The sequence below is a fragment of the Dama dama genome, chromosome 1 (genome assembly GCF_033118175.1).
Source record: "Dama dama isolate Ldn47 chromosome 1, ASM3311817v1, whole genome shotgun sequence".
NCBI classification, from domain to species: domain Eukaryota; kingdom Metazoa; phylum Chordata; class Mammalia; order Artiodactyla; family Cervidae; genus Dama; species Dama dama.
In genome coordinates, this window is record NC_083681.1 from 3897472 (window position 1) to 4041650 (window position 144179).

Here is a 144179-nt window from a genome sequence, read left to right on the forward strand (position 1 = left end):
GTCAGTACACAGATGACACCACCCTTATGGCAGAAAGTGAAGAGGAACTAAAGAGCCTCTTGATGAAAGCAAAAGAGGAGGGTGAAAAAGTTGGCTTAAAACTCAACAGACAGAAAACTAAGATCATGGCATCTGGTCCCATCACTTCATGGAAAATAGATGGAGAAACAATGGAAACCAGTGAGAGACTTTATTTTTTTGCACTCCAAAATCACTGCAGATGATGACTGCAGCCATGAGATTAAAAAAACACTTGCTCCTTGGAAGAAAAGCTGTGATGAACCTAGACAGTATATTAAAAAGCAGAGACATTACTTTGCCAACAAAGTTCTGTCTAGTCAAAGCTATGACTTTTCCAGCAGTCATGTATGGATGTGAGAGTTGGATGATAAAGAAGGCTGAGTACCAAAGAATTGATGCTTTGGAACTGTGTTTTTGGAGAAGACTCTTGAGAGTCCTCTGGACTGCACGGAGATCCAACCAGTCCATTCTAAAGGAAATCAGTCCTGAATATTCACTGGAAGGACTGATGCTGAAGCTGAAACTTCAATACTTTGGCCACCTGATGTGAAGAATTGACTTACTGAAAAAGACCCTGATGCTGGGAAAGATTGAAGGCAAGAAGAGAAAGAGATGACAGAGGATGAGATGGTTGGATGGCATCACGGACTCGATGGACATGAGTTTGAACAAGCTCCAGGAGTTGGTGATGGACAGGGAAACCAGGCATGGTGTAGTCCATGGTGTTGCAAAGAGTCACCACTGATTGACTACTGAACTGAACTGAACTCCCACAACATACATCTTAAATTAACAAGATTAGAACTAGCTATAGAAATGTCTTACCAGACCCACAACATACATACATCTTAAGATAGCAAGATCATCTAAGATTAGTCAGAAGGTTCTTGTTAAGAAGGAGAAACATATCCTCAAGATACATTGTTCTTATATAATCATTAGTACAGAGCTTAAGGAAAAACAATTCCTTAGGCAAGATGAGTTGTTTTGTTGTGTAATCATTAGCTCTGAGCTTAAGGAAAGTTAGTCTTAAAAATTGTTGTCACAACAACTCAGAGTTTAAGAATAAACATCTTATGTGACTAAGACAAAGTAATGTAGAAAAAATGTTTGTCCTTTTTCCTCCTTGAGAACCCTGGACCCCTTTCTCCTTGAGGGCCCTGGTCTTGTTATCAACCTACCTAAGAATCAGCTCTCTCACAAGCATATGAAGGAAATAAAAAGTGTGATTAAAAAGAAGTTCTCAAAAGACTAAATAGAGTTAATAGGAATAATAAAATCAACAACCACAGCAACAGGGGGAAAAGAAAAGGAATCCAGAACCAATAATAGAACAAATCAAAATAAAAGAATGATAAATATTTTCCTCAGATCTCAGCTATCAGCATCCTTTCCCTCACTGTCACAGACCACCTGCGCCTCCTTAGGGTTCCCTCCAATACTGGCGTGGTCTCTGGACCTACTGTGGGAACAGCTCAGACTCTAATCTTGTCCTACTGTTGGGTGTTCTTGCCCCCAGTGTCCACAGTTGCCAGAATTAGTGCATTTCCTTTTGTAGGAACTCTCATTGTTCTTTCATATACTCCATAGACACAGAGTCTGCCTAGTCAAGTTTGTGGATTTAATCTGCAGCTTATACAATTGGTGGGAAGGTATTTTCTCCTCCTCCTTAGCCCCATTGCCTCTGCATTTCAATTGTGTTTTTATCTTGAAAAGTTGTTGTTGAGCTATGAAAGATGCTGGGATTCTTGGCCTCTGGAGTAGAATAATTCAATCCAGGGCTAGTGATGAGGCTTGATCCCTCAGAGCTTTTGTGTAATAAAGTTTTATAAAGTATAAAAGAAATAGGGAAATCTTCTGACATATACATCAGAAGCTGGCAGAAGGAGTGCTGCCCTGCTAGTCTTTAGCCAGATGTTATATAGCTACTAGCAGGCTGCTAATTGGAGAAAGGAAATGTCTCAAAACTCAGAGAATGGCACCAGGCCCCTCACCCACAACATGCATTTTGAGATAACATTGGCACAAGGTGAGTGGTCCCAGGCCATAAAATGATTGACATGAATCTTAAAGAAAGGCAGGTTTCCAAGCAGATACGGTCTTATTAACATAGCTTAAGAGAACGTTTGTATGAGTAAAACATACTGGTTTGTAAAGTTGGTTCTGAGTCTTAGGCAGAACCAACTTGAAGACAGAGTCTAGAGTAAATACATAGCTCATTAACATAGCTTAAGATAAACATTTCCCTAAGAAAAATACATTGGTTGGCTCAAGGTTTGAACCAAGTGTGCTGGATCACAGCTGCCTCAGCTGCAGAACTATGGTACTATTAAGAGTGTTTTTCTAGCCTCTGACAACTGGCATACTGTTCATTCTGTTCATGGGGTTCTCAAGGCAAGAATACTAAAGTGGTTTGCCATTGCCTAAATAATAAATAACTCCAGAAAGAATGAAGATATGGACCCAAAGCAAAAACACACCCTGTTGTGTATGTGACTGTTGATAGAAGCAAGATCCGATGCTACAAAGAGCAATATTGCATAGGAACCTGGAATGTTAGGTCCATGAAATCAAGGCAAATTGGAAGTGGTCAAACAGGAGATGGCAAGAGTGAGCATCGAAGTAGGAACTCAAGAAACACCTGGAGTAACAGGCAAATTTGGCCTTGGAGTACAGAATGAAGCAGGGCAAAGGCTAATCGAGTTTTGCCAAGAGAAGGCACTGGTCATAGCAAACACCCTCTTCCAACAACACAAGAGAAGACTCTACACATGGGCATCACCAGATGGTCAACACCGAAATCAGATTGATTATATTCTTTGCAGCCAAAGATGGAGAAGATCTATACAGTCAGCAAAAACAAGACCTGGAGCAGACTGTGGCTCAGATCATGAACTCCTTATTGTCAAATTCAGACTTAAAGAAAGTGGAGAAAACCACTAGACCATTTAGGTATGACCTAAATCAAGTCCCTTATGACTACACAGTGGAAGTGAGAAATAGATTTAAGGGACTAGATCTGATACAGTGCCTGATGAACTATGCACAGAGGTTCGTGACATTGTACAGGAGACAGGGATCAAGACCATCCCCATGGAAATGAAATGCAAAAAAGCAAAATGGCTGTCTGAGGAGGCCTTACAAATAGCTGTGAAAAGAAGAGAAGTGAAAAGCAAAGGAGAAAAGGAAAGATATTCCCATTTGAATGCAGAGTTTCAAAGAATAGCAAGGAGAGATAAGAAAGCCTTCTTTATCAATCAACGCAAAGAAATAGAGGAAAACAATAGAATGGGAAAGACTAGAGATCTCTTCAAGAAAATTAGAGATACCAAGGGAACATTTCATGTAAAGATGGGCTCAATAAACGACAGAAATGGTATGGACCTAATAGAAGCAGAAGATATTAAGAAGAGTTGACAAGAATACACAGAAGAACTATACAAAAAAGATCTTCACGACCCAGATAATCACAATGATGTGATCACTCACCTAGAGCCAGACATCCTGGAATGTGAAGTCAAGTAGGCCCTAGGAAGCATCACTACAAACAAAGCTGGTAGAGGTGATGGAATTCCAGGTGAGCTATTTCACATCCTGAAAGATGATGCTATGAAAGTGCTGCACTCAATATCCCAGCAAATTTGGAAAACTCAGCAGTGGCCACAGGACTGGAAAAGGTCAGTTTTCATTCCAATCCCAAACAAAGGTAATGCCAAAGAATGCCCAAACTACCACACAATTGCATTCATCTCACATGCTAGTAAAGTAATGCTTAAAATTCTCCAAGCAGGCTTCAGCAATGCGTGAACCATGAACTTCCAGATGTTCAAGCTGGTTTTAGAAAAGGCAGAAAAACCAGAGATCAAATTGCCAACATCTGCTGGATCATCGAAAAAGCAAGAGAGTTCCAGGAAAATATCTATTTCTGCTTTATTGACTATGCCAAAGCCTTTGACTGTGTGGATCACAATAAATTGTGGAAACTTCTGAAAGAGATGGGAATACCAGACCACCTGACCTGCCTCTTGAGAAACCTGTATGCAGGTCAGGAAGCAACAGTTAGAACTGGATATGGAACAACAGACTGGCTCCAAATAGAAAAAGGAGTATGTCAAGGCTGTATATTCTCACCCTGCTTATTTAATTTATATGCAGAGTACATCATGAGAAACACTGGGCTGGAGGAAGCACAAGCTGGAGTCCAGATTGCCAGGAGAAATATCAATAACCGCAGATATGCAGATGACACCACCCTTATGGCAGAAAGTGAAGAGGAACTAAAAAGCCTCTTGATGAAAGTGAAAAAGGAGAGTGAAAAAGTTGGCTTAAAGCTCAACATTCAGAAAACTAAGATCATGGCATCTGGTCCCATCACTTCATGGAAAATAGATGGGGAAACAGTGGAAACAGTGGCAGACTTTACTTTTCTGGTCTCCAAAATCACTGCAAATGGTGATTCCAGCCATGAAATTAAAAGACACTTGCTCCTTGGAAGGAAATTATGAGCAACCAAGAGATCATATTAAAAAGCAGAGACATTACTTTGTCAACAAAGGTCCATCTAGTCGAGGCTATGGTTTTTCCAGTGGTCATGTATGAATGTGAGAGTTGGACTATAAAGAAAGCTGAGCAGAGAAGAATTGATGCTTTTGAACTGTGGTGTTGTAGAAGACTCTTGAGAGTCCCTTGGACTGCACAGAGATCCAACCAGTCCATCCTGAAGGAGATCAGTGCTGGGTGTTCATTTGAAGGACTGATGCTGAAGCTGAAACTCCAATCCTTTGGCCAGCTGATGCGAAGAGCTGACTCATTTGGAAAGACCCTGATGCTGGGAAAGATTGAAGGCAGGAGAAGGGGACAACAGAGGATGAGATGGCTGGATGGCATCACTGACTTAATGCTGTGAGTTTGGGTGAACTCTGGGAGTTGGTGATGGACAGGGAGGCCTGGCTTGCTGTGGTTCATGGGGTTGCAAAGAGTCGGACACGACTGAGGGACTGAACTGAACTGAAAGCTGGCATTCAAAGGACCTCCTTGGCTGGTCCTTCTCTATTGCTTGACATGTCAGGCACTTAAAGGGCCCCCCTGGCTGGGGTCTTTCATTAGGCACTTAACCCCCCTTCCCCCTCGGCTGGGGTTCTTCTCCATTTCTTGGTGTGTCTCCATTTCTTGACCTGTCTGAGGTCTTTCTCTATTGGTCAGCCGCTGTTGTTGGCATGGGGCAGAGAGGTGATGGTGATGGCCCCACCCTCTGTGTGTAACTCAGCAGTATCGCCCAAAGGCATTTCTCATTGCGATCTCCCCACTTATATCCCCATGGGCTGTCTCCCTACAGTCAACAGCAGACTTTGTCCTGGGGTTGCTCTCCAATTCCTAGGCTTCAGCTCCTAGCTGACGCGCATTTCAGGGGACTTGCATCCCTGCCCAGTGTATGTATAGCTGTGGCAAGGATTATGGGTATGGTTTGCATTCCCTTCAGCCTGTTGCAGATCACTGCTGCACTCTCTAACGGTCTCAAATTCTTCTCATCTGTCCCAAACAATTGCAGTTCCAGTACCCCCACCCACCAGGTGTAGGACCAGTCCTGCTCACTCTCTGGTTTTTCTCCTCCTTCATTTGTCTTGCCAGATTTTGCATGGATCTATATATTCCTTTCCAGTGGTCAAAGTTTCCCACCTGCTCTCAGCTGGTATCCTGCAAGAGCTTCTGTGTCTGAAGGTGTATTCCTGACGCATCAGTGGAGAGATGTTCTCCATGTCACCTACTCCTCTGCCATTTTGTTTCTCCTGTTATTTGTGAACTTTTTAATGATGGCCATTCTCACTTCATGTGAAGTGATGTATTGTACTTTTGATTTGCATTTCTCTAATAATTAGCTATATTGAGCATCTTTTTATGGCCTATTGGCAATCTAGATGTCTTCTTTGGAGAAATGTCTGTTTAGGTTTTCTTCCCAAGTTTTGATTGGGTTGTTTTTTAGTTGTTGAGTAGGATATTTTTAAATTATGCACTTTATTTTGACATAATTGGAAAGTCACATGTAGCTGTAAAATACTAGAGATATCCTGTTTACTCTGTGTGCAAAACTATAGAACAATATTACAATCAGAATTTTGATATTGATACAACCAAGATATATAACATTAACATCTCAACAAGAATCCCTTGTGTCTTACTGCAGCCATACCTTCCTCCTTCCTGCCCCCACCACCTCTTTATAACCTGGCAGTCAGTAATCTGCTCTGTTTCTATAATTTTGTCATTTAAAGGGTGTTATATAAATCCTTTGTGTATATGTGTGTGTCTGTGTGTGTGTATATATATGTGTGTGTGTGTGTGTGTGTGTGTGTGTGTGTGTATGTATGTAAATATATACACTATGTATACTTTCATAACTGACTTTTTTTCACTCAGTGCAATTTTCTGGCCATTCACCCAGATTGTAATGTGTATCAATTGTTCATTCTTTTTTATTGCTGAGTTAGCATCCCATGGTATAGATGTATGATAATTAAACCATTTACTATATAATAGTAGATTGAATAATTGCCCCCAAAGACATCAATCTCTAATCCCTGGAACTTGTGAATGTAATTTATATGGCAAAAAAACTCATAAATATGACTTAGTTTAAGAAATTTGAGTCCTAGATTATTTGAGTGGGCCATAAATTCAATCACAACCATCCTTGTAAGAGAGAGGCAGAGGGAGATTTGACACACGCTAAAGAAGAGGCAATGTGTCCTTGAAGACAAAGAACTGAGCGATGTGAACAGCAGCTGAGGGATGTTGGCAGCCACCAGAAGCTGAGAGGCCAGGAACTGATCTTCCCTGGAGCCTGAGAGCCTCCGGAGAGAGTATAGCCCCACTGATACCTGAATCTCAGCCCAGATTTTAGACTTCTGGCCTCCAGAAGTGTGAGAGAATACATTTCTCTTCTTGTAAGCAACCAAGTTTTTGGTAATGAGCAAGTCCACATTCCCATCTCCCTAAGACTCTGGACCCTTCCAAACGTTATGACATTTCCACCGAGCTGACTGTAGGCAGCTATTGTGTCAATACTGCTATCATTCCCAGGTTTCCAAGCCAATACATTAAATCACATTTCCCGTGTGAGTATACCAGTATCAATAATCCTGGCCTATCCTATGTCACACTTTTGGTGTGATACCTAGAATCCACTTCCACACTTGTTTCTCAGACTCCTACTGATGCAAAGTGGCAATATCCTGTACAGGTGCTTTCTCTTAAGCTCAACCTTGTACTCATTTGGCATATGCTGGCATTTTAACTTATTGTTTTCCAGAGTGTAAAGGTGGATGGCAGGTGTAGACTCTGATATCCTCTGAGAGAATTTTCTTAGGTGAAGTCACTGAAAGCTTTATTTTCTTGGGAGTAAGACTGTTTCCCTCAAAGAGGAAGGATTCCTTCTGTCAACTACAAAGGACAAGATATTCCCCTAAAGCTGCCACAGTTGTTTTCTGAAGTTTCACACTTGCTTTCAAGTTATCCTTTTTCCTGTGCCTATCTCCTGGACATTCAAAAAGACTAGCCCAGGACTTCCTTGGTGCTCCAGTGGTTTAGACTGTGCTTCCACTGCAGACGGTACAGGTTTGATCCCTGGTCAAGGAACTAATATCTCACATGCCATGTGGCATAGTCAAAAAATAAAAATCCCAAATGACTAGCCCTCACAACCTCTGTCATCCCCACCGTGACAACAGTGACCAAACGCCACAGCCACTTGATCTTCTTAACCCATTGTTCTCCAACACTCCACAACACCATTAGGGACAATGTGAACAAAGGTGAAATCACCTCTTGCCACAAACATCATTTCCCCTACACTGAGGCTCTACTTCCTAGAGCTACTTGTGGTACAAATGACTATACTATACAGGATTTCATCAGGAAACAGGAACGGAGTGAACAGAGTGCAGGCAAGGATAAAGGACACTACAAGAGTTGGTGAAGCAGCCTGGGTTAAGCAAAAGCACCATGTTTCTACTCATAAGGAGAAAACGTAAGGAAAACCGGTTGCCGAACCTGTGAGATCTACTTCTGGGCTACATCAGGAACTGTAATGTGGAGAAATACAGCCATTTCCAAATCACTGTGTGAGAGGAGGCAAAAGAATAAACTCCTTGACCTCTTTCCGTTCCCACCCAGTCTTCTCCTAATGGCTTCACCCATTTGCAACACTCTACCAAGGAAAAGGAATTCTGGTTAATATAGTGCATAGAAGTCAACTTCTTGGGTACTGAGCAGGGTGAAGGGTGGAGTAGATTTAGATGGCCAGGTTATCAGGCTTCCTTATTAAGGCAGTGCTGGGAAGAGCACAGAAAGGGTGCTAAGTACAAACAGATAAGACAGCACACTGTTCAGTTCAGTTGCTCAGTTGTGTCTGACTCTGTGACCCCATGAACTGCAGCATGCCAGGCTTCCCTGTCCAACACCAACTCCCAGAGCTTACTCAAACTCATATCCATCCAACCACCTCATGCTCTGTCACCCTCTTCTCCTCCTGCCTTCAATCTTTCCCAGCATCAGGGTCTTTTCAGAATGAGTCAGTTCTTCACATCAGATGACCAAAGTATTGGAGTTTCTGCTTCAGCATCAGTCCTTCCAATGAATACTCAGGACTGATTTCCTTTCAAATGGACTGGTTGGATCTCCTTGCAGTCCAAGGGACCCTCAAGTTTTCTCCAACACCACAGTTCAAAAGCATTGATTCTTTGCACTCAGCTTTCTTTATGGTCCAACTCTCACATCCATACATGACTACTGGAGAAACCATAGCTTTGACTAGATGGACCTTTGTTGGCAAAGTAATGTCTCTGCTTTTCAATATGCTGTCTAGGTTGGTCAGAGGTTTTCTTCCAAGGAGCAAGCGACTTTTAATTTCATGGGTCACAGGTTTTCTTCCAAGGAGCACATAACTTTTAATTTCATGGCCGAAGTCACCATCTGCAGTGATTTTGGAGCCCAAGAAAATAAAGTCTGACACTTTTTCCATTCTTTCCCCATCTATTTGCCATTAAGTGAAGGGACCACCAAAACTCTGGGCTTCCACTAACCTACTACTTGAGCTCCAGGCCAGTAGAAGAGTGGCTTTATATCTAGCACATCAGCTCAGTTCAGTTCAGTCGCTCAGTTGTGTCCGACTCTTTGCAACCCCATGAACAGCAGCACACCAGGCCTCCCTGTCCATCACCAACTCCCGGAGTCCATTTCCAAATCCAGGTCCATTGTGTTGGTGCTGCCATCCAACCATTTCATCCTCTGTTGTCCCCTTCTCCTCCTGCCCTCAATCTTTCCCAGCATCAGGGTCTTTCCAAATGAGTCAGCTCTCCACATCAGGTGGCCAAAGTATTGGAGTTTCAGCTTCAACATCAGCCCCTCCAATGAACACCCAGGAAATATCCTTTAGGATGGACTGGTTGGATCTCCTTGCAATCCAAGGGACTCTCAAGAGTCTTCTCCAACACTACAGTTCAAAAGCATCAATTCTTCTGCACTCAGCTTTCTTTATAGTCCAACTCTCACATCCATACACGACTATTGGAAAAACCGTAGCCTTGACTAGATGGACCTTTGTTGACCAAGTAATGTCTCTGCTTTTTAATATGCTATCTAGGTTGGTCATAACTTTCCTTCCAAAGAGCAAGCGTCTTTTAATTTCATGGTTGCAATCACCATCCGCAGTGATTTTGGGGCCTGGAAAAATAAAGTCAGCCACTGTCTCCCCATCTATTTTCCATGAAGTGATGGGACCAGATGCCATGATCTTACTTTTCTGAATGTTGAGCTTTAAGCCAACTTTTTCACTCTTCTTTCATCAAGAGGCTCTTAGTTCTTCACTTTCTGCCATAAGGGTGGTGTCATCTGCATACCTGAGGTTATTGGTATTTCTCCCGCAATATGGATTCCAGCTTGTGCTTCCTCCAGCCCAGTGTTTCTCATGATGTACTCTGCATATAAGTTAAATAATAAGCAGGGTGAGAATATACAGCCTTGACATACTCCTTTTTCTATTTGGAGCCAGTCTGTTGTTCCATATCCAGTTCTAACTGTTGCTTCCTGACCTGCATACAGGTTTCTCAAGAGGCAGGTCAGGTGGTCTGGTATTCCCATCTCTTTCAGAATTTTCCACAATTTATTGCGATCCATCCAAAACCAAAAGGTTTTGGCATAGTCAGTAAAGCAAAAATAGATGTTTTCCTGGAACTTTTTTTGATGATCCAGCGGGTGTTGGCAATTTGATTTCTGGTTCCTCTGTCTTTTCTAAAACCAGCTTGAATATCTGGCAGTTCATGGTTCACATATTGCTGGCTTAGAGAATTTTAAGCATTACTTTACTAGCGTGTGAGATGAATGCAATTGTGTGGTAGTTTGAGCATTCTTTGGCATTACCTTTGTTTGGGATTGGAATGAAAACTGACCTTTTCCAGTCCTGTGGCCACTGCTGAGTTTTCCAAATTTGCTGACATATTGAGTGCAGCACTTTCATAGCATCATCTTTCAGGATTTGAAATAGCTCAACTGGAATTCCTCTTGCCTCCACTAGCTTTGTTTGTAGTGATGCTTCCTAAGGCCCATCTTACTTCACATTCCAGGATGTCTGGCTCTAGGTGAGTGAGTGATCACACCTTTGTGATCATCTGGGTTGTGAAGATCTTTTTTGTATAGTTCTTCTGTGTATTCTTGCCACCTCTTCTTAGTATCTTCTGCTTCTATTAGGTCCATACCATTTCTGTCGTTTATTGAGCCCATATTTGCATGAAATGCTCCCTTGGTATCTCTAATTTTCTTGAGGAGATCTCTAGTCTTTCCCATTCTATTGTTTTCCTCTATTTCTTTGCATTGATCGCTGAGGAAGGCTTTCTTATCTCTCCTTCTTATTCTTTGGAACTCTGCATTCAAATGAGTTTATCTTTCCTTTTCTCCTTTGCTTTTCGCTTCTCTTTTCACAGCTATTTGTAAGGCCTCCTCAGACAGCCATTTTGCTCTTTTGCACTTGTTTTTCTTGGGGATGGTCTTGACCCCTGTCTCCTGTAGTATGTCATGAACCTCTGTGCATAGTTCATCAGGCACTGTATCAGATCTAGTCCCTTAAATTTATTTCTCACTCCCACTGTATACTCATAAGGGATTTAATTGAGGTCATACCTGAATGGTCTAGTGGTTTTCTCCACTTTCTTCAATTTAAGTCTGAATTTGGCAATAAGGAGTTCATGATCTGAGCCACAGTCTGCTCCTGGTCTTTTTTTTGCTAACTGTATAGAGCTTCTCCATCTCTGTCTGCAAACGATATAATCAATCTGATTTCGGTGTTGACCATCTGGTGATGTCCATGCGTAACATAGGTGCTTTCCTGAAGGTGACTTGCAAAGGTAGGCATTATGCCAAGCATCAGGCTCTACTTCTGATTAAGTATTCAACAAATTTCACTTTTTGTCCTCCTCATGTTGGCACCTATTTAATTTTTCCATTGAAAAATGATCCTGAAGGAACTGTGACTGCATATTTCTAGGGAAGGAAGTTCCTCTGCTCTCCTTTTTGTTTTAAAAGTTGGGCAAGTTTAGTCTACTTTACTATTATCTGTATTGCTTCCATCATAAAAAGATTCTTTCCAAATATTTACATAAAAATGAATGCCTCCAGGTGTCCTATTATAACTTCTAATTGTGACCACCTACCTTTAAGGGTATATATGTGCATGCTAAGTCACTTCAGTCATGCCTGACTCTGCCACTCTATGAACTGTAGCCCCCAGGCTCCTCTGTCCATGGAATTCTCCAGGCAAGAATACTTGGCGAGGGGGTGGGGTAGGGGGGGTCGGGGGTTGCCAAGCCCTCCTCCAACGGGTCTTCCTGACCCAGGAATTGAATCCTCATCTCTTGTTTCCTCTGTTGGCAGGCAGGTTCTTTACCACTAGCACCATCTGGGATGCTTCAAGGGTATGTATAATTCAGTTGAGCTGATTATTCTCATACTGTTGCCACTTTGAAGACATCCAATCCTGATGTTTCAATTCTAATAGGAAAAGATAGGCTGTAAGTAATAACATTACCCATAGACTATGGATGCATACACAAGTAGTTAAGTCCATAAAACAAGTGATACAAGTTATCTCTGGAGAGGGAAAATGCAATAGGACTGGGGGTGATGCCAAAACTCAGCCTCTGTGCATCAGTGCCAAATTGAATCTCAAACACAAAGTTTTGGGTGAAGTAGAAAAGAAGAGCTTTATTGCCTTGCTGGGTAAAGGGAACACAGTGGGCTAATGCCCTCAAAACTGTGTGCCCCAAGTCAGGGAGGATTTGGTGAAGAGTTTTATAACAATGGTTCAAGGGTAGGATTGCTGATGAGGATCAGAGTTATGTTTATGGCCTGCATTGCTTTAATCTGGCCTCAGGCGTCTTCTGATGAGCTTTTGTGGTTCTCAAATTGTGACCTTCTCTGGAATAAAGAATGTGCAAGTAGTAAACATCTCCCACTTGTTGGGGGTTTTAGTTCCGTGGAAGAGCTCAGATATTGTTACGGGTATCCCTTGAGGTAGAATCACGACCCTGCACACTACTGCTCAGTTGTTCCTGTCTCTGCATTCCCTCCATTCCTTGATTAGCAACTGTTTGAACCTGTTCTTTGGAACTCAGAGGTCACAGAGGCTGAAGTCTATACTGTACAAACAAGAAATGGGAAACATGGAAAGGCTTCCATGTCCAGGAGCCCCACATAGTCCTGCTTGGTTTCAGGGGTGGGAGCTATTAGGTACTATCTTTGGGATAATGAATTTGAGGCAAATATGGCAAGACAGTGATAAACCTAGGTGTTGGTGTCCTGGCATTATTTAATGAAGTCAGCAAAAGCTACAAGTTAAGGCTCCCAGGCTCTATCATCCTTGCCCCAGGATCTCTTCCATTCTTTACAGCCTGTCACTGAAATTTCAGTATAGTTCAATTCAGATTCTGGATCTAAGCTACCTGGTTCAAATGTGGAGTCCACTATATAATTCCATCTACTTTACTAGTAAACTGCTTTAACATTTCAGTACCTTATTATACCCATCAGTAAAAAGGGGATACTAGGACTTACCCGGCAAAGTTATGAGGATTGCTTGATACATGTGAAGCACTTATAATGGAAGACAGGTATTCTAACATAGATGCTCTAAGACAGACAAAAGACACTAATTTATGTGCAAAGACTTTTGCCAACCCCAAATTCACATACTCTGGTGGCATACTTTCCCCCATAAAATAACTATTAGTTCTCCTCATATCCCTTTTAATTTGATTAAGGACTGTTGCTACTGCTAAGTTGCTTCAGTCGTGTCCTCCTCTTTGTGACCCTATGGACCGTAACCTGCCAGGCTCCACTGCCCATGGGATTCTCCAGGCAAGAACACTGCAGTGGGTTGCCATGCCCCTCTCCAGGGACTCTGCCCAACCCAGGGATTGAACCTGCATCTCATGTCTCCTCCAACAGGCAGGCAGGTTCTTTACCACTAGTGCTACCTGGGAAGTTTAAGTACTAGGTGGAATTATCCTTATGCATATTTTTGATCAAAGATGTATGTATTTAAGTATATTTATGTATATACATAGATAAAAACATATACAGAAACATACACACATATAAATCTCTTTAGCTGTTTAAATTCAGATGGCAGTACTTCAGTCAGCAAGGGGCTATTCAGTTAGTTAACTAATCTAATTAGTTTCTGCATTTCAGATACTTAGTAGTAAGGATGGTGAACATTTTAATTGAAAATATATCCAAATATATTCAATTCCTGAGTTTGAAGAGCACAGGATACGTGAATATGTTTACGTGCACACACACACACACAGGTTCATTTAAAAAAGTCAATCCATCCGAGTTCGTAGGCAGGAAAATACTAACAGGAACCAATGAAACTATAAATACTGGGCAGTATGGTACAATGCAAAGAATGCTTCTGGACTCAGCAAAATATAGATATGAAACAGTGCTGTGGTCCAGCCCAGCTCAGGACTCAAAAATTGGTGACACCAAATACAGGGTGCTTTGGTGGAGGAACTGAATGGCATAATCTGTAAGAAGAAATTAGATCTCCTATACCCCCTTTGTTCTCAAGAAGTTACTTGATAACAATCCACACAAATGAAGCAGTAAATCTTAAAAAGGACATGAGACACAGAAAATGGGCCATCAAGGAATCCAACATAGGGGAGTGTGCTAGTTTTGCCTGACTCTTGGGACTGTGGCCTCTAGGCCCCTCTGTCCATAGGATCATCCTGGCAATAATGCTGCAGTGGGTTACCATTTCCTCCTCAAGGGCATCTTCCTGGCTCAGAGACTGACCTGCTTCTCCTGCACTGGCAGGTGGATTCTTTACCACTGAGCACCTGGTGAGCCCCCAACATGAGAGAGACAGAAGTAACTCCTAAGTCGGTGGTGGAAAGAGATCCCAGGACGACAGCTGTGCGCTAGCCACAGAAGGTAAAAGCTCAGAAAGGACAAAACAGTGATTGCTTCAGGAGCGATTTCTTCAAGAGGGATGAAACTGATAAACAACTGGTATGTCTGAACGTAGAGTTTTGGGTTTAATTAGTAGTATGTACACGGAAGCCTATGCAAACAAAGTTAATTATTAAGTCAGGAAATAAAAAGGCGGTACAGGGTAAGAGTAACACATCACTTAGCTGTACAGTGCTACGTAATCTCAATCGTGCATACATTCTTAGTCACAGCCAATAATGAAAGCACTGCATTACATACGCTGGGGAAAGGGGAACAGGAAGGGAAAGTCTAACGGCTGGGAAGCAGCAGACCAAAGTCTTATATTAGGAATTAAAGAAATGCCTCAAACTGGAAACAGGTAAAGCAATATAAGCATGCTATTTGGAGATACAGTAATAAATAACAACAACAAAAAATCAGTGAAACAGCTAACTCTGGGGACAGGAAATAGAAGGTCAAGGGAATGGTAATTTTTATTAGAAAAAAAGATTTTTATAGACCTACTTGAATCTAAACTATGTGTATTTATTTGATTCTGACTATGTGAAACCTTAAGACAACAGATCTCCACCCACTGCCCCCCACCCCCGGAAACGCAGCATGGTGCCTGATTCATAAAAATTCATAAATGTTATAATGATAAGACAGACAACAGCATTTTCCTATCACCATTACACTCATGCTACGGATAACAATGCTTCCTCTGCTATAAATGCTACTCGATCCTTTGAAAACAAGTTATTTACTATGCTTGGACTATCTGTGCATGCTTAACGAAGTAAAAAATAAAATGTTCAAAATTTTTCTTGTACTTAAGCAAAATATCTAATTTTATACAATTTAAACACAACTTTCCACTTTAGTAATAGAAACAATGAAACTATTTCACTTCTGACATTTAACAATTATTATTATAAGACTTCAAACTCCCCAAGACATGCACTACAACCATAGAATAGATTCTGTCATCAATATGATGGTCTTGCATCTTACATATTATGTTTGTACTTTAAGTCTTATTTACCAAAATAAAAACAGGTTAAGATAATGAACAGACAGTTCATACAAAAAGAATACAAACAGCCAATACTAACAATGCCATAGCAACCTCATTTGTAATGAAAGAGACACTTTTAAAATATAAGGTACCATTTTTAACCTATACTGGCAGAGATTAATTTTTTTTTTTTTTTAAAAGATCCTACCTACAGATGACCAGTCTTGTAGGTTGAGGGGGCTGGGGATGGTGAGAGAATGATCAAACATGTAACACTAACTGCAAGTATAAATTATGCAGCTTTTATGGAGAACAATTTGGCAATACTTATTGAGGCTCTAAATATATTTAATTCTTTTGGACATAATTAAACAGGTACTTCAAAATGTGGCTACAAGGATATGCAATAAACCACTGCTTACAGTAAAAACTGCAGACATTTAAAATGCCCAGCACAGAGGACAGAGTGAGTCAGCTGTGGCACACGTTCCTCATGGTAGGCATGGGCCTCCCCTAGGTATCACTCCCCCAGACTCTGCTTCAGGCTTCTTCCTTACCAAGAGTTCCCTTTCCACGGAAGCCAAGAGTGTCAAGTTCAGCTTTCTCAGTGACCTGATCTGGGTCAACAGAAGCTCTGTGGAAATTTTCTGGGGGCATTTAAGAGGAAAAAACCTTCCTCACTAACAAAACGTGAGAGGCAAAACAGCCTTTTCTGCCTATCAGATGCATGAGGGAGACCAGCCTAAAGCAAAACAAATAAGCTAAGGCGGAGGCAAAAAAAAAAAGGCCCTAATGGCAACTCTAAACTGTTTGTTATGTGACACAATAAATGTCCTTGGTTACTAAGTCAATTACAGTTGAACCGTATTACCTCTGGTCAATTGCATCTTGATAGTAGCTGGAAAACAGAATACTTAAGCAGCACTAAAAGTTATGCTACACCAATATATTTATGGACCTCAGATGTAGAGTCAAGAGAAAAGTTAAATATAGTATGTTCTATTAAAAAAAAAAAAAAAAAAGAGTAAGTATATTAATAGGGAATCATTTGCCAAGAAAAAGATCTGGGAAGATACTCCATGTTTTAAGGATAGGTACCTCTAAAATAGTTATCTCTTGAAAAATAGGAATTTGAACATTCTCTATTTTGTGTATTCTGTCTTATTACTTTAAGACTCTACCATCGATTTCTATTTTTTTTTTTTTTAGCAAATCCAATGTGATTTTGGGGAGGAAGAAGAGGTAAACATGTATTCTAGTCATCTATCTTGATCTGGGAGTCTGCCTTTTAGGAACAGTTGTTTCTTCTTTTTAAAAATGTTTTATGAAATAAAATTTGATAGTCTCAGGCATTTATTTTTTAGTGAATACAGAAGACTACAGTTTTCACTTCCCTTTGTTACTCAGAAAATCATATCATGACTTTGTACCATTTCTTATGGAAATCTCTTCTGTAAAGCAAAAACAGTCCCAAAACGAAGGATCTTCAGGGGTCATAGGAACTGCAGACGATATTAAATCATTAAAGGTGAGAATAGTAAACTGCCTCTGGGATGCTTTAGAATCATCTTGAGATGTAACCTAAAAGGGGGGGAAAAAAAGCCCTTAGATTACCTCAAAATTATAATGTGTATTAATCTTATGGTCAATTTTATAATTAGGAAAATAAGAACTCAGTAATCACATTTCAGTAATATTAAGTTACACTTCAATAACATTAAACAACATAGTGGGATTTTAGATAATTGTTTCTGTTTCTTCTATTAGTGTTGTCAATATAAACAAATCAAGAATAATATGAAATAATCTGATTCTTAAACTTTTTGTAGATAACAACTGCCTGTGGTATTTGTTTAAAATGTAGATTTACTGAGCCATACGTCCAACAATTTTGACTCAATAGAAAACGATCCCCAAACAGATAACTTTAACAAACAGGTGGGTTATTCTGACAGGGAGAAGACCACCAGGTAAACTTCTGAGAAATACTCTAGAGGGTACATCTAATAAAATTCCCATAACTACTTAGAGATGGAGCACTTCATTAGTAAGTGACTCATTCAACACTAAATCGAAATTATATCTTACACTCTGTGATACAGCCCTTGTTCATAACTCAGCCCAATGTGGACTGTCTTTAACAGTCTATACGTTCTAGAAAAGACAGTACTTGGGTCTTTTGCAGTGCTTTTACAGGGTCAATATCTGTTTCATATGATTTAATTCTCATTACTATGTTGATATGGTTATGTTACCTCAATTCTATAGATGGGGAAACTGAGGCTCAGTAAGATCAGTCAATGTATACAAGCTTACAACACAGCTTAAATGGTAGACCTGGGCCTGGAACCCTTGCCCTTTTCTCACTATGATACTGCTGCCCAAACAGACTCTCTTCCAGGAAATACAGTAGTGCTATGTGCAAATGTTACAAGAAATATAAAGCTCTATGGAATCAGAAGGTATTTGCAGAAAGGGCAATGCTGAGACTTCAGCATACAAGGACAGCTAACCTGTTTCAGAACATCTTCAGATAAAAGGAGTCACTTTTAACATGTCATCCCTTTTAAAATAAAATAATTTATGAAGAATTTTACTCTTTTTTAATCTATGAAAGGCATGATCTGTATTGAGCTTTTATCCTAGAAGTAATGATGCAAACATACTGATCACACTACATTCCCTTATGCAGATTCCCTAAAATAATCATATGCATTTAATTTTAATTATTGTAACATTATCAGTATTCCTTAAATAAATACTTCTATAGAATCACAACTGTATGTAGACTGAGAGTCAAGACCCTAAGGTTTCTCTTTTAAAAAATTTCCCAACTTATCAATTAACAGGAAAAGAAAGTAAAAACAGATTTTAATTGGAAGAATTGATGTTATGCTAGAATATATCATAAGGTCTCTCACATGTTTGACACTTTGGGAATAATTTAGGAGAGCACTATAAAAAGGGGAAGATCAATTTGACAGATAATCCCACTATTCACTAACCTTCAACTTAGTACCATTATATTCAGTTCAGTTCAGTTGCTCAGTCGTGTCTGACTCTTTGCAACCCCATGGACTGCAGCAAGCCAGGCCTCCCCATCCATCACCAACTCCCAGAGTTTACTCAAATTCATGTCCATTGAGTTGGTGATGCCATCCAACCATCTCATCCTCTGTCGTCCCCTTCTCCTCCCGCCTTCAATCTCTCCCAGCATCAGGGTCTTTTCCAGCGAGTCAGCTCTTTGCATCAGGTGGCCAAAGTATTGGAGTTTCAGCTTCAGCATCAGTCCTTCCAATGAATATTCATAACTGATTTCCTTTAGGATGGACTGGTTGAATCTCCTTGCAGTCCAGGGGACTCTCAAGAGTCTTCTCCAACACCACAATTCGAAAGCATCAATTATTGGGCACTCAGCTTTCTTTATGGTCCAACTATCACATTTATACATGACTACTGGAAAAACCATAGCTTTGACTAGATGGACCTTTGTTGGCAAAGTAATGTCTCTGCTTTTTAATATGCTGTCTAGGTTGGTCATAACTTTTATTATATTCAACAGCCCCACTTCACCAGGAAATAAACCATTGTTAAGATGACCAAGATAGTAATTACCTTGAATTTCTATTGAAAATATGAATATTGGAACAATACTACCAAAATTTTTTCTTTGTAATATTTAAGTGTATTTGAATGTGAAGTAGCATATTTTAAAAACATTTCTGTGAAATCCCAAATGATCTTAAGGATTAGATAATGAACACTTCTAAAGTCTATCATTAAAAAAAACCAAAAAGCTAAAACCTCTACCTGATATCAAACAAATGATTATTTCCATCAACAACAAATTCAACTTTAATACATGCTTTTTAAGGAAAAAAAAAAAAGCAAACAGAGAAATCTTACATTCTGATGTCTAGATCCATTGGGTTTCCTAAGAGCTACTGCAACAAAATGGTGCTCATCTATTTTGCTTTCCTGAGAAATAAAACATGAGTAAACAGAGAATACTAAATACAGAAACTTAGATACAGTTCTATTTTCATCTAAAAAATCCTCACAACCCACCACCACACACACACATATATATTTACTTCCCCTGAATAGTTTAAGGTAAAGTCACATACATTCTGGCCCTTTACACTGAAATATTGCAATGTATTTTCTAATAGGGACACTCTCACATACCCACAGTAGTTAATAAATTCAATAAGTAGTTAATAACTTCAATAAATTTAACATTGAAATAATACTTAAATCTACTCTCTGTATTCTAGATTCTGTGAATAATGTCCTTTATACCATTTCCCCACCTTCAGTATAGGAACCAGTCTGTGGTGTACTGCATTCAGTTGCCATGTCTTGCTAAGTGTTTCGTCTTTTATGACACTAATATTTTAAGATACAAGCTCCACTCCCCACTTTTTATTAATAAACACTGCTTATTTTTTGTCTGATGGCTCTTAATGATTATTTAGATTATAGATTCTTAATAGGAATACCATGTGGATAAAGCATCATACCTAGAGGCATGTCTAGAGAGCCATCTGCCCTCATTGGTGACGTTAGTTTCGTACATGCTTAAAGTGATTAAAAAAAAAACAAAAAAAACAGTCTGCAACATTGGTTTATAAGCATTTAGTTAACTACATATTACAGTTTAAGGAAAATCATGTGGAAACTCATAAGTACAAGTTAAAAAATATGCAATTTCCTATTTTCCCCTATGTGTGAGACAAATGGAGAGGAGCTTTAAAATAGACACTGAGGCAGTTACTAGAGAAAAGCATGAACAACTATTAAAAACTAAACAAAATTTCACTGAGAAGCCACTTTACTAAGGCAGTACCCCATAAGAAATCAGCTGAAACAGGAAACTACAATCAGAAATAATGTTAGAGACTTTTCATCCTTTATCCTCCTCTGTGTATCTTCACACTTTAAGATATCCAAATTTGTAAAAAACAAAAGAAATTCAAAAGAGATAAATTTAGGAAAATATTTCAAGAGAAAAAAATAACTAAGTGTGAGAAAGATTTAATGGGCTAAAGTTTGTAATAACATTATAAACACAACTATTCTTTTTGAACACGGTCCTCCTATTCTTTACACTGAATATATTGATAATACAAACACTGTAACACAGATGTGTTTTGGCTATAATTACTTTTGGAAAACTACTTAGATAAGCAGTTTTGTGGTGTCTGTATCTAAGGTGGAATATCAGTGTTAACCATGGGCAGCAGACCATTTTCATTCAGTCTGTCCTCTAAAATGCCAAGGTACTCTGCTCAATTTGTCTGTTTACTTCATAATGAGCAAAAATTCAATGAGATTGACTTCAAAATAAAGATTCACCATATCTACTCACCCCTCATCAACATCACATAAATATGAAATTTAACACCGCAAAACTAAAGAAGTTATTTGACAAAGATTCCAGTAATCAAACATTAATATTCGATGTCTCACCAGAATAAAAGTTCTATACAATTAACTTTACCCTAAATCCCTTCTGCCTAGTATGTCTATAATATTAGTTGAAAAAGGAAATGAAAGTAGCAAGCTAGCTAGCTAAAGTTAAGGCAATACATCCAATACTACTGAACTTAAGACTTAAGACTTTCTAAATTTAAAAATTTTTTCTAAGCTTATAACTTTTTATTCATAAAATCATGAATAGCAAAAGTTTCCTAAAAATCACCAACCCAAAGAAACAATATTTTATTTTTTCAAGAGGTAGTTTAGCATTAGACTACAAAGATTAATCTGCTTCAGTTAAATTGTATGTCATTTTCTTAGTATAATTTTACTTTGTTTATAAGATAAAATACAAAGTTTAACTTAAAACATTGAAGTTTTACAATGCTTTTCCAGTGGTAAAGTGCTGAATAAAATCTGTCATAAATGTTATTCTTTCTACTCTTTAAAAAAACTCCTCCTTTCAAAAGTAAAGCAAAGAATTTGTTTCATCTAATCTCATCATAGTTTTAAACTATGATGGTAAATTTAACTTTCCAAATAGAAACTGGTTATGAAAATTGAGAGCCTATGAAAACACAAGATTCCTCTTGGTATAACAATTTGTACTTCTAGAGTATTATTTTTGCAGGTGTGAGATACATGCGTGCCTACTAAGTTGCCTGGGTTGTGTCTGACCCTGTGCGACCCTACGGACTGCAGCCTGCCAGGCTCCTGTGTCCATGGGATTCTCCAGGCAAGAATACTGCAGTGGGTTGCCATGCCCTCCTCCAGGGGATCCTTCTGATCCAGGGATCAAATCCATGTCTCTTCAGTCTACCTGCATTGGCAGGCGGGTTCTTGACCACTACTAGCACACCCTGGGAAACTCCATGAGATACATCTCTGTTCCCAACTCCGGGTGCTCCCTCATTCACTATGCCTCACCAGGCAAAGTAATGATAACACTGTTATAATCCAGCTTTTAGAACCCTGGGTCACATTAAGTATCCAGTGTGGGTGAATTCAGAAGGGGAGGAAAGGCAAGTGAAGATCACTTACACCACAGGTGTCCGCTGTGATCACAGCCATCCCTCCACTGCATGCCTAAAGGCTGGTTCTTTATCTCGTGCGGGTACTCAAGAGATGCCCCAACAGGAATTCCCGTCTGTGCTCCTTGACTCTAGACATGCCTCCCCTGACTCTAGGCTCATCATTCTCCCCTCAAACCCTGGCTTCTGGCTGTCCATACCACCAGACTCATTCTGTTAAGTTCACTCTCTCTTCCCAGGCCTGTGTACAGTATAATAAATACTCCACACTTAAATATATATGTATCTAACATATTATTTGTATATTTTCCTAACTGGTCCACTGAACGGTAAAAACGCTCAAGTGCATTCAGTTCAATCAAGAATTTTTCTTCCATAGATGTTTTCAAATGTGCCCTGCAGGATCTCCATTCCCAGTTCCTGGACAAGCTCTGAGGCAAACCTGATAGCTCCTCAGTCGCTTTCAGCTTTAAAAAAACAAAATCCTATTTCAATTCTTAAGACATACTCTTCCTGGCCTCAACTTCCTCTGGTTTCCTTCAGGCAGGTGGCAGAGTGGGAAGCGATGGAGAACAGGCAAAGTAATGATCAACACTGCTGCAATCCACTTTTTAGAACCCTGGGTCACATCAAGCATCCGAAGGCTAGCTTAGTGGGCATCTGAGAAATTTTCAGAGAAATACTACCTGTTCCTCTGCCCTATACACTGCATGGGCCTAGCAGTGCATTTATGAGCTGACTTCTTGTATTTCCTACCCGCAGCAATTAATACACAGTAGAATGCCCACTGCCTCTTTCTTTTGGAAATCCTCTTAGGTATCTTTTCAAGATACTTCAGGCCCTTTTTCTACAACATCTCACAGGCCCACAGGAATTCAGACATCTTTATCAACTAAAAAGTTGAAGCACAGCTGGCCCAATCACTGATTCCTTCCTCCTCACCCTGCTACTAGGCCTATTCCATCTGGCACCATTAAGAATAAAGGAGTCTCCATGAATGAAACGGCTGAAATCTGCCCCCTTCATAATGAAAAAAAAAATTTCTAACTGTATTAAAAAACACAGTATGCTAAATATAATTTACTCTTTAACTGATAGAATTCCTATCTTACTTGGTATGTTGGCAATTTTGCTTTCAGCCTTTGGATCACCTAACACTACTTTCTGTCATTAAAAAAAAATACATATATACTTATTTGGCTGCATGGCCATCTTCCTTGTGCTGTGCGGGTTCTTCTGTTGAGGCTCCAGCTCAAGGGGGCCCGGCGGTTGCGGCCCTCAGATCTCTGGGCAGAGATCAGACCTGTGTCCCCTGCACTGCAGGGTGAGTCTTCGACCAATGGACCACCAGGGAAGCCCCCACTTTCTTAATTTACATGTTGGTTATTCTTCCTCGGTCTCCTCTCCACCCCACCTTTAAACAGCATTCTCAGGACTGGACCAGGTCTTTCTAAATTCTAATTTAGGTACTCACTCCTGCAACTGTAACTCCCATGGTTTCAGCTATCACTCACACGTTAATGATTACCCTTTTTCCTTTAGCCCAGTCTCTCTATTCACCTGCTCAACACCTTCACCTAGATGTTTCTATGGTATCTCATACTTAAATCCCACTTGTTTTCTAATATTCAGTATCTCAACAGACAGTCCTGTAAGTCACAGAATTGATAACTTCTTTGACACCTCACTACCTTAACCTCCATATATCATACAGAGAATGTGGTCTTAAAATACGATTCTGATCTTACAACTCTGTATTTACAACTTGTTAAATTCCCTTGAGAAAATGAATGAACATCTCCTCTTTTATCTACTCATCATGAATTCTTTATTCTGGATACTGATGTTCTCTGCACACAATTCAGGTGACGACAGCAAGAACCACCACATAATACAGACCATTTGGCTGGGCTATGGACACTTGATACCAGTTCTAACACACTTCTTGGCTACGTCTGGTCAAGAGAAAGGCAACTAACATCCAACCTAAGCCATGGAATCTCTTTTCCGGAGCTTTTACAGCTTGAACCAATGAGTCCACCAATCTCTGCGGGGTTTTTAAACTGTAAATTGTTACACGTAAGGGTGGTAGACAGTCATGCTTCCTGCCACATAAGGAACCTTAACTAGCTAAGGTTAAGAAAGCTGGTGTATAGAATGAGAAATGTGGGTGGGAGAAAACTGAAGCCAGGAAGGCAAAAGAGAAAAGATAAAAAGAGTTCTGATTTTCCAGTCTCTAATTCTAGCCAATTCTGCAATTTGGTTATATGAATCACTCTAATAACCTATCATAATGTCTTTTTGGCTAAAATGAGTTTGTTAAGATTTCTCTCATTAGCAACCAAGAACTGCTACTGGCAGAAACCAAATAAATAAGAGACTGAAATATTAACCGACTCGTAATGCCCTACATGATCTTATCAGCCTGAAACAGCATCTCTCTCAACCCCCCTCACCTCAGCACAGTGACAAAATGGCAGCCTTTAGTGGTTCTATGCTTTATGTACTATGACTTATCTTTCACGTATCAGCTTAAATGTTATATGTGCTCCTAGTATTTCTGACTTCACCTTCAGAACACCCAGACTGGATTCCGAATGTGTCAAGTCTCAAAGACTAGCCTCCCCAAGCTGAGCTTATATTCACATGCTCAAAATAAGAAAATTCTTATAGCAATTCTGTAAATTTCTTACCTCAAACGCCCATTCTTTTTCTTCTTCTCCATCCAAAAACAAACGTGTTTCTTTATAAACTTGGCCTATATCCAGGTTTAACGGGGATATATCGAATTCAAGCCGTTGCAATTCAAATCCTAATCCAACACCTATTGCTTTTATAAAGCTTTCTTTCAGTGCCTAAGATACAGACAGACATTTTCTCTTAGAGCTTTAGTAGATAAAACTGTTCATAAAATCTTCAACCCTCAACATGTATGAATCTTTAATTCTCTACTACATTACAACTATAAGCTACTTACTTTCACCTTTATGCCAGCACAGAGGCCAGCCAGCTGTGAAAGCTGAAGACAAACCATCTGGGCTCCCCATGCCTCCATCACCCCAGGTGTAACATGCAATAACAACAGCGCCTTCTCCATGGGGTTATGACAACTAACTAACTTATGAAGGGCTTACAGTAATGTCTTCTGGTACATAATAAATATTATGTAAGTGTTTTTAAATAAGTTCTAATATGTATGAGATTCTTTAAGACAGAAATCATTAAACTTTACTAATAATGATAAATAAAATGTCCTATTTTAGCTTTAAGAGTAAGGATCTTCTGAGTATTAAACATATGTTAAATTTTCTTAAATGTCATTATAATAATGTATACATAAAAATCATGAAGTTCCCAAGTAGTGACTTATGTACTTCAAACACTGTACAAAATACAGGGTTACCAATGGACTTTTGCTCCTGCTTTTAACAACACAGGGGCTTACTCTCAAAACTAGAAAGAAATTATACCCAATTCCTATAAAACATATCCAGCTGAGTCCATTCATCCTTAAAGCTTCTGATTGTTTCCCATTCTTTGTTGGTAAACTTTCTTTTCATAATATGAAAAAATTCTGGAATCGAACCACGACCTGTCAATTGAGGAAATAAGAGAATTACCAAACTGTTCAAGATAGCACACAAAAGGAAGCAATAGTCCAACCTTACTTTCGAATACAGTCACAATTTTGCTAAACAAAGTATCAGCAAATCAAAGCAAGTTGAGAATTAAAAGGATAATATACAAGACAAGCATGGGTTAGTCCAGAAGTAGAAGGGTAATTTAAGAGAATGGTGAAATTCTCTGAATTACTAAAGAATTAAGAAGAAAAAACATGGTTATATAAACAGATGCCCACCAAAAATTTGATAAATTTTTATAAATGTTAAAATAACTAGGGTAAGTTTCCTATATATGGTAGAATATCAGAAATCCAAAATAAGTACTCCTAAAAAATAGAGTAACAGTGTCCTGGGGTTTAGAATTTTACTTTGCTATTTAACAGGAAAATCAGGGAACAATTTCTTTATAATTTTGGAGGAATTGGTAGAAAGCTAAGAAGTGTTCTTTTAAGTGAATAACATGACTGGAAAGTTAATGTACACTTATTTCCTTCACAATAACTGTTTTTAAACATGTATTGTAATATGATTTTTCCAAATAAAAATAGATTTTGACTTCTGTTCTATTGGCTCATTTTTTAAAAAAATACTGTTCCACAGACAATAAAACATTACACAGCATCCAAAAAAATCAACAGAACTCAAAGAATCTGATTCCCACAATTAAGAGCTAAATTTGTAATTTATATATTACAAATTATAATATATAGTATGCTTTTCATATTACATTTTTCAAAATATTATATGTTATGTTTACTACTAAACAGGAACCTTCTATCATCATCCATTTACTTACTCTACGATTATGCAGAATGTGTACAAATATTATACCGTTATGAACTGAACTAATGGTTAAAAACAAATCAGTCATGGTGCTTACTCTCACACAATTACAGCCTAAGTGGTCTATCAGAAAAATCTGGCAACAAGGTGCATGCATGCTAAGTCACTTTAGTTGTGTCTGACTCTTTGTGACCCCATGGACTGTAGCCCACCAGGCTCTTCTGTCCATGGATTCTCCAGGCAAGAAGACTGCAGTGGGATGCCATGCCCTCCTCTAGGGCATTTTCCCACCCCAGGGATCAAAGCCAGGTCTCCTGCACTGCGGGCAGATTAGTTACCGTCTGAGCCACCAGGGAAGCCCAGCAACAAGGTAGGTAAACCATAAATGTTTACTATATGAATAAATGTATGTTAACTGTTACCTGGTAAATTAAATGCTCTACTGCCCTATATCCTTATTTCATGATTACATTACTTCCAGCAAGCCTCTTGAAATAGGCCTTCTGCAGGTTCTGTTAACACAGTTTGTCTACTCCTGAATTTCCATTTCTAAAACACTTAACTTCAAAAATCTGACATTCCCACCTGGCTGGAACTATAGCACATCTGGAAAGAAAAAAGATGTCAAATTCCCCTACTTCATGCTTTACTCATTTAATTTAATCATTTAATCATTTAAATGATTTTAATCATTTAATCATTAACTAACCCCATGAGAATTCAACAATTAGAATGCACACTATATCATCAACTCCAAAAGTACCTTTTCCGTGGTTATCTCAAGGGTAGAAAATATTAAAAACCAGCTCTTCCACAGAATTGCCCATAATTCCCCCACCATCCCAACTCTGAAATAATAAAAATAGCCTCCTCTCATTTACATAGGAAATATCTCTAATGACCCTCCAATGATATGTGGTCCTTTAGTTCAAGGAAAAAATCCTCAATTATTTTCAAGTTCATCAGACTCATTTGATTTATCTATCTATTCCTTAGTCCTCTACTGTTCTCAAGAATGAAAACTTTACAATCCATTTTTATGAATCAACAAGTGTTGTTTGTATTCATATTAATGTTATAACGCTATCATTTCTGGGACTTTCCTGGTGGTCCAGTGGTTCGCCTTCCAATGCAAATGGTGCAGGACCATTTCTGGTCAGGGAGCTAAGATTCCACATGCCTCGTGGCCAGAAAGTCAAAACAGAAGCAGTATTGTAACAAATTCCATAAAGACCATAAAATTTTTAAAAAGGCAGATTACACACACACACACACACACACACACACACACACACACACACACACACACACACACACACACACACACACACACAGAGCTAAGCATCACTAGTACATCCTGGCTTGACAGGTAAAACACTAAAGAAAGTAAAGACGGTAAATTTTGTTTTTCCAAAGTGACAGAAGAAACCAATGCTCTCAAACACTAGGGGCACAGGTAGACCATGAACTGTTTCTGCTGAACAGACTCTGCTACAAACAGGATAAGCGACAACAACGCAGGGAGCAGCTACCTTGAGTCTGGAAGACACCATTTTATATTCTGAGCGGGAGGGAAAGTCCTTCAGTCCTGTCAGACTCCTTGCGACCCCATGGACTATACAGTCCAGGGAAATTCTTCAGAGTACTGGAGTGGGTAGCTGTTCCCTTCTCCAGGGGATCTTCCCAACCCAGGGATCAAACCCATGTCTCCTGCATTGCAGGCAGATTCTTTAACAGCTGAGCCACAAGGGAAGCCCATTTTGAATGGAACTGCAGCCTTATCAGAATACTATCCAAAACAAACCTAAAATTTTAACAAATATGCCTGTTCTCATCTATAGTATCATTATGTTCGTTGGTTTCTTTAAGCTATAATTTCGTAACGTTCAAGAAGTCCTCTGATTTTTACCTAAATATGATGGGGCAATCAAGGAAAAAATTTAGTCATGCTAGTAAAAACACTCATTTAACATAAAAAAGCAATCTAGCACAATCACTGAAAAAAGTAATCATAACTGATCATGCACAGCTAAAAAAAAATTCTGCTATGACTATTTTCATATACTTTTGAGAGCACCATATGCCACACAAAAAAGAGACTGAGCAACAGAAAACGGCTTTGTAAATATTCAGCCAAAGAGCCACAGTGCCACCCTGTGACTGAAGGTGAAAATACACACGCGCTGGGTAAGTACTCTGTTAAGGATTTAGTTTATCTTCGATATTGGAATTTAAAAAATCAGTAGGAAATATCAGAATAGAACACTCTCAAACTAGCTGAAGATGACATAGTCATTAGTTACATCAACTGGCAAAGCCTCCAAGTAATACCAACATAATTCATGTCTATTACAACCTTTGATTTAATAGACAGGTATGAACTTAAGTACATAATGTACATACATATAGATAAAATAACTGAAAAACTTCTACAGAATGAATCACCAACCAGGTTGAGAAAAACAGGATTCCCCCCGCTTACAGCTTAATCTTTAGGGAAAGCAGAACTAGATATTAACTAAGTGTTCTGCAATGATCAATTAATCAGGGTCACAGAGCAACTAAAAAAATAATTTATACAGTTGAGCCTTGAATAAGGCGAGTTTGAACTGTGAGAGTCTAGTTGTCCTAAAACGCATGCCCACACAGAAACTAAAAATGTGACCTTATTGGAAACAGAGTCTTTGCAGATCTAATCAAGTTAAGATGATGTCATCTTGGATTAGGTAGGTCCTATATCCAATGACTGGTGTCCTTTAAGGAGAAACATTTAGACACACGAGAGAATATACAGGGAAAAAGGAGCCCTAGGAAACTAATACATAAATGCAAACAATTTAATTTATATATATATAGATACATTCATATACTGAGCTTTAGTGTTATGCTACTGGAGTCAAATGTTCAAATCTTGGCTCTAACACTTCTTTTAACGTTTTATTTTGTATTGGGGTATAGGTGATTAACAATGTTATGATAGTTTCAGGTGAAGAGCGAAGGGACTCAGCCATACACATACACATACCCACTCTCCCCCGAACTCCTCCCACCCAGGCTACCACATATTGAGCAGCGTTCCATGTGTTATATGGTAGGTCCTTGCTAGTTATCAATTTTAAATACAGTGGTGTGTACATGTCCATTCTAAACTCCCTAACTACCCCTTCCCCTCTTCCTCCTGGCAGTCATGAATTCATTCTTAGTCTATGAGTCTCTTTCTATCTTGTAAGTTAAGTTCCTTTGTATCATTTCTTTTTAGAGTCCACATATGAGGGATGTCATACAATATTTCTCCTTCTTTACCTCACTTACTTCTCTCAGTATGACACTCTCTAGGTCCCACCAACAGTTTAGTAGGAGGGTTCCCTTCCCCAATATTTATTTGTTAAATTTTTTACTTATTTATTTATTTGGCCATGTCACATAGCATGTGGGATCTTAGTTCTCCAACCAGGGATGGAACCTGAGCCCCCTGCTGTGGAAGCCCAAGGTCTTAACTTCTGGGCCACCAGAGAAGTCCTCAGCATTTATTTTTGATGATAGCCATTCTGCCTGGTATCACTTCTTTACCATTATTTAACTACTCTATGGCTGTTTCTTAAGCTATAAGATAGCGGAAAAAGAGTTGGGTAGTTCAAGAAAGAAACAGATAAATGGCTTGGGCCTGGAGCTGCTGCTGCTGCTGCTGCTAATTCGCTTCAGTCGGGTCCGACTCTGTGCGACCCCATAGTCGGCAGCCCACCAGGCTCCTCCATCCCTGGGATTCTCCAGGCAAGAACACTGGAGTGGGTTGCCATTTTCTTCTCCAATGTATGCATGCATGGTAAGTCGCTTGAGTCGTGTACGACTCTGTGCAACCCCATCGAAGGCAGCCCACCAGGCTCCTCTGTCCACAGGATTCTCTAAGCAAGAATACTGGAGTGGGTTGCCGTTTCCTTCTCCAGGGCCTGGAGCTAGTAAGTACTTAATAAATATTAGCTTTAAGGCTATTGCAGTAATTGTTAAATATATATCACTCCTCTTTTGTGAAATGTTTTATCAAGCCCTTAGTCCATTCATTAGGTAAGTTTTAAGGGGCTTTTCTAGTAATACTTACAAAGTATTTTAAATATGAACCGTATTAACCTCTGTGTGTCTTATTTGCCCCTGTTTGTGAGAGAGAAGAGACTTAACATGAAATCAATGACATCTGCTAACTTTGTGGGTTCTTCTTACCATTCTAAGTTTAAAAGGTATCCTTCTTTCAGAAGTCTGGCCAAATATACAATTCTATTGTGTTCTAGTAACCTTTGTTAAAAACCCAATTCTAATTAAATTTGTTGTACATCGTGAAACAAGGATCTAATGGCTTTCAAATAATCTTACTCATTAAAAAAAGTTGACAGGTTACAATCATTTTGTTGGTTCCATAAATTTAAATCTAATACAGTGTTTCCTAAACACTAGTATGTCTAACAATCACCTGAGAAACTGTTTGAGTATAGAATCACTGGCTGCATCTAAGAAATTCTAGTTTGAGAGGTCTGAGGGGCCTTCAAGGAACCTGCACAGGCATCCTTGGCTGATTGTAACATCCCGACCACCATTTCAGAAACACCATTCTATACATGTAACAACTATTACAACCACCTTAGACTAACATTTACTTATGAAGTACTTAATAATTCCAGGCACTTTACATGTTTATTCCTAATCTATCCCACGCTGATGGTGCTAAAACTTCTGTGGCATATGATGTAAAATATATACACACAAATTCTAGGGGAATTAAAGATTTAAAGGTAAAAAAAAGGTACAATTTTAAAACAAAAACTAAGAGAGACTCTATAACCTATTGTTAGAGTAAATCTTTTACCAATTTGTTTACTTTCTTCAAATGAGACACAGTTCAGTATTTATCAAGGAAAAGTTAGATATATTAATTTAAAAAAAGATAAAATTCATACATTAAAAAAAAATTCAAGATAAACAAATAATAAAGTGGGAAAAATATTTGTAGGGGCTTCACTGGTATCTCAGTGATGAAGAATCTGTCTGCCAATGCAGGAGACATGGGTTCGATCCCTGATCTAGAGAGATCCCACGTGCCGAGGAGCAACTAAGTCCATGCTCCACCACTACTGAGCCCATGCGATGCAATTACTGAAGCGTGCGCTTCTGACAAGAGAAGCCACTGCAATGAGAAGCAGGCACGCCACGGCCAGAGTGGCCTCTGCTCTCTGCAAACAGAGAAAAGCCTGCACAGGAACAAACACCCAGCACAGCTGAAAATAAACATATAAATAAATACAATTAAAAAAAATAGTTGTAACAGGTATCAAAGAAGTGTCACTATCCAAAGTACATAAAGAGCTTTTATATATGACTTAGAAAATATTAATAAGCTGTTTATGGAAGAGCAAATTCAAGTAGCCAACAAGCTATTACCCTAGTGACTAATGCACCATTTAATAAATAATCTTTAACCACTGAATTGAAATATTACATATAAGTACTCATCAGTACTAGTTGTCTATTCATTCGCTAACATCATGCTTTTTTGTTTAGGATGCCTCAGTTCAGTTCAGTTCAGTCGCTCAGTCATGTCCAACTCCTTGCGACCCCATGGACTGCAGCATGCCAGGCCTCCCTGTCCATCACCAACTCCTGGAGTTTACTCAAACTGACGTCCATTGAGTCAGTGATGCCATCCAACCATCTCATCCTCTGTTGTCCCCTTCTCCTCCTGCCCTCAATCTTTCCCAGCATCAGGGTCTTTTCCAATAAGTCAGTTCTTTGCATCAGGTGGCCACAGTGTTGGAGTTTCAGCTTCAATGACATCAGTCCCTCCAATGAACACTCAGGACTGATCTCCTTTAGGATGGTCTGGTTGGATCTCCTTGCAGTCCAAGGGACTCTCAAAAGTCTTCAACACCACAGTCCAAAAGCATCAATTCTTCGGCGCTCAGCTTTCTTTCCAGTCCAACTCTCACATTCATACATGACTACTGGAAAAACCATAGCCTTGACTAGATGGACCTTTGTTGACTAATGTCTCTGCTTTTTAATGTGCTGTCTAGGTTGGTCATAGCTTTTCTTCCAAGGAGCAAGCCTAGTATAAGTTTAAACAATAGTAAGGCAAGTTCCAGCTCACTTTTGTATACTCTTCTTAGACATCAGTTCCTTCCTCAAAACTTTAAATTCATTTAACCCAGTTCCATAGCATTTTTTAGCATTTTGTACCGTCAAATTCTTAGCATTTAACACACAGAAGTTGCTCAATAAATACTAGTTCTATATTGCGATCCCACTGAATTCCTCTGTACAGTGGGAAAGACCGATCCTGTAACCTGGGAAAAGAGAAAACTACCTGCCAGTAAACACCTGCCTTTTCAGTAGCAGTTCAGAGCACAAAGAGAAGTGTGACTTATTTAAGCTGCTTGACATTTGTAAATCTCCCAGTTTAAAAAAAAAACAACCCCCCCAAAAAACAAAGCTTTAACTAAACATGTCTTTCAAAATGCAGATCCAGAAGAATGTAGATCAGCTTAAAAATGTAGATCAGAAATGACAGTGGAATGCAGTTCTTTGATTTATGATGAAGTTATGTCCTGATAAATCTACTGGTAAGCTGAAAATATTTTAGGATTGAAAATGCATTTAATACTCCTAAGCTATGAAATGTCACAGCTTAGCTTCGCCTACTTTAAACATGTTCAGAACACTTATATTAGCCTACAAATGGGCAAAATCATCTAACAAAAAGCCTATTTTATAACAGAGCATTGAATACCTCATGAAATGCACTGAATACTGCACTGAAAGTGAAAAAAACAATGGTTGTACTGGGTGTTTACCCTGTGACTATGTAGCTGACTGGGACCTATGGCTCACTGCTGCTGCGTAGAATGACGACACATGGCTAGCCTGAGAAAATGTCAAAATTAAAAGTATGGCTTCTACTGAATTGCTTTTAAACCATCATAAAGTTGAAAAATTTTAAGTCGGAAACTGTAGATTGCAACAGTAACAAAGTTGGAAACTGAATCTGATGGGGATGCAAATGTAGGAGAGAAGCAGCTAGGCAGATAATTGGGAGGATGAGGAAGAAGACTTGAAGGAAGAACTGTGTGTAACCACGACTCACTAATGAGAACAGTTTATACTCAAACTAGAATCTGATATGAACATAACTGTTTATTGTAGCTGCGAACCAACTTTTCAACAAATTTAAGGAATATTTTAAGTGAAATTGAGAATTTGTATTATTTGTACATTCAATGAATATTTACTAAGCACCTTCAATGTACTAGACACAGTAAGTACTAGGTCTGCATGGCTCCTGAACTTATTTAATGAAGGGAACAGAAATGAAGGATAATAATCAAATAACTAAGTTATAATTAGAAATGAGAAAGGCCATGACAGAAAATAAGAGCAGGTTGTCAGGAAAGCCCTTTCTGAGGAGGTACTGGAACTGGTTACTTCTCAGTCTTCAGATCTCCAGTACTCAAGAAGAGTGAGAAAAACAGGGAGAGGGATCAGCATTTTTTAAATGACCCTGAACTGGAAAAAATTTGCTACATTCAAGGTAATAAAAGATGAGTGTGGAGAACAGTGAGCAGAGAACAGATAAAAATGCAAAAGAGAGATAAAGGAGAAGCGACAATAAGACGACACAGTCATGTTAAAAGGAATGAATTTTATTAAGAACCAACTTAAAAGTTTTAAGACAACTGCTTTAAGGAGATTTTTAAAGACCACTCCCTAACTCTGTACAGACAATGTACTGAGTGAGAACAGAGAAGAGGGGGCCCCCAATCACGAAGCTACTACATCAGTGCTACCAGTTAGTATGGGGAAGGAGACAACAGACAGACTCTACCAAAGCTAGCATATAATGCCATCACTTAACTTTACAGTCACTGTTCTTAATTTAGGTAGCAACTGTTCAAGAGGAGCAGTTCTATGATGCACTCATTTCAAAGCTATTAAATTAGCATTAAATCTCAAAATACTGAGTCATTTTGTCCTGCCAATTAATATCCGGAGAAGTTTATAACAAAAACGTGAACTAGAAAGTATAAACTCACGGCGAAAAGTATTTTGGGTCTTTCTCCAAATTCTAATAATTTTTACACTATATCTATCTTATCTTGGGCTTCCCTCATAGTTCAGTTGGTAAAGAATCCGCCTGCAATGCAGAAGACCCCAGTTTGATCCCTGGGTTGGGAAGATCTGCTGGACAGGGATAGGCTACCCACTCCAGTATTCTTGGGCTTCCCTTGTGGCTCAGTTGCTAAAGAATCCACATGCAATGCAGGATTTGACCCCTGGGTTGGGAAGATCCCCTAAAGAAGGGAAAGGCTACCCATTCCAGTATTCTGGCCTGAGAATTCCATGGACTACAGTCCATCGTATTGCAAAGAGTTGGACACAACTGAGCAACTTTCATCTTTTTAAAAAATTGATTAATTTTTTAAATTGGAAGCAAATTATAATAGTGTAGTGGTTTTTCAATTTCATCTTAACCTGCCTTATCTTGTAAGTATGGATACAAAACTGAACAATTCACAAAACTATCCTTATACTTCTAACTGCAAAAGCTTTTAGTGGTAGACAAAAATTATTAGAAAAGGAAGGAAAAACAACCAATATTTCCCAACTGGGTGCAGCAGATTATAATGATGACCTATGAAACACCCGCCCCCAGGATTAGGATTATATTGCACTGGCAATTTATCTATACTGGGGCCCCAATATCTTATATTAATAACTTTTTCTCTGGACATTCATTAAACAAACAATTACTGAATGACAAGTATACACCAGTTACTTTTGTATAAGGTTCTTCTCTCCATCAGGCAGAGAAAACAGTGGTAGGTGCAACAGTGTCCTTAACTGTGGGCATCTGGCTAGAAGGAAAAAGCCCCAAAAATCCATGATATATTCTCTCCTATCCTGTCACAACAACAAAGAACTGGGAGAAGGTGGGAAATGATCTGCACCTAGTAGGAATGTCTAATGCGACAAAGAAAGACTCCACAAGTTCCTACGTGATGTTTGCATGTTAAGTCACTTCAATTGTGTCCAAACTCTTTGCAACCCTATGGACTGTAACTGACCAGGCTCCTCTGTCCATGGGATTCTTCAGGCAATACTGGAGTGGGTTATCATGCCCTGCAGACAAAATAGGAGTAATGGAACTAAGTCTTTCAATATACTGATGATGTCCCCAAAGTCTTAACTTCATCTTGAGATGAAGTTAGATAATCTTAATAACAACATTCAGAACAAAGTACAATACTTCCCTTGCTGCTATACTAAGTTCTACCCTCCATCATTTAGCAAATCTTAGGAACATCTCCTGCTCAGTTTCCTCACTCTGATAAGCAGAGTAATTCAATGAACTGCCAGTGAAGTAACCAGTGTCTACTTCCTGAGAAATAATGCTGCATCCATTAATCTTTTCAACATTAGTGACAGAATAAGAATACTAATTAAAACTGGAAAATATCTCTTCCTCAGTGCATTACTGGATATGTCAACAGTTTTTTCGCAATGAAACAGCTAAATAGTAAAAGGCCTGGATACTGTGATTAGGTAAATTAGAGCAAAGAAAAAAGATGGTGGATAAAAAAGGCTAATAAAATATAATTAACAGGAAACAGAACCTTCATATTTTTGCTTTAGTAATTACTTGTTTATCCAGTATTGACCATAACCCAACACTACCCACTAAACCAATTGTAATTGGATCTGTGTCTCACAGGCATAATTTCCAAGCAGATATCAACTTGATGAGCCAACCATTACTATGCAATTGTGCTGACTGCATTCTAAGGAGCAATGGCCTCTCCAGTAATTTCTGATTTTAAGGGAAAATTCATGAAAGAAACACAGAAAACTGTGAAGTTTATAGGCTCATTTGCATGCTCACTCTGAATTCTCTAGAGCAGTGGTCCTTTCACATTACACCTTCTATGACCCTGGAGAAAACCAGATTCTCTTTTTGAGAAAGGCATACCTGTGCATACAAAATGTAGAGAACAATTTCAGGAGGTTAAAAAAATGATGCTTATTTGGGGTCAAGAACCCCTGTTATAATTAGTACAACTCCCTTCTGAACAAAGAATAGAGTTTTAATAGATTTATGAACAGGTTAGAGAAAAACTGGCTGGTGGGAAAATTCAACATAAGGGAGAGATGAGAGTCACAGCCATATTCTGAAGCCTTACTATTGTAGCACAGAATGCTTATTCATTTATTTAACAATTATTTATTATGCATTACTTCGAACTAAGTAAGGTGCTAGATGTGATAGTACAGTGGGAAGACAATCATCCTGATATAACTAAAGTGAAGTATATTATTGGAATGAAGGAAATATATTTTATGAGAGCCTTAGAACAAAGTAACCTGGCTTAGTTTGAAGGTGCACAAAGGCTACCCTAAAATAAGACTGAACTGGAAGCTAACCAATAAATAAGTTATCTGTGCCGAAATGCAGGTAGGCACAACATTATCACAAATATTCCAGTCCAAGGGAAACACAAGCAAAGAACCTGTGGTAGATGCAGTGTGGAGATTAAGAAATTGCACAATGAAATTAGGAAGATGTTGGTTATCTTATTTTAACAGCTTTCTTCTTATCCTGTTACTTATCTTCTGAAAAGTTCCACTCAACATATAATATACATAAAGCACTGAGTAAAATGTCTTGGCACACAGTAAGTGCTCACTAACGTAAGTGATGATGAAAATTACAGAGGAGTTGAGAGACCCTATGTTCTATTAAAATTACTTTATAGTCAACCACACAATAAATGTCAGCAGTTCCGACAGTCATCAGCTGCAAATTTCTAAGGCAAAATATAAATATTTTAGTAACTGTTTGCTTTCTTTTCGTTTTCTATAAATGTGCTACAAAGAACTATATTTAGATATAATACAAATACATGTTATCTCTGCTTAGGGATTATAATACACTTCACTATTGAGATTATTATCTTTTAAACAAGTTAATTTGTGTTAGTCACTCAGTCATGTTTGACTCTTTGCGATCCCATGGGCTGTAGCCCACCAGGCTCCTCTATCCACAGAATTTTCCAGACAAGAACACTTAAGTGGGTAACCATTTCTCCAGGGGATCTTCTTGACCCAGGGATATTGAACCTAAGTCTCCTGCATTGCAGGCGGATTCTTTACCGTCTGAGCCACCAGGGAAGCCCACCAGTTTGATCTTCCCGACAAAGGGATAGAACCGGGGTCTCCCCTGGTGGCTCAGAAGGTAAGAGATCTGCCTGCAATGCAGGAGACTTGGGTTCAATCCTGGGTTGGGAAGATCCCCTGGAGGAGGGCATGGGAACCCACTCCAGTCTTCTTCCCTGTAGAATTCCATGGACAGAGGAGCCTTGCAGGCTACAGTCCCTGGGGTCATAAAAAGTCGGACACAACTGAGCAACTAAAACTAAGCACAGTACAACAACTAAGACAAGACATTTAATAACTCATGTATTACAAAAATGCAACATTACCTGGAAAACTAGTCTTCATTATATCAATTCCAACTTGTAGCTCAGATTCTGCAGCAAGTACAGCATAGTCTCCTTGATGAGAGATGTTAAAGTTGAAATTGGGGTAAGGATTCAGTGAGTCTTTTGCAAGAACTGGTTTTCCTTTTGCAGTTCTTTGCAAACGAATATTATTCCAAGGTATATTCAATTTCTCTGCAACTAATTTCCTCATCATCAGACGACCAGCCTGTTAATAAAACATTTGGTAAGTACTGCTGTCTATACTAAAAATTCAAATAAAACTGCCTATAACATACAAAGTCTATTATTGTACTTTCTAAAATACTCACTTCTTAAAGTTTTTAAACTACCTAAAGTATTAAATATCCTGCATTAAGATTTAAGAAATGCTTATGAAGACAGAAAGGTCAAAGTCCCTCTTTAGCAATTCCCTCCGTCCCATCAACAAGTAACCAATGTTGACAAGAATTCATGCTTCATCTTTTCTCTAAGTATCCAAATATATGCTCATTTGCATTTGCTATCCATCCATTTATTTGAAATCCCACTATATGTACTATTCTACCATGTATGAACTTTTTCATTTCTAAGTGTTGGCGATTATTTTATGTCTCTTATGTTTATGCACATAACCATTGGCCTGTGCATCTTTAAATGTAGCATAATATTTCATAGTATCAAGGTACCACAACTTGACTATCCCCCTATTACTGGATCTTTTAGGCTGGCTCTGGTTTTGCTATTATACACAAAAGAATTCCCCAGTGGGCAATCCTGTTGTACTTACATCTTTGTGCACATGTGCAAGTGTTTCTAGATCATACTTACTTATTACTTGCCTCCACAGTTAGCAAGGCATAACCTATCTTTTTTCACATATATCCTATTCCACTCTTTCTCCGATTAAGGTCTAAAATCACAAAAAATACCCGAGGACGTAAGAAAACAAGGTAGATAACATTTTGCAAAATCTTTCAAGCTTTTTTTTCCTTCAGTTCTAACACTGACTTTTAAATACTGCAACACTTTGAATTTCACGAAAACATTCACTAGTGTCCCTTGAAAAATCAATTAGTCTACATTTTGAACGAAAAAGTCCTTTGACAGAGAGACATTTTCTGGATAATGACAGTCTTTGACGAGATGGCACTCAGAAGCTGTGCCATACTGCGCTATATAGACATCATTTTGAAACCCAAGCTTCCATTTGTTTCTAAATATATATATACGTAAAATAAACGATTATATTCAAAAAACTGTTTTCAGAGCTAAATATTTAGTTAAAAAGGTATGCCTAAGACCGCATCCTTCCTTGGCTTCGGTTTCATCGGTAAAAGGAGGCTAGACTCTTCCAGTTCTATGGTGTGCATGGCTAAACTAAGTGATACTGTCAATATTTTTTAGGGCCTACCACGTGCACGGTGCACAGGGAGACCGGTGGGATATTTAACAGGCTGACTGTGCTATGGGCCCAAGCAAGGAAAAAAAATGTGATTAACACTTAAAAACAAGGAAAATTCTATTGACAGACCTCTGCAATAGCTATTTTAGGGTTTAGCAGGACCTTTCTTTTCAAAAGCAACGGGGGAGGGGCTGATTTTTTGTGCGGACGAGGCGACAACAAAACCGGCGGAGACTAGGCCGGGCACACCCCGCAGTAGCCCTGGGCAGCCGCACGCGGGCGCCGAGGCTCGCGTGTGGGGTCTCTACTGCGTGGCCCACCACCCCGACGGCTGCTCCCCGACCCGAAGCGCGAAAGACCCGCGGTACCAGGGCGGCCTTAGCGTCCCGGGCGAAGACGAACTGGCCGATGCGCTCCTTCTCCTCGGGCTGGATCGATCGCACCGCTAGTAGCCATTCGGCGCGGCTGGGCAGCCACGTGCCGCAGGGAAAGGCCCAGCGCACGCCCTCCATCGCCGGCAGCACGCAGAGTCGCCGGGCGAGGAGAACCATCCACCGAGGGCCTAGCCGCCGCCCCGGGCTCGATGGCGCGGACGCGGGCGGAGCCCCTCCCAACTCCCCCGGCGCCGCGCGGGGGGCGGGGTCGCCGCGTGCGTGGACGGGGCGCCGCGTGCGTCTTCTCGCGCGGGGGCGGGGCGTCTCGTGTGTGGGCGGGGCGCCGTGCGCGTCCGCGGGACGTGGCTCACCCGCGGCCCTCAATGCGCGTCACCCGCGCGGCCGCCGCCTCCTCGGGAGCGGAAGCCGAGGCCCTGCTCTGCGCTCTGCGTCCTCGGCGCTCTGCGGCAGCGCGTGACCGCGCGCGGGGCGGGGCCTCGGGGGCGCGAGGGGCGGGACGGAGGCGCGGCGCTTACCGGCCGGCGCTCAGACTTGAAGAGGCAGCGCGACAGCGGCGGGAGCCAATCGCAGCCAGGCCTCGGGAGCGAAGAGGCCGGGCTGGAGACTTCGGAGACCGCGGTGCAGGTGGGTGACCGTGGGGCGCCGGGGGAGCGTGGGGGGCCTGCCTCGTTCCCGGGCCAGGTCCGGCCCCGTCGTCCGCAGAGCGGAGGGCTCTCTGGCCTCGGCCGCCTGTGCCGCTCCTCGTGCGTCGTGGCGGGGGGCTTCCGTGACAGAGGGCGTCGCGCGGCGCCTCAGGAGTTGTTTCCCGGGCCCCGGGTTGCCTCCCCCAACACCCGACCCCGGAGGCCTGAGCGCCCCGATGCCCTTCCGGGCCTGTGCCCACCCCGGCCCTGAGCCCTGCCTCACTCCCGGAGCGGTGCGGCCCCCGCCTGAAGCCGAGGCTGGGGGCGAGCCGCGGAGCCGTGCCGAGGCCGTCCAGGGAGCCAGGGGCTGTTTTTGCGGTTGCCAAGCCCGGGCCGGAGCCCTGGGGAGAAAAGTGAGGATTCTGTTGTTGAGGCGCCGGTGTTTCCGTTGTTATTACGGGTCCTGGCTCTGAAAGCAACGGAACCAAGTTAAATAGTTTCAGGAGCCCCTCCTTCATAGTTGCTCTGCGCCTTTGCTCAGTTGTTTATGACCAAAAGATCTTGCGGGTTTGGGGCCAGGGAACAGTTGAGATCTATAGATGAATATAAATGCCCATCTTTGAGATAGATTAAATGCCACGCTGTGTGATTCAGCCAATTCCCTTCTTCCTTTGGCTGCCAGAGAGTATTAACTAAAGGCCGGTAGTTGTATTGAACAGTTACCTGCGGCTTACTTCCGTCTTCTTTAAGATGGGTTCTATTCTGTTTTCATTTATATTTGTTTCTGTTAACTTTTCGTGATAACACCCTCCAATCATCTGCAACTAAATGGGATCTTGAACACAAACACAAGTCCTCAAAGGGCTGTAAAATTAATTACTCGCTTCACATACCATTTTAGCTAATGCTAAAAACGTGTCAGGTGCTACAGTCTGGCAAAGAAGATGAAACGTATACAAAAAAACTACAGAAAGAGAAAATGTAAAGATATATAAAGTATGAAGTGCTGATACCCATACCAGCAATGACTGTAACTAGTTTCTCTACTTTTAACGTTATGTAGCTAAGCATCATATTAAAACTTTTCCATTCTTGTCTATTTGAACTGACTTTTACAATTTTGGTATATTTATGTTTCTGTTTTTAAACCACTCATGTTCATTATCTCACATGTTCTATGCAGTAATTTTTTTACTGATGCAGACACTGAGATGAGAAAGAGAATTTAGGGGATTACTTAAACTCAGATTTAGGAATTTATGGTCTACCCTTTTACTATTCGACTAAGCTCTGTGTATTCATTCTATAGAGCCTAATGTAGGCAGGTAATGTAGTGGTTATTTGTACTTGTTCCCTTAGAATATTCTCCGCAATTTCCATCATCACATTCCTTGTTTCTCTTTGTCATTCAGGTCTTACCTCAAATGTCATACCAAAGAGAATGTCTCCATGGAACATGTATAAAAAGCTCACTCTTCCCACTCTCTAACCCCCAGCCCTGAGCCTTACCTTAGCCAACACTGTTTATAGGTTTGTTTAATGTAATCCCCTTCCCCATCTACTTTTAAAATTCTTACTTGCCCTTGAAGGCTTAGCTCAAATCTAAAGGACTACCACAGCGTACTTAAAAAAAAAAAATACACACACACACACACATAGTCTATACAATTCGTTGGACAATTATTCTAGTACTATCTTATGACATCTCTTCTGTTGGCCTGAATTATTTATATGTGTGTTATCTTGCAAATTAGAATGTAAACTGCTCAAGGGGGATTTCCTGTGTATCTTGTCCTTTACAAATAGTTTACTTCAGCAAATGTTTTTGATGAACTTTTAATAGATTTTACGCTTCATAAGCTAATACTGATATTTATATTCTACCTTTACTTTCTTTACTTTTTTCTTAAAGACATATAAAGTGTGCAGTTAATAGCTTGCCTAATTATGTGCAATAAACCCAAAAATGTATTGCAGTATTTTTTACTGCATTGGTTATGAAAAAAAAGGACTAAAGCTTCTGAGAGCATTCATCTTGCCAGATCCTAATCTGTAGCTTCTTAGGATTATGAGAGACTTGTGTTCTATTTTCAGTTCTATCACCAGTTATCTTTGTGACTTTGGGTAAATCACATAACCTCTACCAAGTATCATTTTTAGTAGAAAAGTATCAAATGAAATCCATCTCTAAGATTTTTTAGGTAGTGTTCATTAGTTTTTTATTCTATTGCAAAATCTTGATTTGCCCCTATTCCTTTAATTCCTGTATCCGATCTGTCCCAAAGTTCTATTGGTTCTATTTCTAAAATAGAGCTAAAATCTATTTCTAGTCTCTAGTCTAAACCACCGTCATTTCTAACCTGAAATACTGATTAGTTTTCTCTCTTGTTCAGGAAAGGGAAACATTCTCTTCCTGTGTCTGTCCTCCATGACAAGCACTCCTGAACCAGTCTTCAGAGCTAAGTTTATAAGGCCATGCTCTTCAGCACAGTGCTATAGGCGTCTTTATTTAAGCTAAGAAGGAGAAAGGAAACCTGAAAAGTGTTGTGGCACAGAAAAGAAAGGGGAACTAGTTAACAGTGTGAACACTTCTGAGAGGTTATAAATGAGGGGAGAGAAGTTAGCATTTGACTGCAAGTTGAAAGTGTGGTGACATTGACATGAACAGTTTATTTTCATTTTTATTTGTATTATTTATTTGTTTTATTGACTTATAGGTGGCTTACAGTGTTTCGAGTATACAGCCAAATGATTACGTTTTATATATATGTATATGTACGTATATAAATGAGACTGAATATAGTGCCCTGTGCTATACAGTAGGTCCTTGTTTATTTTATATATGTAGTGTGTATCCTTTAATTCCCAGGTCTCAGTTTATCTCTTGCCCTATTTCCCTTTTGGTAACCATCAGTTATTTTTCTATGTCTGTGAGCTTATTTCTGTTTTTTAAGTAAGTTTATTTGTATCATTTTTTAGATTCCACATAATAAGTGATATCATGATATTTATCTTTCTGTGTCTGATTTGTTTCACTTAGTGTGCTAATCTCTAGGTCCATCCATGTTGCTACAAATGGTATTATTTCATTCTTTTAAATGGCTGAGATATATTGCATTTATATATATATATATATATATATATATATATATATATATATATATATCACATCTTCTTTATCCGTTTCATATGCTGGTGGACATTTAGGTTGCTTCCTTGTCTTGACTATTGTTAATAGTGCTGCTGTGAACATAGGGTGCATGTATCTTCTAATTAGACTTTTTTTCTTGAATATATGCTCAGGAGTGGGATTACTTGATCATGTGGTAATTCCGTTTTGTTTTTAAGAAGCCTTCATACTGTTCTTCGTAGTGGCTGTACCAGTTTATATTGCTACCAACAGTGTAGGCGAGTTCCCTTTTCTCCACACGCTCTGTAGCATTTATTTGTAGATTTTTTTGATGATGGCCATTCTGACTCATGTAAGGTGGTACCTCATTGTAGTTTTGATTTGCATTTTTCTTATAATGAATGACGTTAAACATCTTATTATGTGCCTGTTGGCCATCTGTGTGTCTTTGGAGAAATGTCTGTTTAGGTCTTCTGTCTATTTTATGATTAGCTTGTTATTTTTGATATTGTATAAACTGTATATTTTGGAAATTAAGACTTTGTTGATTGCACTGTTTGCAAATATTTTCTCCCATTCTGTAGGTTGTCTTTTTGTTTTGTTGATTTCTTTTTCTGTGCAACAGATGTTAAGTTTAATTAGGTCCTATTTGTTTATTTTTGCTTTTGTTTCCAATATTCTGGGGGAGGGATACAAAAAATGTTGCTAGGATTTATGTCAAAGAGTTTGTTTTCCTCTAGGAATTTTATAATATTGGGTTTTGCAGTTAGGTCTTTAATTCATTTTGAATTTTTTTTTTTTTTTTTTTTTGGTATTTGTGTTAAAGAATATTCTAATTTTATTCTTTTACCTGTAATTGTCCACTATTCTTAGCAGCTCTTATTGAAGAGACTATCTTCTCTGTGGTGTTGTAATTGATCGACTTTAAGTGTGTGGATTTACTTCTGGGCTTTCTGACCTTTTGCATTGATCTGTATGTGTGTTTTTTGTGCCAGTACAATACTGTTTTGATTATTCTAGCTTTGTATAGGCTGAAGTCAGGGAGCATGATTCCTCCAGCTCCATTCTTCTTTCTTAAGATTGTTTTGGCTATTTAGGGTCTTTTGTTTTCCATACAAATTAAAAAACTTTTTGGTTCAGTGACATGAGCAATGTTAATAGAGTGAAAGAGAAGAACCTGATTGTAGTGGGTTGAGATAATAACTGGTTGCAAAGTTACTGCAGACAGTTCTTTAAAGAATTTTTTCTGGGGATAAAAGAATAGGATGATAGCTAGCAGAGAGTGCAAGGTCAAAGGATAGATTTTTGTTTGATGTTTGTTTAAATATGGGAGATAGTAAAACTTGTGTACTGATAGAAAATGTTCATAGAGTGGGAGAAATTGTGGATGTATGAGTTTTCACCACTCAGAAGTGTACTTCACAGTGGAGGACCTTGTCTTTAGTATTTTTGACTCTGTGTCCAATCTCTGGCATAGTGCTTGCTACAGTAATAGTTACTTCATAAATTTTCTAATATTTGTTGAATAAATGAATGACTTAGACTCTATTTATCTTAACTTCTTTCAATTCATTCTTTACATATCAGCCAGATGGATTATTTAAAAAAAAAAAAAAAATCGGATTCTGTCCCTGTCTAGTTCAGTCTTCCATAAATCCAGTAGGAAGTCAAGAAACACCTGAAGAAACAGGCAAATTTGGCCTTGGAGTACAGAATGAAGCAGGGCAAAGGCTAATAGACTTTTGCCAAGAGAATGCACTGGTCATAGCAAACACCCTCTTCCAACAACACAAGAAAAGACTCTACACATGGACATCACCAGATGGTCAACACTGAAATCAGATTGATTATATTTTTTGCAGCCAAAGATGGAGAAGCTCTATAGAGTCAGCAAAAACAAGACTGGGAGCTGACTGTGGCTCAGATCGTGAATTCCTTATTGCCAAATTCAGACTTAAATTGAAGAAAGTAGGGAAAACCACTAGACCATTCAGGTATGACCTCAATTAAATCCCTTATGATTATACAGTGGAAGTGATAAATAGATTTAAGGGGCTAGATCTGATAGAGTGCCTGATGAACTATGGATGGAGGTTTGTGACGTTGTACAGGAGACAGAGATCAAGACCATCCCCAAGAAAAAGAAATGCAAAAAAGCAAAATGACTGTCTGAGGCCATACAAATAGCTGTGAAAAGAAGAGAATAAAAAAGCAAAGGAGAAAAAGAAAAATATACCCATTTGAATGCAGAGTTCCAAAGAACAGCAAGGAGAGATAAGAAAGCCTTCCTCAGCGATCAGTGCAAAGAAATAGAGGAAAACAATAGAATGGGAAAGACTAGAGATCTCTTCAAGAAAATTAGAGATACCAAGGGAACATTTCATGCAAAGATGGGCTTAATAAAGGACAGCAATGGTATGGACCTAACAGAAGCAGAAGATATTAAGAAGAGGTGACAAGAATACACAGAAGAACTGTACAAAAAAGATCTTCACAACCCAGATGATCACAATGGTGTGATCACTCACATAGAGCCAGACATCCTGGAATATGAAGTCAAGTGGGTCTTAGGAAGCATCACTACGAACAAAGCTAGTGGAGGTGATGGAATTCCAGTTGAGCTATTTCAAATCCTGAAAGATGATGCTGTGAAAGTGCTGCACTCAATGTGCCAGCAAATTTGGAAAACAGCAGTGTCCACAGGACTGGAAAAGGTCAGTTTTCATTGCAATCCCAAAGAATGCTCATATTACTGCACAATTGCACTCATCTCACATGCTAGGAAAGTAATTCTCAAAATTCTCCAAGCCAGGCTTCAGCAATATGTGAACCGTGAACTTCCAGATGTTCAAGCTGGATTTAGAAAAGGCAGAGGAACTAGAGATCAAATTGCCAACATCCGCTGGATCATTGAAAAAGCAAGAGAGTTCCAGAAAAACATCTATTTCTGCTTTATTGACTATGCAAAACCTTTGACTGTGGATCACAACAAACTCTGAAAAATTCTTCAAGACATGGGAATACCAGACCACCTGACCTGCCTCTTGAGAAACCTGTGTGCAGGTCAGGAAGCAACAGTTAGAACTGAACATGGAACAACAGACTGGTTCCAAATAGGGAAAGGAGTACGTCAAGGCTGTATATTGTCACTCTGCTTATTTGTATGCAGAGTACATCATGAGAAACTCTAGCCTGGATGAAGCACAAGCTGGAATCCAGATTGCCAGAAGAAATATCAACTCAGATTTACAAATGACACGACTCTTATGGCAGAAAGTGAAGAAGAACTAAAGAGCCTCTTGATGAAATTGAAAGAGGAGAGTGAAAAAGTTGGCTTAAAGCTCAGCATTCAGAAAACTAAGATCATGGCATCTGGTTCCATCACTTCATAGCAAATAGATGGGGAAACGGTGGCAAACTTTATTTTCTTGGAGCTCCAAAAATCACTGCAGATGGTGACTGCAGCCATGAAATTAAAAGACGCTTGCTCCTTGGAAGAAAAGCTCTGACCAACCTAGACAGCGTATTGAAAAGCAGAGATATTCCTTTGCCAACAAAGGTCCGTCTAGTCAAGGCTATGGTTTTTCCAGTAGTCATGTATGGATGTGAGAGTTGGACTATAAAGAAAGCTGAGTGCCGAAGAACTGATGCTTTTGAACTGTGGTGTTGGAGGAGACTCGAGAGTCCCTTGGACTGCAAGGAGATCCAACCAGTCCATCCTAAGGGAGATCAGTCGTGAGTGTTCTTTGGAAGGACTGATGTTGAAGCTGAAACTCCAGTACTTTGGCCTTCTGATGTGAAGAGCTGACTCATTGGAAAAGACCCTGATGCTGGGAAAGATTGAAGGCAGATGGAGAAGGGGATGACAGAGGATGAGATGGTTGGATGGCATTACTGAGTCAAGGGAGATGAATTTGAGTAAACTCCGGGAGTTGGTGATGGACAGGGAGGCCTGGCATGCTGCAGTCCATGGGGTGCAATGAGTCAGACACAATTGAGCAACATAACTGAAATCCAGCTGCACTTAGAATAAAATTCCAATTCCTTGCGTCTTACAAGATCCTGCATGAGGTAGCACCAGCCTTCTGTAGGCCTATCTCTCCAGCATTCATGCTCTCATTAACTATCCTCTAGCAATGCTGGCCTTCGTTCATATTCTAAAACTGAAGCCCTTTCCCATTTTAGGGCTTAATACATAATTTTTCTCACCACCCCTTACCTTCTTATCTTTCAGGTGTTAACTTATGACACCAGCTCAGGAAGGCTCTCCCTGAAATTATAGCGGATTGAAAGCATGTTCGCTGGAGCCAGACTTTCTGGGTTTATAGCCTGTCTCCCTGTTTACTTGCTATCCATTATTATTTTCAAGATTTTGTTTCGAGACACTGTTAAACCATTCTTCACATTTTAATTCACATATGTAGGTGATGACAAATATGTCATGACTTCTGCCTGACAAAAGTGACTATAAGATATATTTCAATTTCAGGTAGTCCTCATATTCTCTGGGTCTATAAAATAGAGATAATAGTGTATCTATTTTATAGTAGTTGTTTTGGAGATTAAAGAGTATGTAAAGATGTAGTTACAGAGTCTGGCACAGAGTAAGGTTATGTAAGTTTTCGCTGTTACCATTGCATTATCTGCAATTGAATACCACCCACTGTTCATTTTTATTTTCATTTTCCAGTTGTTTCTTCACAGTATTTATTATAATTTATAATTTGTCAGTCTTCTTTTCTGTATACTAAACATCAGGAAAGCAGCGATCATGTCTGCCTTTTTTCTCCTTGCTATCTCTAGTGTATAATTCAGTACCTGGCATATAGTTAGCACTCTGTAATAAATATTGAAATAGAATAGCTAGAAATATCAGTGACCAAACTTCTATCAGTGGGAGACTTAAATCAGAGCCTGCTTTAGTCATAGCACAGCTTTAGTTTAATATTCCCCTTCTGTCAATTTGCATATGTTCCTTCATTGTTACTTAGTATCAAAGGCTTGGTTATTAGGCTTGATGCCTGTACTTTTAGTGACTAAGTTTTTTTAAATCAAATTTTAATGGAAGAAATTAAAAGGAAAAAAACAAGTGAAATTTTGAAAATTGATTCAGTGTTTTCAGCAGGAAGGTGAAGAGAAAAATGCCATTTAACTGTGACACAGCTTTTCGTGACTTGGAAGTTTTCACTCTTATGGCAAGCCCTTTTAAAAAATAATCACATCAACCTTGTACACACGTTTTAAAAAGTAAGCAAAATTAATTTGCTGAGATACTCACATTCAGAGTCTAACGCTTCTATTCACCTTCAACTTAAAGTTGCAGTGTCCATGTTTTTCTATATAATATTGTTCTCTGTTATCAGGAGCATTAGTGATGTGTCATTTTTTAAACAAAGTCAGTGTCCATTTTTATCTTCAGAGTTTTCTTCCAAGGCTGATACACATCTTTCACATTTTGTTTCACATAACACATGTAATAACAAATATGTTATGACTGTTGTTTAAAGTGGTTATTAGATAATTTCTTTCAATTTCAGATGTGTTAAGTATGAAAAGTTGTGTCTTAAAATTAGTGAAATATGATACTGAATTTATAGAATATTTTGGAAAGAAAGAATTGCCTACGAATCTTTTACCCAGATTTAAGAATTGTTTAACATTTAATAATGTTTATTGCTAAGTATACATTATTATTGATTTTGACCATTAATATTTATATACCACTTGACAACATTAATATTAATGTCATTTAAGCATCACTGCAGTACAGTGTAATTTGGTGTGTTCACTTTGCAGTTAAGGGAGCCAGAGCCTTAAAGAGCATCAGTAGGGGTCACTAGTCAGTGATGGATCATCTGGGACCCTATTCCTTCACCTCTCAATCCCAGGTTGTTTGCCATTTGCAAAATACACTAGTATTAGTAATGAAAGTAAAAGTCACTCAGTCATGTCCGACTGTGATCCATGGACTGTAGCCCACCATTCTCTGTCCATGGAATTCTCCAGGCCAGGATACTCGAGGGGTAACTGTTCCCTTCTCCAGGGGATCTTCCCAACCCAGGGACTGAACCCAGGTCTCCCGCATTGCAGGTGGATTCAGGCTTCCCTGGTGGCTCAGTTGGTTAAAGAATCTGCCTGCAATGTGGGAGACCTGGCTTGGGAAGATCCCCTGGAGGAGGGCATGGCAACCCACTCCAGTATGCTGGCCTGGAGAATGCTTTTAGTGACTATCTTTGTATCAATAGAAATAAGAATGATGTTTTATAATTGGAGGATAATTGCTTTACAGTGTTGTGGTGGTCTCTGCCATACATCAGCTTGATGCGTCATAATTAGATATATATCCCCTTCCTCTTGAGCTGCCTTCACACCCCCTCCACCCCCATGTTCCACCCCTCTGGTTGTCACAGAGCACCAGGCTGGGCTCCCTGTGTTTTACAGCAGTTTCCTGCTAGTTACCTGTATGTGTTAATATACATTTTTTTTCTGTGACTTACATCACCCTGTGTAACAGGCCTTCATCCACCTCACTACTACTAACTCAAATTCCTTCCTTTTTATAGCTGAGTTTGGGCTTCCCTGGTGGCTCACCTGGTAATGATTCCACCTGCAATGCGGGAGACCTGGGTTCGATCCCTGGGTTGGGAAAATCCCCTGGAGAAGGGAAGGGCTACCCACTCCAGTATTCTGACCTGGAGAATTCCATGGACTGTATAGTCCATGGGGTCACAAAGAGTTGGACCTGACTGAGCAACTTTCACTCACTCACTCACTCATTCCATAGTATATATGTACTACAATTTATCCATTCATTTGTTGATGGACATCTAGATTGATTTCCGTGTCTTGGCCATTGTAAACAAGTGCTGTAGTGAACATTAGGGTGCATGTGTCTTTTTGAATTGTGGTTTTTTAAGGGTATATGCTTGGTATTGAGATTGCTGGGTCATATGGTATTTGTATTGCTAGTTTTTTAAGAAATTTCCATTCTGTTCTCCATAGTGGCTATACCACTTTACATCCCAGCAGTGCAGGAGGGTTCCCTTTCTCAGCATCCACTCCAGCATTTATTGTTTGTAGGTTTTTTGATGATTGCCATTGTGACCTGTGTGAGGTGATACCTCATTGTAGTTTTGATTTGCATTTCTCTGATAATGAGTGATGTGCGTCTTTTCATGTGCTTACTGGCCATGTATATGTCTTCTTTGGAGAAATGTCTGTTTAGGTCTTCTGCTTATTTTTGATTGGGCTATTTGTTTTTCTGATATTGAGGTGTATGAGCTGCTTATACAGTTTGGAGAATAATCCTTTGTCAGTTGCTTCATTTGCAAATATTTTCTCCCATTCCGAGGGTTGTTTTTTAATCTTGTATATTGTTTCCTTGCCTTGCAAAAGCTTTACAGTTTAATTAGGTCCCATTTGGAGCTTCTCTGGTGACTCAGTGTTGGGATGACCCAGAGGGATAGGATGGGGACGGAGGTGGGAGGGGGGTTCAGGATGGGGAACACATGTACACCCGTGGCTGATTCATGTCAGTGTTTGGCAAAACCACTACAATATTGTAAAGTAATTAGCCTCCAATTAAAATGAATAAATTTATATATTAAAAAAAAGAATCTGCAGGAGATGGCAAGAGTCATGAGTTCGATCTCTGGGTCAGGAAGATCAATTTGAGGAAGAAATGGCAACCCACTCCAGCATTCTTGCCTGGAGAATCCCACGGACAGAGGATTCTAGTGGGCTACAGCCCATCAGGTCACAAAGAGTCAGCCACACTGACACCACCAAGCGTTCATGCAGGTCCTATTTGTTTATTTTTGTTTTTATTTCCCTTACTTTAAGAGGTGGGTCAAGGAGGATCTTATGTCAAAACAGTTCTACCTGTGTTTTCCTCTAAGAGTTTTATAGTTGCTAGGCTAACATTTGAGTCTTTAACCCATTTCAAGTTTATTTTCGTGTATGGTGGTGGAAAGTATTCTTTTTTTTTTTTTTTAAACTGTTCTGTGCAGTTTAATGTAACGTGTTTTACAATAAAAAGCTTAAAAAAACACCACAGTAAGTAACGTTAAAACACAAAAACTGGGAAAAATACACCTCATATTATGAACAAAAAACTAACATCCCCCATAAGCACCTAGAAACTGCTAAAAATATCAACAAGCCCATAGAAAAATGAAGCCCGGACACAGAGTTTCTGGCCCCTCAACAAATTAAAAGATTCACACTTGAAAGGCAAAAACAGTTTTTTAAAAACCTGAATGGTCTCGAAAGAGTTCCCTTGAAAATCTAGGTCAGATCCTCTTTTACTTTCTGGCTTAAAACCTGCTAAGCATTCTGCATCTACTCAGGTATGTGTGTTTTTCTATCAGTTCAGAATCATTCTGTCCTGATCTGTGTAGCTATGTATGTTTTTTCCCCTCCATTAAAGTCAGTTTTAAGGATCTAGAGAAACTGAAGCACCTACTTCTTGTCCTTCCCTGCCACTTGCTGTGTAGTATTTCATCCAGTAATGAAAAACCACAGCTAATTGATGCGTGAGGTTGTTATTATTCAATGATGTGAACTAACCTACAACTTTGTGACTGCTCCACATGGATGTGTCCTGGAACAATGTAAGTTACAAGTGGTTTCACAGTAGTAACTCTGAACATTATGCAGTTTGCCTCTTCAGACTTCCCCACCTAACAAAGTTGGAAACATGCAGACCAGAGTATTAAGGAGCAGGAGTTAGTTGGGGTGGCGGGCAATCCGTGAAGGAGGAAGGCCTGATAAGGGAGCCACATCGAAGAACAGCTGTTCCCACTGCTCTGCTTCTGTGGGGACAGGTCAGGGAGCCCTGGGTTCTAGCTGCTTGAGTTTCTCCTGGAGTTCCTTGAGCTGGCTTCGACCCCAGTTGATGCGGCTCTGAAGACTGACCATGTCTGCTGCCAGCTGCAGACCCTCCCGGAACCTGGCTTGAGCTTGTCGCAGACTGTGAGGAACCAGGATTCCAAACCATTTCAAAGGGTTCTGGGGAGCTGGGGAGGAGTCTGGCTCTGGGGTCCTTAGCAGACCCTTGCGCCTGCGCAGAGCTGCCTCGCGGGACCCCACCTCCTCTGGAGTCTGGGTGCCGGCTCTCACCATCCAGAACTTCTGGAGTCCGTCCTGAGCCTCGCTGGTGCAGACGCGGACCTGGGGCTCCATGTGGGAGGCATACTGCAGGGGCCCTACTGACTTGGCACCCATGGCATAGCGCCCTTTGGAGAGCGAGAGCCAGCCCTCCTCCACCCGGGCGTTTAGCGCCTGCAGCTTCGCCTCCAGTTGCTCCAGGTCTCCGAGGAGCTGCAGGAGAAGAAAGTCCAGCTCGGCCCGCAGATCCCGACAAGCTATCTGCTTGGCTGAGTCGAGAGCCGGCTCCAGACAGGTCGCCCAGTGAGTGTCCGCCGTCCTAGCAGGACAGCCAACAGGCGTGAGAGGCCTGCCCTCTCGGGGGCGTTCCTAGTCGTGGGTGGATTGTGGCTGCCTGCTTTGCGCTTTTCAGGATCAGCGCCCTCAGAGCTGCGACCCTGGAAGTGATAACCTTCGGCAGACAAGCATCCGAAGGGGACCAGCCACCCGGACAGTCGGCAAGAGCTGTGGGTATCTCCGAATCACTTCTGGAAGAGGCCACGATTTAAATGCAGGGTTGTCGGAGTGGTGATGAAACGAGGCGTCCATTTTGAAGGAGGGGCGGCTTTAATTTCAGAATGGGCGGGTAGGCGATCATCTGGTCAATCGCTGTACAGCTTTTACAGCAGCTGGAGCCTACAGTTATGGTTATTTTAGGGGCTCCTCACCTTCAAACCGAACATTCATCTCCTCGCGGTAGGTAGTGAAGCCACGGGCTGTCGCCTTTATTAACTGCCGTTCTAAGCCGAAAGTATTCTTTTCATTGTTTTACATGTGGCTGTCCAGTTTTCCCAGCACTGCTTATTGAAGAGGCTGTCTTTTCTCCATTGTATAATCTCTTTTGTCAAAAATAAGGTGCCCATAGGTATGTGGGTTTACCTCTGGGCTTGCTTTCTTGTCCCGTTGGTTTGTATTTCTGTTTTTGTGCTGGTACCATACTCTTGATGACTATAACTTTGTAGTATAGTCTGAAGTCAGCCAGGTTTATTTCTCCAGCTCTGGTTTTCTTAAGATTGCTTTGGCTATTTAGGGGTCTTTTGTTTTTCCAAATCATGAATTTTTTTGTTCCAGTATTGTGAGAAATTTCATTGGTAGTTTGATAGGGATAACATTGAGTCTGGAGATTGCTTTGGGTAGTATAGTCATTTTCACAATATTGATTTTCCCAATTCAAGAACATGGTATATCACTCCATCTGTGTTGTCTTTGATTTCTTTTATTTGTATCTTATAGTTTTCTGCATACAGGTATTTTGTCTCTTTAGGCTGGTTTATTCCTAGCTATTTTATTCTTTTTGTTGCAATGGTGAATGGAATTGTTTCCTTAATTTCTGTTTCTGATTTTTCATTTTTAGTGTATAGAAATGTAAGGGATTTCTGTATATTAATTTTATATCCTCTGACTTTACTGTATTCATTGATTAGCTCTAGTAATTTTCTGGTGGCATCTTTATAGTGTTCTGTATATAGTATTATGTAATCTACGAACAGTGAGAATTTTACTTTTTCTTTTCCAATCTATGCTCCTTTTATTTCTCGTTCTTCTTTGACTACTATGGCTAGGACTTCTAAAACTATATTGAATAATAGTGTTAAGAATGAGCACCCTTAATCATGTTCCTGATCTTAAAACGTTTTCAGTTTTTCACCATTGAGAAGAATGTTTTTCTGTGGGTTACTTGTACATGACCTTTATTATGTTGAGGTATGTTCCTGTTCTACTTACGTTCTGGAGAATTTTTTTTATAATTACATTTATTTTAAATTGATTGATTGCTTTACATTATTGGTTTGATTTCTGTCATATCAACATGAATTAACCATAGGTGTACATATGTCTCTTCCCTCTTGAACCTTCCTCGCATCTCCCAACCTTTCCCACCCCTCTAGGTTACTACAGAGTCCCAGTGTTAGTTCTCTGAGTCATGCAGTAAATTCCCTTTGGCTGTCTGTTTTACATATGTTAGTGTATGTGCCTCCATGCTGCTCTCTTCCATTCATCTTGCCGTCTCCTTCTTTTCTCCTGCCCTTGTCCATAAATCTCTTCTCTGTGTGTTCTCCATTGCTGCTCTGCAAGTAGGTTCATAAGTACCATCTTTCTAGATTTCATATATATGCATTAATATATGATATTTGTTTTTCTTACTTCAGTCTGTGTAATAGGCTCTAGGTTCATCTACCTCATTAAAACTGACTCAGATGTGTTCCTTTTTATGGCTGAGTAGTATTCTTTTGTATATAGGTACCACAGCTTCTTGATCCATTCATCTGTCGATGGACATCTAGGTTGCTTCTGTGTCCTAGCTATCATAAATAGTGCTACAGTGAACATTGGGGTATATGTGTATTTTTCAGTTTTGGATTCCTTAGGGTATATGCCTAAAAGTGATATTGCTGGGTTATATGGTAGTTTTATTCCTGATTTTCTAAGGAATCTCCATACTGTCTTCCTCCATACTGGCTCTGTCAATTTATATTCCCAGTAGCAATACACGAGGGTTCCCTTTTCTCCACACCCACTCCAGCACTTGTTTGTGGACTTTTTGATGATGGCCATTTTGACTGGTGTGAGGTGATAGCTCATTATACTTTTGACTTACATTTCTCTAATAATGAGTGATTAGCCATCCATGTATTTTTGGAGAAATGTCTGTTTAGGTCTTTTGCCCACTTTTTGATTGGATTGTTTCTCTGGCCTTGAGTTGTATGAACTGTTTGTATATTTTGGAGATTAATCCTTTGTCAGTTGTTTCATTTGCTATTATTTTCTCCCATTCTGAGGGTTGTCTTTTCACCCTGTTGACAGTTTCCTTTGCTGTGCAAAAGCTTTTAGTTTGGTCCCACTTATTTATTTTTGTTTTTATTTCCATTATTCTAGGAGGTGGTTCATAGAGGATCTTGCTATGATTTATGTCGTACAGTGTTCTGCCTATGTTTGCTTCTAAGAGTTTTATAGTTTCTTTACTTTCTATAAAACTATAGTTTTATAGTTTACATTTAGTCTTTAATCCATTTCAAGTTTATCTTTGTATATGGTGTTAGGAAGTGTTCTAATTGCATTCTTCTACACATTGTTGTCCGGTTCTCCCAGCACCACTTATTGAAGAAACTATCTTTTTCCCCACTGTATATTCTTAACTCCTTTGTCAAAGATAAGGTGCCCCTAGGTGCATGGGTTTGTCTCTGGACTTTCTATCTTGTTCAGTTGGTCTATACTTTTCTTTTTGTGCCACTGCCATACTGTCTTGATGACTATAGCTTTGTAGTATAGTCTGAAATCAGCTAAGTTGATCCCTTCAACTCCATTCTTCCTTCTCAAGATTGCTTTGGCTATTTGGGGTCTTTTGTGTTTCCATACAAACTGTGAGATTTTTTTGTTCTATTTCTGTGAAAAATGCCATTGGTAATTTGATAGGGATTGCCTTGAATCTGTTGGTTGCATTTGGTAGTATAGTAATTTTCACAATATTGATTCTTCCAAGTCAAGATCATGGAATATTCCTCCATCTATTTATATCATCCTTGATTTCTTTCATCAGTGTCTTATAGTTTACTGAATACAGTTCTTTTGTCTCCTTAGGTAGATTTATTCCTAGATATTTTATTCTTTTTGTTGCAATGGTAAATGGGATTGATTCCTTAATTTCTCTTTTTGATTTTTCATTGTTAGTATATAGGAATGCATGTGTTTTCTGTGTTTTGATTTTGTATCCTGGAACTTTACCATATTCACTGATTAGCTCTAGTAATTTTCTGGTAGTGTCTTTAGGGTTTCTTATGTATAGTATCATGTTATTTGCAAATAGGGTTTTATTTCTTCCTTTCCACTCTGGATTCCTTTTATTTCTTTTTCTTCTCTAATTGCTGTAGCAGGACATCCAAAACTATGTTGAATAATAGGACACCCTATCTCACAAGTGGGCACCCTTGTCTTGTTTCTGATCTTAGGGTAAATGCTTTCAGTTTCTCACCATTGAGAATCATGTTTGCTGTAAATGGCCTTTATTTTGTTAAGGTAGATTCCGTCTGTGCCCATTTTTTTTACTTTAACATAAATGGGTGCTGAATTTTGCAGAAGCTTTTTCTGCCTTTATTGAGATTATCATATGGTTTTATCTTTCAGTTTGTTAATATGGTGTATCAATTGATTGATTTGTGTGTATTGAAGAATCCTTGCATTCCTGAGATAAACCCCACTTGATAAGGGGATATCTGACCCTTTTAATATGTTGTTGGATTCTGTTTGCTAGTGTTTTGTTGAGGATTTTTGTATCAATGTTTATTAGTTATTGACTTCCCTGGTGACACCATGGTAAAAGAATCTACTTGTCATCACAGGAGACTGAGAATCACAGGTTCAATCTCCAGGACAGGCAGAACCCCTGGAGTAGGAAACGGGAAACCACTGTAGTATTCTAGCCTGGAAAATTCCATGGACTGAGGAGCCTGGTGGGCTACAATTGATGGGATTGCAAAGAGTCCAACCTGAAAGCATGCATGCAGTACATGTCATCAGTGATATTGGCCTGTAATTTTTTTTTTTTGTGTGTGTGTGTGTTTGTCACGTTTTGCTATTAGGGTGATGGTAGCCTCATAAAATGCGTTTGGGAGTTTTCCTTCCTCTGCAGTTTTCTGGAAGAGTTTGAGCAGCATATGCGTTAGCTCTTCTCTAAACTTTTGATAAAGCTTGCCTTTTAAGCTATCTGACACTGGGCTTTTGTTGGAAGATTTTTTGATTAGAGTTTTGATTTCAGTGTTTGTGATTGGTGTGTTCATTTTTTCTGTTTCTTCCTGACTCACTCTTGAAAGGTTGTACTTTTCATAGAATTCATCAGTTTCTTCCAGCTTGTCCGTTTTATTGGCATATAGTTGCTCATAGTAGCGTTTTATAATCCTTTATATTTTTTTATTGTCTGTTGTAATTTCTCCTTTTTCTATTCTAATTTTATTGGTTTTTCTCCTTTTTTTCCTTGATGAGTCTGGCTAAATGTCAGTTTTGCTTATGTTCTCAAAAAACCCAGCTTTTAGTTTCACTGATTCTTCTTATTGCCTCCTTCATTTCTTTTTACTTATTTCTGCTCTGATCTTTATAATTTCTTTCCTTCTAACAACTTTGGTTTTCTTGTTGTTGTTGTTCTTATTTTTCTAGTTGCTTAAATGTAAGGTTAGATTGTTTATTTGATGTTTTTCTTGTTTCTTGAGCTAGGTTTATATTGCTATAAATTTCCCTCATAGCACTGGTTTTACTGAATCCTGTAGGTTTTGAGTTGTGTTTTCCTTTTTTGCTTTCCCCTCTTTGAGATCTTCAGTGAACTCTTGGCTATTTAGAAGCATATTGTTTAGCCTCCCTGTGTTTGTGATTTTTTTAACAGTTTTTTCCTGTAGTTCATATCTAATCTTACAGCATTGTGGTAAAAAAAAAAAAATGCTTGATATATTTTTCGTTTTACTTTTTTTAAACTTACCAAGGCTTAATTTGTGACCCCAAGATGTTATCTTTCCTGGATTTTGTTTCTTACGCACTAGAGAAAAAAGTGAAATATGCTGTTTTTGGATGAAATGTCCTGTACAAATCAATTAAGTCCATCTGGCCCAATGTATCATTTAAAACTTGTGTTTCCTTAATAATTTTTGTGTATGGATGACCTGTCCATTGGTATGAGTGAGGTTTTAAAGTCCCCCTCTATTATTATGTTACTGTTGATTTCTCCTTTTATAGTTGTTAGCATTTCCTAATATGTTGAGGTTCTCCTATGTTTGGTGCATATGTTTTTGATTGTTATATCTTCTTCCTGGATTAGTCCCTTGATCTTTATGTAGTGTCCTTCCTTGTCTCCAGTAATGGTCTTTATTTTAAAGTCTATTTTATCTGGTATGGCAGTGCTACTCCTAACTTCCTTTTGATTTTCACTTGCATGGAATATATTTTTTAAGTTAAGCTCCATTCTTTCAATCTCTGTGTGTCCCTATGTCTGAAGTGGGTTTCTTGTAGATGGCATATATAGGGGTCTTGTTTCTGTATCCATTCATCCAGTCTGTGTTTTTTGCTTGGAACATTTAATCCATTTACATTTAAGGTAATTAGTAATATGTATGGTCCTATTACCGCTTATTTTATTGTTTGGGGTTTGGTTTTGTAGGTTTTCTTTCTGTTGTGTTTCCTCTTTAGAGACGTTCCTTTAGTATTTGTTGTAAAGCTGGTTTGGTGGTGCTGAATTCTCTTAACTTTTGCTTTTCTGTAAAGCTTTTGATTTCTCTGTCAAATCTGAATGAGATCTTTACTCTGAAGAGTAGTCTTGGTTTTAGGCTTTTTTCTTTTCATCATTTTAAGTACATCCCGCTATTCCTTTCTGGACTGCAGACTTCCTGCTGAAAGATGAGTTTATTAGCTTTATGCATAGCTTGTACATTATTTGTTGTTTTGCCCTTGCTCTTTTAATAGGTTTTCTTTGTGTCTAATTTTTGTTAGTTTAATTAATATGTGTCTTGGTCTGTCTCTCTTTGATTTTATCCTGTGTGGGACTCTCTGGGCTTCCTGGGCTTGTATGGTATTTCTTTTCCCATGTTAGGGAAGTTTTTGACTATAATCTCCTCAGATATTTTCTCATACCCTTTCTATTTGTCTTCTTCTTCTGGGACCTCAATAATTCAAATGTTGGTGTGCTTAATTATGTTACAGTCATCTCTGAGACTCTCTTCGTTTCTTTTCATTCTTGTTTCTCTGTTCTGCTCTGTTTCTGTTATTTCTACCGTTTTATCTTCCTGCTCACTTATCTGTTTTGCCTCAATTATTCTGCTCTTGGTTTCCTCCAGTGTATTTTTCATCTCAGTTAATGTGTTTTTCATTGCTTATTATGTGTTCTTTATTTCTACTAGGTACTTACTAAACATTTCTTGTATCTTCTAAGTCCGTGCCTCCATTCTGTTTATTTGTGCTTCCATTTTCCACATTTTTGGATCATCTTTACTTTCATTACTCTGAATTCTTTTTCAAGTAGACTGCGTATTTCCTCTTCATTTTTTTGGCTTTGTGGGTTTTATCGTGTTCTTTCATCTACTGTACGTGTCTCTGTCTTTTCCTTTTGTTTAGTTTACTGTGCTTGAGGTCTCCTTTCTGTAGCTGCAAGGTCATGGTTCATGTTGTGGACTTGGTCCCCAGCTGGTGGGTTTGGACCAGTGCCTTGGGAAGCTTTGCTTGTTGATGGGGATTGGTGCCTGTGTTCTGGTGGTTGGCGGTGGATCTTGTCTCTCTGGAGGGCAGTGCTGTGTCCAGTGGTCTGTTTTGGGGTGTCTATAAACAAGGTATGGCTTTGGGACACCTCTCTGCTACGAGCTGTGCTGTGCTTATGTTTTGCTGATGGTTTGGCATCAGACATCTGGCATTGGAGCTTGCTGGCCTTTTGTGTGTTGCATGGTCTTAGTGTTGAGACGGCGGCCTTTGGGAGAGCTCTTGTTGTTTAATGTTCCATGGGGTTGGGAGTTCTCTCGTGGTTCAACACCCTGGACTCAGGTCTCCTACCTTGGAGGTTCAGGCCCGACTCCTTACTGTAGCCCCAAGACTCCACAAGCCACACAGCACAAAAGGGAGAGAAAAAGTAATTAAGGGCACAAAAAAGGAGTGAGAGAAGAGGAAAAAAACAGAAAAGAAAAGAGGGGAAAAAGTGAAAAAAAAAAAAAAAGAAATGAAAAGCAAAAGGAAAAAGAGGAAGTCAAATATAGAAAGAAAAAAAAAAAAAGGACAAAAGCCCCAAGACAAATGGTTCAACACAAGCAACAATCAACAGACAAGAATAAACAAAGGAGCCTTCATACTCACAAAGAGAATAGAAAAAAAAAAGAGATTAAAAAAAAAAGAATAAAAATAGGAACCAAAAAGGAAGAGTACATTCAAGCCAATAAACAAATACTAAAAACTAGAGTAGCAGAAATACAAGATCAAAAAACATGGGAAAAAATGGAATACAACTAGAGTACTGTAAAAATAGGGAAAAAATGAATTTATTCAAAAGTAAAAGGTTTTTAAAAAGGAAAAGTAAGTTTAAAAGTTAAAGGAATAATAAAGAACACCATTACAACAATATGAAAAATAAAAAATGCATACATACATATATATAGAGAAGAATGTCCTGAATCCTCCGTTGTCCTTGAGTACAGTGAGCACTAGTCATTCTGTTTACTCAGGAAGTCCTCCAACATTTCTGGGAAGGTCTCTGGACCTGTTGTGGGTGCTGTATGGTCAGCTCAGACTCAGATCTGGTCTTATTCCAGATTGTTCTTGCTCCCAAAGTCCACAATTGCTCCCAAAGTCCGTCCACAGCCTTAGGCTCTTTGTGGGGATTTAATCTGCTGCACTTGTGGCTAGAGGAGCACATTTCCTTCCTCTTCTTCCAACCTGTGACCCCTGGCGGTCAGCTTTGGTTTTGGCCTGCTTCTGCTTGTAGGCCACCCTCCATTGTCTGTTCCCCACCCAGACAAGAGTGAACAAGAGTAGCAGCTCGCTTGCTCAGTTTGACTTGGGAGAGGGAGTGATATGGCAGACACAGCTGGGACACATGGGAGTACCCACTGAGGTGGAGGCCTGCAGGAAGTTGCTATAGTCAGGTTGTCATGTGCACCCTCAGCGGAGTTGGCCTTGGTTTGTATGTCCCTCAGCAGAGCCAAGCTGCAAAGGCTCCCCCGAAGGTGTGGGCAGTGACCTGTGCCTGCTCACTGCTTGGTGAAGGCTGCTTCGTCTGGGGTTGAGACCACAGTGGCGTTTGGTCAACAACCTCTGGCCCTTGCCTTGGCTTTAGAGGTGGCCAGTTAGCCTGCATTCCCCACTCCGGGATCATAAACTGCAGTCATGGCTAGTGCCACACCTGGCACTTTTGCCAGCTTTGGCAGTAGGTGGCCAGTGCACCTGCCTCTGGGATCGCAGTCCACATCTGTGGCTTCTCCCGTCTATGGCTCTCACAAAGGCAGCATCCTGTAGTCTGTGCATGTGTGGAATTAGAGTTTCCCTGCAGCAATGATCCCTTGACTCTCTGGAAGGCCCAGGCTTTACCCTGGACTCCCTCAGCTGTATTGTACTAGTTCCCTCAGGTTAGCACCATTGCTGTCAACCCCAGTTTTCTCTCTAGGGTCCAGTACCTGAAGCCGAGCCTCAGCACCCAGCCCCAAATCACTGTAGTGGGCATGCAGACAGCGTCTCAACTGGGAAGTGCTGGTCAGCAGTTATCTCTGTGGTGAATTCTTTTCATTTTGCCTTCCTAATGTTGCTGCGTTCCCCTTTAAGGTTCTGAAGATGCTCCTGTCCCCACCCATGAGGGGGTTTCTGAGTGTGCAGACTTTTCCTCCTTCATGGCTCCCTCCCTGAGGTTCAGGTCCCCATCCCAAGTCCTTTGTCTTTCATTTTTCTTGTATCGTTTGCCCTGCTTCATTCTGTGGAGATTAGTTTGCCTTTTTGGAAGTCTGGCGTCTTCTGCCAGTATCCAGAAGGTGTTCTGAACGAGTTGTTCCACATGCAGATGCATTTATGATGTATTTGTGGGGGATGGTGATCTCCCCACCTTCCTTTATGGTATAGTCTTACTTTATGGTATAGTCTTACTCCTCTACCATTTTGAAAGTCCCCCAAAGAACTGCTTTATACTTGTATCATTGAGTTTAATTCTTTAATTCTTTATGAAGAATGAGATTCAGTAATTGACTTAATCTAACAATCCAAGTTAAATTTATATTTTTAACATCAGTGAACTTAATATAAAAAAATTTATGATTGAGTTTTTAAAATTGATGTTCTCAAGGTCTGTGCCACAAGGAGGAAATAGAGATTTTATCCTTTTGAAAGTCTCAGATTTGGATATCTTCTTGTTTTACATTCAACTTATTTCTAAAAACTGAGGAACCAGTTACACCAAAAATAAAAGGAAATTTTCTTTGAATATTCTGAGTGTTTTGAACAAGAACAAAACTGTAAAGTCAAAATAGTTTCTGATTTGAATTTATATGTCATTGTCTTTTTCTCTTCATTTTTAAAAGAGTAACTACAGATACACAGGAAGTTACGAAACTATCACATGTATCCTTCATGCAGTTTCCCCAGTTTTATATCTTACATAATTATTGTTCAAATTTAAAACCAGGAATTTGACATTGATACAGTGTATGTATAATTTCATGTCATTTTATCACCTGTGTTAGATTCCCATGACTACTGTCACAATCAGGTCTCCTTTGTGTATATCCACTTCCAACAACCTCCCACAACAGTCTTTAATCCCTGGAAATCTCTAATCTCTTTCTCATGCCTATAATTTTATCAGTTAAAGAATATTTTAGAAGTAGAATTATAAAATATGTGACCTTTAGAGACTGAATTTTCATTCATGATAATGCTTTTGTAATTCATCTAAATTGTGTATATAGTAATTTGTTCCTTTTTAAAGGTGAGTTATACTTCGTGATATGGATGTACCAGTTTGTATACTCATCCGTTTGTTTAGCAACATTTTGGTTGTTTCCAGTTTTTGACTATATAAATAAAGCTGCTATGAAAAGTTATATACAGGTTTTTATGCCCACATAAATTTTTATTTCTCCTAGGATAAATGCCAAGGTCTGTGATTATTGGGTTGTATGATATGTGTTTAGGTTCCTGCCCCCTAGTTTTATTGAGATACAGTTGATATATAACATTGTATTTTTGGTGTACATCATGATTCCTGCAATGCAGGAGATGCAGGAAACATGGGTTTGATCCCTGGGTTGGGAAGAACGCATGGAAGAGGAAATGGCAACCCTCCCCAGTATTCTTGCCTGAGAAATCCCATGGGTAGAGGAGTCTGGCAGGCTAAGTCCAAAGGGTCACAGAGAGTTGGACACAACTGAGCAGATGAACACACGCATACATGTATTGCTAAATAGTTACCACAATAAGTTAGCGTCTATCTCCTGAAGTTAGTTTTTTCTTCTGATGTCAACTTGTAAGCTCTACTCTCCTAGTAACTTTCAGATATTCCACATAGTATTGTTAACTGTTGTCATCATGCTGAATGTTGTTTCCAGAACTTACTTATCTTATAACTGGAAATTTGTATATTCTTACTACCTTTACCCAGTTCTCCCCTGCACACACACACCCACCCACCTTTGGCTAATACTAATTTGTTCTGTTTCTATGACTTTAGGTTTTTAGATCCCACATGTAAGTGACGTACAATATTTGTCTTTCTCCATCTGACCTAGCATAATGCCCTTAAGGTCAATCCATGTTGTCACAACTAGCAATATTCCTTCTTTTTTATGGCTGAATAATTTTCCTCTGTATATATGTTTGTGTATGTGTGTATCATTTTTTCTTTATCCTTTCATTTACCCATGGACCTTTACAATGTCTCCATGTCTTGGCTATTGTGAACAATGCTACAGTGAAGTGAGGGTACAGACACCTATTCAGGATGGTGATTTGATGTATTTTGGGTATATACCCAGAAGTTGAATTGCTGAATCATGTGGTACTTCTCCCTGGAGGAGGAAATGGCAACCTACTCTAGTATCTTTGTCTGGAAAATCCCGTGGACAGAGGAGCCTAGTGGACTACAGTCCATGGGACATGTCTGAAGCATGAAGTGGTACTTCTATCTTTAATTTTTCAAGAAACCTACATACTGTTTTCTATTTGACTATACCAGTTTACATTCACAACAGATATATACAAAGGTTTCTTTCCTTTTCTCCACATCCCCAGCACCACTTGTTATTGCTTCTATTTTTGACAATAGCCATGCTAACAAGTATGAGGTGATCTATTAGGGTTTTGATTAGTGATGTTGAGTACCTTTTCATGTTCCTGTTGGCCATTTGAATATCTTTTTTGGAAAAAGAAATCTATTTGAGTTCTTTGCTCATTTTTAGTTGTATTATTTGGGTTTTTTTGCTATTGAGTTGTTTGAATTTGTTATACAGTTTGGATGTTGACATTTTATCAGATGTGTGGTTTGAGAATATTTTGTTGCATTCTGTAGATTGCCTATTTGTTTTGTGGATTGTTTCATTTACTGTACAGAAACCTGTTTGTTTGCTATAGTCCCACTTGTTTATTTTTTGTGTCTGCGCTTTAGATGTCATACACCCCCACCCCAAATCATTGCTATTACTGTGGACAAGGAGCTTATTCCTCGTTTTTCTTCTGGGAGTTTTATGGTATCAGATATTACATTTAAGTCTTTAATTAATTTTGAGTTAATTTTTGTGGATATTGTGAAATAGGGATGTGGTTTCATTCTTTGGCATGTGCATATTCATTTTTTCCAGCTCAATTTTTGAAGAAATTTGTCTTTTTACCACTGAGTTTGTCGTCTTCTTGTCAAGCGTTAGTTGAACTTATATGTGTTTCCCATTAGTCTGTGTATCTGGTTTTGTCCTAGTGCATACTGTTTTGGTTACTGTAGCTTTGTGATATAGTTTAAAATCAAGACATGATGTGTCTAGCTTTGTTCTTTCTCAGGATTGTTTTGGCTGTTTAGTGTGTATGATAGTTCCCATATAAATTGCAAGATTGTTTTTGTTTTTGTTTTCTGTTATTTGTGTGTGTGTGTGTGTGTGTATGTGTGTGTGAGAAATGCCTAGGAAATCATGATAGGGATTGTATTGACTCTATAGATGACGTTGTGTTGTACAGACATTTTAATAATGTTAATTCTTCAAATCCAAGAACATTTAATATCTTTACATTTACTTGTGTCTTCTTCACTTTCTTTCATTAGTATCCTGTACTTATTGGTGTGTTAAGTTTTTCACCTACATGGTTAATGTACTCCTAAGTATTATATTGTTGTTGATACTGCCACAAGTGGGAATGTTTTATTTACTTCATACTTAATTTCATTCTTAGCATATACAAGACCTGGAGCTGACTGTTGCTCAGATCATGAACTCCTTATTGCAAAATTCAGACTTAAATTGAAGAAAGTAGGGAAAACCATTAGGCCATTCAGTTATGATCTAAATCAAATCTCTTATGATTTTACAGTGGACGTGACAAATAGATTCGAGGGATTAGATCTGATAGAGTACTTGAAGAACTATGGATGGAGATTCATAACATTGTACAGGAGACAGTGACCAAAACTGTACAAAAAAGATATTAATGAGCTGGATAACCCCAATGGTGTGGTCATTCACCTAGAACCAGACATTCTCAAATGTGAAGTCAAGTGGGCTTTAGGAGGCATTACTATGAACAAATCTAGTGAAGGTGTTGTAATTCCAGCTGTGCTATTTTACACCCTAAAAGCTGATGCTATGAAAGTGCTACACTTGATATGCCAACAAATTTGGAAAGGGTCAGTTTTCATTCCAATCCTAAAGAAGGACCGTACCTAAGAGTGTTCAAACTACTGTACAGTTGTGCTCATTTCACATGCCAGCAAAGTAACGCTCCAAGTCCTTCAAGCTTGGCTTCAACAGTATGTGAACTGAGAACTTACAGATGAACAAGCTGGATTTAGAAAAGGCAGAGGAACCAGAGATCAAATTGCCAACATCCGTTGGATCACAAAAAGCAAGGGAATTCTAGAAAAGCATCTACTTCTGCTTCATTGACTACGCTAAAGCCTTTGACTGTGGTTCACAACAAACTGTGGGAAATTCCTCAAGAGATGGGAAAACCAGACCACCTTGCTTATTTAATTTATATGCAGAGTGCATCATGTGAAATGCTGGGCTGGATGCATTACAAACTGGAATCAAGATTGCCAGGAGAAATATCAACAACCTCAGATATGCAGATGATACCAGCCTATTGGAAGAAAATGAAGAGGAACTAAAGAGCCTCTTGATGAAAGTGAAAGAAAGTGAAAAAGGAAAAAACTAGTGCTGGCATCTGGTCCCATCACTTCATAGCAAGTAGATTGGTAACAAGTAGAAACAGTGCAGATTTTATTTTCTTGGGCTCCAAAATCACTGCAGATGTTAACTGCAGCCATGAAATGAAAAGACATTTGCTCCTTGAAAGAAAAGCTATCATAAACCTTGTTAGTGTATTAAAAAGCAGAGACATCACTTTGCCAACAAAGGTTCATATTGTCAAGGCTATGGTTTTTCCAGTAGTTGTGTACGGCTGTGAGAGTTGAACCATAAAGAAGGCTAATCCGAAGAATTGTTGCTTTCAAACTGTGGTGTTGGAGAAGACTCTCAAGAATCCCCTGGACAGCACAGAGATCAAACCAGTTAATCCTAAAGGAAATCAACCCTGAATATTCACTGGAAGGACTGATACTGAAGCTGAAGCTCCAATACTTTGGCCACCAGATGGGAAAAACCGACTCATTGGAAAAGACCTGGATGCTGAGAAAGATTGAGGGCAGGATGAGAATGGGGTGACAGAGAAAGAGATGATTGGATGGCATCAATGAATCAGTGGTCTTTGAGTTTGAGGAATGAGGTAGTGAAGGACAGGGAAGCCTGGCATGCGTAGTCCATGAGGTGCAAAGAGTCAGACACAACTTAAGAACTGAACAACAATTTTTGTATGTTGATATTGTATCCTGTAATTTTGCTTAATTTATTAATGCTTGCATTTCTTGGTGGAGTCTGTGGAATTTTCTACATAAGTAAAGACTTCTGTTGCCATTTTGTTAATAGTGTTGAGTTTCTTTTTTATCTCTCTTCTTTGTGACTTGACTTTTTGTTGTAATATTCTTTGACTGGCTTCCTGATAGCTCAGTTGGTAAAGAATCCACCTGTAATGCAGGAGACCTGGGTTCGATTCCTGGGTTGGGAAGATCCCCTGGAGAAGGAAATGGCTATCCACTCCAGTATTCTGGCCTGGAGAATTCCATGGACTGTACAGTCCATGGGGTTGCAAAGAGTTGGACACGACTGAGCAACTTTCACTTCACATTCTTTGGCTCTTTTGTCATAATCATTAGTGTAACTGCTATAGGTTTTTTGTTTATGGTTACTATGAGACTAACATAAAATTTATGTTTTTAACTTACTGTTTTAATATGACAGTTTCTATTGCATATATAGACTTTATATTTTTACTTCTCCTTTTCCATTTTAAATTATTGATGTTTTAGTTTATATGTATTTTATATTGTTCATCTAATACATTATTTTAGTTACGGTTATCTATTAATATTTATTTTAAAATTTTGAATTATGTGCCACCATATTAGAGAATCTAATTCTCTATTATATTAGAGAATCTAACTTCATATATTTACCCGGTTAGCTTTACACTTACATTCATGTGTTTTTATCATCTTTTCATTCCTACTTGAAGAACTCCCTTTATTATTTCTTTTAAGGCATCTAGTGGTGATGAAGTCACTCAGTTTTTGTGTTTTCAGAAAAGTCTTTATCTTTCATTAATTTCTGAAAGATGATTTTGTTGGGTATAGTATTCTTTTTTTGTTTTTTGGGTATAGTATTCTTTTTTTTCCCCTCATTTATTTTTATTAGTTGGAGGTTAATTACTTTACAACATTGTAGTGGTTTTTGCCATACATTGACGTGAATCAGCCATGGATTTACATGTATTCCCCATCCTGATCCTCCCTCCCACCTCCCTCCCCATCTTCCCAGTGTGCTTCTTGAAGACAGTGTTTTGTTTTCTTGCAGTATTTTGAATATATCACCCCATTCTGTCCAGGACTACAAAGTTTCTGTTGAGAAATCTGACCATAGTCTATTGGGAGTGGTCCCTTGTATATGATGTGTTGCTCCTCTCTCCTTTTAAAATTCTTTCTTGTCTGACTTTTGACATTGTAATTACAATGTGTCTCCATAGCCATTTTGAAGTAGTCTATTTGGCTTCCTTTGGGCCCCATGGCTCTTGATGTCCATATCTCTCCCCAGGTTTGTACAGCCATTATTGCTTTAAAAATATTTTCTGTTCTTTTTTCTTCTGGGATTCTCATAATGCAGTTGTTATTCATTTGATGGTATCCTGTGGTTCTCATAGACGATTTTACTCTTTTGCACTTTTTTACTTCTCCAACTGAATGATTTTAAATGCCCTGTTTTCTATTCATTGATTCTTTTTTTCTGCTTGACCAAGTCTGATGTTAAAGCTCTCCATTGAATTCTTCAGATCAGTCATTGTGTTCTTCAACTCTAGAATTTTTTTTTTTTTAATGGCTTACTTCTTGGTTGAACTTCTGGCTTTGCTCATGCACTGTTTTCCTAATTTTGTTTGATGTCTGTAAAGAAGTTCACTAAACTTCTTTGAGGGGATTATTCTGAAATCTTTGTACACAGTTCAGAAATCTCCCATTTCTTTAGGGTCAGCTTGGAACTTTATTACTTTCCTTTGATGGTGCGATGTCGGCTCAGCTTTCTGCTCCATTGCTGTTGTAAGCAGGGTGGTAGGTGGGGCTGCACAGCTTCCTGAGTTTTCTGTTTAGTTTTTCTGATTGGGCAGGCATGGAAGCTGTATTCAGGCCAGGCTTTGAATTTGCTTTCCAAACTTGGGGCCATGTAACAGCATTTGCAGCTGGTATGACTTATCAGTCAGAACTGCTCACTAAGTTCCTTGGTCAGACAGAATCACTGGCTTGGTGCTCTTCAAGTGTTGCTGAGCTGCTCTGTTTCCTGGATGCTCTGGGCAGGTTTCCAGGTAAGTAGGGCTAGGGTTGCATTCACCAATAAAGCTAGGAATTAGCTTCCCTATCTGGGCCAGCAACAGCAGCAAAGCAGGTGTCACAGCCAGCAAGGCATTGTTGGGGATCTTGCATCATAGTCTTGAAAACACAAGCTAAACCACCTTTTAAGAAACTAGCAAATAATTTCCATTATCAGTGTATGAATGGTCTAGTGTCTTTGAATCCTCTCAAGCTTTTGGTGTTACCACTGTTTTTAATAATAGCAATTCTAATAGGTAATAATATTTCCACTGTGGTCTTAACTTTACATTTTTTCATAGTGGAATATCTTGGAGGTATAGACAGGTTGGTTCCAGACCTCTGCAATAAAGCAAATATTGCAATAAAGCAAGTTATATGTAGTTGTTGTTTTCCCCAATGCTTATAAAAGTTATGTTTACTCTGTACTATAAGTATTAGTATCAATAGCACTATTTTTAAAAACACTGTACATACCTTATTTAAAGTATCAGTTCTAAAAAATGCTAACTATCATCTGACAGCACAGGGTTGCCACAAATTATCAAAACTGCGATATCTGTGAAGTTTAATAGAATGAATTATGCCTTTAATGAATAATGATATGAACATTTCTTTCTTTTTTTTTTGCACATTTCTTAAGGTGCTTATTTTCCATCTGTATATTTCATTGGCCAAATATTTCTTCATGCCCTTTGGCTATTTTTCAGTTGGGTTGTTTGGGTTTTTTCAACCCATTGAGTTTCGAGAGTTCTTTATGTGAATCTTTTATCAGATTTCATTTGCAAGTATTTTCTTACAGGCCATAGCTTGTTTTTTCATCATCTTTACATGGTCTTTCACAAAGGAAAAGATTTTAGTTTTGGTAAAATTCAACCTATCATTTTTTTCCTCTATTTTATGGATTATACTTTTTCTGTCATATCTGAGAACTCATATTGACTAACCCCTAGTCACAAAGATTTCCTCCTATGATTTCTTTCTTCTAAAAGTTTTGTAGTTTAAATTTTTCCTTTTAAATTTATGATGCATTTTGAGTTAATTTTCGTATAAAGGGTGATGGTTAGATCAAGGTTCACTCTTTTTTTTGCTTGTGGATATCCATTTGTTTTAATATCATTTGCTTCAGTACTATTCTTTGAATTACTTTTGAACTTTGGTCAAAAATCAGTTGACTTTACTTGAGTGGGATTATTTGTTAGTTATAGATTATTTTCCACTGATCTGTGTATTTAGTCTTCACCAGTATCATACAGTCTTGATTACTGTAGCTATATAAGCCTTAAAATCAGGTAGACTGATACTTCTCACATTATTTTTCAAATTTGTGTTAGCTATTCGGCTTTCCTTATCATCCTATATATGTTTTGGAATAAAGTTATCTATGTTTTAGAAAAACCTGGGATTTTCTGGGATTTTGATAGGAATTGTATTAAACCAGTATAGTCAGTATGGGGAGAACTGACATACTTACTATGGTGATTTTTCTAACTCATGAATGTGGCATATCTTACCATGTATTTAGGTTTCGTTGATTTCTTTGATTAGCATGTTGTAGTTTTCAGCGTATGAATCCTTGTACATGTTTTGTTAGTTTTATACCTGTGAATTTCTCTTTCCCTCTCTCCCTTCTTTGATATTGTAAGTAGTAGTATCTATTAAATTTTGGTTTCCATGTATTCATGGCTATTTTATAGAAAAACTGTTTTCTTGTGTTATTATATCCTTGGCATTGTTGAACTTATTTGTGTGTGTGTGTGTGTGTGTGTGTGTGCGCGCGCGTGCTCAGTCATGTTTGCCTCTTTGCAGCCTCATGGACTGTAGCCCACCAGGCTCCTCTGTCCACAGGATTTCCCAGGCAAGAATACTGAAGTGGGTTGCCATTTCCTACTCCAGAGGATCTTCTCAACTCAGGGATTGAACCCACATCTCTTATGTCTCCTGCATTGGCAGGCAGGTTCTTTACCACTAGTGCCACCTGGGAAGATATATACCAGTCAATCCTAAAGGAATTTTATATATATATATATAATGGGATGCTATATATATATATATATATAATGTATGTATATGTATTTACATATACAAATATGTATATATATTTGTACATATACATATATTTATCAAATACTTTTTCACAGACAAGTTTAAGGTCTATAAATAGTTTATTTCTTCCTTTCAAATATGTATGCTTTGTATGGTATTTTCTTGCTTTGGTGTGCTGGCTAGAACTTCCAATATTATGATGAAAGGCAGTGGTAAGAGTGGATATCCTTGTCATTTTTTCTCATCTTAGAACATTCAGTTCCTTGTTGTTGTTCAGTTGCTAAGTCATGTCTGACTCTTTGTGACTTCATGGACTATAGCACGCCAGGCTTCCCTGTCCTTCACTATCTCCCAGACTTTGCTCAAACTCATGTCCATTGAGTCACTGGTGCCATCCAGCTGTCTCATCTGCTGTCACCCCCTTCTCTTCCTGCCCTCAATCTTTCCCAGAATCAGAGTCCTTTCCAGTGAGTCTGCTCTTCACCTCAAGTGACCAAAATATTGGAGCCTCAGCATCCTGTCGTTCCAGGATTGTTCAGGGTTGATTTCCTTTAGGATTGATTGGTTTGACTTCCTGTCCAGCTCTCTTACCCTTTAGTGTATAGTGTTATCGATAAATTTTATTGTAGATGTTCTTTATCAGTTTGAGGAAGTTCTCTATTTCTTATTGGCTGAAGAGTTTTTCTCATTAATAGGTATTGGATTTTTAATGCTTTTACTGTGTTGATTTTCTTTCATAGCATCCTTCAAAGGTGGATTACATCTACTGATACTTGAATATTGAAGTATTCTTACATCCATGGATAACCTACATGGTTGTAATATAAAATTTCTTTTGTTTATTGCTGAACTTTTAAAAAAAATTTTTCCATCATATTTGTGAAGGTATTAATTTATAGTTTGGGCATTTTTTTGTTAGTTTCTTTGGGATGCTACAGTAAAACTGACTTTATAAAATTAATTAAGAAGTATTCCCTCTTTTATATTGTGGAAGAAACTGTATAGATTTAGTATCCATTCTTTAAACTTCTGGAAAACTTAATTTGTTTAATAGTAACATAGCTGTTCAAATTTTATATTTCAGTTTGAGTGAGTTGTTGTAATGTGTGCTTTTTGAGGAATTAGTCCATTTCATCTGTACTATCAAATTGTTATGTGAACAGTTATTTATATTAATAGTGCTCTCTTATCCTTTTGATGTTTACAAGGCCTATAGTAATCCCTTGCTTCATTCCTGACATTAATAATTTGTGCTTTTTTTTCTTTTTCTTTGTCAATCTTGCTGTAGGTTGGTCTACTTTATTGAACTTTTCAAAGAATAAGTTCTTTGTTTCATTATTTTTCTGTGCATTTTAAAATTTTTGATTTCCTAGATATTTGCTCTTCATCATTTCATCTCTCTTGTATACACTGAGTTTATTTTGCTCTTTTTCTAGTTTTCTAAGGTGTGAGCTTCAGTTATTGGTTTGAGACCTTTATTTCATAACATAAGCATTTATTGAGATTAAATTTTCTCTCAGCATTGTTATTAGCTACATCCCACACATTTAAATATATTATATTTTTGTTCCAATTAAATGTATTTTTAAAAAAAATTTCCATTGAGACTTTCTGTTTGCCTCATGGATTGTTAGGAAGTGTGTTATTTCATTTCTAGATGTGGGGGAGATTTTTTTTGTGTGTGTGTGTGGGGGGGGGGGAGATTTTAGTGTTAACTATTCTTAATTTCTAGCCCCACTTCATTGTGGCCATATAACATAGTAGGTGTGTGATTTCAATTCTTTTAAATCATTGGAAGTTTCTTTTTGTGAGTCAGAATATGGTCACCTTTAATATATGTTTCATAGGCGCTTAAAACTGATGTGTATTCTGTTGATTAGATTCTGTTGTTTGCTGGTGTTACCGAGTTCTTATGTATCATTGCTGATTTACTGTTTTCTTGTTCTGTTAATTTTAGGGAGAGAGGTGTTCAGGTCTCCAGCATTTTAGCTATAATAAATACTTTTGTGTGTTCTTTTCAGACCTGTCCTTTTTTGCTTCACATTATTTCAGCTCTTTTGTTTGATATACACACTTTGGTTTATCCTGTCTTCTTGGTGGATTGACCTTATGTGATATATCTCTCTGTCCCTGATACTTTTTCTTGTTGAAGTCTGCTCTATCTGATATTCATATAGCCCCACCTGTTTTCTCTTAATTCATGCTTGTATAGTATATCTATACAATCTATATCTTTCTTTATCCTTTGACTTCTAGGCTACTTGTATCATTCTGTTTGAAGTGACTTACTTGTAAGAAGGATAAAATTGGGGCAACTTAAAAACAAAAATCTCTGCTGTTCTCTGCCTTAAATTGATATATATGTGTGGTGTGTGTGTGTGTGTGTGTGTGTGTGTGTGTACCGTTTACATTTAGTACAGTTGTTGATATTTTAGTACTTAGGTCTGCTTTTTGGTTGTTTGTTTTCTGTTTATTGTTTTTAATTTCTTTTTTTCCTGTCTTCCTGTGGGTTACTTGAACCATTTTTAGGATTCCATCTGCCATTTTCATTTAGCTATAATGACTTTGTGTGTATCTCTTAGTATAGACTCTGTAGTGGTTGTTTTAAGTATTACATCACTTACATATTTTGTACATGCATTCAATCCTCCATAGCCACAGGTTCTGCATCCACAGATTGAAAGGACTGACCATACTTTGCCAGCCATTTTTTAAATTATTTTTTTATTGAAGGATAATTGCTTTAAAGAATTTTGTTTACTGTTAAACCTCAACATGAATCAGTGATAGGTATACATATATCTCCTCCCCTCGGAACCTCCCTCCCATCTCCCTCCCCATCCCACCCCTCTAGGTTGACACAGAGCCCCTGTTTGAGTTTCCTGAGTCATACAACAAATTCCCATTGGCTATCTTTTTTTACATATGGTAATGTAAGTTTCCATTTTACTCTTGCCCTACATCTCACCCTCTCCTCCCTTCTCCCCATGTCTATAAGTCTGTTCTCTATGTTTGTCTCTCTACTGCTGCCCTGTAAATAAATTCTTCAGTACCATTTTTTTAGGTTCCGCATATGTGCATTAGAATACAATATTTATCTTTCTCATTCTGTCCTGCTTCACTCTGTAGGTTCTAAGTTCATCCACCTCATTAGGACTGACTCAGTGCATTCCTTTTTATGGCTGAGTAATATTCCATTGTGTGTATGTACCACAACTTCTTTATCCATTGTCAATGTCAATGGACATCTAGGTTGCTTCCATGTTCTACCTATTGTAAATAGTGCTGCAGTGAACAATGGGATAGATGTTTCTTTTTCAGTTTTGGTTTCCTCAGGGTAAATGCCTAGGAGTGGGATTGTTGGGTCATATGGTGGTTTTATGCCTAGTTTTTAAAGGAATCTCCATACTGTCTTCCATAGTGGCTGTATCACTTTGCATTCCCACCAACAGTGCAAGAGTGTTCCCTTTTTTCCACACCCTCTCCAGCATTTATTGTTTGTAGACCTTTTGATGATGGCCATTCTGACTGGTGTGGGGTGATATCTCACTGTAGTTTTGATTTGCATTTCTCTAGTAATGAGCATGTGGAGCATCTTTTCATGTGTTTGTTAGCCATCTGTATGCCTTCTTTGGAGAAAAGTCTTAGGTCTTTTTCCCACTTTTTGATTGGGTTGTTTGTTTTTCTGGTTTTGAGTTGTATGAGCTTGCTTGTATATTTTGGAAATTTATCCTTTGTCAGTTGTTTCATTTGCTGTTATTTTCTCTATTCTGAGAGTTGTCTTTTCACCTTGCTTATAGTTTCCTTTGCTGTGCAAAAACTTTTAAGTTTAATCAAGTCCTACTTGTTTACTTTTGTTTTTATTATCCATTACTCTAGGAGGGTGGGTCATAGAGAATCTTGCTTCTGCTTATGTTTTCCTCTAAGAGTTTTATAGCTTCTGGTCTTCCATTTAGGTCTTTAATCCATTTTGAGTGTATCTTCGTGTATGGTGTTAGGAAGTGCTCTTATTTCATTCTTTTACATGTATCTGTCCAGTTTTTGCAGCACCATTTACTGAAGAGGCTGTCTTTCCCCATTTTATATTCTTGCCTCCTTTGTCAAAAATAAGGTACCTGTAGGTGCGTGGGTTTATTTCTGGGCTTTCTATCTTGTTTCATTGGTCTGTATTTCTGTTTTTGTGCCAGTGCCATATTGTCTTGATGACTGTAGCTTTGTAGTATAATCTGAAGTCAGGAAGGTTGATTCCTCCAGCTCCATTCTTCTTTCTCAATACTGCTTTGACTATTTGGGGTCTTCGGTGTTTCCATATGAATTGTAATTTTCTGTCCTAGTTCTGTGATAGATGTCATTGGTAGTTTAATAGGGATCACATTGAATCTGTAGATTGCCTTTGGTAGTATAGACATTTTCACAATATTGATTTTTTCTACCCAGCAATGTGGAATATGATGCATCTGTGGACATTGGTATTAGATGGGGTGGAGTGCCTTGGAAGCAGCCCCCTTTGGTTACCAAGGGACCAAGGTATATAATATATATGTGTGCATGCTTCTCTGGTGGCTCAGTAGTCAAGAATCTGCCTGCCATGCAGGAGACACAGGTTCAATTCCTGGGCTGTGATGTTCCTCTGGAGAAGGATATGGCAACCCACCCCAGTATTCTTGCCTGGGAAATCCCATGGACAGAGGAGCCTGGCAGGATACAGTCCATGGGGTTGCAGAAAAGTCAGAAAGAACTTAGGATCTGAACAACAACAATATAATATATACTTTGTAATTGTTCATTAAAGCTTTTCCAAGATCAGTTCAGTCGCTCAGTCGTGTCCAACTCTTTGCGACACCATGGACTGCAGTACATAAGGCATCTTGTCCATCCCCAACTCCTGGAGCTTGCTTAAACTCATGTCCATTGAGTCAGTGATGCCATCCAACCATCTCATCTTCTGTCATCCCCTTCTCCTCCTGCCTTCAGTCTTTCCTAGCATCAGGGTCTTTTCCAGTGAGTCAGTTCTTCACATCAGGTGGCCAAAGTACTGAAGCTTCAGATTTAGCATCAGTCCTTCCACTGAATACTCAGGATTGATTTCCTTTAGGATTAACTGGTTTGATCTCCTTGCAGTCCAAGGGACTCTCAAGAATCTTCTCCAACACCACAGTTCAAAAGCATCAATTCTTCAGCGCTCGGCCTTCTTTATAGTCCAACTCTACATCCATACATGACTACTGGAAAAACCATAACTTTGACACATGGTACTGGCTAAATGTTAGCTCTTGTTATCATCATATATGTCTGTCTTATTCAGAATGACCTTAAATTGTCATGGTTACTTTTGACTACTACATTTATATTTGGATCTTTTGAGCAGTAAGATACTTTGTGAGCTTTCATTTAATATTAAAAATCCAGGGTCAAAATAGTATTGAAAATACCAGGGACTTTGAGTGAAGCAAGCATAGTTCTGTTAGTTTTGTTTCTGAATCTTATTGTTTAATCTTGGCTTCAGTTTCCCATTTTGGAAAACTAATTGTTAATCTTAAAGGATTATGAATATTGAATAAAATAGCTCTATAAATTGCTAATTATAAATTCTAATATTGTCAGGTCTGTTATATCACAAACTATGAAATTTGAGTCTCTAATCATTCATTTATTTATTAATGTTTACGTGTTAATAGGAATGGGAGTTTTACCAGATAGTATTTTTCTTTAGTTTATTGCTTTAAAGGTCCAAAAAGATCTGCACTGATAGGGATGTAAGTTCTTAATTCCCCTTCATGGATCACAGTCTTGTTGTGGTGAAGGGGCTAGCATAACTCAATTAAGATATGAGCCAGGCCATGCAGGGTCACCTAAGATGGATGGGTCATAGTGAATAGTTCTGATAAAACGTGGTCCAGTGGAGGAGGGAGTGGCACCCCACTCCAGCATTCTTGATGTGAGAACCACATGAACAGTATGAAAATGCAAAAAGATATGACACCAAAAGATGAGTCCCCCAGGTCAGAATGTGTCCAGTGGGCTACTGGGGAAGAGCACAGGGTAATTACTAATAGCTCCAGTAAGAATGAAGTGGCTGTGTCCAAGAGGAAACGACAGTCAGTTGTAGACCTCTCTGGTGGTGACAGTAAGTCCAATGAACAGTATATTGCTTAGAAACGTGGAATGTGAGGACCATCAGTCAAGGTAAATTGGACATGGTCAAGTCAACAAGAGGGTCTGAAATGCAGTACTTGGGTGCAATCTCAAAAATAATAGGATGTTCTCGGTTTATTTCCAAGGGACACCAGTATTATAGCAATCCAAATCTGTGCCCCAGCCACTAATGCTGACGAGCTGAAGTTGACCAGTTCTGTGAAGACCTACAAGACTTTCTAGAACTCACACCAAAAAAAAGATGTCATTCTCATCACTGGAGATTGGAATGCAAAAGTAGGAAGTCAAGAGATACCTGAAGTAACAGGCAAGTTTGGCCTTGGAGTGCAAAATGAATCAGGGCAAAGGCTGACAGTTTTGTTAAGACATGCTCATAGCATACACCCTCTTCCAACAACACAAGAGATGACTCTACACATGGACATTACCAAATGGTCAGTAACTAAGGCAGATTGATTATATTCTTGGCAGCCGAAGGTGGAGAAGCTCTATACATACAGCAAAAGCAAGACTTGGAGCTAACTGTGGCTAGATCATGAGCTCCTTATTGCAAAATGCAGGCTTAAATAGAAGAAAGTAGGAAAAGCTACTAGCCCAGTGAGGTATGACCTAAATCAAATCTCTTATGATTGTATGGTGGAGGTGACAAATAGATTCAAGGGATTAGGTCTGGTAGGTAGAGTACCTGAAGAACTATGGACAGAAGTTCATAGTGCTGTACAGGAGGCAGAGACTAAAACCATCCCAGAGAAAAAGAAATGCAAGAAGGCAAAGTGGTTGTCTGAGGAGGCTATACAAAAACAGGCGAAAGGCAAAGGAGAAAGGGAAAGATATACCTAACTGAATGCAGAGTTCATGAAAATAGCAAGGAGGGTTAAGAAGGCCTTCCTGAATAAACAGTGCAAAGAAATAGAGGAAAACAATTGAATGGAAAGGAGATCTTGTCAAGAAAATTGGAGGTATCAAGGGCCCATTTCATAGAAAGATGGGTATAATAAAGGACAGAAGCGGTAAGGGCATAACAGAAACAGAAGAGATTAAAAAAAGGTGGCAAGAATACGCAGAAGAACTATACAAAAAAGATCTTAGTGACCCAGATAACCACAATGGTGTGATCACTCACCTAGAGTCAGACATCCTGGAGTGTGAAGTGAAGTGGGCCTTAGGAAGCATCACTGTGAACAAAGCTAGTGGAGGTGATGGAATTCCAACTGAGCTATTTCAAATCCTAAAAGTTGATGATGTCAAAGTGCTGCACTCAACATGTCAGCAAATTTGAAAAACTCGGCAGTGGCCTCAGGACTGGAAAAGGTCAGTTTTCATTGCAATCCCAAAGAAGGGCAAGCCAAAGAAGATTCAGACTACTGTACAGATGTGCTTATTTCACATGCTAATAGGGTTCTGCTCAAAATCCTTCACGGTAGGCTTCATTAGTACATGAACCGAGAACTTCCAGATGTACAAGCTGCATTTAGAAAAGGCAGAGGAGCCAAAGATCAAATTGCCAGCATTCGTTGGATCATGCAGAAGGCAAGGGAATTCCAGAAAAAAAAAAAAAAAAAAAACCCACATATTTTTTGTTTGACTATGTTAAAGCCTTTGACTATGTAGATCACAACAAGCTGTTGAAAATTCTTATAGAGATGGGAATAACAGACCACCTTACCTGTCTCCTGCAAAACCTATATGCAGGTCAAGAAGCAACAGTTAGAACCAGTCATGGAACAACTGACTGATTTAAATTTGGGAAAGGAACAGGACAAGTCTGTATGTCTCTCTGGTTATTTAACTTCTATGCAGACTACATCATAGGAAGTGGTGGGCTGGATGACTTACAAACTGGAATCAAGATTCCCTGGAGAAACAGCAGCTTCAGATATGCAGATGATACCACTCTTAATGGCAGAAGGTGAAAAGGAACTAAAGAGCCTCTTGATGAAGGTGAAAGGGGAGAGTGAAAAAGCTGGCTTGAACTCAACATTCAAAAAACCTAAGAACTTGGCTTCTGGTCCCATCACTTCATGGCAAATAGAAGGGGAAAAAGTAGAGGCAGTGACAGGTTTTATTTTCTTGGGCTCCAAAATCTCTGTGGACTGAGACTGCAGCCATGAAATGAAAAGATGCTTGCTCCTTGTAAGAAAAGCTGTCATAAACCATGTCAGCATATTAAAAAAGCAGAGACATCACTTTGCCAACAAAGGATGTCTAGTCAAAGCTATGGTTTTTCTAGTAGTCATGTCCCGATGTGAGAGTTGGACCATAAAGAAGGCTGATCACCGAAAAATTGATGCTTTTAAATTGTGCTGGAGAAGTCTCCTGAGAGTCCCTTGGACAGCAAGGAGATCAAGCCAGTCAATCCTAAAGGAAATCAGTCCTGAATATTCATTCAGACTGATGTTGAAGCTGAAGCTTCAATACTTTGGCCACCTGATGGGAAAGCTGACTCACGGGAAACAACACTGATGCTGGGAAAGATTGACAGCAGGAGCAGAAGGGGGCAGCAGAGGATGAGTTGGTTAGATATCATCACCGACTCACTGTATTTGAATTTGAGCAAAGTCTGGGAGATAGTGAAGGACAAGGAAGTCTGGAGTTCTGTATTCCATGTGGTTGCAAAGTGTCAGATTCAACTTTTGACTGAAGAATAACAATAAAATGTGCTTAATTTAGATTGCTGTAATCATAAAAATTTTTCCTCCACTTTCCCCCCTTTCTTCTCAGTGTATTTGCATGCTTAAATTTCTCCCATCTAAGCAAAACAAAATTCCTAAGGATATACATGGTCCTCTTGTTCCAACCTCACTGAACTTAAAAAAAACTTTATATAAAATATGTTCATTATCCTCTCTTAAAACCACTATAATCTGGCCTCTCCCTATCCCACCCTCAAACCATCAGTGACTTCTTTTCATTCCTTACCTTACCTAAACTTTTTCAGCCTTTGATTATATGGGAGTTACTTCATTTTTGAAATTCTCCTCCTATGGCTTCCACCATCTCTCCCAATTAGTTTTCCTTCATTTCTCTCCCTGTTCTTTTTATGTTTTTTCTCAGCTCTAGAACTTTTTCACCTGTGTCTTCTGTGATTTTGTAGTTATTAGAAAAGGAGGAAAAACATGCATATTTTATAAACATAGTTTTACAGGTGACTTAAGAAGTATGCCTTGTGAGGTAAGAAATTACCATTGAAACAATAGCCATATATAATTATTGGTAGAAAGATTTCATACCCTGCTCTAACTTGGAATATGTTTTTATCCTAGATCAGATATTACCAACATTCTTTTTTGTTGTTGTTTTGTTTGGCTGCAACATACGGCTTGGGGAAATCTTAGTTCCTCACCAAGGATTGAACCCAGGACCCAGCAGTGAAAGCAGAGTCAACCACTGGACTACTAGGGAATTAACCTCAACAGTCTTAAGTACAGATTTGCACCATTCTGATGATTTTCTCTGTAGCCCACTCTAACTTGGAATATTCTTTTGCATCCTAGATAGGATATTATCAACATTCTTAAGATTTGCACTGTTTGCACTGTTGTGATGACTTGGCACTGGGTGCCCAGACATTTGGTCAGATGGTTATTCTGGGTATCTCTGAGGGTGTTTCTGGATAAGATTAACACTTGAGTAGATAGACTGAGTAAATTATTGCCACTTCTAATGCATGTGGGCCTCATCCAGTCAATTGAAGACCTGAATAGAACATTAGTCATTTTCTGCCTTTGGCCTTGAACTGAAAAATAATCTCTTCCTAGGTTTCCAGCCTGCCAGCTTTCAGAGTAGAATTGACACCATCAGCTGTCCTGGTTCTTAGGCCTTTGGATTCAAAGTGAAACTACACCATTGGCTGTTCTGAGTCTCTGACTAGCCAACCTTAATCTTGGGACCCCACAATTTTGTGAGCCAATTATGTGTATTTATGTGCATATATGCTATATTTACATACACGCACATACATATACACACACAACCCACACAAATATAGCACATATCAGTTCAGTTCAGTTCAGTCGCTCAGTCATGTCCGACTCTTTGCAACCCCATGAATCGCAGCACGCCAGGCCTCCCTGTCCATCACCAACTCCCGGAGTTTACTCAGACTCATGCCCATCGAGTCAGTGATGCCATCCAGCCATCTCATCCTCTGTCGTCCCCTTCTCCTCCTGCCCCCAATCCCTCCCAGCATCAGGGTCTTTTCCAATGAGTCAACTCTTCACATGAGGTGGCCAGAGTATTGGACTTTCAGCTTCAGCATCAGTCCTTCCAATGAACACCCAGGACTGATCTCCTTTAGGATGGACTAGTTGGATCTCCTTGCAGTTGAAGGGACTCTCAAGAGTCTTCTCCAACACCACAGTTCAAAAGCATCAATTTTTCAGTGCTCAGCTTTCTTCACAGTCCCAACTCTCAACTCTCTCATTCATACATGACCACTGGAAAACCATAGCCTTGACCAGACGGACGTTTGTTGGCAAAGTAATGTCTCTTCTTTTTAATAGGCCATCTAGGTTGGTCATGACTTTCCTTCCCAGGAGTAAGCGTCTTTTAATTTCATGGCTGCAGTCACCATCCGCAGTGATTTTGGAACCCCAAAAAATAAAGTCTGACACTGTTTCTACTGTTTCCCCACCTTATTTCCCATGAGGTGATGGGACCAGATGCCATGATCTTAGTTTTCTGAACGTTAAGCTTTAAGCCAACTTTTTCACTCTCTTCTTTCACTTTCATCAAGAGGCTTTTCAGTTCCTCTTCACTCTCTGCCATAAGGGTGGTGTCATCTGCATATCTGAGGTTATTGATAGTTCTCCCGGCAATCTTGATTCCAGCTTACCAGTAGTTATATATATATAACAAATAAGCTTATAGCCAAATATATGGCCTATTGGTTTTTTTTCTCTGAAGAACTCTAATACAACTGTTTTCTGTCTTACGTTTCTTTGCAACTGCTCCCAAGCCTCTTATTATCTTTCTCCCTTTATGACACTTCATTCTTTGTGTTTATTTGTTTGTAAGCTCAATTATATTGACAACAAATATTCTCAGTTCTTTTCCTCAAAATGGCAGGCTCTCTTCCTTTACTTTTGAGAGTATCTGCCAGATACCCAAGATAGAATAGTCATAATGTGTCTGTTATTTGACGTCCCATATAAATGGTAGCTATATCTGTGCTTTTCCTCAAGACGGTGTAGTTCTTGGGCACATAGCAGAAGTGCTCTATATGGACTTCCCATTTTGTCACACGGAATTAAGAAGATGTATCCTTAAGGAGCAAGCTTTAATAAAATCTGGAATTTTTAGCACTTTACTGCGGACAATTTTAAGTGAAGTTGACTTTTCCCCCCTTCCGAGTGCTTGGGGTGAAGAATACAATAAATAGGTGTATTCCTTGATGGTAGCAATTTCATTCACATTTCTTTTGTTCCATTAGTGCAAGTGTCAGAATAGTGAGAAAAATAACTACTTAATGTTTGTATGAAAATAGTTTTAATTTCACAGACTCCTGAGAGGGTTTCAGGGAGTCTTGGTAGTCCATGGGCTAGAGAAACAGTTGGAGATGCTGTCTCACAGAATAGACGTGGTTGCTGATGATGAATTTGGGTGATACCTGACCTTCTTTCTCTCCCTTCTTGTGATTTTTTTCCATGATTTGTCAGCAGCTGCAGTTCCATCAGATGCTTGTAGCATCTCTCTAAACGAGAGTGGCAGAACAAATTCACCATTTGTTCCTTCGTATTGTGTGTTGTGCATCTGCTTTGTTTGATCTTAGAAATTTGAAACCAGTAATGTCCTTTGAGACTTTATTTCCTAGATGGTGACAGTAAGGTTCTAAGATTTGGGGGTCAGAGAGAAAACAATAGCAACCTGGAAACAAAGCTTTGACCTGGCTAGAGTAAAACCGTGACTATTGGCACTCACATTTAGAGCCATTCCTTGAATATGTTTTTTTCCAGAGCTATTTGTCATCATTACTGTGCCTTCCAACTTGTAAGGAGCTGATTTGGAATTTTCCTAAATTCAGATTTACAACATTTGGTAATAACATCGAACTTGGAGGCACTCAGAAAGTGAGGCATTTTGTCAGAATCAGAAACAGTTCTACTTCCCAAGGCCTGTAATCACCCAATTTGAAACTCTTTGCGTACTGGCAATATATTAAAGCATGTGTAGCATGCACAGAAGTGAAAATGGAAATTTACTACAGGAATCCTCAGTTTATTATATGTCATGATCCTGTACCTAAATCTGCAGAATGGGGCATCCATTTTTTATACCCTTAAAGATACTGTTTTTGAAAGTTTCCCTTTTTTCATCTCTACCTATTTGACTTCCATATTCTTTCATTTCCACAGAAGTTCACTCCCACCTTCATTCTTAATATATCTCCCTCCTTATAGTTACTCAGAACACTGCTCACAAAATGACTGCAGGTAACTTATTTTTCCAATACTTACTGCAAATTGCATCATATTACTGCCTCCTGCACATGCATGCACACGCACTCTTAACACAGGCACATTATTTTATAGTACATCAGCTAGGCAGTAACTTTCTGTGATGATGAAAATACTCCTCTTTGCTGTATAATACAATACACTACAGTAACCATTGGCCACATGTATTAATGTTCTCCAGAGAAACAGAGCCAATTGGAGGGAAGATAGATAGATTGATTTACTCTGTAGAGTTGGCTTATATGCTCATGGAATCTGAGCAGTCCTAACATCAGAAAACTGCTTTTAGTAGTAAAACTAGCAGTAAAGTTGTAATACAAGTTTTAGTACAAAGGAAGAAGTCTGATACCCCAACTCAAACACAATCTGGCAGAGAGAAAAAATTCTTTCATGCTGGACCTTTTGTTCTTTGCAGGCCTTTAATGGATTCGGTGAGTTCCATTCACGTTAAGTAAAGCAACCTGCTTTCCTCAGTCTGCTAATTCAGATGTTAGTCTCATCCAAAGACACCTTCACAGACATACCCAGATACAAGGTTTAGCCAAATATCTGTGTACACCCATGGCCCAATTAAGTTGACACATAAAAGTAACCATCATTACATATAGCTACTGACTACTTAAAATATGGCTAGACCAAGGAACTAAACTTTTAATTTTTATTTAATTTTAAATAGTTTAAATGCAAATTGGTATACATGGCTAATGCTTACATTTTGGATAACACAGAGATGATTGTCTCAGTCTTAGAATGAAGCTTTGATTGATGTTGTAGGACAATTCAGACTACTTCTCCAGTGTCTAGCTTTCACTTGGGCCTGAAACTCCTCCTCTAGAACACAGCTACCATGTAAGAAGTCTAGCTACCCTGAGACTGCCATGCTGTGAGGAAGTATTAAGCCAGTCACATGGGTAGAGTGCATCGAGAGGGAGAGAGCCCTGTCTGTCCTGGCTGTCCATCCCATCTGAGGGAGGTGTGAGCGAGGAAATCGTACGGGACCTCTCACCCAGGTTAGTTAGGCCTTCAGGTGAGCTGCCACCTGACCCTGACCCAGTCAGGCCTTCAGCCAGAGCTGCCACCTGACTGACCATATGAAAGCCTGCAAATAAGCAGCTGCATCTAACCCTGCAGAACCATAAGAGAATAAGTTGTCTTAAGCCACTAAGTTTTGGGGTGATTTGCAAAGCAATAAATAACCAGAACAGAAGTATGCTAAGGAATCAAGGTTTCCTATTTCTCTGACTCACCTAGATCCCAGTCTTACTGTCTGTCTGTTTCCTACTTTCTTGCTTTTTGTGCTATAAACTTTTATGCTCAAAACTAAATTTGCAGTTTGGGAAAGTCACAGTTAATCTGGCCTTCAACTATCTTGGATTTCTGACCTCATTTAAAAGGCTTTCCTGCTTTCAAATAGGAGAGCTTGAACCAATGTTGACTTTTCTTTCCTTACTAAAGGCTATAACCAGTTAATTTAACACCTTTTTGTTTTTCAACCAGTTTTTTAAAAGTGTAATCCCAGAAGGCATATACCTGTGCTTCAATATCAACATTTTGACATCTGATTTGCTACCAGAAGGAAAAGGATGGGAGCGGAGAGGGGTGTGTTGGATAGATACTCAAATGATACCTGCTTATAAAAGCAATACCTCTTATATGTAACAAGGCTAGACATGTAGTCAGATTCTATGTCAGTTTTTAATACAACTTGTAATTGTGCTATTTAATGCAATTATACAGCCTTGAACTTTATCCCTAAATAACTTACTTTTTATTTCAGTGAACTCAATATTTATAAAAATTTAAAAGGAATGCACTGTTAAATGTCATGAAAACAAGTGTGTGGGACAAGATTTACCATTATGATTGTTTTTAATGAGCATTTTTTTGTGATTTACACTAAGAGGGCAAATTTTAGATCTGAAAATTCATTAAGACTCTGCTAAATCAGTGATTTGTTTTTTTTTTTCCTTCTAGTTCTAAGAACAGATAGAAGTGGCTATGGATAATTCATATGATTTCAAACAAAAAGGTTCATGTAATGGAATTCCATCTGAGAAGAAAAACAACTTCCTTGTGTCAGAAGATCATGGACAGAAAATCTTAAGTATACTACAGAATTTTCGAGAACAAAATATCTTTTATGATTTCAAAATAATCATGAAAGATGAAATAATCCCATGTCATCGTTGTGTGTTAGCAGCATGCAGTGACTTTTTCAGGTACTTTACCTTGTCTATCTATCCCTCAGACTTTATGATACCACTAATTAAGTTATTTTTATGACTGTAACTCAATTTTTCCCCTACAGAGCATGGAATAGTAATCTTTAATACTTAAAAAGAGATACTTAGGACCTAGATTAACTAATGATTTTTTTTAATATGAAAATATAAGACTACCTTTTTAAAATCTCAAGTCTTCCCAGGCTAGGATTTCCCAGAGTTAAACACTAGTCCTTATTGTTCTGGGGGAAAAAAAAATTGTTTTGATGTGGGGTCAGTTTTGTTTGGAAGGTCCCCTGCACTGTATAATTTGGCAAAAGAGGAAAGGATAGACTGAGCAGAAATGGAAGCCAAGCTCAAAGAAAATGAGGCATCTGAGAAAAAAATACATTTTGGACATGGGTTGTATCCCATGGATTGTCCAGGGAAGAGGGACTCTAATGTGGAGAGTTTCTCTTCTCTTTAGCCTGGATCGTCCTAAAATGGGGAAAACTTCCAGAGCCATTTCTGGAGAACACTCAACTTCTTCTGATTCTAATTCTGAGTATAATTCAGTTCCTTAAGTAGATCATCCTACAAGGAATGCACTAGTCATAACACTGTTAGAATTCACTGTGATGACAATGGGTTTCTGATTCTTTGTGGTTAAGGGTCAGACACATGACCTTAATATTGTGGTAACTGTATGAAGGTAATACCTCTGAGACCTATTCATCAGACAGGCAAACCTCTCTTGCTGACATCCTAACCTTCAGCCCTCCTAGTCATACTTTAATAAACTTAAATCCTAATTGCAGTATTTTGCATTAAGTTCAGTTTTAGAAGCAATTCTAAGTAAGCAGAGTTTAAATCTCTAACAAACTTGATAAAAAAGAGCAAGATATAGGATATAAAAACATCTAGATACAAGTTAACTTATACTGGTTTTAATCCTTAATTTAACTCTTGTTTTACTACCAACATATAATTAAGCCATACCCTTATTGTCAAGATTAAATCTTATAGGTTGTCCTTCATTCAGCAAGTTTATTGATATCTACTACTCACTAAACACTTTTTTTCACCTTTTTTCTTTTTGATTGCCCTATGTGGCATGTGGGATCTTAGTTCCCTGACCAGGAATCAAACCGTGCCCTCTGCATTGAAAGCGTAGAGTCTTATCCACGTAACCACCAGTGGAAGTCACTAAACACCAGTTTCTTTAGGGTTTCCTGCTTTGAATTTGAGAGCAGTGGCTCAGTGCTACATCACAGTGTACTGAGGACAAGAAGAACTACACCTTTTACTAGCTTTTTGCCTAACTAGACTATATGTCTTTATGTATTCTTTTCATTTCTTCTCTCAGGTAACGTAAGTTATTCTTCTTCAGCCTTCACTGGGGCCCTGACTGGCCTTATGCTCGCCCATTTTCAGGTTCCACTAGTTTCTTTCCACCTCCTTTTGAATTTAGTTTTTCTTCCAAGGAAGTCTTTTTGTTCCCTTATCCTTCATATCACCTCTTCATTAGAGAAAGCAGTACAGTGTAACTGAATACTTTAAAGATGAATAGGATGAAGTATAAAAATATGATATTACATGTGTCTTCTCAGAGACAATGTGGAAGCTGATGATAAATTAGAAATGCATACGATTTTAGAAAACTTCTTCCTTAAAATGATAGTAACAGCTAATATGCTCAGTGCTCAGTTGCTATGCAACCCCATGGTCTGTAGCTCTCCAGGCTCCTCTGTCCATGGAGTTTTTCAGGCAAGAATACTACAGTGGGTTGCCATTTCCTACTCTGATAACAGCTAATATTTTGCAGCAGTTAGCTTAGTTGTTCCTCTCATAACTCGGTGGCATAGGTGCTCCTAGTATCCCCATTTTCAGAAGAATTTGAAGCATGATTAAGTTGTTACCTCCCCAAAGTCACACAGTTATTAATAAGGCAGCCCTGTTCTAGAGGCCACACTCTTATTATTAACTTAAACTGACTATAAATATCTTAATAATCTAATACAATTATCACCACAGGTTAATGTTTCTAAGTTGATCACATTATTGAAATATCCTTCACAATGTGGAACATGTATAAATTTTTGTAACCATGTTTATTTGTTATTATATTAAGAAGTATTGAATATCCCTAGTAGAAAGGGACTTTATCATCATTTTCCTAAGGAGTGTTCTGTATTTGGAAGCCTCCTCTTATTTTTCAGGTGGACACTAGTGTTTCTTTAGTAGCTTTAGTTACTCTCTAGAATAAGTTTTAATAATGAAATTTAGTTTTCCCTCAGAGTACTACTTGGGGGCTTCCCTCATAGCTCAGATGGTAAAGAATCCACCTGCAGTGCTGGAGATGTAGGTTTGAAACCTGGGTTGGGCAGATACCCTGGAGGAAGAAATGGCAACCCACCCCAGTATTCTTACCTGGGACATCCCATGGACAGAGGAGGCTGACGAGCTACAGTCCATGGAGTTGCAGAGAGTCTAACACACTAACCAACTAAGCATGCCTGCAGAGTACTTGGGCACTGCTCACAAAGGTATCCTGGACAGTACTGGTACAAAAACAAACCAGTGTTAAACCAGGCCCAAAGTCAGATGATCTTTAGTCTTAATGAATGTTCAACTGGCAGTCTTTAGTTCTTTGTGTAGCTCTTTCTTCTTTAACCTTAATTTTTATTTGCAGTTCTACTGAAAACCATCCTAATGGGTTTGTTTAAAGTGTAAAAATTAGTAACTCTGGATATAAAGTTAATTAAGGATGGATGGCAATATTGTTCTTACCAAAGCCAGTTGTGAAATATATCCTGCCTAAACATTTCCAAATAATTTATATTTTTGCTTAAAATGAGCCAAAAATGTTCCCAGTTTCTTAGAATGGTATCAATTTTACCAGGTGGGATAATGTATATGTAAGTTTATCCTATATTTTAAGTAATTTTAGTTATCACTTGCAGAGTTGATACTAAATTAACCCATAGGTAAATAAATTCAGCCATTAGATTTTACCCCAGTTTTATGAATAATATATAAGAACATCAAGTCAGACACAAAATTTGAATCTTTTGATAGCCTTTGGATTCATTGCTATGGCTTAGCTGTAATCTATATATTTTTCAGTGTGGTATTGTGTAATATGTGTATTTTATAGATAAATAATATGGTCTCAATTTATTAGGATGCTTTAAAAATGTATTTTGTAAATATATTTTATATCAACCTAAGACTGAAGGAAACTTCTTTAAGGTCATATTGAAAATTATCTTGGAATAAAATATTCCTGTTTATTTGTTCTTCTGTGTTCTTCATTTTTGCAGGGCTATGTTTGAAGTAAACATGAAAGAAAGAGATGGTGGAAGTGTTACCATTACTAATTTGTCCTCCAAAGCAGTAAAAGCATTTCTTGATTATGCCTATACTGGAAAAACAAAGATAACAGATGATAATGTGGAAATGTTCTTCCAGTTGTCATCATTTCTTCAAGTTTCCTTCCTATCCAAAGCTTGCAGTGACTTTTTAATAAAAAGTATTAATCTTGTCAATTGTTTACAGTTATTATCTATATCAGATAGCTATGGTTCTGCCCGTTTGTTTGACCATGCTTTATACTTTGTCCAACATCACTTTTCTTTATTATTTAAATCCAGTGATTTCTTAGAGATGAATTTTGGAGTACTGCAAAAGTGTCTGGAATCAGATGAATTAGATGTTCCTGAAGAAGAAACTGTACTGAAAGTTGTCCTTAGTTGGACTAAACATAACTTAGAATCAAGGCAAAAACATCTGCCTTATTTGATTAAAAAAGTAAGATTATGTCAGTTATCTGAGGAGACACTTCAAGATTGTCTACTCAATGAAGAGTGTTTACTCAAAAGCACAAACTGTTTTGACATAATCATGGATGCAATTAAGTGTGTGCAAGGTTCTGGTGGACTTTTCCCTGATGCTCGACCATCCACAACTGAAAAATACATATTTGTTCACAAAACTGAGGAAAATGGAGAAGCTCAATATACGTTTTGCTATAATATTAAAAGTGATTCATGGAAGATACTGCCACAGTCACACCTGATTGATTTGCCCGGATCTAGTCTATCTAGTTACGGGGAGAAAATATTCTTGACAGGTGGTTGCAAAGGGCCATGTTGTAGAACAGTTCGGCTTCATATTGCAGAATCATATCATGATGCCACTGATCAAACCTGGTGCTACTGTCCAGTCAAAAATGATTTTTTCCTGGTATCAACTATGAAAACACCAAGAACCATGCATACATCAGTTATGGCTCTCAATAAATTATTTGTCATAGGTGGAAAAACTAGAGGATCTCAGGACATTAAAAGTCTCTTAGATGTTGAATCTTACAATCCTCTTTCCAAAGAATGGGTGTCTGTTAGCCCATTACCCAGGGGCATATACTATCCTGAAGCAAGTGCATGCCAAAATGTAATTTATGTTCTTGGATCAGAGGTAGAAATTACAGATGCTTTTAACCCATCACTTGATTGCTTTTTCAACTACAATGCTACAACTGATCAGTGGTCTGAACTAGTAGCAGAGTTTGGGCAGTTTTTTCATGCAACATTAATTAAAGCTGTCCCAGTAAACTGCACACTCTATATATGTGACCTTTCCACTTACAAGGTTTATAGTTTTTGTCCAGATACTTGTGTTTGGAAGGGTGAAGGATCTTTTGAATGTGCAGGCTTCAATGCAGGTGCAGTTGGAATTGAAGATAAAATTTATATATTAGGTGGTGATTATGCACCAGATGAAATCACAGATGAAGTTCAGGTCTACCACAGCAGCAGGTCTGAGTGGGAAGAAGTTTCACCAATGCCAAGAGCCTTAACTGAATTTTACTGCCAAGTGATTCAGTTTAATAAATACAGAGACCCATGGTTTTCTAATCATTTCTAAAAGTTGTGTATGATTAGACATTTTAAAGCAATTGCAGTTCTAGAAGCCTGCAGTAAATTTATTAACTTTAATTATTGGTAAAAAGGTCTTTACAGCTTAGTAAGATAAAATACACCTTCTATAAGAGAATTACTGTGAATGTATACCATATTAGAGAAATACTATGAATGTATACTATATATGAATTAGCAGTTCCCAGAAACTTTAAAATACACAATACATTTTACCAAAAGCTGTATTTAATTTAATCTTGGAGAATCTAGGATATTAGTATTTTCATATGTAAGTAAAACTCAGGCTTTGATGTTTTGATTCTTAAAGTACTTTATCCATGACAGAAAAACAAATCACACTTCACAGAACTGTACAATGTAAATGAGAGAAGTCTCTTTAGATAGTAAAAATGACTTATTTATACTATATTATATGAAGTGTAAAATATATTAAAGATGAGAATCCTATCTTGTTACTACAGGTATAAGAGTAGTTGAATTACTATTTTTTCTGATCATTGGTTAGCTATTTTTAAGCCCTTTCTTTTCTTTCACTTATTTTTCAGTCAGAAAATTTTCTGAAATGTATTTCCCCAGCTTTCTAAAACTGTACACTAAACATGTTTTAATTTTTTGATTCAACTCTTCAGTAAGAGTATAGTGTACTGTAATGCTGTTGGCAGTTACTGAAATGTCTTAAATTTTGCATATTCTATTAGTTTTTAGTGTTAGTTGGTCTCAGTTTTTACAGGTATTTTATTTTCTGGCTCAAGCTCAGTAAATTAACTTTCTTAATTTATTTAATCAGTTCAAGTTATACCTGACCTGATTTTATCTTGACATGTAACCCTTTTAGTGATGTTCTTGGATTCTGGGATGGTGGTCCTAAAATACTTTTCCATATCATTGCTGGCTCCCAATGTAAGCGAGGACATAGAAAATCTGACCTCTAGATAAGTGGACCACTATTGCTGGCATTTCTTAGGCTTTTGCATGTACACATTTGAGTTGCAGTAAGAAATTTAAACGCTTCAGTTAGCACCGTGTCAGTTTTCTGTGATGGTGTATACCCTCTGTAAAGTGCTGTGTATGTTTTCTTCAGCAAATTATTCATAGTGAATTATTTACTAATTTAAAAATGTGACTGGGCTCTTGGTATTCATAGTAGATATGTGAAACTTGTAACTTATTAGATGTTTAATCATCTCTCACCCAAACAGTGAAAGAGAATCATCCTTGTTCTCAGCTAAGATGATTCTGCCTTGTAAGAGGATATGTTTCTTTAATCAGTTTTAACGATACAGGTATTTTAGGTTTTAGGACCTGATTTATATCTCAGGTAATGTGTAGATTATATTTCTCTGGAATCAAATGAAGTTTCCCATACACTGTAGTAAATGTTAATCTGTTGTAAATATTCTTTAGAAGTGGAAATATACCTAAATGAAGGTCCTTTTATTTTACCATATAAATTTATACAATCATAAATTTCAAATATATTTTTCAAAATGAAACAGAATGTTAGACTAAATTATCATGCAATTCCAAAATCAGGGATGGTCCGTAATCAGACGATAGTTGCATAAAAATTCTGTAGAATTGGTAACTTCCTCCATACCTACCTTTGTTGGCTCTGCCCTTCTCTCTCTCTCTCTCTCTGTGGGTGTGTATATGTGTGTTGGGTGCGTAAGAAAGAAAGAAAATTCAGTGGAGGCTTTGTGTGTGAATGTGGCACTTTGAAAACAAGTTATTTGAAAAAGACCATAACACAGTGGGTGACTAAATTGTTAATTTAAACACATATAAACAAATATTTCGAGAAAGGAGCAACTAAAGCAAAATAGAATCCCTTCCTGATGTTTTATTATTATATCTTGATTTCTACCATTCTTTTCACTGGCCAGTGATTTTTTTAATTTTTATTTTTACTTGAAGGATAATTACAATGTGGTGATGGTTTCTGCCCCACATCAACATGAGTCAGCCATAGGCATATATATGTCCCCTCCCTCTCGAGCCTTCCTCCCACCTCCCTCCACACCCCACCCCTCTGGGTTGTCACAGAGCAACCATGGCCATTGGTTCCTGATGTTACTAGAAGTATCCTTGTTACCAAGGCATAAGTAGCTCCCTCTGCATTTGATTTAAAACACTTTTCAATGCACAAGGCTTTCTTGCCTTAGTTTCCACAATTGCTGCAGGAAACTTGTTGATCGCTTTTCACTTACTGTCACCCCTTTTACATCTGTACCTGAGTGTTCTTAATCAGTTATAACTTAAAAAAGTAGTCTGTCTAGTCATAAAACCTCAAACTCTTCCTTTACTTACTGTTCTTTTTCCTTGACATTATAGTAGTCTGTGCTGAGCTTGGCTCTCTTGGCAGTTAATCTTGTTGTCTCCAATTTTGCATCATCTGGTAAAGGGAACACTTTCATTTGATCTACTGAAAGGTTATTGAAAAATGGTTCTGGGTGTTCAAAATCCTCAAGGAACTCAGGCACATGTATGCATGGTCAGTGAGTTAACTAGTATCATTCTGATCTTGCCAGTCACTTTGGCTTCACCAAGAACCACATATGTTATTTCTGGCCTGACCCTCTATTCTCGATCTTTTGCAAGTCTCAGTGATCTTTCAAGTCTATTCTGCTACCCAGGAGGAGCCATTTTTCCTATCTGTAAGATTAGAAAACAATACCCCTTTATGACTTCTTCCCTTAGTCTTTTTTTTTTCTTTAAAGATTCCTTTCCTTTCATTATCATCCTTCAGTCTGCTGCATTGTAAGAGACAAAATAATTAAGCTCATTATCCAGATTGCTTTCATTCTTGTAGCAAAATTCTAAGTAACATTTCCAAATTTTTTATCATTTGTCCTGGTAAATGGATTATGCATGCAAAAAAAAATTGCAGTATTGTAATATCGTAGTGTCTGCTAAAATTGAAAGTAGTTACGTGTCATTATTAAACATAAAAAATTAAATTCAACATTTATATGATATCAAAGTTAATGAACATTCTTAGAACTATCTTCAAACTTGATTTATAATGTAGAGCACCTGTTCATCTATTGCCTGTGAAACAAAAGCAGTATGAAGAATATTTGCATAATCAAATTAACTGCATTCATATAATACTCAATGTTGGTTTGGGGAGTGAAAGCAGTCTTTATCACAACAGTATTCATTATATGTTACTCTTGAAAGCTAGAATATTATTTGAGAGCAACCACATCCTGCAACATGATTCCATTTTCCCCAGATACCAAGAAGAGCAATTGAATATGTGTTCAGGGTACCTAAAAGAAGGCATCTGACTTGAAAATCAGAGTCAAATATAGAGGGAGACATCTATTTATCGTTTAAGAGTTGGAAGCAGTAAATGTAATGGTTAAATATATTGTTGAATATACTTTGGATCATCACTCTCAGTTTACTTGGATCCAGTGTTTGGAAACCCATATATTTAGAATTGAATGTGTAAGAACAAAAAATGCCTTCCAATGGGCAGCTCTTAAGAGCAATCTAAAAACGAAGGCTAAAGTTTATAAGGAAGCCAGTTTCTGTTCAACATAACAAAATTCACTCCACTTTATAAAGCCATATTTGGAATAAGCCTAAATATCAAACACTGGCATGTGGCAGAGAACTAGCCCAAATATATTCTTACACAGGAGTGTACCAAAGATTTCTATATTTTATTTGCACATTTTGATTGTAATATTTTTCTGCCTTTTGACTAATTGCTTCCTCCAGTTTGTTTAGCATTTAGGCATTCTGAATTACTTGATTTTAATGTCTGCATACTCAAGATTTCAGTAAGATGTGAGTCATAAAATTACATCATTTTAGGAGCATTCTTGTTGAAGGAAATTCGTTCTTTTTTTTTTTAAATCACTTAGGAAAAACTCTGTAAAGGGTGTGGACATTTATAGTGAGCTGCTAATAGGGATTTCTCCTTCTGTTTACTATAAATGCACATTTGTTTTACAGTGAATAGAAACTGAAAGACCATTACCTAAAATTTTGTCCTGCATTATTATTGTTCTTATTTCACTGCAAATGTAGCTATATAGCTATATGTAGTGAATCTAGATGAAGATTATGTAACTTGAAAGATATCTTTAATTTTTAAAAATCTATGTTTACAAATAAATTATATTTGATTAAGATGATTAAATTTATAAATAGGGGTTTTAATCACAGCATGGTATTACACACTGATCAAGAGGTAACTTTTCTAAATCATAGATTCGTACTCAAACTTGAAGATAACCTTAGAATCTAATACAGCTTCCAGCCTTGTATAGAAAACCACTCTAAATTCTAAAATACCCTTGATAGACGATTTTCCTTTCAAATTCTAATTCAGTTCTTTCAGGGTAAAGTGCTCACTACCTCCATTTTTAAACAGTTCTATTAGAAAGTTCTTCCTAAGGTTGAAAGCAACTCTGCCTCCCTGTAATAACTTTCAGTCCTTGATTTTAGGTTGCTGTCTCCATAAGTATTGGAAATAGCATGTTTTCCATTCCTCTAAAATCAGTTCTCACTTTCCTTGTTGTTCAAATGCTTAGCACTTTAAAACTTGCCACAGTGGCCAAGGTTACATACCTTGTACATGTACATTTGCCTCAGAAAAATCCATCCTAGCTCTGTTGATTTTTTGGTGTGTTGAGCATGATGAGCATTGCATAATCTTCTAATAAAGCAAGCACTTCATTCCCTTAATCAGTTTTTATAAACTCAGTGTGAGCTAGAGCCTTGCTGTTTCTCCTTCTATTGACTGTCAACATAATCACAAACATGTTTCCTGGGAGAGGAATTCTGAAGCCAGATTTTAATGTCTTTTGTTGTCATTAGATACGGTTTTCAGAATTTTAATAATACTTCTGAAAGAGACTAAACCATATACAAAAAATAGAAACCAAAGCAGTCACTAACTAGCTCAACAAATTATGTTGTTGTTTCCAAGGGTAACAAGGTTGCCGGAATTACTTAAAGAGTACAATTCTCTGAGTATTACGTTGTAGTGTAAATACTTGTTTACATATCTATCTTATTTAATTGGAAACTCTTAGGAGTAGGGATATTATCATTTCTGGACCTAGCAATTAGCACAATGCTTGCATATTAATAAGGCATCTAATAAGCTAACATTCTATCAAGCCAATATAGGAAGCAAAATTTATTATAGTTTTATTGTTTCTGAATGGGTTAGACAACTGCATATTTTGCAATTTTCATGTACAAAAAATTGATTTACATTAGGATTTTACATTTAAGAATGCTGCACATTGTACTTTAGTTATCAATGTATGTGTTAATTCTTTTTGTAATACTTGATATCCTTATGTTAAAAGTCTGGGTTAGCTAATTTATACAACTTTTTGTTAGTATATGTTGTATATCTTTGTTAGTATATGGAAAAATTAATAATGAAGTACTTTTTATTTGAGAATGAAATTGCATTACACAGTACATTGCCCACATTTGGAGAACATGTATAGTTGGTTGTATAGTTGTGTTGTATATGTATATTTGGTACTTGAAAGTGAAATTATACTTTCAAAGTAATTCATTGAATTTTTTTAGTGCTTAAGGACTATTTGTTCTTGAATTTTAATTATAATGTTTAATTCTGTGTTTCCTTTCAAATGCAGTAATAGATAAGACAATGATTGAAAGTATCATTAGTAGACACACAACCCCCGTTTCCCCTACAAGAACATAATAACTTTAGTGACCTTTTTCCCACAGGGGAGACTGTGCAAAGCTACTTAACTTTGCATACATAAGTGATTTATTTCATTTTCTATTATTAGAATATGGGCATTTACTATATGCTATGAGAAATCATTTTTTTCAGGTCCATGTTAACCATGTTAATATGTAGTAAACAATTCAATTATATAAAATAATTATTGTATTAAAATGTATCTCAGAAAAGAATATATATTGTTTGTATTTATTGTTACTAGAAATAAAAAAGATAGAAAAAGGTGAATGCTAAGGCTCTCATTTTCTTGCCCTGAGTGGCTCTGATGAATTTCAGAATTCCTGAGAGAGTGGTGGTGGAGGTGGGGTTACTGTTAGAAGGGGCTCTCTGACTGTGGACAGAGTAGCATAGACTTCAAGGTGGACATGTTGGGCTGAGTGAATAAAATGCAGCTAGATTTGAAATGAATCATAGATGGGGAGAGACTTTGAGGCTCTGCATGAGGTAAGAAAGAACAGACGACATGTCCGTGAGCCACAAATGAAAGCAGTAGAAGCTAACTGAATGTCCAAGGTCAGGCACTGTCCAACCCTACTTCAACGGGACATCAGCAACACAAGAATCAGCCAGGTGCCATGGTATAAACCTTCTTCCTACCTAATATGTACAGGTGAGCTAGTGAAGAGGTCCAGAGTCTGAGAGACTAAATCATACCATAACAAGACTTATTTTAAGATGTTTACATTAGACAGATGCTGTCTTAATTCCAGTTCAATTTTTCCTCTTTCTGGACAGGCCCATTTGCCATCACATTTCTGGTTTTCCTATGTGATCAGTTGTGATTTACTAAACAACCTTGACTCCCAAACCCTCTTGTAGAATACTGCTCAGCTTGAAACAGTTGATCTACGGAAACCTAACCCTTAAAAAATCAACTGTTCTATCCCACATGCTTGCATAACACTAGTTGCTTTCTCTTCATTTCTTAGGCTCTCCTATCAAATCCTTGGTCCAACCTTACTGCTCCAGACTTCTTCCCTTATTACCTCCAATTCTCCATGTGCTTCCTTCCAGCTTTTGTAGTTTACTTTGCCAGCAAATAATGAATGACTCACCTCCTTTTCTTTAATCTCTGTAGTTAATTTTAAATGCAAGGATATTGGAGAGAATTTGCCTGTTACCAGGTTGTTGGGGATGCTCCTCCGAAACCAGAGGTGTCTCTTGGTCAGCATTTTAATACTTGCAAGTTTTCCTCTTAAGTCATTAAATAGAATGGTTCATAATCTCAGGCTGATGCATTGGCATTTGAAGTTCTTTCCCTGAATTCTGAACTGCCTGAGTTTATCCTTCTCACTGCAAAACAAAACCCTTCAAAGACAAAATTGAATCTCTATACTCAGAAAATAAATGGCAAAACACATTTAAACAATTACTTAATATTGTGTTACAGGCTCTTATTCAGTTACAGTGTAAGTTGCAAATATGTTTTGTCAAAAACTACTTTAGCAATTTGGCCAATATAAAGACTAATTGATATATATGTACATTTTTCAGAGAAAAAATAATCCTAAAACGTAATTACTATTTTCACTATGAATATGGAATTTCAAAGTAATATTTATAAAGTGCTTTGAGGTTTTTGAAACTATAAAATATTGAATTTTTAGACAATGTGGCACTAAACCTACCTAGTGAATATTAATTAAAACTGCAATTTATTTTAATTACTTTTATAAAATCTATGTTTCCAGGGTAAAGTTTCCTTGGACTTATTAAATTTTGCAATTTTGAAGACTTCTATGAAGCTTAATGAAACTAAACCTAAAATAGCAAACTTAATATTCATGAAAAAACTTAAGAAATATGTGGAACCATCTTAAAATATTTAACATATCATCGTAGTGTTTATAAAGTTAGATTTCACTGCACCTTACAAATATTTTTGCATTTCTTCCAAATTCAGAGCTTGTTTAACCTGATTCTGTTCTAGTAGTAATTAGTGAGTACTTCCATGAGAAGTTAATTACCCTTACCTAACTTTGAGTAAAATACATGGTGGAAAGTTAGTTTAACATTTTCAATCAAGAAAAGCCTTTCTCTAGCCTTTTCATTTAAAAATACAACTAGCCTAATTTTTTCCTTTTAGAGATTAACCACCTTTTATGTTATGAAACATTAATTGGAATTTGAAAAAACTTTTAAAACAACTTTCAACAAATGAGTAATTTTTTTGTTTCCTTTACAAATAGTGTTCACCTTGTGATCTGTTCCTGAAGGAGTGAAATATACCACAATATTCCATTTAAATACAATTCACATTTCACTTACAAGCACAAGTTAATGAACACTTGTTTCTAGGAATTTTCACAAAGAGAATTATTCTAGTAGTTTAAAGCATCTAAATTTCTTTCCTTATAAATGAAATATTAAGCTCTAACCAATAATTTTTGTTATGGGATGTCTACCCAGGAATATATGTGTCAGGCAGTGTTCCTTAAAGTTTCCTCCAAAACAAGCAAACAGGTCATCTGGGAGTCCCATTAAAAGTATTGAATCCACGGGGAGGTGCTGTCAAGGCTAGCAGGAAACATCCAACCCCCTGTGATACTAGATGAATGGAAAACTCAGATTTAAATAAAGTACTAACAAGGAATTGTCCTTGATTTTTGTACTTTGTAGCATTCCTCAAATTCCTTTCACATCTTCCCTTACTGTAAAAACTGGATTTAAGTTAGGAAATGAAGCAATTGAAAAGGAAAAGCAATTTCAGTGTACAAGAAACTCAGACCCTTTTGAAAGAAATTACAGAAATGAAGTAATTTTTTCTAAGCAGCTTAATACAACAATTAATGTGATAAAGGGAATGACTTGGGAGGAGATTGCACAGTGTGTGAATGCTGTAGGGTAAGGAGAACAGAGAACAGGGACAGAAGTAAAAAGAAGGTACCTTGACTGACGAGCCCTTATGAAGAGAAAGAAGATGAAGGCGAACATTAAGCTAGCTGGTTCAGGGTTTCCCCTGCCCACATCTGATTTAGATGACTCTCTCACTGAAGAGATAGATGAAAAGATTGGATTCCGAAGTGATACAAATTTTGATTGGCAAAATGTGGCAGATTTCAGGGATGCAGGTGGATCCTGAGGTCAAGGAAGAAAAGGAAGAAAGAGATCCCCAGAGTCCTGAATTTGAGATTGAAGAGGAAGGAGAAATGTCATCAGTCATACCAGATTCCAGGGGGAAAATGAACTTCCTGATTTCCCCCACATTGATGAATTTTTTACTCTGAACTCAACTCCATCTAGGTCTGCATATGATGAGCCCCATTTGCTTGTAAACAGAGAAACAGAAACTAGAATTGGAAAAACAAAGGCTTGATATTGAGGTTGAAAGACTGCAGGTAGAGAAGGAACGCCTACAGATTGAGAAAAAGAGGCTGCAACATTTAGACATGGAGCATGAGCGACTTCAGCTGGAAAAGGAGTGGTTGCAGATTGAAAGAGAGAAGCTGAGGTTACAGATAGTCAACTCAGAGAAGCCATCTTTGGAAAGTGAACTTGGTCAAGGGGAAAAGTCCATACATCAACCACAGGATATAGAAGCCGAGAAGTTAAAACTTGAGAGAGAACGCTTACGACTGGAAAAAGATAGGCTGCAGCTTGGAATCTGAATCCGAGAAGCTGCAGATTGAAAAGAAATGCTTTCAAGTAGCAAGAGACTACGAATTCAGAAGGAAAGACACTTGCAGTGATTTATTTAGGTCTCCATTAATCAAATGTTTGTAAAGCATAAGTTTAGGTTTAAAAATGGTTGCAGGATTAGCTGTATTGTTGGTTTTTCCCCCTGTTTAATATTAGTGTTTTCAATACAAAAAACGATGATTATTTGTGGGTAATATATGCTTAAGTCTTCTATGAAAACTATGTGCCCTAGCATAAACAATATAGCAGAAATTGTTGTACTATACACCTTAATTTAGTAAAATTACACACAGTCTTGTATAATCTATGCACTCAGAGTTTACAATTATGTCTGTGTGAAATTCTAGCTCAGTAGTTGTCAACTGGGGGTGACTTTGGCCCCCAAAAGACATTTGACAATATCTGGCGACATTTTTTGGTTGTCAGAATTGGAGAGTTAGGCACATTGCTCCTGGCATGCAGTAGGTAGAGGCTAGGGATGCCTACATCCTGCAATGCACAGGACAGTTCCCACCCTCCATCCCCCCCCCCACAAAGAAAAAGAATGATCAAACCCTAAGTAGCAATGTTGCTGAAGTCGAAGAACCCTGTCTTAGCCTGGCTGAGCACTTCTTTAGCTTTGTTTCAGTTTTAGAATATTAAAATACCACAGATATCTGTGTGGGAATTAATCAAGTGGCCCAACACTTTAACTATGAAACAGTCCTATATAGTATATTGATTATAGGAAGTGATGAAGATTATAGATGTTTTATTCTTTTGTTTCCATCTGTATATAATGTGAGAGTCAGAAAACAATGTAGGCAACATAGAAGTTGTCTAAAGTGAGTTACTTTACAAAGCAGTTCACTCATCTAGCTATTGGTGCTTTAGAAACAGCACACATTTTTGTAAGCTTTATGCTTTCTTCTGTGACTCCATTGACTAAGCCAGTAGTTTAGACAAAAATTGTGATTTCTACCATGTACTGAAATCTTAATATACTTGGTTGAAGCTAGTAAGAATGTTACCAATTTAAAAATGGTGTAGGTAATCAATGAACTGGAACTCAGCAAGTGGTCATTTGATTTTTAAAATAGATAATAGCTATTTGGAACTGGGAGTGGGGGTGGGGGAGAATGTCCTCTGTATCCAATAGTAATGATGATGGTGATGAAATAGTGATAGTAGTGGTGTATATGAATTAGGGAAGCACTTATTCCACACTATCTGATATAATCTGTAGAAAAAGTCTTGAGAGTAGTATCATTATTCCTGAATCTGAGACTTAGAGAAGTCACACTTCTCTTAAATGACTAATTTCATATATCATGATGTATTTTGTCTTTGTTCTTCCCTGTGAAACAAAGTTTGTATCTTTAGTCAGTCATTTTGGTATTTATTCTGAGACCAAGAGTTTACTTAATCTGGTGGTTTGCCTTCAGTCCCCTTCCACTGTCCAGAAGATTGTAATGCACACTAAAGTTGAGAATCATTGCATGAGATCACTTTATATTTTCCCATTTCCCTATATGTAGTCTTAGTACATCTCTTCTATTGACAGATACTACCTTGATTCTAAATTGATTCTTGTTAATTTAAGAATATCTTGAAACCAAATTTAGAAAAAAGCTAACACCTATCCAACTCAGACTCTCCCAGAAAATTGCAGAGGAAGGTACACTCCCAAACTCGTTCTATTAGGCCACCATCACCCTAATACCAAAAACAGACAAAGATGCCACACAAAAAAATTAAAATACAGGCCAATATATCACTGATGAACATAGATGCAAAAATCCTCAACAAAATTCTAGCAAACAGAATCCAACAACATACTAAAAAGATCATATATCATGACCAATTGGGCTTTATCCCAGGGATGCAAGGATTCTTCAATATTAGCAAATCAATCAATATGATACACCCCATTAACAAGTTGAAAGATAAAAGCCATATGATTATCTCAACAGATGCAGAGAAAGCCTTTGACAAAATTCAACACCATTTATGATTAAAAACTCTCCAGAAAACAGGCATAGAAGGAACATACCTCAACATAATAAGAGCCATACATGATAAACCCATAGCCAACATTATCCTCAATGGTGAAAAGTGGAAAGCATTTCCATTAAAGTCAGGAAGAAGACAAAGGTGCCCACTCTCACCACTACTATTCAACACAGCTTTGGATGCTTTAGCCACAGCAATCATAGAAGAAAAAGAAATAAAAGGACTCCAGATTGTAAAAGAAGAAGTAAAACTCTGTTCGCAGATGATATGATCCTCTACATAGAAAATACTAAAGACACCACCAGAAAATTACTAGAGCTAATCAATGAATATAGCAAAGTTGCAGGATATAAAATTAACACACAGAAATCCCTTGCATTCCTATCCACTAAGAAAACAGAAATTAAGGAAACAATTCCATTCATCATTGCAAGGAAAAGAATAAAATACTTAGGACTAAATCTACCAAAGAAACAAAAGACCTATGTATAGGAAACTATAAAATGCTGATGAAAGAAATCAAAAATGACACAAATAGATGGAGAAGTATACCATGTTCATGGACCAGAAGAATCAATGTAGTGAAAATGAGTGTACTATCCAAAGGAATCTATAGATTCAGCTCAATCCCTAAGGAGCTACCAATGGTATTTTTCACAAAACTAGAACAAATAATTTCACAAATTGTATGGAAATACAAAAAAAACTCAAATAGCCAAACCAATCTTGAGAAAGAAGAATGGAACTGGAGGAATCAACTTTCCTGACTTCAGATTATACTACAAAGTTAGTCATCAATACAGTATGGTACTGGGACAAAGACAGAAGCATAGATCAGTGTATCAAAATAGAAAGCCCACAGATAAACCCATACAACTATGAACACATACAATGAATGAAAATGTACAATGAGGTGAAAATATACAATGGAGAAAGACAATCTTTTCAACAAGAGGTGCTGGGAAAACTGGTCAACCACCTGTAAAAGAATGAAACTAGAACACTTTCTAACACCATACACAGAAATAAACTTAAAATGGATTAAGGATCTAAATGTAAGACCAGAAACTATAAAACTCCTAGAGGAAAACACAGGCAAAACACTCCCTAACATAAATAACAGCAAGATCCTCTATGACCCAACTCCCAGAGTAATGGAAAAAAGCAAAAATAAACACATGGGACCTAATTAAATTTAAAAGCTTTCGCACAATGACGGAAACTATAAGCAAGTAAAAAGGCAGTCTTCAGAATGGGAGAAAATAATAGCAAATGAAACAACTGACAAAGAATTAATCCCTAAAATATGCAAGCAGCTCAAGCTGCTCACTACCAGAAAAATAAATAACCCAATCAAAAAATGGGCCAAAAAACTAAACAGACATTTCTCCAAAGAAGACATACAAATGACTAACAAACACATGAAAACATGCTCTACATCACTCATTATCAGAGAAATGCAAGTCAAAACCACAATGAGGTACCATCTCACGTCAGTCAGAATGGCTGCTGTCAAAAAATCTACAGACAATAAATGCTGGAGAGGGTGTGGAGAAAAGGGAACCCTCTAACCCTGTTGGTGGGAATGCAAACTAGTACAGCCACTATGGAGAACATGTGGAGATTCCTTTAAAAACTGGAAATAGAACTGCCATATGACCCAAAAATCCCACTGCTGGGCATACACACCCAGGAAACCAGAATTGAAAGAGACACATGTACCCCAATGTTCATTGCAGCACTGTTTACAATAGCTAGGACAGGAAAACAATCTAGATGTCTATCTGTAGACGAATAGATAAGAAAGTTGTGGTACACATACACAACGACTATTACTCTGCTATTAAGAAGAATGCATTTGAATCAGTTCTAATGAGATGGATAAAACTGGAGCCTATTATACAGAGTGAAGTAAGTCAGAAAGAAAAACACCAATACAGTATATTAGCACATATATATGGAATTTAGAAAGATGGTAACAACAACCTTATATACAAGACAGCAAAAGAGACACAGATATAAAGAACAGACTTTTGGACTTTGTGGGAAAAGGGGAGGGTGGGATTATTTGAGAGAATAACACTGAAACATGTATATTACCATATTTGAAATAGATGAACAGTCCAAGTTCAATGCATGAAAAGGGCACTCAAAGCTGGTGCACTGGGACAACCTAGAGGGATGGGATGGGGAGGGAAGTGGGAGGGGGGGTTCAGGATAGGGGACACATGTACACCTGTGGCTGATTCATGTCAATGTATGGCAAAAAACACCACAATATTGTAAAGTAATTAGCCTCCAATTAAAATAAATTAAAAATATATTATTAAAAAAAAAAAAAGAATATCTTAAAAACCATATGTGACATTTGAGTATGGGTATATAAGGCAAAAATATACATCTTAGTTACCTTGCATTTGAAGTAGTGTTACTTTTCTATAATTGCAATAAATGCTACCATAAGATAAAAAAAATACCTAATCCCAGGACCTTATCCTTAGAGATTTTCATTTAGTAAATTCTAGATTCGGATCCTAGGAACTCATAGTTTTTACAAGCACTGCAAATAATTCTTATCAGTAAGCAGGCCTGGAAATATACTAACGTAGAGACTCAAGACTCAACTCTAAGTCAAGTAGGTTTGGGTTTGTATCTTTGTTCCACCATAGAGTGGTTTAAAAGCTGTACAAACTTGAACAAATTACTTAAACATTCTGTGCCCCAGGTGTTTTATTGGCAAAACAGATAATAGTTATACCTCCTACAACATGTTATTTTAAGAATTAAATAACACACGTGACATACTTGACAATGGGATATGTTCAGTAAATGTCCCTTGTCTCCTATCTTTTGTCTTGTTTGCTTTTACCAGAAGCCATCTTCTCCTAATTCTCTGATATGCTACTACAGCTTTACATTCTACAATTAGAGCTAAAAATTTAAATCTGAAAAGTATACAAATCTTCCTTGACAGAGGGAATTGATGGGATAAAGTAAAACTTTGCCTAATACACAGTTTATCTTTGACTTGGCCCTAAACGTTCCTTCTTAGGCTCAACCATCAGTATCTCATTTATTATTGTATTCATTTAACGGAGTTCCTAATGTGTGTCGTCAGTGTAGTAGGCTTGAAGTAACAATAGCAAGAAAATCAGATGTGTTCCCTATTTTCCTTGAACTCACTTAGTGTTCTGTCACTTCTTCAAGTCTCTCCAGGCTTGATTTTTGCCTAATCTCTATTGATAACAAACACTTTTGATTTGGCCCCATTTTTGTTTTCCAATCTCAGAGCCTTGAACCTTAGAAAGTTCTTTGGCTTCCACACTGCTCTGTCCAAATGAGAATTCCCTTTTTCTCTTTGACCCACATCTCTCACCTTTTACTCAAGTTTAACTTTGGCTGATGCCAGATAGAGCATGATGTTCAAATCTCCTGTATACACCTGAGCAGAGGGTCAGACAACCAGGTTACAGAACCCTAAAATGGGTAAGAGCTCTTAGAAGTCTACAAGGAATTTCAAATCTATTGCATGTTTTATTTTCACAAACTACAATGTAGAATGTATACACGATTCAAAATTGTGAACACAATTCAAAAACTTTTTTCTTATTAATTTCCCATCCTGGTATCTGTATTCAACCCTATATAATATGTCATGTTGAGGGGGTGGTCCCAAGATGACTGAGGGATAGGATGGGGAGATCACTTTCTCCCCCACAAATTCATCTAAAGATCAGTTGAATGTTGAGCAACTTCTACAAAACAACTTTTGAACGCTGGCTGAGGACACCAGGCACTGAGAAAGGCTGCCCAATCTCTTTGAAAGGAGGTAGGACAAAATATGAAAGATGAAAACAGAGATTTAGAGATGGAGACCTGTCCTGGGGAGGGAGTCGTGAAGGATTAGGATAATCCTCTCATAAGCTGTCTAGGTTTGTCACAGCTTTTCTTCCAAGGAGCAAGCATCTTTTAATTTCATGGCTGCAATCATCATCTACAGTGATTTTGGAACCCAAGAAAATAAAGTCTGCCACTGTTTCCACTGTTTCCCATCTATTTGCTGTGAAGTGATGGGACCAGATGCCATGATCATAATTTTCTGAATGTTGAGCTTTAAGCCAACTTTTCACTCTCCTCATTAACTTTCATCAAGAGCCTCTTTAGTTCCTTACTTTCGGCCGTAAGTGTGGTGTCACTTGTATATCTGAGGTTATAGATATTTCTCCCAGCAATCTTGAGTTCACCTTGTCCTTCATCCAGTCCAGCATTTCTCATTTTGTAGTCTGTGTATAAGTTAAATAAGCAGGGTGACAATATACAGCCTTGATGTAATCCTTTCCTGATGTGGAAACAAGTCTGTTGTTTCATGTCCAGGTCTAACTGTTGCTTCCTGATCTGCATACAGATTTCTCAAGAGGCAGGTCAGATGGTCTGGTATTCCTATCTCTTTAAGAATTTTCCACAGTTTGTTGTGGTCCACGCAGTCAAAGGCTCTGGCATAGTCAATAAAGCAGAAGTAGAAATTTTTCTGGAACTCTCTTGCTTTTTCGATGATCCAACGGATGTTGGCAATTTGATCTCTGGTCTAAAAATAATCTACAGAGCAAATCAAAACAGAAGAATAATAAATGCTTTTCTTGAGTCACTGCTGTCAGAGTCCTTTCCTGCACTGGGAGTCACAGTCCATCTCACCTCCCGAGGATGCCCTCCAACATTGTGCTAATCTCTGGACCTGCTGTGGGGGCAGCTCAAATTCTAATCTGGTTCTCCTCCTATGTGTTCTTGCCTCCAATGTCTACAGCTATAAGTACTAGTGCATTTTCTTTTGTGGAAGCCTTTGACCTTTTATATATTCTATAGACACAGAAGCTGCCTAGTTGATTGTGTGGGTTTAATCTGCAGCTTGTACAGCTGTTGGGAAGGTTTTGGGTCTTCTTCCTTAGCCACACTGCCCTGGGTTTCATCTGTGGTTTCGAGTAGGATAGGTGTTAGCTCTTCTCTAAATTTTTGGTAGAATTCACCTATGAAGCCATCTGGTCCTGGGGTTTTGTTCGTTGGAAGATTTCTGATTACAGTTTCAATTTCTGTTCTTGTGATGGGTCTGTTAAGATTCTCTATTTCTTCCTGGTTCAGTTTTGGAAGGTTATACTTTTCTAAGAATTTGTCCATTTCTGCAAGTCGTCCAGTTTATTGGCATATAGTTGCTCATTGGCATATAGTAGTCTCTTATGATTTTTTTTTTTTCTTTTTTAATTTTTATTATTATTATTTTTTTTTTCCCAGTGGGTTTTGTCATACATTGATATGAATCAGCCATGGATTTACATGTATTCCCAATCCCGATCCCCCCTCCCACCTCCCTCTCCACCCGATTCCTCTGGGTCTTCCCAGTGCACCAGGCCCGAGCACTTGTCTCGTGCATCCCACCTGGGCTGGTGATCTGTTTCACCATAGATAGTATACATGCTGTTCTTTTCAAATATCCCACCCTCACATTCTCCCACAAAGTTCAAAAGTCTGTTCTGTGTTTCTGTGTCTCTTTTTCTGTTCTGCATATAGGGTTATCGTTATCACCTTTCTAAATTCCATATACATGTGTCAGTATGCTGTAATGTTCTTTATCTTTCTGGCTTACTTCACTCTGTATAATGGGCTCCAGCTTCATCCATCTCATTAGGACTGGTTCAAATGAATTCTTTTTAATGGCTGAGTAATATTCCATGGTGTATATGTACCAGAGCTTCCTTATCCATTCATCTGCTGATGGGCATCTAGGTTGCTTCCATGTCCTGGCTATTATAAACAGTGCTGCGATGAACATTGGGGTGCACGTGTCTCTTTCAGATCTGGTTTCCTCAGTGTGTATGCCCAGAAGTGGGATTGCTGGGTCATATGGCAGTTCTATTTCCAGTTTTTTAAGAAATCTCCACACTGTTTTCCATAGCGGCTGTACTAGTTTGCATTCCCACCAACAGTGTAAGAGGGTTCCCTTTTCTCCACACCCTCTCCAGCATTTATTTGATTTGATTCTTCTCCCTTTTATTCTTCATGAGTCAGCTAATGGTTTGTCTATTTTATTTATCTTCTCAAAGAACCATCTTTTAGTTTGCTGATTTTTCCTATAGTCTCGTTCATTTCCTTTTCATTTATTTCTGCTCTGATTTTTATGATGAGTTTCCTTCAGCATATACGTTGGTGTTTTTTTCTGTTCTTTTTCTAGCTGCTTTCGGTGTAAAGTTAGGTTGTTTATTTGGTATTTCTCTTGATTCTTGAAGTAAGCTTGTATTGCCATGAATCTCCCTCCTAGCCCTGCTTTTACTGAATCACATAGGTTTTAGGTTGTCATGTTTTCATTTTCATTTGTTTCTATGCATATTTTGATTTCCTTTTTGATTTGTTCTGTGATCTGTTAGTTATTTGGATGTATGTTGTTTATCCTCTGTATGTTTGTATTGTTAATAGTTTTTTTTCCCCCGTAGTTGACATCTAATCTTAAAGCATTGTGATCAGAAAAGATGCTTGAATTGATTTTAATTTTTTAAAATTTACCGAGGCTCGATCTATGGCCCAGGATGTGATCTTTCCTGGAGAATGTTCCATGTGCTCTTAAGATAAAGGTGAAATTCATTGGTTTTTGGTGAAATGCCACGTAGGTATCAAACTGGTCCATTGCATCATTTAAAGCTTGTGTTTCCTTGCTAATTTTCTGTTGGGTTGATCTATCCATAGGTGTGAGTGGGATATAATAGTCCCCCACTATTATTGTGTTACTGTTAATTTCCCCTTTTATACTTGTTAGCATTTGCCTTTTGTATTGAGGTGCTCCTATGTTGGGTACATAAATATTTAGAATTGTTATATCTACTTCTTGGATTGATCTTTTGATCATTATGTAGTGTGCTTGTCTCTTATCATGGCCTTTATTTCAAAGTCTATTTTATCTGATATGATTATTGCTACTCCTGCTTTCTTTTGGTCTCCATTTGCATTGAATATAATTTTCCAGCCCCCCACTTTCAGTCTGTATATGTCCCTAGGTTTGAGGTGGGTCTCTTGTAGATGCATATACAGGGGCCTTTTTTTTGTATCCATTCAGCCAGTCTTTGTCTTTTGGTTGGAGCATTGAACCCATTTACATTTAAGGTAATTATTGATAAATATGATCCCATTACCATTTACTTTGTTGTTTTGGGTTCATTTTCATAAACCTTTTCTGTGTTTCCTGTCTAGAGAAGATCCGTCAGCATTTGTTGAGGAGCTGGTTTGGTGGTGCTGAATTCTCTCAGCTTTTGCTTGTCTATAATGCCTTTGATTTCTCCTTTGAATCTGAATGAGATCCTTGCTGGGTAGAGTAATCTTGGTTTTCAGTTCTTCTCTTTCATCACTTTAAGTATGTCCTGCCATTCCCTTCTGGCCTGAAAAGTTTCTATTGAAAGGTCACCTGTTATCCTTATGGGGATCCCCTTGTGTGTTATTTGCTGCTTTTCCCTTGCTGCTTTTAATGTTTGTTCTTTGTGTTTGATCTTTGTTAATTTGATTAATATGTTTCTTGGAGTGTTTTGCCTTGGGGTTATCCTGTTTCTGGGTCTCTTGGACTTGGGTGTCAATTTCCTCCCCAATTGTAGAGACGTTTTGACTGTTATCTCCTCAAGTATTTTCTCATGCCCTTTATTTTTGTCCTCTTCTGGGACTCCTATGATTAAAATGTTGGGGCAATTAACATTGCCCCAGAAGTCTCTGAGGTTGTCCTCATTTCTTTTAAATCCTTTTTTCTTCTTTCCTCTCTACTTAATTCATTTCCACCATTCTATCTTCCACCTCACTTATCTACTCTTCTGCCTCTGTTATTCTATTGTTGGTTCCCTCTAGAGTGATTTTAATCTCACTTATTGCATTGTTCATTATTGATTTGCTATTCTTTATTTATTCTATGTCCTTGTTAAACATTTATTGCATCTTCGCAATCCTTGCCTCTAGTCTGTTTATCTGTAACTCCATTTTGTTTTCAAGATTTTGGATCATCTTTACTATCATTATTCTGAATTCTCTTAAAGGTAGACTCCCGATCTCCTCCTCTTTTGTTTGATTTGTTGGGTTTTTATCATGTTCCTTCATCTGTTGTATACTTCTCTGCCTTTTCTTTTTTTTTAGATTGTTGTGTTTGGGGTACCCTTTCTACAGGCTGGAAGTTTGTGATTCCTCTTAATAGTGAAGTCTGCTCCCTGTGGGTGGGGTTGGACCAATGCCTTCTCAAGGTTTCCTGGTTGGGGGAACTTGTGTCTGTGCTCTGGTGGGTGGAGATGGATCTCTTCTCTCTGGAGTGCAGTGACGTGTCCAGTAATGAGTCTATGGGTTTGGTATGGCTTTTGGCAGCCGTCTTTCAATTTTCAGGGTTGTGCTCCTGTTTGCTAGAAAATTAGCATGGTGTGCCTTGCACTGGAGCTTGTTGGCTCTTGTGTGACTCTTGGTTTGAGTGTACATATGAAGACTTTTGTGTGAGGTGTTGTCTATTAATGCTTCCTGGAGTTAGGTGTTCTCTGATCTTCTAAAGTTCTGGAGTTAATCCTCCTGCCTCTGGTTTTTAGTCCTTCACTTACAGTAGCCTCAAGACTTCTCCAACCATATGGCACAGAAGATAAACCACTAGGTTAATGGTGAAACAATTCTCCACAGTCAGGCACACCCAGAGAGATTCAAAGAGTCATATAGAGAAGAGACTAGGGAGGATGGGGATAGAGGTGACCAGAAGGGAAAAAAAAGAGAGTCAAAAGGGGGAAAGCAACCTAGTTAGTAATCAAATCCCTAAATGCTCTTCAAAGTCCAGAATACCTAGAGAGATTCACAGAGTTATATAGAGAAGAGAAGAGGGAGGAAGGAGATAGAGGTGGCCTGGAGGAGAAAAGGGAGAGTCAAAAAGGAGAGAGAGCAATCAAGCCAGTAATCAAATCCTTGCATCAAAATGGATACTGAAGATTAGACTCTTAAAGGTACAAAATTGATAACAAATACCAAAAATCTAAGATTAAAAACCTAGAACAGAGATTAGACTCTCAAAAATACAATATAAAAAATACAAAACAAAATCAATCCCAGAAATTAAAAATATATGTATATGGAAATGACCTAAATCAAATCCCTTATGATTATACAGTGGAAGTGACAAATAGATTCAAGGGATTAATCTTATAAACAGAGTGCCTGAAGATCTATGGACAGAGGTTCATGACATTGTACAGGAGGCAGTGATCAAGACCATCCCCAAGAAAAAGAAATACAAAAAGGCAAGATGGTTGTCTGAGGAGGCCATACAAATAGCTGAAAAAAGAAGAGAAGCTGAGGGCAAATGAGAAAAGGAAAGATACACCCATTTGAATACAGAGTTCCAAAGAATAGCAAGGAGAGATAAGAAAGGCTTCCTCAGTAATCAATGCAAAGAAATATAGAGGGAAAAAAATAGAATGGAAAAGACTAGAGATCTCCAAGAAAATTCGAGATACCAAAGGATTAGTTCATGCAAAGATGGGCACAATAAAGGACCTAAAAGAAGTACAAGATATTAAGAAGAGGTGGCAAGAGTACACAGAAGAACTATACAAAAAAGATCTTCATGACCCAGATAATCACAATGGTGTGATCACTCACCTAGAGCCAGACATCCTTGAATGTGAAGTCAAGTGGACCTTAGGAACCATCACTATTAACAAAGCTAGTGAAGGTGATGGAATTCCAGTTGAGCTATTTCAAATCCTGAAAGATGATGCTGTGAAAGTGCTGCACTCAATAGGCCAGCAAATTTGGAAAACTCAGCAGTGGCCACAGGACTGGAAAAGTTCAGTTTTCATTCCAATCCCAAAGAAAGGTAGTGACAAAGAATGCTCAAACTACCACACAGTTGCACTCCTCTCACACTCTAGTAAAGTAATGCTCAAAATTCTCCAAGCCAGGCTTCAACAGTACATGAACCGTGAACTTCCAGACAGATGTTCAAGCTGGATTTAGAAAAGGCAGAGGAACCAGAGGTCAAATTGCCAACATGCATTGGATCATCGAAAAGCAAGAGAGCTCCAGAAAAAGATCTATTTTTGCTTTATTGACTATGCCAAAACCTTTGACTGTGTGGATCACAACAAACTGTGGAAAATTCTTAAAGAGATGGGAATACCAGACCACCTAACCTGCCTCCTGAGAAATGTGTGTTAAGGTCAGGAAACAAGAGTTAGATCTGTTTGGAAAAAGACTGGTTCCAAATTGGGAAAGGCATACGTCAAGGCTGTATATTGTCACTCTGCTTATTTAACTTATATACAGAGTACATCATGAGAAATACTGGACTGGATAAGTTATAAGCTGGAATTAAGATTGCCAGGAGAAAGATAAACAATCTAAGATATGCACATGACACCACTCTCATGGTATCATCGGGACTGGATGAAGGACAAGATGGATTCGAGATTGCCAGGAGAAATATCTATAACCTCAGATATGCAGATGACACCACCCTTATGGCAGAAAATGAAGAAGAACTAAAAAGCCTCTTGATGAAAGTGATTGAGTAGAATGAAAAAGTTGGCTTAAAACTCAACATTCAGAAAACTAACATTATGGCATCTGGTCCCATCACTTCATGGCAAATAGATGGGGAACATTGGAAACAGTGACAGAGTTTATTTTGGGGGGCTCCTAAATCACTGCAGATGGTGAGTGCTGCCATGAAATTAAAAGACACTTGCTCTTTGGAAGAAAAGCTATGACCAAACTAGACAGCATATTAAAAAGCAGAGACATTACTTTGCCAACAAAGGTCCGCCTTGACAAAGCAATGGTGTTTCTAGTAGTCGTGTATGGATGTGAGAGTTGGACTCTAAGGAAAGCTGAGCACCAAAGAATTGATGCTTTTGAGCTGTGGTGTTGGAGAAGACTTTGAGAGTCCCTTGGACTGCAAGGAGATCCAACCAGTCCATCCTAAAGGAAATCAGTCCTGAATATTCATTGTAAGGACTGATGCTGAAGTTGTAACTTAATACTTTGGCCACCTGATGTGAAGGACTGATTCATTGGAAAAGCCCCTGATGCTGGGAAAGATTGAAGGCGGGAGGAGAAGGGGTCGACAGAGGATGAGATGGTTGAATGGCATCACCGACTCAATGGACATGACTTTGGGTAACTCCGGGAGCTGGTGATGGACAGGGAAACCTGGCGTGCTGCAGCCCATGGGGTCACAAAGAGTCGGAGATGACTGGGTGACTGAACTGAAGTGAACTGACTGTAGATTATTTTGGATTCCCCCCCCCCCCCCCATTTTCCCCCTCCTCTCTTGTAGTTGTTGATCTTATTCACACTGTGAAATCTCATTAAAGCTTTTGAGATTTTCTTTTTTTCCTCAGTCACATTTTTATTGTTGTTATGAACATCTACCTCTATGTTGGGCTTTTGCAGTTCTGTAGAGTTTTCCTTTTTTTTTTTTTTTTCCTCTCTCTTTTTTTGAATTTTAATTTTTTAAACCTGTTAGTTTTTTCCCCCCACATTTATTCCTTTGTTTGCTTTTCTGACTGTTCTTTTCCTCTTGCTGTTCATCTTTGATGCATATAAATCTTCTTTATCTACCTCTATTTAATTTTGAATTTCCATTCTTTCTTTCTTTCCTTTTTTTTCCCTTCCTCTCAACATATTTGTTATTTTTAATTTCATTGCTTTATTCCCCATTGGCACCTTGTTGTAGTTTGTTTTCCAGTTTATGCTTTAGTTGATTTTGTTCTGGGAGATATAATTTTTGGTTTCCTTTTTTCATTGGGTCAATCTATTGTACTTTATTTTTGTTGGACTGTTTTGATTTTGCTTATGGGTGTATATGTATATGTGTACATTCAGTGACACATTATATTGTTGTTATAAACCTCTGCCTCTACATTGGACTTTTGAAATTCTTTGGAGTTTTCCTTTTTTTCCTTTTTTTGTTTTTTTTCTTTGTTCTTCCATTTTTTATAATTTAATTTTTAGGTTTTTAAAAAACCAACTACATTTTTTTCTATGTTTATTCCTTTGTTTGCCTTTCCTGCTGTTCTTTTCCCCTTTCAGTTAATCTTTAATGTATATAAATCTTCACCTACCTCTATTTAACTTTGCATATCTATTCTTGCTTTCTTTTCTTTCTTTCCTTTTGTCTGAACATAATTGTTAGTTTTGTTTTCATTGCTTTATTCCCTAATTGGCACCTTGCTTTAGTTTTTTTTTTTTTTTTTTTCCCAGTTTGTGCTTTAGTTAGTTTTGTTCTTAACTGGTAAATATAAGTTTTTATTTACTTTGATTCCCAAGTCTATCTACTGTATTTCATTTTTGTTGGACTGTTTTGAATTTGCTCATGGGTGCATATATATATGTGTATATTCTATTATTTTAATTATTATTTGCCTGACTGTGTAACTGCCATTTGTCTGGTGTTCATCTTTGGTTTCTTGTTTTTTAGATATTTGTTTTAATCTCACTTAATACCATAACAAACCACTTGTGGAATCTTCATTCCTGACCAGAGATCAAGCCCTGAGCCTTTGGAGTGGGAGCACTTATTCCGAGACCCCAGACTACCAGAGAACTATCTCCAGGGAGTATCAAATAGTGAGAAATCACACAAAGGAAACCACTTGAGTACAAGATCCAGCAATAGCCAACCACCAGTAGCACCCTGCGCAGGACTTCTCATCTAAACAAGAAACAAACAAACATAAAATACAAACTCAGTGATCAGCAGACAGCATTATCACCTCACTCAGCCTTGCATATCAGAGGAAAAACAAACAAATAAACTCAGCTCAAATCTCACTCTATATGAAGCTTACGCAAACCACTGGACAAACCTTAGGAGGGCAGAAACCTAAAGGAGGAAAGAATCCAACCTCGAAACCTGGGAAAAGGAGACCTCAAACCCAATAAGTTAAAAAAATAATGAAAAGGCAGAGAAGTGCTACACAAATGAAGGAACAAATTAGAAACACAGAAGTCCAAATAAATGAAGAGTAAATAGGCAAACTACCTGAAAGATTATTCAGAATACTGATAGGAAAGATGATCAAAAACCTTGAAAACAAAATGGAGAAAAGGCAAGAATCAGTTAACAAAAACCTAGAAGAATTAAAGAATAAACATACCGTGACAAACAGCACAATTACTGAAATTAAAAATAACCTAGAAGGAATCAATAGCAGAATATCTGAAGCAGAAGGACGATACAGTGAGCTGGAAGATAAAATGGTGGAAATAAGTTCTGAAGAGCAAAATAAAGTAAAAAGAATGAAAAGAACTGAGGACAGTATCAGGGACTTCTGGGACAATATGAAAGGGACCAATATTCAAATTATAGGGGTCCCAGAAGAAGAAGAGGAAAAGAAAGGCTATGAGAAAATTTTTGAAGAGATGATAGTTGAAAATTTCCCCAACATGGTAAAGGACATAGCCAGTCACGTCCAAGAAGCACAAAGAGTCCCATATAGGATAAACCCAAGGAGGAACATGCCAAGACACATACTAATCAAACTAACAAAGACTAAACACAGAGAAAGAATATTAAAAACAGCAAGGGAGAAGCAGCAAGTAACATACAAGGGAGACCCCACGTGCTTAACAGCTTATCTTTCAGCAGAAACTCTACAGGCCAGAAGGGAATGGCGGAATATATTTAAAGTACTGATAGGAAAAAACCTACAACCAAGATTACTGTACCCGGTAAGGATCTCATTCAAAATTGATGGAGAAATAAAAAGCTTTTCAGACAAGCAAAAGTTAAGAGTATTCAGTGCCACCAGACCAACTTTACAACAAATGTTAAAGGAAACTATATAGTCAAGAAACACAAGAGAAGAAAACAGATCTACAAAATCAACCCCAAACAATTAGGAAATGGCATTAAGAACGTATATATCAATAATTATTTTCAATGTAAATGGATTAAATGCTCCAAACAAAAGACACAGACTGGCTGAAAGGATACCAAAAAACCAAAAAACAAACAAGCAAACCCATATATACGCTGTCTACAAGAAGCCTACCTTAGACCTAAAGACACACATAGACTGAAAGTGAGAGGATGGAAAAACTGGGAAGCAAATTGGGAAGAAAAAGAAAGCAATTGGGAAGCAAAAGAAAGCTGGAGTAACAATCTTATCAGAGCAAATTGACCTTAAAATAAAGAATATTATAAGAGATAAAGAAGGACAGTACACAATGACCAAGGGATCAATCCAAGAGGAAGACATAGCAATTGTAAATATCAATGCACCCAACATAGGAGCACCTCAATACATAAGACAAACACTAACAGACATAAAAGGAGAAATTGACAGTAACACAATAAGAGTAGGAGACTTTAACATCCCACTCACTTCAATGAACAGTTCATCAAAACAGAAAATTAATAAGGAAGCACAAGTCTTAAATGACACATTAGATGAGATGAAGCACAAGTCTTTTTTTTTTTTTTTTTTTTTTGAAGCACAAGTCTTAAATGATACATTAGATGAGATGGATCTCACTGATATCTTCAGGACATTACATCCAAATGCAGAAGGATACACCTTCTCAAGTGCACATGAAACATTCTCCAGGATAGATGGCATCTTGGGTCACAGATCAAGCCTCAGTATACTTAAGAAAATTGAAATCATATCAAGCATCTTTTCTGACCAGAACGCTATGAGACTAGATATCAATTACAAGAAAGAAACTATAAGAAACAGGAACACAAGGACATTAAACAGGTTTCTAAATAACCATCAGGTTACTGAAGAAAACAAAAGGGAAATAAAAAAATTCTACAAACAAATGACAATGAAAATACAACAACTCAAAACCTATTGGGTGCACCAAAGCAGTTCTAAGAGGGAAGTTTATAGCAAGACACTCCTACTTCAAGAAACAAGAAAAACATCAAATAGACAACCTAACTTTACACCTGAAACAGCTGGAAAAAGGAGAACAAAAAACCCAAAATAATAGAAGGAAAGAAATCAAAAGATCTGAGCAGAAATAGTGAAAAAGAAATGAAAGAAACAATAGTAAAGGTTAAAAAAAAAAAAAAAAAAAAAAAAGCTGGTTCTTTGAGAAGATAAATGAAATTGACAAGCCTTTAGCCAGTTCAGTTCAGTCACTCAGTCGTGTCCAACTCTTTGTGACCCAGTGAACCACAGCACTCCAGGCCTCCCTGTGCATCACCAACTCCTGGAATCTACCCAAACCCATGTCCATTGAGTCAGTGATGCCATCCAACCATCTCATCCTCTGTCGTCCCCGTCTCCTCCTGCCCTCAATATTTCCCAGCATCAGGGACTTTTCAAATGAGTCAGCTCTTCACATCAGGTGGCCAAAGGATTGGAGTTTCAGCTTCAACATCAGTCCTACCAATGAACACCCAGGACTGATCTCTTTTAGGATGGACTGGTTGGATCTCCTTGCAGTCCAAGGGATTCTCAAGAGTCTTCTCCAACACCACAGTTTGGTGTTCAAAAGCATCAATTCTTCTGCACTCAGCTTTCTTTATAGTCCAACTCTCACATCCATACCTGACCATTGGAAAAACCATAGCCTTGACAAGATGGACCTTTGTTGACAAAGTAATGTCTCTGCTTTTTAATATGCTGTCTAGGTTGGTCATAGCTTTCCTTCCAAGGAGTAAGCATCTTTTAATTTCATGGCTGCAATCACCATCTGCAGTGATTTTGTTGCCCCCCAAAATAAAGTCAGCCACTGTTTCCACTGTTTCCCCATCTATTTGCCATGAAGTGATGGGACTGGATGCCGTGATCTTAGTTTTCTGAATGTTGAGCTTAAAGCCAACTCTTTTACTCTCCTCTTTCACCTTGGTCAAGAGGCTCTTTAGTTCTTCACTTTATGCCATTAGGGTGATGTCATCTACATATCTGAGGTTATTGGTATTCCACCCAGCAGTCTTGATTCCAGCTTGTGCTTCCTCCAGCCCAGTGTTTCTCATGATGTACTCTGTATATAAGTTAAATAAGCAGGGTGACAATATACAGCCTTGATGTACTCCTTTCCCTATTTGGAACCAGTCTGTTGTTCCATGTCCAGTTCTAACTGTTGTTTCCTGACCTGCATACAGCTTTCTCAAGAGGCAGGTCAGGTGGTCTGGTATTCACATCTCTTGAAGAATTTTCCACAGTTTATTGTTATCCACACAGTCAAAGGCTTTGGCATAGTCAATAAAGCAGAAATAGATGTTTTTCTGGAACTCTCTTGCTTTTTTGATGATTCAGCAGATGTTAGCAATTTGATCTCTGGTTCTTCTGACTTTTCTAAAACCAGCTTGAACATCTGGAAGTTCATGGTTCAGGTATTGCTGAAGCTTGGATTGGAGAATTTTAAGCATCACTTTACTAGCGTGTAAGGTGAGTGCAATTGTGCAGTAGTTTGAGCATTCTTTGTCAGACTCATCAAGAAAAAAAGAGAGAAGAATCAAATCAACAAAATTAAAAATGAAAAAGGAGAGGTTACAATGGACAGTACAGAAACACAAAGGATTGCAAGAGACTGTTATGAAAACTATATGGCAATAAAATGGATAACCTGGAAGAAAGGGACAGATTCTTAGAAAAGTTCAATCTTCCAAGACTGAACCAGGAAGAAATAAAAATTATGAACAACCCAATTACAAGCACTGAAATTGGAGTTGTGATAAAAAATATCCCCCAAAATCAAAAGCCCAGGGCCAGGTGGCTTCAGGAGGATTCTATCAAACATTTAGAAAAGAGCTAGTGCCTATCCTTCTAAAACTCTTTCAAAAAATTTCAGAGGAAGGAACACTTCCAAACTCATTGTACAAGGTCACCATATCCCTGATACCAAAACCAGACAAAGACAACACTAAAAAAGAAAACTACCAGCCAATATCTCTGATGAACATAGATGCAAAAATCCTCAACCATATTTTAGTGAACAGAATTCAGAAACACATCAAAAAGCTCATACACCATGATCAAATTGGGCTTATTCCAGGAATGCAAGGATTCTTCAATATGTCCAAATCAATCAATGTGATACACCATATTAACAAATTGAAAGATAAAAATCATATGATCATCTCAAAAGATGCAGAAAAAACCTTTGACAAAATTCTTCAAGAAATGGGCATAGAAGGAACCTACCTCAACGTAGTAAAGGCCATATATGATAAGCCTACCGCAAACATTATTCTCAGTGGTGAAAAATTGAAAGCATTTCCACTAAGATCAGGAGCAAGACAAGGGTGTCCACTTTCACCACTATTATTCAACATAGTTCTGTAAGTCCTAGCCAAAGCAGTCAGAGAAGGAAAAAAATGGAAGGAATCCAGATCGGAAAAGAAGTAAATCTCTCACTGTTTGCAGGTGACGTGATACTATACATAGAAAACCCTAAAGATAGTATCAGAAAATTACTAAAGCTAGTCAGTGAATTTAGCAAAGTTGTAGGATACAAAATCAATACACAGAAATCACTTGCATTTCTATATACCAACAATGAAAAATCAGAAAGAGAAATTAAGGAATCAATCCCATTCACCATTGCAGCAAAAAGAATTAAATATCTGGGAATAAACTTACCTAAGGAGACAAAACAACTATACACAGAAAATTATGACACTAATGAAAGAAATCAAAGACAACAAACAGATGGAGAGATATTCCATGTTCCAGGGTAGGAAGAATCAATACTGTGAAAATGACTATACTACCAAATGCAACCTACAGATTCAATGAGATCCCTATCAAATTACCAATGGCATTTTTCACAGAACTAGAAGAAAAATTTCACAATTCATATGGAAACACAAAAGACCCTGAATAGCTAAAGCAGACTTGAGAAAGAAGAATGGAGCTGGAGGAATCAAACTTCCTGATTTCAGATTATACTACAAAGGTACGGTAATCAAGACAGTATGCTACTGACACAAAAACAGAAATATAGACCAATGGAACAAGATAGAAAGCCCAGAAATAAACCCATGCACATTTGGGTACCTTATTTTTGACAAAGGAGGCAAGAATGTACAATGGGGCAAAGACAGCCTTTTCAGTAAATGGTGCTGGGACAACTGGACAGCTCCATGTAAAAGAATGAAATTAGAACACTTCCTAACACCATACACAAAGATAAACTCAAAATAGATTAAAGACCTAAATGTAAAACCAGAAACTATAAAACTCTTAGAGGAAAACATAGGCAGAACACTCAATGATATAAATCAAAGCAATATTCTCTATGATCCACCTCCTAGGGCAATGGAAATAAAAAACAAAATAAACAAGTGTGACCTGATTAACTTAAAAGCTTTTGCACAACAAAGGAAACTATAAGCAAGGTGAAAAGACAACCCTTAGAATGGGAGAAAATAATAGCAAATGAAACAACTGACAAAGAATTAATTTCCAAAATATACAAGCAGCTCATACAACTCACTGCCAGAAAAACATACAACCCAATCAAAAAGTGGGAAAATGACCTAAACAGACATTTCTCCAAAGAAGACATAGATAGCTAACAAACACATGAAAAGATACTCAACATTGCTCATTATTAGAGGAACGCAAGTCAAAACTACAGTGAAATATTATCTCACACCAGTCAGAATGGCTATCATCAGAAAGTCTACAAAAAATAAACGCTGGAGAGGGTATGGAGAAAATGGAATGCTCTTGCACTTTTGGTGCGAATGCAAATTGATACAGCCACTAAGGAAGACAGAATAGAGATTCCTTAAAAAAAACTAGGAATAAAACCACAATATGACCCAGCAATTCCACTCCTAGGCATTTACCCCGGGGAAACCAAAACTGAAAAAAACACATGTATTCTATTGTTCATTGCAGCACTATTTACAATAGCTAGAACTTGGAAGCAACCTAGATGTCCACCGACAAATGAATGGATAAAGAAGTCATGGTACATATACTCAATGATATATTACTCAACCATAGAAAGGAACACATTTAAGTCAGTTCTGATGAGGTGAGTGAACCTAGAACCTATTATACAGAGTGAAGTGAGTCTGAAAAAGAAAGATAAATACCGTATTCTAATGCACACATATGGAATCTAGAAAATGGTACTGAAGAATTTATTTACAGGGCAGCAGTGGAGAAGCAGTCATAGAGAATAGACTTATGGACATGGGGAGAGGGGAGTAGAGGGTGAGATGTATGGAGAGTAACGTGGAAACTTACATTACCATATGTAAAATAGATAACCAATGGGAATTTGCTATATGGCTCAGGAAACTCAATCAGGGGCTCTGTATCAACCTAGAGGGGTGGCACGGGGAGGCAGATGGGAGAGAGGTTCAAAAGGGAGAGGATATATGTATACCTATGGCTGATTCATGTTGAGGTTGGACAGAAAACAACAAAATTCTGTAAAGCAATTATCCTTAAATAAATTAAAAAGATCATGCATCATGACTAATTGGGCTTTATCCCAGGGATGTAAGGATTCCTCATTATTCGCAAATCAATGTGATACCCCACATTAACAAATTGAAAGATAAAGACCATATAATTATCTCAATAGATGTGGAGAAAGCCTTTGACAAAGTTAAGTACCCATTTATGGTAACAACGTTCCAGGAAGCAGGCATAGAAGGAACATACCTCAACATAATAAAAGCCTTATGTGACAAACCTGCAGCAATCGTCATCTTCAATGGCAAAAAATTGAAAGCATTTCCCCTAAACTCAGGAATAAGATAAGAGTGCCCACTCTCATGACTACTATTCAACATAGTTTTGGAAGTCCTAACCACAGCAATCAGAAAAGAAAAAAAGAAAAAGGACTCCAGATTGGAAAAGAAGAGCTCTCACTGTTTGCAGGTAACATGATTTTATACATAGAAAACCCTAATGATGCCACCAGAAAATTACTAGAGCTTATTAATGAATATAGTAAAGTTGCAGGATATAAAATCAATACACAGAAATCCCTTGCATTGATATACACTAACAATGAAAAAACAGAAAGAGAAATTAAGGAAACAGTCCCATTCACCACGGCAACAAAAAGAATACAGCACTTAGGAGTAAATCTACCTAAAGAAACAAAAGACCCATGTATAGGAAACTAAAACATTGATGAAACAAATCAAAGATGACACAAATAGGTGGGAAAATATACCATGTTTATGGATCATAAGAATAAGTATATTGAAAATGAGTATACTAAAGAGATGGGAATGCCAGACCATCTGATCTGTCTCTTGAGAAACCTGTATGCAGGTCAGGAAGCAACAGTTAGAACTGGACATGGAACAACAGACTGATTCCAAATAGGGAAAGGAGTACGTCAAGGCTGTATATTGTCACCCTGCTTATTTAACTTATATGCAGAGTACATCATGAGAAACGCTGGGCTGGAAGAAGCACAAGCTGGAATCAAGATTGCTGGGAAAAATATCAATAACCTCAGATATGCAGATGACACCACCCTTATGGCAGAGAGTGAAGAGGAACTGAAAAGCCTCTTGATGAAAGTGAAGGAGGAGAGTGAAAATTTTGGCTTAAAGCTCAACATTCAGAAAACTAAGATCATGGCATCTGGTTCCATCGCTTCATGGGAAATAGATTGGGAGACAGTGGAAACAGTGTCAGCCTTTATTTTTTGGGGCAACAAAATCACTGCAGATGGTAATTGTAGCCATGAAATTAAAAGACGCTTACTCCTTGTAAGGAAAGTTATGACCAACCTAGATAGCATATTTAAAAGCAGAGACATTACTTTGTCAAAAAAGGTCCGTCTAGTCAAGGCTGTGATTTTTCCAGTAGTCATTTATGGATGTGAGAGTTGGATGGTGAAGAAAGCTGAGCGCCGAAGAATTGATGCTTTTGAACTGTGGTGTTGGAGAAGACTCTTGAGAGTCCCTTGGACTGCAAGGAGATCCAAACAGTCCCTCCTAAAGGAGATCAGTCCTGGGTGTTCATTGGAAGGACTGATGCTGAAGCTGAAACTCCAATACTTTGGCCACCTCATGCGAAGAGTTGACTCATTGGAAAAGATCCTGATGCTGGGAGGATTGGGGGCAGGAGGAGAAGGGGATGACAGAGGATGAGATGGCTGGATGGTATCACTGACTCGATGGATGTGGGTTTGGGTAGACTCTGGGAGTTGATGATGGACAGGGAGGCCTGGTATGCTGCGATTCATGGGGTCACAAAGAGTTGGACATGACTGAGTGACTGAACTGATACCACCCAAAGCAATCTATAGATTCTAGACAGTCCCTATTAAGCTATCAAGGGTATTTTTCACAGAACTAGAACAAACAGTTTTGCAATTTGTATGGAAACACAAAAAACCTCAGATAGCCAAAACAATCTTGAGAAAGAAGAATGGAACTGGAGGAATCAACGTTCCTGACTTCAGACTATACTACAAAGTTACAGTCATCAAGACAGTATGGTACTGGCACAAAGACAGAAATATAGATCACTGGAACAAAACAGAAAGCTCAGAGATAAATGCACGCACCTTTGGACACCTTATCTTTGACAAAGGAGGCAAGTATATACAATGGAGAAAAGACAATCTCTTTAACAAGTGGTGCTGAGAAAACTGGTCAACCATATGTAAAGGAATGAAACAAGAACACTAACACCATACACAAAAATAAACTCAAAATGGATTAAAGATCTAACTGTAAGACCAGAAACTACAGGAAAACATAGGCAGAACACTCTCTGACATAAACCACAGGAAGATCCTCTATGACACACATGCCAGAGTAGTGGCAAAAAAAAAGAGAAATAAACAAATAATGAAACTTAAAAGCCTTTGCAGAGTGAAGGAAACTGTAAGCAAGGTAAAAAAGCAGCTTTCAGGATGGGAGAAAATAATAGCAAATGAAACAACTGACAAAGAATCAATCTCCAAATATACAAGTAGCTCATGCAGCTCACTGCTAGAAAAATAAATCACCCAATCAAAAAATGGGCCAAAGAACCAAACAGACATTTCTCCAAAGACATACAGATGGCTAACAAACACATGAAAAGATGCTCAACATCACTTATTATCAGCAAAATGCAAATAAATACCACAATGAGTTACATCTCACACTGGTCAGAATGGTTGCCATCAAAAAGTCTACAAACAGTAAATGCTGGAGAGGGTGTGGAGTAAACGGAACCCTCTTACACTGTTGGTGGGAATGCAAACTAGTACAGTCACTTTGGAGAACAGTATGGAGATTCCTTAAAAAACTGGAAACAGAACTGCCATATGACCAAGCAACCCCTCTGCTGGGCATACACACTGAGGAAACTAGAATTGAAAGAGACACGTGTACCTCAACGTTCATTGCAGCACTGTTTATAATAGGTAAGCCATGGAAGCAACTTAAATGTGCATCAGCAGATGAATGGGTAAGCAAGTTGTGGTACATATGCACAATGGAATATTACTCAGCTATAAAAAAAAGAACAAATTTGAGTCAGTTCTAATGAGGTGGACTGAAACTGAATCTGGAGCCTGTTATACAGAGTGAAGTAAGTCAGAAAGAGAAACACCAATACTGTATATTAATGCACATATATGGAATTTAGAAAGACAGTAACAATGACCCTATTTGCAAGACAGCAAAAGAGACACAGATGTAAAGTACAGACTTTGGGACTATGTGGGAGAAGGCGAGGGTGGGACGATATGAGAGGATAGCATTGAAACATGTATATTGCCATGTGTAAAAGAGATGGCCAGTGCAAGTTTGATGCATGAAGCAGGGCACTGGACAACCCAGAGGGATAGAGTGGGGAAGGATATGGGAGGGGGGTTCAGGATGAGGGAGCACATGTGCACCCATGGCTGATCCATGTTGATGTATTGCAAAAATCACCACAATATTGTAAAGTAGTTAGCCTCCAAATAAAATAAATTAATTAAACTTTTTAAAAAGTTTAAAAAAAGTCACGTTGACAAACTCTTATACCAGGTACAGTACTACTTTAATGTTTTTTCACCTGGTAAGAATTTCTCACTTGTTCCTCAAGCATACTCTTCCCCAAAATAACAGACTTAAGAATATGTGCAGAGGTCAGCTTATTGGTATTTAGAAATACAAAATGAGGATGTTCAGTCATGAAAAATTCCACTTACATATAATGATCCTTCTCATTAATCATTTAAGAGTCCAGCTCAATCTTGCAGGTAATATAGCATCAGCAGAGTAAATGAAAGCAGAGGCAAGTAGTATAAACTCCATGTGACCAAGAATACTGATGATACAGTGCAGTCAGGACCTCAGCAGTAATGGGAGGACTGAAGGATAGAAACTAGAGACTGTGTAAGAAGAATTAAGTCAGCAACTGCTGTAAATTGTCATTCTTTGACTCTTTTCTGCTCAGTCAACATCCCTTGCCTTAACTAGACTACACTTACATATGGCCAGGAGTTATGACAGTGTGCATCTTTGAGTAGGGGGTAAAGGCAGAAGGGTATCCTATGGAGAGTAGGAGGGATCTGGACTCACATATTTTGTTGAGCCCAAAGAATAGACACTCAAATCCAGTGACTGGGGCCCAGATTTCCTTGTTGTAAACTTCCATTATATCATAGAGATCTCTCTGAGAAGAGGTGACAAGCCTGCATATAAAGACCCAATGAGTCTTCCATATATATGCATATGAAAATCCCGTTGCTCATAATTCTGTGGGTCAGGAATTTGAGCAGAGCTCTACAAAGGGACAGCTTGTCTTTGTTCCACATGGGCTGGATAGGTTCACGTGGGAGGGCTGGAGGCCTCACGCTCCTGGTGCTCTGGCACTAGCAGGTAGTGGGGCAGCTCAGCTGTCTTCATGTGGCCTCTCTCTTTATGTGGTGTCTTTCCTCTTAGGGCTGTACTGTCCAATATGGTAAGCACTATCCACATAGTGCTTTTTTTTACATCAAAAAAATTTTTACATCAAAAATTGTGTTAGTCAAAAAGTTTTTTAAATTAACAATGTAGTTTCTCAATCACAGGTAACATTTCAAGTACACAGTAGTTATGTGAGGTTACTGGATGTCACATTGGACAATGTAGAGCATTTCATCATAGCAGAAATTTCTGTTGGAAAGCATTATTCTAGGGCCTTTCTCTTCATGTGGCTCCAGCAGGAGCTGAACTTCTTTTCATGGTATCTGGCTTCTCTCTAACTGACAGCATAGCTTCAGAGCCTCAAGACCTGGACTGAGACATCTCAGACACCACTTCTATATTTTACTAATCAGGGCAATTCACAAAACAACTCAGATTTAAGGCATTGGAAATAAACCCCATAGCATATAGCAAACACATATTTCAAAGGGTACAGAAAAAAGATATGGTTTATTGGGTATCATTTCTAACAATTTACCAATATATTGAATCCAATTCTGAGTTCTCTCTAGGAAGTAAGTACTCATAGGTCTCAGAATCTGGATTCTTTGAGCTTCTTTTCTTTACTCATATTCTCTGTACTATTTTTGGCACTCATATATCCTCAAACCTCTGCCTCTATATACTGTCTTTCTCTCTTACCTTTGCAAGATAAAATTACATCGTAAGGTAAAAAAGGCTTAAATTCCATTGTCAAACTTTATAATCACTCCCATGCATACATGGCATGCTCAAATCTTTTGCCCCTCTTTTGCTTTGTCATACTTACTTCACAAAACCAAAACTGAACTGATCTGAGGAGACTTCTATTAACTCTTATCACCAACCACATTGGAAATTCCTGATTTACAAGCTGGGTTTACAAAAGGCAAAGGAACCAGAGATCAAATTGCCAACATTCATTGGATCATGGAGAAAGCAAGGGGATTCCAGAAAAACATCTACTTCTGCTTCATTGACTATGCTAAAGCCTTTGACTGTGTGAATGACAATAAACTGTAGAATATTCTTAAAGAGATGGGAGTACCAGACCACCTTACCTGTCTCCTGAGAAACCTGTATGTGAGTAAAGAAGCAATAGTTATAACTGGACATGGAACAACTGACTGATTCAAAATTGGGAAAGGAGTACAACAAGGCTGTATATTATTACTATGCTTATTTAACTTCTCTGCAGAGTACATCATGGGAAATGCCAGGCTGGATGAAGCTCAAGCTGGAGTCAAGTTTGCTGGGAGAAATAGCAACAATCTCAGATATGCAGATGATATCACTCTGATGACAGAGAGATGACAGAGAGTGAAGTGGAACTAAGCCTTTTGATGAGGGTGAAAAAGGAGAATGAAAAAGCTGGCTTGAAACTCAACATTCAAAAAATGAAGATAATGGCCTCTGGTACCATCATGTGTCCAGGCTGAGCCTCTCGGGAAGCCAAATAGAAGTAGCATGTGCTCAGTCACCCAGTTGAGTCTGACTGTGGCTCCATGGACTGTAGCTTGCCAGGCTCCTTTGTCCATGGAATTTTCCAGGCAGGAATACTGGAGTTGGTTGCCATTTCCTACTCCAGGGAATGAATCTGCATCTCTTATGTCTCCTGCACTGTCAGGCAGGTTCTTTACCATTAGTGCCACTTGGGAGGAACTTCCCTGGTGGCTCAGAATAGGTAGGGAATCTGCCTGAATGCAGGGGACCCAGGTTTGATTCCTGGGCCAGAAAGATCCTCTAAAGAAGGAAATAGAAACCCACTCCAGTATTATTGACTGGAAAATTCCATGGACAGAGGAGCCTGGGGGCCTACAGTCATGGGGTCCCAAAGACATGGACACGACTGAGCAACTAACACATTTCACCTGGGAAGCCCACTAAACTACTATACTCTCTTAAAACTCTGTAATGGCATCTCTATCCTATTTTTGGGGAGACAAAGTGCTTATTTTTTGTTGTTGCTGTATTATTCTTTTTTATTCTCTTTTACTTGAAATATACTTACTTTATAACTTTGTGTTAGTTTCAGGGCTACAAAAAAAGTGAATTATATATATATATATATATATATATATGCTTATTTATTGCTTTTAGGTAAGAAATAGATTTATTTACAGAGAAATACACTTTGCAGACAGAGTGTGAACCATCTTTGAAGGTGAAATACCCTGAAATATGATATGGTTAGTTTTTATGATCTAGGTAATTACATAGGCTAAGAGGATGAGATGGTTGGATGGCATCACCGACTCAATGGGCATGAGTTTGAGTAAACTCTGGGAGTTGGTGATGGACAGGGAGGCCTGGAGTGCTGCAGTCCATGGGGGTGGAAAGAGTTGGACCCGACTGAGCAACTGAACTGAACTGAACTAATGAGTGGGAGGATTATTCCAATTATTTGGGGGAAGGAGTGAGGATTTCCAGGAAATGGGCTGTCGCCCACTTTGTGGTCTTTTATGGTTAGCTTCTGAACTGTCATGGTGTCTGTGGGTATGTAATTTAGCATGTTAGTGTATTACAATGAGCATATAATGAGGCCCAAAGTCTACTGGAAGTCACATCTTCCACCATTTTGGACCCAGTTGGTTCTAACAGGTTTTTCTCATGCCCTATGGCTGTACCCCCTTTCATAGATCTCAGACTTGTCATGGTGAAGGGGCTTGCATAACTCAAAGAAGCTATGAGCCATGCCATGCAGGGCCACCCAAGATGGACAGGTCACAGTGGAGAGTTCTGACAAAACGTGGTCCACTAGAGGAGGGAATGGCAAACCACTCCAGTATTCTTGCTGTGAAAACCCCATGAACAGTATGAAAAGGCAAAAAGATATGACACCAGAAGATGAGGCCCCAGGTTGGAAGGTGTCCAATAGGCTACTGGGAAGAGAGAAGGGCAATTACTAATAACTCCAGAAAGAATGAAGCATCTGGGCCAAAGTGGAAATGACGCTCAGTAGTGGATATGTCTGGTGGTGAAAGTAAAGTCCGATGCTGTAAAGAACAATATTACATAGGAACTGGAATTTTAGGTTTATGAATCAAGGTAAATTGGATAAGATTAAGTGGGAGATGGTAAGAGTGAGCATTGAAATTTTAGGTATCAGTGAACTAAAATGGATGGAAATGGGCAAATTTAATTCAGATGACCATTATATCTACTACTGTGGGCAAGAATCTCTTAGAAGAAATGGAGTAGCCCCCATAGTCAACAGAAGAGTCCAAAATCCAATACTTGGGTGCAATCTCAAAAATGACAGAACAATCTTTGTTCATTTCCAAGGCGAGCCATTCAACATCACAGTAATCTAAGTCTTTGTCCCAACCACTAATGCTGAAGAGCTGAAATTGACCAGTTCTATGAAGACCTATAAGACTTTCTAGAACTAACACCACAGAAAGATGTCCTTTTCATCATATAGGATTGGAATGAAAAAGTGGGAAATCAAGAGATAACTGGAGTAATAGGTAAGTTTGGCCATGGAGTACAAAACGAAGCAGGACAAAGGCTAACAGAGTTTTCTCAAGAGAACACAGTGATCATAGCAAACACCCTTTTCTAACAACACAAAAGATGACTCTACACATGGACATCACCAGATGGTCAATACCAAAATCAGATTGATTATATTCTTTGCAGCTAAAGATGGAGAAGCTCCATACGGTCAGCAGAAACAAGACCAGTAGCTGACTGTGGCTCAGTTCATATGTTCCTTACTGAAAAATTCAGACTTAAATTGAAGAAAGTAGGGAAAACCAGTAGGTCATTTGAAAGTGAAAGTGAAGTTGCTAAGTCGTGTCCGACTCTTGTGATCCCATGGACTGTAGCCTACCAGGTTCCTCCGTCCATGGGATTTTCCAGGCAAGAATACTGGAGTGGGTTGCCATTAGGTGTGACCTAAATCAAATCCCTTAAGATTATACATACAGTAGAGGTGATGAATAGATTCAGGGGATTAGATCTGATAGACTGGCAGAAGAACTATGGATGAAGGTTTGTGACATTTTATAGGAGGCAGAGACCAAAACCTTCCCAAAGAAAAAGAAATGCAAGAAGGCAAAGTGATTGTTTGAGGAGGTTTTACAAATAGCTGAAAAAAGAAGAGAAGTGAAAGGTAAAGAAGAAAGGGAAAGATATACCCACTAAAGCAGAGTTCCAGAGAATAGCAAGGAGAGATAAGAAGGTTTTCTTAAATGAAAAATGCAGATTAAAAAGAGGAAAACAGGGTATCGCTGGCCCACAGACCACGCCTGATGGAGGCGTTTTCTCGCTTGGACCTCTCTGAAGGATTTTACGACATTCGTGGAAAGCAGGGCAGAGACAACAGATCCTACGCAGACCTGGCTTTTGGCTGAAACAGAACACTTAATGCCCCAGTGTGTGCAGCCCGGCAAGGCTGTATAGCTGGAGAAGTCCTGAGACTACAGGAAGAATGAAACTGAAATCCAGAGGCAGGAGACTTAAGCTCAAAACCTGAGAACACCAGAAAACTCCTGACTACATGAAATTTTAAGTAATAAGTGACTGTCCAAAAGCCTTCATACCTACACTGAAACCAACCACCACCCAAGAGCCAATAAGTTTTAGAGCAAGACATACCATGCAAATTCTCCAGCAACTCAGGAACATAGCCCTGAACATCAACATACAGGCTGCCCAAGGTCACACCTAACACATAGACCCATCTCAAAACTCATTACTGGGCACTCCATTGCTCTCCAAAGAGAAAAAATCAAGTTCCACGCACCAGAACACTGACGCAAGCTTCCCTAACCAGGAAATCTTGACAAACCAATCGTCTAACCCCACCCACTGGGTTAATCCTCCACAACAAAAAGGAACCACAGACCTCCAGAATACAGAAAGCCCACTCCAGATACAGCAATCTAAACAAGATGAAAAGGCAGAGAAATACCCAACAGGTAAAGGAACATGAAAAATGCCCACCAAGTCAAACAAAAGAGGAGGAGATAGGGAATCTACCTGAAAAAGAATTTAGAATAATGATAATAAAAATGATCCAAAATCTTGAAAACAAAATGGAGTTACAGATAAATAGCCTGGAAACAAAGATTGAAAAGATTCAAGAAATGTTTAATAAAGACCTAGAAGAAATAAAAAAGAGTCAATTAAAAATGAATAATGCAATGAATGAGATCAAAAACACTTTGGAGGGAACCAAGAGTAGAATAACGGAGGCAGAAGACAGGATAAGTGAGGTAGAAGATAAAATGGTGGAAATAAATGAAGCAGAGAGGAAAAGAGAAAAAAGGATCAAAAGAAATGAGGACAACCTCAGGGACCTCTGGGACACTGTGAAACGCCCCAACATTCGAATCATAGGAGTTCCAGAAGAAGAAGACAAAAAGAAAGGCCATGAGAAAATACTCGAGGAGATAATAGCTGAAAACTTCCCTAAAATGGGGAATGAAATAGCCACCCAAGTCCAAGAAACCCAGAGAGTCCCAAACAGGATAAACCCAAGGCGAAACACCCCAAGACACATATTAATCAAATTAACAAAGATCAAACACAAAGAACAAATATTAAAAGCAGCAAGGGATAAACAACAAATAACACACAAAGGGATTCCCATAAGGATAACAGCTGATCTATCAATAGAAACCCTCCAGGCCAGAAGGGAATGGCAGGACGTACTGAAAGTAATGAAAGAGAATAACCTACAACCTAGATTACTGCATCCAGCAAGGATCTCATTCAGATATGAAGGAGAATTCAAAAGCTTTACAGATAAGCAAAAGCTGAGAGAATTCAGCACCACCAAACCAGCTCTTCAACAAATGCTAAAGGATCTTCTCTAGACAGGAAATGCAGAAAGGTTGTATAAACGTGAACCCAAAACAACAAAGTAAATGGCAACGGGACCACACCTATCAATAATTACCCTAAATGTAAATGGGTTGAATGCCCCAACCAAAAGACAAAGATTGGCTGAATGGATACAAAAACAAGACCCCTATATATGCTGTCTACAAGAGACCCACCTCAAAACAAGAGACACATACAGACTAAAAGTGAAGGGCTGGAAAAAAATATTTCATGCAAACGGAGACCAAAAGAAAGCAGGAGTCGCAATACTCATATCAGATAAAATAGACTTTCAAATAAAGGATGTGAAAAGAGACAAAGAAGGACACTACATAATGATCAAAGGATCAATCAAAGAAGAAGATATAACAATTATAAATATATATGCACCCAACATAGGAGCACCGCAATATGTGTGGGAAACACTAACGAGTATGAAAGAGGAAATTAATAGTAACACAATAATAGTGGGTGACTTTAATACCCCACTCACAACTATGGATAGATCAACTAAACAGAAAATTAACAAGGAAACACAAACCTTAAATGACACAATGGACCAGCTAGACCTAATTGATATCTATAGGACATTTCACCCCAAAACAATCAACTTCACCTTTTTCTCAAGTGCACACGGAACATTCTCCAGAACAGATCACATCCTGGGCCATAAATCTGGTCTTGGAAAATTCAAAAAAATTGAAATCATTCCAGTCATCTTTTCTGACCACAGTGCAGTAAGATTAGATCTCAATTACAGGAAAAAAATTGTTAAAACTTCAAACATATGGAGGCTAAATAACACGCTTCTGAATAACCAACAAATCATAGAAGAAATCAAAAAAGAAATCAAAATATGTATAGAAATGAATGAAAATGAAAACACAACAACCCAAAACCTATGGGACACTGTAAAAGCAGTGCTAAGGGGAAGGTTCATAGCATTACAGGCTTACATCAAGAAACAGGAAAAAAAACAATTAAATAACCTAACTCTACACGTAAAGCAATTAGAGAAGGAAGAAATGAAGAACCCCAGAGTTAGCAGAAGGAAAGAAATCAGGGCAGAAATAAATGCAAAAGAAACTAAAGAGACCATAGCAAAAATCAACAAAACTAAAAGCTGGTTTTTTGAAAAAATAAACAAAATTGACAAACCATTAGCAAGACTCATTAAGAAACAAAGAGAGAAAAACCAAATTAACAAAATTAGAAATTAAAATGGAGAAATCACAACAGACAACACTGAAATACAAAGGATCATAAGAGACTACTACCAGCAGCTCTATGCCAATAAAATGGACAACTTGGAAGAAATGGACAAATTCTTAGAAAAGTATAACTTTCCAAAACTGAACCAGGAAGAAATAGAAGATCTTAACAGACCCATCACAAGCAAGGAAGTCGAAACTGTCATCAAAAATCTTTGAGCAAACAAAAGCCCAGGACCAGATGGCTTCACAGCTGAATTCTACCAAAAATTTAGAGAAGAGCTAACACCTATCTTACTCAAACTCTTCCAGAAAATTGCAGATGAAGGTAAGTTTCCAAACTCATTATATGAGGCCACCATCACCCTAATTCCAAAACCAGACAAAGATGCCACAAAAAAAGAAAACTACAGGCCAATATCACTGATGAACATAGATGCAAAAATCCTTAACAAAATTCTACCAAACAGAATCCAACAACACATTAAAAAAATCATACACCATGACCAAGTGGGCTTTATCCCAGGAATGCAAGGATTCTTTAATATCCACAAATCAATCAATGTAATACACCACATTAACAAATTGAAAGATAAAAACCATATGATTATCTCAATAGATGCAGAGAAAGCCTTTGACAAAATTCAACACTCATTTATGATTAAAACTCTCCAAAATGCAGGAATAGAAGGAACATACCTCAACATAATAAAAGCTATATATGACAAACCCACAGCAAGCATCACCCTCAATAGTGAAAAATTGAAAGCATTTCCCCTGAAATCAGGAACAAGACAAGGGTGCCCACTCTCACCACTACTATTCAACATAGTGTTGGAAGTTTTGGCCACAGCAATCAGAGCAGAAAAAGAAGTAAAAGGAATCCAGATAAGAAAAGAAGAAGTGAAACTCTCACTGTTTGCAGATGACATGATCCTCTACATAGAAAACCCTAAAGACTCTACCAGAAAATTACTAGAGCTAATCAATGAATATAGTAAAGTTGCAGGATGTAAAATTAACACACAGAAATCCCTTGCATTCCTATATACTAACAATGAAAAAACAGAAAGAGAAATTAAGGAAACAATACCATTCACCATTGCAACAAAAAGAATAAAATACTTAGGAATATATCTACCTAAAGAAACAAAAGACCTATACATAGAAAACTATAAAACACTGATGAAAGAAATCAAAGAGGACACAAACAGATGGAGAAACATACCGTGTTCATGGATTGGAAGAATCAATATTGTCAAAATGGCTATTCTACCCAAAGCAGTCTATAGATTCAATGCAATCCCTATCAAGCTACCAACGGTATTTTTCACAGAACTAGACCAAAGAATTTCACAATTTGTATGGAAATACAAAAAACCTCGAATAGCCAAAGTAATCTTGGGAAAGAAGAATGGAACTGAAGGAATCAACCTGCCTGACTTCAGACTCTACTACAAAGCCACAGTCATCAAGACAGTATGGTACTGGCACAAAGACAGAAATATAGATCAATGGAACAGAATAGAAAGCCCAGAGATAAATCCACGAACCTATGGACACCTTATCTTCGACAAAGGAGGCAAGGATATACAATGGAAAAAAGACAACCTCTTTAACAAGTGGTGCTGGGAAAACTGGTCAACCACTTGTAAAAGAATGAAACTAGAACACTTTCTAACACCATACACAAAAATAAACTCAAAATGGATTAAAGATCTAAATGTAAGACCAGAAACTATAAAACTCCTAGAGGAGAACATAGGCAAAACCCTCTCCGACATAAATCACAGCAAGATCCTCTATGACCCACCTCCCAGAATATTGGAAATAAAAGCAAAAATAAACAAATGGGACCTAATGAAACTTAAAAGCTTTTGCACTACAAAGGAAACTATAAGTAAGGTGAAAAAACAGCCCTCAGAGTGGGAGAAAATAATAGCAAATGAAGAAACAGACAAAGGATTAATCTCAAAAATATACAAGCAACTCCTGCAGCTCAATTCCAGAAAAATAAATGACCCAATCAAAAAATGGACCAAAGAACTAAACAGACATTTCTCCAAAGAAGACATACAGATGGCTAAAAAACACATGAAAAGATGCTCAACATCACTCATTATTAGAGAAATGCAAATCAAAACCACAATGAGGTACCATTACACGCCAGTCAGGATGGCTGCTATCCAAAAGTCTACAAGCAATAAATGCTGGAGAGGGTGTGGAGAAAAGCGAACCCTCTTACACTGTTGGTGGGAATGCAAACTTGTACAGCCGCTATGGAAAACAGTGTGGAGATTTCTTAAAAAACTGGAAATAGAACTGCCATATGACCCAGCAATCCCACTCCTGGGCATACACACTGAGGAAACCAGATCTGAAAGAGACACGTGCACCCCAATGTTCATTGCAGCACTGTTTATAATAGCCAGGACATGGAAGCAACCTAGATGCCCATCAGCAGATGAATGGATAAGGAAGCTCTGGTACATATACACCATGGAATATTACTCAGCCATTAAAAAGAATTCATTTGAACCAGTCCTAATGAGATGGATGAAGCTGGAGCCCCTTATACAGAGTGAAGTAAGCCAGAAAGATAAAGAACATTACAGCATACTAACACATATATGTGGAATTTAGAAAGGTGGTAACGATAACCCTATATGCAGAACAGAAAAAGAGACACAGAAATACAGAACAGACTTTTGAACTCTGTGGGAGAATGTGAGGGTGGGATATTTCAAAAGAACAGCATGTATACTATCTATGGTGAAACAGATCACCAGCCCAGGTGGGATGCATGAGACAAGTGCTCCGGCCTGGTACACTGGGAAGACCCAGAGGAATCAGGTGGAGCGGGAGGTGGGAGTGGGGATCAGAATGGGGAATACATGTAAATCCATGGCTGATTCATATCAATGTATGACAAAACCCACTGAAATGTTGTGAAGTGATTGGCCTCCAACTAATAAAAAAAAAAAAAAAAAAAAAAAAGCAACACACACACACAAAAAAGAGGAAAACAATAGAATGGGAAAAACTCGAGATCTCTTCAAGAAAATTGGAGATATGAAGGGAACATTTCAGGCAAAGATGAGCACAATAAAGGACAGAAATTGTAAGGACCTAACAGAAGCAGAAGAGATTAAGATTAAGTGGCAAGAATATACAGAAGAACTATACAAAAAAAGTCTTAATGACTCAGATAACCATGATGGTGTGGTCACTCACCTAGAGCCAGGCACCCTGGATTCTGAAGTAAAGTGAGTCTTAGGAAGCAATGCTATGAACAAAACTAGTGGAAACGATTGAATTCCAGCTGACCTATTTCAAAATCCTAAAAGATGATGCCATTAAAGTGCCGCACTAAATATATCAGGAAATCTGGAAAACTCAGCAGTGGCCATAGGACTGGAAGAGGTCAGTTTTCATTCAACCCCCCCAAAAAGCAATGTCAAATAATATTCAAACTACCATACATTTGTGCTCTTTTCATGCTAGCTTTCATGCTAGCAAGGTTATGCTTAAAGTCCTTCAAGCAAGGCATTAGCAGTACAAGAACTGAGAATTTCCAGATGTATAAACTCAATTTAGGAAAGGCAGAGGAACCAGAGATCAAATTGATAACATATGTTGGGTCATAGAGAAATCAGGGAATTCCAGAAAAACATCTATGTCTGTTTCATTGACTACACTAAATCTTTTGACTATTTGGATCACAGCAACCTGTGGAAAATTCTTAAAGAGATAGGAATACCAGACACCTTGCCTGTCTCCTGAGAAACCTGTAATGCAGATAAAGAAGCAACAATTAGAACTGAACATGGAATGATGGAAATGGAACAACAAAAAAATTTGGAAAGGAGTACAACAAGGTTGTAAATTGTCACCCTCCTTATTTAACTTCTTCACAGAGTACAATGTGTGAAATTCTGTGCTGGATGAATCACAAACTGGAATCAAGATTGCCAGGAGAATGTCAACAACCTCTAATATGCAGATTACACTACTCTAACAGCAGAAATTGAAGAGAAACTAAAGAGCCTCTTGATGAGGGTGAAAGAAAAGAATGAAAAAGCTGCTTAAAACTCACCCTTACAAACTAAGTTCATGGCATCTTGTCCCATCACTTTATGGCAAATAGAAAGGGAAAAAGTGCAAACGGTGACAATTTTATTTTCTTGGGCTCCAAAATCACTCCAGACAGTGACTGCAGTCATGAAATTAAAAGACGGTTGTTCCTTGGAAGGAAAGTGATGAAAAACCTAGATCGCTTATTAAAAAGCAGAGAGACATCACTTTGCTGACAAAAGTATGTCCAGTCAAAGCTATGGTTTTTCCAGTAATCATGTATAGATGTGAATGCTGAACCATAAAGAAGACTGAGCACTGAAGAACTTGTGCTTTTGAATAGTGGTCCTGGAGAAGACGCTTGAGAGTTCCTTGGAATGCAATGAGATCAAAATAAACCATTCCTAAAATAAATCAATCCTGAATATTTATTGGAAGAACTGATGCTGAAGCTCCAGTATTTTGGCTGATTGATGTGAAATGCCAACTCACTGGAAAAGACTCATACTGGGAAAGGTTGAAGACAAAAGGAAAAGGGGTGGCAGAGGATTAGATATTTAGATAGCATCACCAACTTAACAGACATGAATCTGAGCAAACTCTGGGTGATAGTGAAGGACAGGGAAGCCTGGTATGCTGCAGTCCATGGGGTTACAAAGAGTTGGACGTGATTTAGCAACTGAACAACAACAATGGTTATGTCACTCTTAAAGATTGTGCCCTGCCTCCTTCCCTCCTGTTTCATTCCTCCTCAGGGATTTTATCCCCATATTCTTATAAGAAGTAGAGGGGCAAAGATCTGTCTTCTGCAACAGCTGAGTAGGGATGTTGACCCTGCCTATCAGGGAGTGAAAATCTCTGGATGCCCGACCTAGGGCCTCCAAGGCAGGACAGTTCCTTTTATTTGTCGACTAATATAGATGGACAGTGTGAGAGTTGTGAGTTAACATTTATTTGGTGTATAATGAGGACTGCAGCCCAGGAGACAGCACTTCAGATAGCTCTAGAGACTGCTTCAGAGAGACAGTGGGGGAAGGTCAATATATAAGATCTCGGTAAAGTAAAAATTCAAGCTTACTTTACAAAAGGTTTCCTGCTAGTCAGGAGGAGATGATGTCACCATGAAAGGATTTAGTGCTTTTCTAGATATGAGGAGATGAAAGGATTTGGATCATGAAATCAGTTCCTGAAAATATCTAGCTATCTAAAGACCTGTTCCACCAGTTTCTCTGGAACACAGAGCACCTCACTCTCCATCCTGAATTCCCTTCAGGGAAAATCAAATGTCATTAGCTGCAGCAGCACAAGCAGATGGCAAATGCCCTTGTCGTTGCTGTTCAGTCACTAGCCAATTCTCTTGGCAAGTACCAGTTCATAGTTCACAGGCAAGTGCCAATTTGTAGTTGACAGTTTTAAGTTGGTATGGACTGGAATCCTTCCATAGCCAACATCTTGATATGCAACTGTTGTTACTGTTTCTTTAGCCTTCCTATGAATCTTCTTGATGATTAAGCACTTTTGTAACTGCATCAGAGTGAAAGATAACTATCTATAAATGACAAAAGACTTAAAAAGCATGGTTAAATATCTGATTACAGTGTAATGGATGTCAACTAAAAAAGATGTAACTTGAGAGCTGCGAGTTAAGTTTTATTTGGGGCAAAATGAGGACTGCAGCCTGGGAGACAGCATCTCAGATAGCTCTGAGAGACTACTCCAAAGCGGCAGTGGGGGAAGGTCAATATATAAGGTTTTGGTGAAGGGGGAGTTCAATACCATGAAGCACTAATTTTACAAAAGGTTTTTTGTGAGTCATGAGGATCTGATGTCACCATGAAGGGACTTAGTGCTTCTCTAGATATGAGGAAATGCAAGGATTTAGATAATAAAATCTGTTCCTAAAAACATCCAACTATCTAAAGACCTGTCCAACCAGATTCCCTGAAGCACAGAGTGCCTCACTCCACCCTGAACTCTCTCCGGGTTTGTTGAAGGTCAACAGCTATAGCAGCATGGGGTTTAATCTCCATAGAGGCAGATGGCAAATGCCTTTGTTGTTTAGTCATTGGCAATGCTATTGGTAAGTGCCAATTTGTAGTTGACATGGATAAACTCAGTTATAATAACCAAGATCACAAATGACTACATTTAACATACCAAATAATTCTAGTTAATTTAGTGTTTCTCTTTCTGCTGGCAAACTCTGTAACAAGAATAACATAAACTTGATTTTCAGTAAACCTAGGTACTATAGAACTATTATACTTAACATTGATAACTTTAAAGATATGTCTATATTAATCAAACCAATAAGTTTAAGCCAGCCTTAATATCAGATATTAATTTAATATTGAATATTTCCTAGATCCTGTGAACCTGAAATTCGTTTTGGCTGACTTTCTTCACATTTATGAGTGCTTACATAAGAACTTAAGTTCCTTTAGGCCAATCTATTTAATTAGGCCAATTAGATAGAACTCCTATTAATTAATTTTTGCAACACCATACATCTATAACACATATAGATACACAAACACAGAGATCTCATAGTTCCCATTTCAAAATTTCAGGTATAACAATATAAAACCCATCATTTACAAGGGGTTGAATTAAAATTAGGTTTCTCACAGACAGAAGAAATCAAGGTTACCTGTCTAGGTGGCTAAATACATTTTACTAATGTCTATAGAAAAGTCACTTAAGATTTATTTTTACCCTTGACAAGTCAAGTTCTAGATTACCTTCCCCCTTTCTTCAAAATTTGCTTTTTAAAAAGATGGTGGAGATAAAGGTTCCTGGAGAAGACATTTTGCTTCTCAAGTGATTTCTCAAGTGAAAGTCGCTCAGTCATGTCTGACTCTTTGCGACCCCTCCACTGAAATGGGTAGCCTTTCTTTTCTCCAGGGGATCTTCCCAACCCAGGGATAGAAACCAGGTCTCCCACATTGCAGGCAAATTCTTTACCAGCTGAGCCACAAGGGAAGTCCATAGCATAGGAAAATTCCTCCGAGGGTGACTTTGTTTCCTTAAGGCCAGAAAATATATTTCTTCTTCTTTTTTTCTCAAAGAATTGGATGGCCACCTCAATGATATCAAATGATTGACCCACCCCTTCACCTATATTGTAAGGTTTTACTTTCTCTCATTCAGTTTAGGACAGAAGGCCTCCTTGAAAATTCCTATCAGGTTCCATATATCATCTATGGCTAGTTTAGTTAGTCCAGTGGTCTCCCATTTTGGTAATCAACTTACAAACCCTTTTAAGGATCCTCCTGGTTTAAGAAATTTGTGCCTTATATTTAGACACTCTATAACCCTTTTAAACTTAATAACCACCAACTAGATAATCTTTGGCCAAGACCAGAACCTTGATATTCCACACTGCAGGATCTACTAAGGCTTCTATTTCAGCTCCAGATTCATTCTGCTCCTTTCCACTTTCTGTAAAAATCATTTGATGATGAAGGATGTTCTCTTGCCCCTCAAGAAATAGAGTGGCCTCTAGTTTAGGTAATAAGTCTCTTCCCATTAAATGGATGGGACAATCAGGAACAAACAAAAAGGAATGTAAAAGCTACAGGCCATCAATGTCTCACAAAATGGGTTCCAGGAAAGTGTGACATTGCCTCTTTCCTGACATCTCCATTAGAAAAGCCAACCTCCCCTTTGGTGGTCTCTGAGCAGACAAAGCCACTGCAATCTTTTGGGCTTTTTGCATATTTCTCTGGGTGCAGTCAGCCTTTTTGGCCATATCCTTATTATTGAAAACCAAAATAAGCCAATCATTTACCAGAATCTGAGGACTAGCAGTTGCTTTCTGAACTTTGTGCCTGATGTCTGGGGCAGACTGGTTTATGAAATGAATAGCTAAAAGAGCTTATTCCTTGAGGGAAGAAGGATCTATATTCACATACTTCCTAAAAGCCTCTGCTAGTCTCTCTTGGAAGACTGCATGTTTTTGTCCTGTCCCTGTTGAACCTCTTTCATTTTTTCAGAATTGACGGGTTTTACTGTAAGTTTTTCCGTAATCTCTACTAAACAGGTAATCATATGGTCCGGTCTATCCCTATCAAAGGAATTTGCCTGGTAATTCCACTGTATGTCCACCTTGGAGCAGTGCTGTTTCCCACACAGTGTACTGCATGGCCCCACAGGGGGAGTCTATTGAAATGTCCTTTCTGTCTTTCTTAGAGTCATCCCTCCAAGCTACACATGTGTTAATTATGAGGGGGTTTCATTGCCTAAATGCAAGGTCATGAAAATTTGAACATATGGTACCTCACTCCATTTAAATTTCCTGACTCATAATGTGGGCAAATTTGATTATATAACTTAATAAGATTTTTCCTTTATAATGTGTTTTGTCAAATTTTTCCCAGTCCTGGAATATATTCCCCAGGGGGTATTGGTCAGAATTTATGTGGCCTGATTCATTTCAGATGCAAGCCTGAGATGATAGCTCTAATTTCCATGCTATCCAAAACTCCACTTTTAAGTCAAAACTCACCGTGCAATTTGGTCAAGATTGGCACTTAGGATTTCAGTTGATAGTGCCCCGTGATGCAAATGAATGGTACAGAAAGTGTCCCCATCAGTCTTGACAATGAGTGAGAATTGGTCTAGATATAAGTTGGAAATAAAAGGTCAGGATTTATCAATAACAAGTACATCTTGGCAGTCACACAGGTTTCCTGCAGTTTAGAAAAGAAGTAAAGAAATGGAATAGGAGTGAATATAGCATGCAGGAGAAAGACTTCAGAGTCCAGGAGTAGAGTACTGATTATCAAATCTTTCAGCAACAGTTCTGCTGTTGGATGTGCATAAGCATAGCCATTCCAGATCATCTTTCTATAGCAAACCACGCCAATTGCCATCATTCTTCTGGTATGGACCTAGATTTGCAATCAGAGCCCCAAAACATTTGGGGCTGACAAGCCTGACAAACATGGGCAGACATCAATGGAGCATCCTCCTTGGCAAACCTTGCTCATGACTTCCCATGAGCCATTCTAGGACCAACACCTAACTTTCAGCACTTTTTTACCTTATATTGTCCCATGGTGTCTCACCAGCTGAAATCATTCACCTCAGATTGAACTTGAACCCATGGACAGGGACTCAAAGCCAGCCAGAACCCACTGCCTTTAAATTGAGTTCAGACACCTAGTCTCATAATTTAATGAAGCTCAGGTTCTTTATGTCTCATTGCAGAAATAATTCAGTTCAGTCACTCAGTTGTGTCTAACTCTTTGCAACTCCATGTACTACAGAAAGAATTAAGAAAAAGACAAATATAGGTAAGAAGTGAACTTATTTAGAGAGAAACACATTCCACAGAGTGTGAGCTATCCCAGAAGATGAGGTATGTGTATGTGTGTCTATACATATACACGTATGTATATATATAATATATAATATATGTATGTGTATAATATACATATGTTTTAGATCAGATTATTTCAAAATATTGAGCATAATTCCCTCTGCTATACAACAGGTCCTTGTTTTTTAATCTATTGTATATATAATAGTGTGCTCATTCTAAATACCTTATTTATCCCTCCCCCTATCCCACTTTGCTCCCCACCACTGTTTTACATTTGTGAGTCTATTTCTGTTTTGTAAATAAATTCATTTGTATTATTATTTTTAGATTCCAAGTATGAGTGTTGTCATATGATATTTGTCTTTCTGTGTCTAATTTACATCATAGAGTATGATAATATCTAGGTAACTTCTTGTTGCTGAAAATAGCATTATTTCATTCTTTTTTTAATTAAGACTGGATAATATTCCAGAGACACACACGGACACACACATATATGCATACCACACCTTCTTAGTCCATTCATCAATCAGTGGACACAATTAGGTTTCTTCATACCTTGGCTTTTGTAAATAGCACTACTATGAATATTGGGGAGTGTGTATCTTTTTGAATAAGAGTTTTCTCTGGATATATGCCAGGAGTAGTATTGCTGGATCATATGGTAATCATATTATTAGTTTTGAAGGACCCTCCAAACTATTGTCCATACTGGCTATAACAATCTACACTCCCATCAACAGTGTAGGGAGAAAAAGGAGGGTTCCTTTTTCTCCACACCCTCTCAAGGATTTATTATTTGCAGACTTTCTGATGATTCTGGCCATTCTGACAAGTGTGATACCTCATTGTAGTACTGACTTGCATTTCTCTAATAATTAGCAATATTAAGCATCTTTTGATGTGCCTGTTGGCTATGTCTTTGTATTCTTTGGACAAATGTCTATTTAGGACTTCTGCCCAGTTTTTGATTGGGTTATATATTCTTTTGTATTAAGCTGTGTGAGCTGTTTGTATATTTTGGAAATTAGTCCTTTGTTGGGCACATAATTTGCAAATATTTTCTTCCATGCTGTTGGTTGTTTTTCCTTCTGTTTATGGTTTCCTTTGCTGTGCAAAAGCTTTTACATTTGTTTAGATCCCATTTGTTTATTTTTGTTTTTAGTTCTGTTACTCTAGAAGATGTCTCCAAAAAAGTATTGCTGTGATTTGGATCAAATTGTGTTCTGCTTATGTTTTCCTTTGGGAGTTTTATAGTATATGGTTTTACACTTAGATTTTTAATCAATTTAAAGGTTACTTTTATATATGGTATTAAAGAAAGTCCCAATTTCATTCTTTTACATGTAATTGTCAAGTTTTCCCAGCACCACTTATTGAAGACATAGCCTTTTCTCCATTGTGTATTCTCCTTTGTTGTAAATTAATTGAC

General features: G+C 38.2%; 3 protein-coding genes and 1 pseudogene across 3 annotated transcripts; 2 read left to right on the forward strand and 2 right to left on the reverse strand.

The window, feature by feature from the left end:
• Positions 1 to 14977: 14977 nt before the first annotated feature.
• AASDHPPT (aminoadipate-semialdehyde dehydrogenase-phosphopantetheinyl transferase) lies at positions 14978 to 39997 on the reverse strand. The gene is made up of 6 exons (XM_061142888.1): positions 39731 to 39997; positions 37961 to 38186; positions 25509 to 25630; positions 24732 to 24893; positions 19433 to 19504; positions 14978 to 17107 (listed from the first exon to the last, which is right to left on the reverse strand). Exons 1-6 carry the CDS (start codon positions 39911 to 39913, stop codon positions 16943 to 16945), a joined length of 930 nt encoding a protein of 309 aa, XP_060998871.1. The 5' UTR covers positions 39914 to 39997; the 3' UTR covers positions 14978 to 16942.
• Positions 39998 to 40251: 254 nt separating this feature from the next.
• Positions 40252 to 93053, forward strand: KBTBD3 (kelch repeat and BTB domain containing 3). Its single transcript, XM_061142998.1, has 3 exons — positions 40252 to 40381; positions 85898 to 86142; positions 89448 to 93053. The coding sequence occupies exons 2-3, from the start codon at positions 85922 to 85924 to the stop codon at positions 91048 to 91050; spliced, it is 1824 nt and encodes a 607-aa protein (XP_060998981.1). The 5' UTR covers positions 40252 to 40381; positions 85898 to 85921; the 3' UTR covers positions 91051 to 93053.
• On the reverse strand, positions 50734 to 53594 carry LOC133064601 (coiled-coil domain-containing protein 115-like). The gene is made up of 4 exons (XM_061154910.1): positions 53537 to 53594; positions 53334 to 53397; positions 53081 to 53222; positions 50734 to 52987 (listed from the first exon to the last, which is right to left on the reverse strand). The coding sequence occupies exons 1-4, from the start codon at positions 53592 to 53594 to the stop codon at positions 52337 to 52339; spliced, it is 915 nt and encodes a 304-aa protein (XP_061010893.1). The 3' UTR covers positions 50734 to 52336.
• Positions 93054 to 99491: 6438 nt separating the features above from the next.
• On the forward strand, positions 99492 to 100502 carry LOC133043250 (myb/SANT-like DNA-binding domain-containing protein 4; annotated as a pseudogene).
• The last annotated feature ends 43677 nt before the right edge of the window (positions 100503 to 144179 follow it).

What these genes read in the sequence shown, in the direction of transcription:
- AASDHPPT (XM_061142888.1), bottom strand. Translation starts at nt 39,913, where the DNA reads ATGGTTCTCCTCGCCCGGCGACTCTGCGTGCTGCCGGCGATGGAGGGC. An exon ending in GGGACGCTAAGGCCGCCCTG is followed by an intron (nt 38,187 to 39,730) that starts GTACCGCGGGTC and finishes TTTTATTAACAG; the next exon opens with GCTGGTCGTCTGATGATGAG. An exon ending in AATGAAGACTAGTTTTCCAG is followed by an intron (nt 25,631 to 37,960) that starts GTAATGTTGCAT and finishes CTCAATTGACAG; the next exon opens with GTCGTGGTTCGATTCCAGAA.
- LOC133064601 (XM_061154910.1), bottom strand. Translation starts at nt 53,594, where the DNA reads ATGGTACCAGCACAAAAACAGAAATACAAACCAACGGGACAAGAAAGC. An exon ending in CGCGAGGAGATGAATGTTCG is followed by an intron (nt 53,223 to 53,333) that starts GTTTGAAGGTGA and finishes CTGAAATTAAAG; the next exon opens with CCGCCCCTCCTTCAAAATGG. An exon ending in CTGGTCCCCTTCGGATGCTT is followed by an intron (nt 52,988 to 53,080) that starts GTCTGCCGAAGG and finishes ACCCACGACTAG; the next exon opens with GAACGCCCCCGAGAGGGCAG.
- KBTBD3 (XM_061142998.1), top strand. Translation starts at nt 85,922, where the DNA reads ATGGATAATTCATATGATTTCAAACAAAAAGGTTCATGTAATGGAATT. An exon ending in GCATGCAGTGACTTTTTCAG is followed by an intron (nt 86,143 to 89,447) that starts GTACTTTACCTT and finishes TCATTTTTGCAG; the next exon opens with GGCTATGTTTGAAGTAAACA.